Below are 144,179 nucleotides of genomic sequence, written 5' to 3'. Positions count from 1 at the left end.
GCTACGTGTGCTTTCTTGAGAAAAACTATGACATCAGACACTCAATTATTAATATTTATGTTATAGGTAGGCTGAACGTCAACTTTTGAAGTACAACGTGAACCTTTTATTTCAATAACACTTAAAACTATTTATGTAAAATCTATAGTTTATAATTGTATGTGCTTTATGCATTTATTTGTTTTTATATTTATATTTAGCTTTAAAAATATTTCATTTTTAGTATTTTTAGTATTTAAGCCTATTTTTATTATGTATTATTTTTTATTGTTTTAGATTTAATTAACAATAATAATAAAACTTCTATGAAAGTCTTCGCTCGTGAAAACTCTATCAGCCTCAGTTAAAGTGCCTGACATATAGCTTGGAGTTTTCTTCTCTCAAAAATGTCATATTGATAATAAAAAAAAGTTACAGTGAAAGGGAAATGTATGATCTGTAATAGTGCTTTCTACACATGCAATTCCAAAGTATAAATATAATATTTTTTTTAAATTTTGAATTAAACTGATGTATTGATTAATTTTTTTACATTGTTATTCACCTGCTGTTTTATTTGCTGATTTATCTTGAAATGTTACGTTTAAAAACATCAGTGAAATCAGCTTTGTATTGCAGCACATATAATGTGACTCTCTACCATTGTAGCATTCTTCATTTGTTACTGTGTTTGCTAAATGAACGTGTTTAAATGAAGTTATTACTATGTTCAATATTTGCACAAGTTCAACTATTTATTAGTATTTGAATACATTATATATACCTTAATCTATATAACTTTATATGCGTCGTGTTTATTATGTGAAATGACTGATACTATAAACAGTTGCCTATATGTAAATGTAGTCCATGCTAAACCGTCATTGTTGCTGTATTCTGACATAAGGCTAAATTCACTGCATTTAAACACTGAAAATAAACATTATGAGCAAGCAATCTTAATGACTGATACGATTTTTTTCAGTAACAACTTTAATGTTAATATTAAAATTAAAGAAAAAAAACAAATCTGAAAAATTTGAATCATATTGATTTTGCTAATATTTTAGAATGTGTAGCTTTTTGTGCTAAATTATGAATACTGTACATAAAAGGTGTACGACTTTCCAGATGTTGTGAATGAGATGCCATAATATACAGTGTGGTGGCCCAAGCCACACAGGATGACCAATTGGCAAGGAAGGGTAATACCAGCACCCAAGTTATGTTTTAGGTACATAGGTTAAGTAATTTTTTGCAATAGCCACACCCCAAACAATTCATGATTTAGAAACATTGATAATATAGTTTATTTCAGTTATCATATAATATTATTTGTCTTAGCAACACACTGTTTAAATGGAGTGCACACATTTTTACATTGTAGGGCTATGTAAATATTTTCTGTTTATTAATCATTGTTTCTTTGTTACCATGTTGGAGAGAGCTCTGTCTTGGGGGGGAAGAAAGGTGTGGCCAAGGGTGGAGGACTGTGATATCATGTGACCTGTCAATTAAGCCATACCATGTGCTGCCATGTTGGAGGGGGGTTTGGGTTTAGTTTGTTGGCTCTGTGATTGTTTGTACTTGTCTCCCATTTTTTATTTTCCCCTTTTTGTGTAAATTGGTTTGGTCAAGCCACTATATATGTTCCCTGGTTTCTCATTCTGTTAGGTGAGGTTGTTAAGTTCATATTCTGTTTTGTTGTGTGCTGTTTTGGGTATAGTTATATTTTGTTGACCTCTTTTATAGGCCTAGTTGTACATTTTTTGGTTTCTATTGTTCAGTATTTTTTTTGGGTGTAATAAAATAACCCATTTTCTAACGAAACTTCTGTTTTCCTCATGGCTGGACTGTTTGGTCCGTGACATACAGAGAACGCAATACAAATGTGTACCTTTTTTATAGGCATATTGAAATAATTAGTGAGTGCTGCCCTCTATCGGTCAGTTAAAGTTTCACACGTGTCCTTTGTCACTGAAAGAACCCTGAAAAACCTGCTGAAAAAAAGTCTGGTTTAGAGGGGTTTTGGCCACCTCTTTTGGTGGTCCGGTTGGGAGACCCCCTACTTCCATCTTAATTAAACCAGCTAAAACCATCCAATCAGCTTAGGCTGGTTTAAACTGTTTTTTTTTTCAACAAGGAAAGTTTTGCCAAACTGCAAAGAGTTTCCAGATATACAATAAACGTACGTTTAAATGGCACTATCTTGTATATACGATCTTCCAGGCTTCATCCAGCTGTGTCTTCAGAACAAACATTTGACCACTGTGAGTGATTTCACACACTGACGCTGGTGGGAGGATTCAACACAAACTGGGCACTCAACGGGGCTCTACAAGCGCACTCTCCACCGCACAATCCCGGGACACCTTCGCCTTCACCATGATTTTAGTTAAATTCGTGTGCGCGATCATAACTAGGTCGTTATTCATTTTGGTCTCTCTAATCGGCGTCTGGAGAGTAAAAACGGTGAAAAATAACAACATGTACTGGTTACTGACTATTCTTTACCTCCCTTTGGTCGTGGAGATGATCTTCACTTTAAAACGAAGGAAAGGGAAAGACTACAAATGGTGAGTGACAGCCTTTACAGTTCTACAGATTAATAAACGATTAACATTACTGACAGATTCATCTTGCTGTTGATTCGTTTCTGCTGGATGAATCACTCTTCGTGGTATAAGTAACTTGTATTCAATATTTAGCTTAATTTCTCTCTTTGTGTGTGGCGTTCATTTGACTTATTTAGCTGTTCTTAGGTTTCAGTTATATTTTAATTAAGTTTTCCTAAAAAGTTACAGACATTTCCTCTCTTCCTCCCTCACTCCCCCTCACAAACATCCTGTTAGACCTATTGTTACTACAGACACAGTGACACAGTGTGTATAAAGAATACTAGTAGTCTACTGTAGTATAATCTTAAGGGTCTCCAGCAATGAGCTTTAGATTGGCACTAAAAGAAAACAACTACAACACCGTCTCAGTAATTGTTCAGTGTGTGTATTTGTGTGTTCTGTAAAATGATGTAAGCATCTTCTGTCTTCTCTTAGGTTTTCTCCAGCAATCCTGCTCTTCCTCATCAGCATTATTCCGTCCATATGGATTCTAGAGTTACATCATCAGGAGAACAAAGCCAGTGACCCGCAGGTATTATTCTGTATACCAATTCTTCCATTTTGGACTCTTCTGCCCTCTTGTATTCATTGTCATGTTGTGCCAAACCCGTTTGACCTTGCACTCTTTGTGAAAAAGCTGTTTGCTATCAAAAAAAAAAAAAAAAAAACATTTTAAAATATATTAAAATAGGAAATAGTTATTTTATTTTGTAGTGATATTTCACAAAATTACTGTTCTTACTGTATTTTTGATCAAATAAATGCAACCTTGGTTGCAAGACTTCTTTTAAAAACTTTTGGCCTGCAGTGTGTATTGTATGTATTTGTCTTCTTATTTTATGTATTTATTTTTTCTGTGCATTGGAAGCCTCACCAAGACGAATTCATTGTGTGTGTAACAATACGTGGCAAAAAAATGTTGATTCGTTTTTGGATGAGTACAGCCATTTTAATGTCCCTTTCCACTCATTAAATTCTTCTCTGTGCTTTTTTGTGTCTGGCAGTGTAGGAAACTGGACTCTTGGGACAATGTCAAGAGCATATTGCCTTCAAACAACACAATGGGTAACGAAACACTAAAGGTAATCTTGAAATGTAATATGTATTTGTTTATATTTAAGGTTTTAATTTGTGGGTCAGTGCTTTGCTGTACAAAAGTGACTAATGCTCTGACTGTGATGCATCTGCTCTCTCTCTCTCTCTCTATCTATCGGTCTATCTATATCTATCTATCTATTGTGTATGCACAAATCACATGTTTGGGATTCAATTTGTGATGAAATCTATTTCCTGTGCTTCACAGCACAGACAGTTCTCCTCATTATGCAATGGTGTGATGTGTTCAGATACTGTTCATATTGTGTCTTCCAGCACTTGGAGCGCATGCTCACCTCGGTGTGTGCGAATGACTGGATCCTTGGTCTTCATCAGGTTCTGCTGATTCTTCTCATCATTGGAAAGTGGCTCCTCCCATTAGGAGGAGTGACGCGTGACGAGCTGTCTCAGCTTTTACTCATCTTTGTTGGCACGGCGGCAGACATTCTCGAATTTACCAGTGAAACACTCTCTGATGTCAAGTGGGTACTTCCTGTTCTCATGAAAGCTTGATTGAATGCTAGTTCATATGCTATTGTTGACACTACTGGACATATTAGATGGATCAAAAGTGATAGATTTTTAGAAGATTTTTATAATGTTACAAAAGATTTCTATTTCATATAAATATCTTTAAAATTTTGTCCCAGTTTTCACAGAAATATTAAGCAACACAAATTTTTTGATAATAATAAGAAATGTTTCTTGAGCAGCAATTGACACTGAAGACTGGAGTAATGGCTACTAAAAATTCAACTTCGCCATCACAGGAATAAATTACATCATAACATTTAGTAAAAAAAAAAAAGATTAAAGTAGTATTTCTGAAATACAGTGCAGTATTACTGGATTGGAGTTATGGTTACTGTCGGTCCATTCTCAGGTGCCTTTTTTTGTCTATCAAAATCAGCAACTAGTAATTAGTAGTTTCATTTGAAATGTTGAACACTGAACATTCAGTAAAACATATTCAATTCATTCAATTCAAGTTTATTTGTATAGCGCTTTTTACAATACAAATCATTACAAAGCAACTTTACAGAAAATTACGTTTCTACAACATTTAGTAGTAGCTTATAAGTGGTGACTGTCAGTTTGTGCGTGTATCTAATATTCCAAAATATGGAGTGCTACAAGGATCCGTCCTGGGTCCCCTTCTATTTTCAATATACATGTTGCCCCTTGGTAATCTTATTAGAAAATACTGGATTAGTTTCCATTAGTTTTTCTCCATTTGCGTTCAAGACTAAGAGTTTTTCTTGAGAGTATTACTGTTATACTATGGCACTGTACATTTTCTCTTACCTTTTTCAATTTGATGGGGGCAACATCTTCTAATGTATTAGAGAAAATAGTGCCCATGTTGCCAGTCATTTCGTCAAGTTCATGTGTATTTTTGGGTACAAATAGCAGTTGAGATAGATCAGGCAGGTTATTTGCAAATCTGTCTTTGGTGGCCTGAACAATAGTTCTGCCCAGACGGTAACGCTGAAACATATATACGCAGCATGCTAGACACAAGGAAATGGTTCCATGCAATATAACTAAATCTAGTGTATGATTAAAACGATGAGTGGACCCGGTGACATTTTGCTTGACTCCAAAAGAGTTTATTAGGTCAGTAAACACAAGTCCTAATGTATCATTTGTATTATCAACGTGAATATTAAAATCTCCCATGATTAGCGCCTTATCAACTGTAACTAGAAGGTCTGAGAGGAAATCTGCAAATTCTTTTAGGAATTCTGTATATGGCCCTGGTGGTCTATACAAAGTAGCCAAAGCAAGAGATACATTAGATTTCTTTTGCATGTGTGACAGTGTAACATTAAGCAGAAGTATTTCGAAAGAGTTAAACCTGTATCCTGTTTTCTGGGTAACATTGAAAATATCACTATATATTGTTGCAACACCTCCCCCACGACCAGTCTGACGGGGCTCATGCTTATAACAGTAGTTTGGTGGAGTAGACTCGTTTAGACCAATTTAATAATTTGGTTTTAGCCAGGTTTCAGTCAAGCAGAGTACACCAAAACTATTATCTGTGATCATTTCATTTACAATAACTACTTTGGGTGTGTCTAATATTTATGAGCCCAAACGTAAAAAATATTTTTTGTTCATTTACTTTAAAATTTTCTGGTTTAATCACGCTAAGATTTTTTCTAGATCCTACATTAAATGTATATTTTGACCTCACTATTCGGGGAACAGACACAGTCTTAATAGATTGTACAGCACAAGTACTTTTATCATTAAAGCGGGTGGAATAAAAGTCATCATAATAGTTATTTGAGAATTGTCTTACTAGTCACATGGAGTGAAGTGTCCTGGAGATGTTGTCAGAAAGCAGCTCTGCTCCGAATCTGCTGGGGTGCAGGCCATCAGCGCGAAACCGCCTAGGACGCTCCCAGAAAAGATTACAATTATTAACAAATAGCAGTTTCTGTTCTTTACACCATGACAACAACCATTCGTTTAAAGCAACAAGCCTACTAAACCTTTCGTGTCCTCGTCGATGCGTGGGCAGTGATCCTGACACGACGATCGTCGCCGCGGGCGTTGTGCTGCGAACCGTCTTGATCAGGCTCCTGAAGTCCCTCTTCAGCGTCTCCATCTGCTGCAGCGTGGTTTCATTAACCCCGGTGTGAAGCACGACCGCTCTGGGGCTCTCGTCGGCCTTCAGGATTGCAGGTATCTGCACAGAAACGAGCACAATGGGTGTGCACTTTACCTTCTGCTAACGTAGCATGGACGTGTCGGACGATGGAGTCCTCCGATGATCATAGCTTCGCTTCCCGTCTCGCGGAGGGGAGCAAATCGGTTCCAGGTGGAGATCTCGAATACCGGAGGGGGAGAAGTCATCACCAGGGCCTGTCTCATGTCCTCTGCTGTGGATGCACCCAGGGTCCATGGTGTCCCGGCACCGGAGTGAAGGACACCTGGGAAGATCGCGTCCTGGGTGCACCAGGCCTGTGCAGAGAAACACACGGAGTAGACGTGGTGGGACTGTTAGCAGCACGCTGTATACTTAGAAAATCAAAGAGAAACGATGGTGTATAAAATATATTTTTCAAGAATATCAAAATAATATATCTTTAAAAAGAAATATAGTGACGGAGCTCAATCACAGTGCAAACGACAACAACAAACAGGAAGTGGAATGGAACATATGTCTCATACATCACTCACAATAAATTTCACATAATAATAAATACTTAAAACCAGTGGCATTTCTCTTTTAACTTGTGTTTTGTGCAATTAAATGTCAACCATGTTACATTCAAAATGTGTGGTTAATGTTACTTGCATTTACTAGGAAATATCATCACACCACACCACATTATTCAATAATTTTGTATGGCATTTTAATGAGGGACAAAGAGAATTTTTGCATTATCTCAGAAAATCCCTTAAGCATTTTAGAAAAAGATAAAGCCAGACAAAGCAAATGATATATTTAAAAAGGCAGACTTTTTTATTTTAATTTAATCCACTAAAATGTAATAAATAGTCACATGCAAATATGAAAAAAAAAAAATTGTCTTTCTTTCTTTTTTTTTATGCATTACACAATTAATACAGTTTAATCAATCATATATGTGACCCAGGACCACAAACCACACATAATGGTTTGAAATAAATCTTGAAATTGATATTTATACATTAAAATAAAAATAAAATAAAACAATAAATAATAAATTAATAAATAAGCTTTCCATTTATGTATGGTTTGTTAGGCTCGGACAATATTTGGCAAAGATACAACTATTTAAAAATTTGGAATCTGAGGGTGCAAAAAAAGTTCTTAGCAATGCATTACTAATCAAAAATTACGTTTTAATATATTCACGAAATTTACAAAATATCTTCATGAAACATGATCTTTACTTAATACCCTAATGATTATGTCATAAAAGAAAAATTGATCATTTTGACCCATACAATGTTTTTTTGGCTATTGCTAAAAATATACCCCAGCGACTTAAGACTGGTTTTGTGGTCCAGGGTCACATATTGTAACTACATTCAGTATCTCTGTTTTTTCCTGCCAGTGATATCAGTAATCACGCAAACACAAATGGCCCCTTTCCTGAGAATGGCCATCAGATATTCAGAGTTGATTGTTTGTGTCTGTCCGTAATGCCAGCCATACTACCCAGTTGATTTTCAAATTCATAAAGACTCACATTTAAATGTTAAAGCATTATTTGATGCAAACCTGCATAACACATTCCTCACTGTGTTATAGGGAGAACAGCCATCAGCTGGTGTATATAATCTTGGCAGTGTGGACATGGAGTATGTTGCAGTTTCCTCTTCACCTGGCAGGTTTGTGATCACCAGTTTGCATTTTTTTTTTTAACATCTCCCCATCAAATGTCACAGATGTTGCTTTGAAAAGCAGCAACATGACCTATAAAATAGTTCAGGATCCCTCAAGGGACTGATGGATGACCCTGCTGTTCTGTGAAATTTCAGTCTGATGCTCACATATCGAAAATGTTTCATCCTGCTCCATCAAAAGTATTTTTCTTACCCTTGGAGCTCACATAGACTAGCGGTTTGGGATGCTAACTCCGTGTAGTGTAACAGCGCTTCATTCACTTGAAGAACAACAGCATGTGTTTTTGTTGCGTTATGCTCTATGCATGTTTCCCTTTGAGGAATGAGCGCTTTGGCAGCTGCATGTATTTAAACATTACCAAACCCCATAGGAAGAGCAGAGGGGTGGAATTATTTGGATCTTTTCAACCATTTGCCTTAAGTTCAACTGACTTCACTTCTGCAAATTTACCCTGCTCACTGGTTTGTAAACTATGGAAGCTTGTTTTATGTTTTGCTTTTGTTTTCCATAAATACTCAGTATGGTAAAATAATATTCTTTTCCTAACACACAATGCATTAAAATCATCCATTCAAAGAACAAATAAATTGGCATAAACATTTAGAGTCGCTGATTTCCTGTACTTTCTGTAGCAAAGTGATCTGCGGTCCGAAAAACAGTCATAGTGGCCCTCTGCCAAAAAAACCCTTCAACTTCAATTAAAAACAAACATTTTTACAAATTAACCTCTTATTGAAACAATTCAAACATGATCCAAAGCATAACATAATTTCCTGCAAGAACGAAGAAAAGAAAAGTTGTCTAAACTTGACTAGTATAACATGCAAATTGGTTTTGTTTGGATTGGAGTAATAATAATGTTTATATCTATGTGTCTGTGTTGCAGTTGTGACATCCCGGCCACAGAACTCAGATGAGCCTGATGGTGGAAACGGCTGTTGTAACATTGTCTTTTTAAGACACAGTACAGACATTTGGAACATCGTGGAGAGTTTGTTTATCCAGGATGGGCCCTTTCTTGTGGTACGTCTCATTGTGATGATATACTTTGATGTGTTCCATCAGATGTTGGTCTTCTTTGCTATTAAGAACTTTCTAGTGGTCATCCTCAACCTCTACAGACTGATAGTTATCTGTCAAGTCTTTAAACCACCACCACAATCATCACCACCACCACCATCATCATCTACCTCTCCCCCAGTATGAAGGAAGGAAAGAAAAGAAATGTAATGTAATGTCTTTAATAGAAATACGTTTTATTGTATGCCCAACTGTGCCAGATGGTTTGCTTGAAATCGAGGTATGGAGACTCCCAGGGGGCAGCAGGGGAGTGCTAGTATTAATAAGATACTGTTAGAATATTTATTGATATTTTAATTAGTTTCTGTTTTTATATTTACCATCATTTTGGTTATTTTATAATTTTTATTAGTTATTGCTTATATAATTAGTTAATTATCCATTTATGTATGTGTGTGTGTGTGTGTGTGTGTGTGTGTATATATATATGTAGTTAGTTATTCATTTTTAATGTAGTTTTAAATGAGAAATGTTGCAACGACAACTAGCTGAAGTAAAATAAATTCTGTGGGGTCAGTGGAAAAGTTTATAAATAAAATAACTGATTAAAAAATAATTTAAATAAATAAATAACACATCTAACAGTATACAGTGCTATTTTATAACATAATTAAAAAAAAATCTTTATTTTCCAAATAAACTTTTACATATATTTATAATATTAATTATATGTTAAAAACGTATACATTTTAGGATGGGGGCCCTCACATCAGGACGATCATATTTGTGGGTCTGTGGCATCTAAAAAATTGAAAACCCCTGTCGTATACTGCTTAAAAACACATTTATGGGTGACAGCAGTTTTAGAAATGTATTTTGAATATGTTATACACAACCAAACTAGGACCAATAGTAGATTTATTAAACTTTTTTTTTATGGTTGACAATGTTTGTATACCAGACACTGTGGTGAAGCAAGATTTTCGGACTCACAAGCTGTAAGAGAACTTCTTATGATATGTAAGAGGCAGATGCACATTTATCTAGTGTGCACGTGTTTAAAAGGGGTCTGCTTGTGCATGATTACTCGCAGTGTGCGTTCAGATATGACTCTGATAATCTCTGACCTGAGAACAGTCTGAGGCAATTGGCCTGTAAGATGAGAGAATCTGTAGTTGCTCTACAACAGTTCCTAGTATATCTTTCAAAGGAGCATGTGTTTTAACTAGATATTAACACAGCTGAAACCCTGTGAACCTATTCAAATAAATATTTTTTGTCTAGTTTCTTCCTATCTGGATTCTCCATGTTTTTATATGTGGGATGATCTGTGCTGGTTATCTGATTTTTGGATTTCATTGCTAAATACTGTATAACCACATACTCTCATTTTCTTTCATACTTTACATTCACATTAGTATCTGTCAGTTTCCTGCACGTCTTCAAAGTATAAACACTGGGTTGGTTGTTTGTCTCTGTCCCCATCCGTTTCTGAAACATACACAGATTCCTAAAGCAGGAAAACACGCATTATTTCATTAAACATTTAAGCAGAAACATTTTTCTATTTTTAGCCAGAGGAAACAGGAAAAGCTCCACAAGAATGAAACCGGATACCAACAAAAAAGTTAGATTTGAATGGACAACAGGGGCATTTTGAAGTAATACATTTGGTAATTTCAGTGCATAATAAGACATAATATTCGTGACAGCACCCTTTGTGAAGTCATTATATTGCAGAGCTCTTAGAAAAGTCAAAAATACTAGTAAGACTGACTTAAATGAAAGTTTCACAGAGTATTACTGATATTAAGATGTGATAAGCTTTATTACCTAACATGGTAGTCATGTACTGAAGAATAAAGTAATTAGTTAAAATAGTGTATAAGAATTTTTATTCACAACATTCTTGAGTCCAATGCTATTCAGAAATGGGATAGGTTATGTACACACAGTCATTTAGAGCTTGCTGTGCAATCACATTTGGAGAGGTATCTTTGGAGTGAGTGTAAAGAAAGCTTATTCATTCACTGTTTAAACAAAGAAACGATTTCAGAAAAAATATCATTAATATGATATGAAACATGATGTGATCTGTAGTGAAATAGTATTTAACTGTTTACAGAGTAGACATGGAAAAGAACATGAAATCATAAGGCAATAGAACCAAATGACTTGGATGACATTTCCTTTATATTTTCTGGCAAACACTATGGTAAACACAGAAAGCAAGAGAAAAGTATGCTTTCATGCTGAAAAAGAAAAAAATGATTTTGCATCATTTTCCTCATTGTATGCTCACTAATTGATCCTCTGAAGTGAATGGGTGCCATCAGAAACAAGTCCATCAATTGACATCTTATAAACAGCATGTTTGTGATAAGAACATACATCACGAAGGCATTTTAACTTTAAAATTATGCTTCTGGCTAAAATGAGTCCTCTATCCATGTAATTGCTTTCTCAAGTTAAAAAGTCATTTTGTCTGAATTAGGAGAGAAATAGGCTCAGATCAAGCACTGTATATAAGCAGAAAAAGTTCTAAAACTTCAAAATCTAATATGTCATTGGATTTTGATGTGAAAGTAGAATGGGGGGTGGAATTATTTACCTGAAGAGGTGTTATTATGGATTATGGACTAGTAATTTGACCAGAAATTAGTTTCGAGTTAAAATTCTTTAACAATAGATTTGCTTCTTACAAACATACAGCTTATCACTTCACAGAATGTTAACTGATGGACTGTTGTGTCGATTACTTATGATTTTTTCCTCATTCTGGTGGCACCCATTCCCTGCAGAGGATCCATTGGCGAGCAAGTGAAGTATAAAATCACACAATGTATTAATGTACATGAAAACAGAAGACATCAGTCCATGATGGGATCCTACAAAGTGCTCTTTATTATAAACAGTTATTTTTGTTATATGCCACTCAAGGTCCACAAAAAAATATAAGTTTTATTTACAAACGAGTGTTTTATCTAACACAAAATAGAACATTAAAAAGACATACAAAACAGACAACACAAAAGTAGAAAAACCACCCAATTAACAACAAAAAAATTATTGCGTATTGAAAGGCTTACATTGCTTTAGATCAAAAGTCTATATCTTGAGGTTACTGGCTGGAAGAGTGCTTTTGTCTAAATCATCAAAATATGGATGTGTCATTGCTTGCCGTGCTGAGATCCGCTTTGGAGGGTCATAAATCAGCATTTTCTAAACAAAAGAGACAATAAAAATGAATATGTGAAGTGAGAAATGGAGACAAATCCAAACAGATAAGTAGGACATCAGCATGTTAGGACGCCCTTTTACCGTGAGCAGGTCAATGCCGTTCTTGTCCAGGTTTTTCACAGTGCTGGCCAGATTCCCAGATTTCCACTTTGGGAAGCTATTCTTATAATCCGGGAGTGACTCAACATCTGGCCAGACCTCATTGTTAGGGGTTCCTAGAGTCCTAAATATAAACCAACCACAGAAAATCATTTGTATGCACGTAGCTGTTTGTAGCATCTTTCATAATACTGTAGCAGAACACTTTATCTTGGGATGGCAGATGTTAATATTCTTTCTAACTGATGCTGAATATGTTTTTAATACTAAAAAAGAATCCATTATATAGTTTAAAAGTGAGAATAATGTGTATAATGTTACAAAATATTTCTATTTCAAAACAGCATATCACCAAATCAGCAAATTATAATTATTTTTGAAGGATCATTCTGAAGGTTTTGCCATCAAAGAAATAAATGACATTAAGATATATTGACATAGAAAACAGTTAGTTGAACGTTAAAATTGTACCAGCCGCAAAATTAAAACATTCAAACAAGATCAAAGTTGTTTCAGAAGTCTATATACCTGAAGATCCTGAAGAGCTGGTCTATTTCTGAGTCTCCATGGAAGAGCGGTTTCTTGGTAGCAAGTTCAGCAAAGATGGTACCAATACTCCAGACGTCTACGGGTGTGGAATAACGTGAGGCTCCCAGCAAGACTTCTGGAGCTCTGTACCACAGAGTGACCACCTTTGAATCACACAGTGAGAATAAGCACCTCAGCCGGATTGATAATTGAACGCTTTGAGGAAGGAGAAATTGCTGTCATGTACCTCATGTGTGTACACTCTGACCGGGACTCCAAAGGCACGTGCCAGCCCAAAGTCTGCAAGCTTAATCACACCTTTATTATCAATCAGCAGGTTCTGGGGCTTGAGGTCACGATGCAGAACCCTGCGACAGTGGCAGAACAGAATCCCCTCAAGGATCTGATACAGGTAACTCTACAGAGAGGACGCACACAGACACAGTTATCTCCAGGGACAGACTCTATATTTGGGACCTACTGTACAATCCAGACACAAATCAAAATGGTAATATTGTGAAATATTAATAAATTTCGGTCTTCAGCATAACATGATGCTTTAGAAATATTTATAATATGTGATTTGGTGCCCAAGAAACATTTCTTATTTTTATCAATGTGGAAACTGTGAGGCAATTCTTCTTTGATGAATATAAAATTCATAATAAAATATATTTGAAACAAAACCTAACATAATAAAATTTCAAACATACATAATCATTTTTTATCAATTTATCACATCTTTGCTGAACAAAAGTATTAGTTTTATATAAAAAATAAATAAATAAATTAAAAAAAACACTACAAAGGTTTCAAAGATCTACGGTAGGGAAAAAAATTAAATTAAGATTTAAAGCTGCAGTAGGTAACTTTTGTAAAAATACATTTTTTACATATTTGTTAAACCTGTCATTATGTCCTGACAGTAGAATATGAGAAAAAAAAAAAATCAAGCTCCTCTGGCTCCTCCCAGTGGTCCTATTGCCATTTGCAGAAATCCATCCCGGGTAAGAAATAACCAATCAGAGCTGCGGTCCGTAACTTTGTTTGTGTTCAAAATGTAGAAAAATGTATATAACAAGCGAGTACACCATGAATCCATTTTCCAAACCGTGTTTTTAGCTTGTCCTGAATCACTAGGGTGCACCTATAATAAGTGTTTATATTCGGACTATTTCAGATTGCTTCGGGGGTACCGCGGCGGAGTAACCCAGTACCTTTGTGATTCTTTATAGACATAAACAGAGAGAAGTAGTTCCGGCTACAATGTTCTTCCACAAGACGCAAGCAGTTCTGTTTATTAACCGCTAGAGCGTCAAAAGTTACCTACCGCAGCTTTAAATAAAGACTTCTTTAAATAATAATAATAATAAACAATGTGACGTAAATAAAGGAAAATATGTTAAAATTTTGCACCATTTATTTATCAAATAAACTAAGCTGAAGTTTGTTTTAACATTGTACATTATTTAATGCACCTTGACCAGCATGGGCTCCATGAACTGGCCTGATGGGATGGAGTCCAAATACTTCTTCAGATCCATGGACAGAAACTCAAACACCAGGTATAACTTTGACTCCTGCATCAATACATCCAGCAGACTGTAAAAGGGGAACAGAGGGAAAAAAAATACTTTGAGTCCATACATAAAGCAGTATTGAAACTGGAAACCATCATTTTCGAAAGCAGCTTTTTGTTACATTAACATTTTAAAATATAGTAAAATAGAAAATTTGAGAAACAATTTTAAGTCTCACAATACTATGTTTTTTCTACATTTTAACACATAAATGCAGCACCTGGTGTGCATATATGATACGTTTTTTTTAAAAGCATTACCAAAAAAAAAAAAAGAGAGAAACAATACAGAAGGTTTTGTCCAGTAGTGTATGTAAAGCAGTCATTTTGTTGATTAGGACACTAAGAATTAAGTTGAACTCATCATGAATGATAAAATGAAACTCTTTTGTAATAAAGAATTCTAAGTAGTACAACTTAGGGGATTTGGTTCTGTTTTAAGTAGATAATCATAAAGATGTCATGAAAACTCTCAGTCTCTTACCGTACAACGTTGGGGTGCTGGAGCTCCTTGAGGAGGGAGATCTCTCTGACAGCGGTGCTGGGGACCCCCTCCTCCTCACTCTCCAGGCGGATCTTCTTCATAGCAACCACCTGTCCGGTGGTTTTATTCCGTCCCTTATAAACCACACCATATGTACCTAAGGAGCAGACACACACACTGATTTCCAGCAGACACGTACAGAAAAAAACTAATCTAACAGGGACTCTCATATTCTGCCTTGAAACAAACTCTACAAGGGACACATTGAGAGAGAGAGAGGTCAAGTGACAACACTAGTCAGCTGACTCTACACAAAGAAAGATTCAACTTACCTTCACCAATTTTCTCTATCTTCAGATAGTCATCCATTTTCTCAAAACTTTGAAGAAAAACAAAAGATTGAAAAAATGATCACATTGACCACACTGAATGATACTGCAAAAAAAGGGAAGTTCCATCAACAATCTAGATGTGTCAAACAAATTTCTTTTCATACTTGTTCAGATTTATGTTTTCAACGTACTAATATAAGTTGTGCAATTTAAATCACGAGGCATAAAAGGCTGACCCTCTCTGACCTTTACAGCTGTTAGTCTTGACATGGAAAACATTTAAAACACAATAAAATGTCTGATGATTTACAATTATGTGCTTATAAAAACATCTTCACATTTTTATATCCATGTTTTACAAATCAACCAGTGTGACCACTTTAAATCAAGATGCGACAGAAACGTGTTAAAACCAAGGAAAATCGATAAATACATCGACCTGCTTTTATTTAGGACCTATATTTGCAAATCAGGGCTAATCAAACGAATATTATTAAATTAAGATTACAGTATGAATTGCATGTTGAAGTCAAATGACTCAGGAACGTTTGCCATAGAGGGGCCTGAGCAAATTTAAAACGTATAACGTTAGCGATCAGAATCAAAATTGATAACAACGAATCATTTTCATATATTAAAACTCACCTTCTCTATGACTATAACGAATCTGGATGAATAACCAAACGCTGCTGTTTTCCGTCGATATCTTGACGAAGCTCTTTGAGAACAGAAAGAGCGTGCGGATGTTGTGTACTTCGATGAACTGCGAGTTCCTTGATTCAAACTATATGTATTTTGTATACGTAATTCAAAAGCAGCCAATCGGAGTTCTCGGTGGTCTTCAAACTAGCCAATCAGATAGTAGGGCGGTTAGGAGCGGGAGCATGGCCTCCGTCACTGCGCGTGCGCAGTTTGTTCATTAATACTGCGTGCAGGTAGGGAACAACAGACATTTCCCCGCAGTTTTTCCACTATATTTATGACTACAGAATCACTGGTAGTGGGTTCAGAGCTAATGTTCTCGTTTCACTTTATAGATTGTCGTAAAAGACATTTCATGATGTTCAGTGCTACAGTCTTTTTAAGTGTTTAAATTCCACAAACTTTCCAATATATGACAAATACAGAAAGTGTTATTGCGTTGTATGTAGCAAACATGTTTGCTTTGTGTGTGGTGTGTCATATGAAATGCCAAACTAGACAAAATTATAAATAAATATATACATAAATAAATATACAAAGGAATGTAAAAAAGTGAAAATAAATCTATAAATATATATACAGAGAAAATGTATATATATATTTCTCATTATTTACATTTTTCCACGTTTATTTATTTATACATGTATTTATTTCCACTTTTATTTATTTATACATTCATGTATTTATTTACATATATTTATTTTCACATTTATTTGTCCGTAGGGTAATGAGGACCTCAGGATGGAATGGCAATCGATCCAGAGTAGGCAAGGGGTATGCTTTGAGGCCATGGTGACAATAGGAAGCGTTTGTCCGAACTCGAGAGAATGCAAATATCTTTGGGAGAGAACACAAAAGATTTTAAAATATTTTTTTCTCCCACCCCTTAATTTCCCCACCAACATGTCCAAACATGGCTCCGTAGTAGCGTATACATACAATCCCAATCCCAATTCTATTTTATTTTATACCCTTTCCCCTTACTGCAGAGCTTACTGACACACTCACACATATCGGAGATCATGCAGCTCACACATCCAGGTGCAAAAAAAAACTTGTCAAATCTGCTCCACGAATGGTTATAACAGTTTAAATACTGATTCATTACATTATATTTTCCACCAATGAGAGGATAAAATCTTATCAAAAATGTAAATCTCTCTTTTGATTTGGCAATATTTGAGAAATGGGTTTAGCGATTTCTAATTATTGGGGGGACTTCCTCCTCAGTGTCTGTGCTGGTTATTGCCCTGAAAATATGTTGTGGTACTATCGGGCAGTCTGTAATGATATGATGCAAGCAAACTTTGGCGATTTTTGACAAACATTTCTCTGAATATTATGGCTGTAAACATGAACTCACATTTGAATGTAACCAAACAAATCATTACTTTTCATTAAAATCTTTATTAATGCCAAAATGCTTACATTTATGAGTCTTATTTCACTCGGACAGCCATGTTGCAGCTATAGCCAGTTCATGCAGAGATAATTCATACCCCTTTGTATGAAGTGTGATCCTAAAAAATCTTATTTTGAAGGGCAATCTGGCCCTTCCCCTTCCCCCTAGTCCTCCAACCAAAAGAGAATCGAGACACCCCTACCCCTTCACATGAGCACGTGAAACAGAGGGGTAGGGCTAAGGGGTAGAAATGGGTTTAGGCCTTAAAAAAAAGTCATTTGTCAAGATAAATAATGCAAAATAAATAAATGTGGAAAAAACGAAGCATATATAGTTTGCCATTCCTTAGTATGAGGGTCTGTAGACACAGGCACATACATGCATGCAATACTCTGTTTCACCACGTGGTGTCACAGTTGGACTGCTGTTTTCGGTATGCGTGAGCTGTTCACCAGTGAAAGCGTCTGTGTGGTGACAGAATCGCGAACGTTTTACTCGTCAACCAGACATTGTAACGAGAGAGACAAAAGTGTGGTGTACAAAAAATTATGAAATGAACATGTTATTCTAATGTTAATATATACTACTCTATTTAGCATTCTCTGCACAGACAGTCGAAAAGTGAAAACAAAAAGTGTTATAAAGTTTGTTTTTTATTTAACTCCTCAAAAGAACTATTAAAAAACAAGCTTTTAAAAGGCCAATGAAGCATAACTAGGCTGTCTTATTACAGAGAAATAAAGGAGGCCTAGTCCCTGGGATAAAATCTCAATTCAAACCCAAATCCTCAGGGGTAGAGACTTTAATTAAAGAAGTGATTAGTGGCAAATTATTAAGATGCACATTTGAGTCGCCCTGATTGGCTGAAGGAAACGAACACTTTGTGGAATGGAAGGACTCATATTCATTTTGTGTGTTGTAGTTACTTTTATACCATTCTATATGATGAGGTACTGTTTTAGTCCAGGATTTGTTTTATTTTATGATAATGAGCATCATCCTTCTTATTACATAGCTAATTAACAAACAAATAATAAATGGCCATTAAATATTAATTTGAAATTATTTTATTTTATTATAAGAGTAATATGATATGAGAGACAGTAATACTATGTAGGATGCATTTTAATGGTCATTGTACATTGTGTCTCATTTAGATACTATTGTAGTTGTTGTTATTTTGAATGTTTATTTTTTATTTTATGTGTTTTATAAAGTTATAAATTTGTGTGTGTGTGTGGTTTTGTAATTTTTGATTCGTTTTTGTTTTTGATAATAATTATTCATTATTAACTTATTTTAGTAGTTTATTACATCAAGTTCAAAAAAATGTTTATATATATTTTTCAATGTATATTTAATTTAAAATCTAAAATGAAATCCTTATTGAAAAGTTTTTAACATTTTTAAATGTATTTTATTTCAGCTAATGTTTGTTTTATTTCAAGTGTTTTTTATGGTTTTAGTTAACTATAAGAACCCTGTTCCAGAGAGCCATGTATCACATATTATTGCTACTTTTCTTTTGTCTGTTGATACATCAGAGCCAGTCTGATGTCTGTGAGAGAGACAGAGACATTGAAGCACACATACAGACAGTCTTTCCAGTCCAGCTGTTAGAGACTCATGCCTCTAAGCATATACTCAGCAGGAGCCTTCAGGGAGAAAGATGAACCTTCTGTGTCTGCGAGACAGAGAGACAGATACAGGGTGGGTGTGTTTTAGAGAAAAAGGCGTGCTGGAAAAGAAAGAGGTCATGATGAAGGGGGTTGAGAATGGGGTACTGAACTAGAGACAGAGGAGTGGGCAAATGCTACAAATAGTTTTTAGGACACTGAGATTTTGGGGCAAGGGAGGGCTGTTGTGTGTCTAAGTGACTGTGTGTGTGAGTGTGTATGTGTCAAATGTAGGACAAATTCAGGACCAAAGAGGATTCCCTCACCTAGATTTCATGTTTCACATGACCTTCATGTGTGATGTATTACTGCAGTTAAGGAATGCATCTGCATGGAGAAAACACTGATAATGAAAATTGGCTTATTATAAAGCTCTGATTATGTCAGGTTAAAATATTTACATTACACTGTTTATATAGTGTGGCTTGCTTGTATGATATCTTAATATTATGTGCTTCACTCAACAGACTCTCTTGCATTCCTACCCAGGCTTTGTTGCCATGGTGAACGCATGTGGTTTCCTGGCGTTGCCATAGGGATTTCCTCTCTGAAAACTCTTCAGCAATCATGCACTTGTCTGTTCATGATTTATTCTTATTCTCTCTCTCAATCACTCTGCCTTTTTCTTTTCCCTGTGATTGCTGGTCTCCCCGGTGAGGATAGTTGGCGTGACTGTGTAGGACAGCTGATGAGTCTTGATTCCCTTCAAATGAGGATGAAGGTTTTCTCAGAGTGACCTTGAGCAAGTGTGGCCTCATTGGCTTTAAGTTTCATCTCACATTTGGACACAGTTTTGCACAAATGAGAGTACACATTGATCAGAATTGGTCAGCTAATGGGCATATTATGGCACCCACTCTCCCTCCGCCCCCACATGCACATTATATGAGTTTCTTGTGCTTGTGTTTATCTGCTGTAGTGCTCTCATTATGACAGTGGCCTGATTTGATAGCAGCTACGTTAAACAACATGACATATGTCGTGATGTGTAATCTTTCTACCATTATTTCATATTAACTCTGAAGTTAAAAAAATATTCAGAAATTTCCTGTGGCTTTCACCTGAGTTTGGTGAATATTTGAATACCCTTAAAATAAGAAAATATGTATGTGTAATAATTTTTTTTTTTATTTTGTGTAAAATAAATTTGTATTTATTATCTTTAACCACAAATAATACAGATGTTTTATGTGGTTGTACAAATTATAAAAAATGTGGTGTGATTACTCATTTTATCAAATTTTTGCATTGGCAGATTGGCATTGGGATTCATGTTGTTGTTCAAGTTCTTGTTCTAAATAATAGTTTGTCCTTTTCTTGATTTTTCTGTGTTTATTTCTCAGAGTTTCGAAACTCCCTAGGGGGGGTGGGGGGTCTTTTTCAAAAAAAATGTTTTCAGTAAAATAATTCACATTCTAATAATAATAAAATCCTTATACTGCATTAACATTTTTTTCCCTCGTAAGCATTAATTAAACAAAAATGTTTTTTATTCTAATATGTTTAAATTTTTTAAAGCATTTCATACAAACAAATAAATCTTAAAGTACAGAAGTCAAAAGTCAAGAAAATGGTCAGAATATTATTCAGAACAAGTTTTTATACTTACAGTAATTTGTAATCATGTTTTAATCCCAGTTGACATAATTGTGTTTATAAAAGACATTTGACAGCAAATTGCAATTTGGCTGTATCTGAAAATAACAAACAGTGTTGAAGTTGCTGAAAATCCTGTTTCAGGGCCATTGAAACATTTTAGATTTGATTGAGATATGTGTTAATTGGTAAATCTCAATGCCTGCAAATTAAAATAATTTGAAAGACACTAGTGCACTGGTAATTTCCAGCCTTGTAGCGCCGTCCTTTAGCGTGTATGTTTATGTGTGTGATTTGTAAAGGCTCTTCACAGCAGGTGTTCTTACATAATAAACAAAAATAAACTTGTGTACCTCCCCCAGACACTCTGTATTTATATTGAGGAAACGCTGTCATGCCCGGAACTACAGTATTTCATTAGTCTCTAAATCAGTGTTGATTATCTTTTTTTAGCTCAACTAGATTCTTCTTGCCAGACTGTTTCTGTCACAGGACAGTTCATGGTCTAAATGTGTTCACAAATACCTCTGAAAATTGAACAGCCTTTGTGGTTGGTGTATATTTGTGTATTGAGTATGTTGATTGGAGTATATGTGAAGGCGCTGGCAATGCCAGATCAGCCGAAGTCCTTTCAACACCTCTATCAACACATACTTTCTCTCCTCCTCACTTTCTGTTTGTCCATTTGACCTCTGATAAAGGTCACTTCCTCTTCAGTAATCCCACAGTATGCAGTTTATGTGGGCTCAGGTTTTGTTTGCATGGTGAGTGTTTCCCTGCTGTGTCTGTTTAAATATGCATTTGGAAACAATGAATGTGCGAGTCAACAGTGAGGACAGATTTAAAAGTAAAAAGTCAGGATGATTTCAAGATCAGTGTTTTCTGACTGACTTACTACAGTCTATACTGTATTATTTACCAAATGGATTGCTCTGGTTGCCTACTGTTGCTGATAGGTCAATACAGTGTTTATAGTAAAAATAAAAAGTTATTTTATTATGTTATTTCTCACTTAAAATTTTGATTAGATGTGCCACATGACTCATTCATAGAAAAATGTAAATACACAATGTATTTATAATGACCAGTTGTAAAGTTGCTTGGCAATGATTATTATTAAACCTTTCCAAGTGTCTAAGCATGCGTATTAGGTTGAGTTGTCCCCTATTTTTCTCGGATGTTTGTCTTCTGTTTTTCTTTCCTTTCCTCCTGCTAAATATTTGTCTTTGCATGTTGGTCTTAACCCTGCTCTTCTCTCTGACCTGACCAAACACATTTGGCTAGCACACATTAATCAGGCTTGCTTTAGCTGACTCTCTCTCTCTCTCCATCTCTCTCTCTCTCTCTGACAGAAAAGACCAATGGATTTTGTACTGTGTTCTGCTGTTGTCAGCCACAATGTTTAATTTACCTGGCCTTTGTCATGCACACTTACACAGTACTTTAAGTTGTTCAGAGATGTGAGAGAGTTGTGTTACATTAGCTTTGGGTCAGCAGGTTGGAAAGGCTTTGTTAGGGTTCTCATACTGACTTTCCACAGCCGCTCTTGAAAACTTCCCTGCCCACAAAGAGTTGGCCAGCTTTATAATTTCTACTCTCATTTTTACACCTCGTGATTATGATGAATTATAGAGGGATTAATTATCCAGTTAAAGGAGAGCAGAATGGCTGAGGAAGCATAAACCAGTGCTTGGACATTGATTATGAGAAATGCTTGAGCTAATAACATGCTAAGTATGGTGAAAGATAGCATTGAAGCACAGAGGTCACTGCCACTGGATACATTGTTAGTTGCAACTTAACAAAATGGGCATTAAAATATAATGGACTACTCATCCCTTGTCTCATTTTAGAGTCAATACACCACAAAAAAATAATTATCTGACTACATTTATAAAAAAATTAATTAAGTGCTTTAGTCATATACATGCGCTATATTGAAGGCCCTTTCACATGACTCAGGGCCAAGGATTGTTTTATTATTTTACTGCTCATTCATTTGAAAATAATATTTAATGTGTAATACTATGATGATTATTTGGTCAACCTCATAAAATCAATTTGACTTTGTGTGGAACATCTCAATGTATCTAGATGTGCATCAACACAATCTCATGCCAATGACAAATTGGTGGCTACTTTGTATGATTTGTATGATGTTATTTGTGCATTTCCTTCCTATCTAGGTTTAGGAGTGGATTGTCTTTTTTTTTTTCTCCAAAAAAAAAAAATATATACGCTTCACATTGTACATATTCATACAAAACCAGCGCTTTGTAAAATAGTTAAATTTTCTAATGAAATCGGGTTGTATGCACCAGATAAGTGTTTGATCTTTTCTTTGATTCCTGCATTGGTGCATGAATTGTCAGGTAATCATTGGCTGTGCTTCAACAGGTCTGTGGTGAATGGGATCAGAGTTGAAGTTGTTTGAAAGAATAAACTGCATGCAGTGGGATAGTATTGTGATGTAGCTTAACACTTAGCACTGATTTCAGTGCTTTTAGGAGTGTTTTTGTGAATCATAAGAAAGAGTCTTGATGGCTCCCACGGTAGTGAACGGTGTATATCATGGCATTTACACAAGTGTTGGTTAAGTATTATTTATATAGTATTTATTGATATTTTGAGTTAGCTTTTAGCTAAAATTCATGGTCATTGTTATTAGTGCTTTCAGGGGATCCTGAGGTTGTATTTTATATACAATCCCACAAAGACATTTTATTTTGCAGCAAAGCAGCATAGTACAGATCAGCATGTTGGTGTTCAAAGATGTACCAAGTCTGTATGAACAAAAATAGTGATCACAATAGTGCTGACTAAACCTTGTGACAGTGTGGAACGGTTAGCAGCGGCTCTGATGTGAGGCAGCCAGTGGAACTAAAAAGAGCTTCTCACCGCTGTCTATTAGTGATGCCTGTTGCCACGGTTACCCATGACATCTCTTTTCCTGGAAATGCGAAAGCACAGTCACTGTTTTTTTTTCTTTTTTAGCTCTCTTTCTTGCAGCATCAGATGTTCCAAAGGAGGTAAGAGCCATCTCTTGTTTTTCCTGACACTCTTTATGTGAATCTCGCTCCCTCTCACGGCTTGATGGTGCTAAGGGAGAATCTCACATTATTCACAGGTTCCCAAAAGCATACAAGTGGGCTGGCAAGAGAGTGTAACCATGGTGATGAGGTAATGGAGTGTTCACCGTAGCAACATGGCTTGACGGAAGGACTAACAGGCTTGTGATTATGCCTCTCTCTCTCTTTCTTTCTCTGTCTCTGTCTGTAATTGGCCAATCCCTGTCTCCCACTTAATCAGAGACTGCTGTATTTTAGCAGCACAAAAGGAAATGAGCCTATCAGCACTGATCTGCTCAGTATGCCCTCAAGACACATGAACACCAAAGTACAAGTACACTGTAATTTTGAACCCACAGTCATCATAGTACCACTTTAATGGCTCCTTGTTCTTATGCTATTTAGTGGAATCCAACTTCACATACTTTACAGCTGTTATCACATAATAAAGATCTATAACTTAATATTTGCAGAAGAGATAAACAGAGAAACAGCAAGATTTGTGAACATGTACTAAAAAGCGAGTTCATAAGTTAAAGTGATATGTTTATGTGTGTGTTTGAGAGAGTCTAAGTGAGTGTGTTTCAGAGCTGACAGGGCACTTGAGCACTGAGGCAGAGCCAGACGCTCACTTTGGAAAATAAGCTCTGGATGCCCACACTCCCAGAGAAGGGCTGACAAAAGCTGAATCACATCACAGACGTTCACCGGAAAAGAAGTGTGCAGCACATGCAGACCCGTGCCCAGTTGTGTGACACAAATCTTGGACCCCCCATACGGGAATATTGAGGCAAGGCATCATGAAATATTGCTCATGGATTAGGACAATTTGGTGATTTTGGACAAGTGAACCATCTTTTTATTACAAACTTTATTTTAGGAAAGTCGTGGCCTAGTGGTTAGAGGGTTGTGGGTTATGGGTTCGAGTCTCGGGCTGGCAATACCACGAATGAGGTACCCTTGAGCAAGGCACCGAACCCCCAACTGGTCCCCAGGCACCTTCATTTTATAAAATGTGTTTATATTTTTTATTCATATTTCATTCATTTTTAATTATTTAGTTCATTTATTACTTTAAAATTTTTACATTGAAAAAGTAAAAATTTAAAAAATGTAAGCTGCTATAAGCCTGTCACATTTAAACGCTTCCTGTTTCCTTTTTTGGTCACCTTCCTCCTAGTTTTGGTTAATTGATTCTTCCCACCTGTTTCCAGTTCCCTCATCACCTCCTGATTGTTTAAATTCTGATGAGTTGATCTGAACGTTCTGTTGAGTTCTCCCTCGTCCGTGATTGTTTGTATGGTTCCCTGATAATGCAGTTGTTTGTACGTTTGAATTTAGATGTTTGCAACCTATCCTAAATGTGTAAATGCTGTATGTAATCTAGTCTATTGTCTTTTTTCTCCTTCGTTGTCAGTATACTTCTCATTTATTCCAGATCTTCCTCTTGCACTTTATTTTAGGTTCAGCACTACCTTAGTTTGTAACAAAGCCACAACATAAAAATAATTATCGGCTTTTTGGTGACAACTAGAATTTTAATATCACATCCTTACTGCTCTTCAGCAGAAATGTCAATCATGTACACTACTGTTCAAAAGTTTGGGCTTTGAAAGTTCCTTTACTCACCAAGGCTGATTTTTTTTTTTTTATAAAAAAAAAAACAGTACAACAGTAATATCATTAAATATTATTACAATTAGAGTAACTGTTTTCTGTTTCAATTTATATTAAAATGTAATTATAATTTTACTGTGTTGGCAGAGCAAAGTTTTCAGAAGCTATTATTTCAGGCTTTAGGGTTATGATCTTTAGCAATCATTCTGATATGCTCATTTGTTAATCAAGATACATTTATTATTATCATCACATTTGAAAACACTACTTAATGTGCTACTTTTTTTGTGGAAACCATGATACTTATTTGTAACACTTAGGTCAATTTAATGTGTCCTCGTTAAATAAAAGTAATAATTTCTTCTTTAAAAATAAAAGATTGACTGACTGCCAATTCTCTGTAAACACATGATAAATTTGCCACTTTAATGAAGCTTCAATGCAGTGAAAATCATTCCATAATATAACTATAATGTAACTGACTCATAATGCCATGAGAGGGTCCCTAGAAAGGGTCAAGGATCCCCATTACTGTTGATCAAGAGGATCATTCCAGATCATGATGTAGAGAGGTGTATCTGTAAACTGAGAAACTCAGATACATTTAGATGTAGTCTAGTGTTCTGAAGAGCTACAGTCGTGTGCAGTTGTCAAGCGCTATTACAGACTGGGCTTTGTGGTGTTATGCTGCTAAAAGCAGCTAAGCTGATTAATATCTGATGTTTTGCTTTGACCTCATTTGTTCAAGACAGGACAGAGACTCACTCTAACCCTGACTTGCTATGGCACCAATTAATTTTTCCTGTTTGAGCAGGATAATGTCACAAAGTTCATTTAAAATAAAGTTATTTCCAACTATAATGAAAATGTAATTGGACCTTTTCAAGACGAATGAGCTTTTTATGGCTTTGAAGAATTGAATATGTACGACAGTGCAATTACAGAATCTGAAGTCAACTTCAGTCCTAGTTTTGAACATATTAGTCATATTTGTACTGGCTCTTAAGGCCAATGAACAACAGAACAGAGTGCCATTTACTTCTCTGATTAGTCACGTTGTCACGGCAACTGTCGATTGGGATGCCCAGGTGGCTGCACTGAGTGGGCCGAAATTCATGAAGCATTAACATACGGCAAAGCTTCCTTATGTTGGTATGAAAAGATGTGAACAGGATTAGAGTTTCTAAATGAAGGTTTTATTTAACAGAGTTCAGGCAAACACAGCACAAGCTATGAGAAAACACACACTAAGTGTGCATAACTGGCTTTGCTGTGTCAACACTTACGAATGACAGACAGTATACATTTTAAACATCCCAAGTTCTAGCTTGAGAGTCTTTTGTGTGACTTTCACACGGTGAGAACCGCTCAGAGAGATATGAGTTTTGTCCTGGATCTAAACATGCTGGTCACGTAACTATATTTACTTCCACTGACCTCTTACAGCTCCTGTTCCTTCTATTTATTTACTCTGTCCCTCTGTCTCATTTTATTCTCTCTTTTCTGTCTTATTTGGTCCAGAAACTCTAGGAATTTTAGCTGTTAGTATCACTTTGCTTATTTGTGTTCAAGCTTTATAGACAGACTGCATTAGTGGTGGGGATTTTTCAGCAAGTCTTTCTGTAGTCTCCATCGTTATGCCGGTGGGGGCTTCAAGTGAATATCCTTATGAGTGAGTCATAGATTCAACCAATTCGATCATCAACACTGATTCGTTCGAGAATGAAACTAATCTTCAATCATTCCGTCAACTGATTCGTTCAAAAACACTCATTCATTCAGAAACAAAACAAGTATTGTCTTTATAACTGAGACATTTAAATATCTGTCATTCAGCCGATTTGTTGATTCATTTACAAAAAAAAAAAGACTTTCATAATCAAGTCGCTGGATCATTTGCTCAACTGATTCATTCAGAAACATGGATTCATCCATGGATTCAAAAAATATTAAAAAATGTGTCTAAAATTCTAAGCTGGATCTCTTATTAACTTCTATATTAATTACTGACCTACGGCTGGGCGATATATCGAACGATATGATCATGCACATCTAGTCAGTAAATCTGGTTCCACGATGACAAGCTATGCAATATTGTGTTCATTATCGCAGATGAATCGCCTTCCATAATGAACGCGATATTGCGTAACTTGTCAGTAATCTACGGCTCTGTCTATTAAATGCCGCTCCATTTAAGAGCAGGTGATGGAGATTTACCGGTAATCAGGGAACCGGCTTTACTGACGAAATGCACGTGACAATCGCATGTGTCATGTGATATATCGCCCAGGCCTGCACTGACCTATTGTTTATTGTGTAAAAGCAATAGCACGCATGCAGTCGTGTTGTTGATATCAATATCAGCACAACTGTGATTATCTATGGTCAATTTGCTTGTGTGATATTTCTTGATTACAGATCTATTTTATAGTGTATTTTGTAAAATCATTATGTTAAATCATTAATCACAGTAACCATTAGTTAAATTGTTATCTGGCTGGTCTAGAAGGTTCCTGAATATAAATAGTTTAATGGACTGCCAGAATGTTGCCACACCACGCATTTCAACAAAAGAAAAAATCAACTCACGTGATCATTAATTATACAGTGAAGTAGCTGTTTGGGAGCTACACCCTGTAATTTGTGGCATGCTCAATCAAAACCACAGAGACACCTGAAGAGCAAATATTTACATCTGCACACAGCAATACATTCGGTCATGTATTGTCATGTTTCCCCTGCCCCGATGTTATGTCAGAAACCGTTTGTTTGTAAGGGAATGCATCACACTCTGATGCTGGTCAGTGGTCACCAAGATTTTGCGCGGTAAGTCTTCAGGTCCTAAAACAGCATTCCTGTCAAACAAACCAATAACGATTTTTTGCCCTAAACCTAAACCCCAGAACTTAAACTAAACCTGACCCTTTAAACATCCCTAAAATCTGATGTTTTTCATGTTCAGTTTCTCATTGTCAGGTATGGCTTAGTTGGGATTTTAAAAACATACAGAGATGAAGTTGTATTATATCTTTGCTTATATTTTACAGTTACAATCCACAGATGGGATGTCTGGATTTGGAGTCCATAAAACAGCTGGGATGCTTCACACTAAAGCGTTAATTGTACGTTAATTGTAGACTGCAGATCAGTACATGGAATGAAAGTCTCTGAGGCCATTACAAGCTACTCTACAGCTCACAGGAAGCTGGTCACACTGTAGGACAAGACGTTCTCAAAGAACACTTATTATTTATGGTGCTAACCACCAGAGGGCAGAACAAAGAGGCACCGAATTTGTGGGTGCTGAGTTTGTATGTGCGTCTGAGAGCAGAATCGATCTCTGCCGACTAGAGGTAGTTCCTCACGTCCCAGCAATAAGCTGTGTACATCACACACACACAGACACAAAGACTTGGAGACACACAGATAAACACATTATGAATTATTCATGAGAGAAGTGTAAGTCAGTCACAGTGCCACACAAAATCACTCACTAAAGCTCAGCGTCTTACAGAAAAACAGAGCTTTTTTTTTTTTTTTTTGGATGGTGGCGGTCAATGATGTGTGTGTGAAAGTGTGGGTGGAGTGTCTGTGTGTGTGAGTGTGTGTTGTCAGTGATGTACTGTATATGCTAGAAGCTTTAGCTTGGCCAAGCCCAGCAGTCTGTGACCAGATTACTGTCTCTCTCCTCATCCCCTCCATCCCTCCCTCTTTTTTTCACACTCGCTTACTCTCTCTTTCAATTTCCCTCCTCCCGCTCCCTCTCTCTTCTCTTTCCCTGTATTCATCGCTCTGTGTTGGTGATTCTGTTATTCAAATTGAGAGGAACAGAAAAAGAGCTGGCTGTGGGCCGCCATGTCTGTGCAAAAAACCCCACTATAATGAAACAGATAATAGTCACTACCTTTACTATGCAAAAGGCTGTTTTTACATAGTATTGCCAATACATAATTGCACACTTTATAGTGAAATGAAAAATAATAATATTCTGTTAAATAATAAAAATAGAAACGAAAACATTTAAAAGTGATCTCATGTTTTTGGACCCCAATATAAATAAATGTATGCACATATAGTACCGTTTAAAAGTTTGCTGTTTTTTTGTTTTTGTTTTGAAAATTGATAACAACAGCACCAAATCTACATATTATGATTTGAAAATATATAAAAAATAAGTTATTTTAAAATGTAATAATATTTCAAAACATTACAGTTTTATCCGCATTTGTAATAAAATAAAATGCAGCTTTGATGACTTTAAACAATATTTTAAACCCTGAACTAGTAGTATTCATATCTAGTACATACCTACATTGAAATATAGAACATATCTACAATGAAATAAAAAGGTAATTCTATTAATAAATGAAAAGTAAAAATAAAACTGTTTATCTTTCACTAGACAAATGTTTCCAATCTCTCTCTCTCTGTCTCTCTCCCTGTTAGTAAGCTGATCTCTTGGCACCGTGCTGTAAGAGTCTTCCTTTTCTGGAAGGACCTGATGCATGCTGGTCCAGCCCTGCACATACACACACACATGTACACACACACCACAGATGTGTCACCTTTAATGTTTCACCCTGTGCACACATGGAAGTGCACACATATTCTCAGAGAGCATGTGAGAAAAGTATTGGCAGCCATCTAAAAAAATATGTTTACTGTGCGAGAATAAGAGTTTCTTTGACATTTTACACTTATTATTCGTCCTTTCATATCATTTAATTGCTCATCTACACCTCCTTGTTTTGTTTCACTCGTTTAATGTCTTCTCTCCCACATCTCTCTCTCTTTCTTTCGTTATGAATATTTGGAGCGTCTGTGTGGGTGTGCTTAACAGATCAAAGCAGGTAGGCTTTTCAACAGGATGACGCTCCTCTGCTTTTCTCCTTTTTCTGTTATAAACGAATCTGTCCATCAACATCTTGTTTCTCTATCCCTGTCTCTCTGTGTCCCCTCCTTCTCTCCCTCTCCCTCTCCCTCTCCCTCTCTCTCTAGCTACACTATCTCTCCACACCCTTGCTGGGGAACACCAGACAGAAGAAGGCGAGTCTTCTGGAACACAGAGGGAGAGAGTTCACACAAGACAGCGTGTGCGCGTCTCTCAGCATCTCTCCCATAAACAAACGCCATCAGTGGAGCTTTAATGGACTTCTCTGCCTGGTCCATGTTGATCCTAGTGGATGTTGGAATAAGGAGGATCACTCAGGGAGTCTGACTGGATCAACTTTCCCAAAATGAGTGAAGAAGCCAAAGAAAAAAGTAGTTCCAAACCAGCGCACCGTAAAAAGAAAGGAAAGAAGGTAAGGTAGAAGGTACAATATGTTGTGTTATTGTGGTTTTGGCTGTTGTTTGTTCAATGGCTCATTTGCTCAGGATCGATGAAGATGCTTGAAACCCACTGAGAGCTAGGAAAGCTGATAAGGGAGGTGTATGTCAGGCTTTTGATTGGGAACTGTTTTTTTAATGGTTCTTTTGTAAAAAATGTTTACTTGTTTTATATTGATCTGATGGATGCTATTCCAAAGCATTGATGCTGATGTCATTTGTGTAGGCTTTCAATAACAGCATTTTTCTTTAAAATAATTTAATAAAATATATGTTTGATTTTATATATCTATATATAAATTATATTGTTATATATATCTAAACATACATTGTTGAGACTATTTTGCTTTGTAAAACCAAAACATAATATTTCAGTATTTTGTGTGCATGTGTGTGTGCATACGTGTGCATGTTCAACCATGAGGCATATTTTGCTAGATGATTTCTTGGTACGTCAGAAGATGGTTATTAGAGGGTGTGGTTTAGGTCAATAGGTCGATGGGCCTTTTCTTGCAGTTAAATAATTTGAACCATTTTTTTTGGACTTAATTTAAATGACTTTTTGGAGGTGTCTGTGTTAGTGAGATGAAAAGAGGACGTGCAAACGATCATGCATTCATGACAGCATGTCCATCTTACGAAGCTGTGTATGTTCTAAACTGGATGTCATGTGTTTGTATATACCTGATGTTATCAGGCTCTTTTATATGTGATGTTATCAGACTCCTAGAACACTTTTGTTGTGTGTACGACTGTTGTTCTTTTCAGGGGCGTATGTTTAGGATTTTTGCGCCTGTGTGTAGAAGCACAAGTTTGTGCATGTTTGTTTGTGCATCTATGCAGTCGTGTTTCTCTATATCTGAAGTTGAATGTTGTGGAATGCTGAGTGATTGACAGGACATGTCATGCAGTTAGTCGCCTTTGTCAGAAGTTATGTACACCACAAACACACACAATGAAATGCAGCGAACATTTTAATATACTATACAAATCTGATTTTCAGCAGTGCCTGCCTGTTAATGTCAAACAAGTCTGACATCTAACATAAATACTTTAAAGCAGTTTGCCCTCAAGGGACAAACTACCCCCTCCAACACACACCTAAACAATTAAAGGATTTTCACTTATTGCCACTGGCCCCTCCATTTAAGGTTGCGTTCTGTGTGTGTGTGTGTATGAGTGTGTACTTGTTCTCTATGAGTCATGTCATGTGGTATGTGGAGATACTTCTGTTGAACTAACATCTTTTAAAAATATACACAGCAGCTAAAACACACACACACACACACACACACACATATATATGTAATACATTTCTATTCTATTTTATTTTATTATTTTTATTGATAATAGATTTTAACAATTAACAAAATGATTTTTTGTAGTGTAGTACGGGTTCCAAGGATATTTCATTACCCCTTAGACAGGCATCATTTACCTCAGCCATTAGTGAAAGGTTTTGGCAAGGAAGGCATTTTGTCAGCATTTAAATGGTTTGCGCCTGTGTGTGCATGTGTCTTGGCCTGCTTTGTTACTACGCTGTGAGATAACCATGTGTTAATGATTGTAGTCATGGAAACAAGAGAAAGGAGGAGAGATCTAGATAGACTGACACAAAGAAGTATAAAAGCTGTCATCGAAACCGTATCTTTAAATAACATACCCTGACGTCATATGAAATACTTTGTATTGGAACATTCGAGATTGATCTCTGATGGATTTTCTTCTTCATCGGCCCAATCCACAGACAGTATCACACGCGTGACAGCTTTCACGTCACTTGTCGCTATTGTGCAATCCAAGATAGAGTGTCTAAAAGGGAGTGAGAGAGATGTTATCTGCTGTCACATCAAAATAAATGTCATATACTTGAAACTGTATTAAAAAACAGCATATATACAAAACTAACTAAACTGTCTTTGTGTGAAATGGTGAGATGGTTTCTGATTTCCTCATTTGCTCTGACTCCATGCATCCCCTTTGGCCACACACAACTACAATTTTCTCACATGGTGCGTTTGTATGAGTTTGTATGTATGCTTTGACGTTTATGCAGCGATAGATGTGTCTGTGTGTGTGATTCTGACATGGGGCATGGTGCTCCAATATAGCCCCGCTGCCATCATCATGTCCTCAAGAGCTCGAGCTCAAGAGCATCGCAACAGAAATATCAGCAAGTAAGAGAGATCCGACCACTTCGGCCAGCGAGATCAGATCTGTCAGGGGAGGGAAAGAAAGTTTGTTTGAAGGATGGGAGGAAAAATTGATTGTTGGTATGCTGGAATTAAGAAGAATGGAAAGGAGGAAGGGAAAAACACATTGTTAGTATACTGGAAGTAATGAAAGAGAAATATTGCTGCTATGGAAGAAAGGAAAGAAAAGGATTGTTGATATATTGGTTAAAAGAAAGACAAAGGAAGAAGGAAAGAAAAAGAAAGATAGGATACGGGACTTACATTTGGAAAGAAAGGAAATATTGTTGTTATAGAAGTTTGGAAGGAAGGATAGAAGAAAGGAAAGAGGAAAGATTTATGGTATAATGGAAGGAAGTAGGGAAGAGAGGGAAGAATTTTAAGAAGGAAGAAATCAAGGAAAGAAGAATGGATTGTTGCTATGCTGGAAGGAAGAAAGATAAAGGAAGAAGGAAGGAAAGGATGGTTGGTATTGGAAGGAAGGAAGGAAGGAAGGAAGGAAGGAAGGAAGGAAGGAAGGAAGGAAAATGGATCGTTGTATGCTTGATGAAAGAAAGGAAGAGAAAAACTGGTAGAAATGAAGGAAGGAAGGAAGGAAAACGTTTAGAAAGAAATGAGCAAAAGATTGTTGGTATGCAAGCAGGAATAAATGAAAGTAGGAAGGGTGGAAGAAAAAAACACATTTTAGAGGGAAGGATAGTAAAGAATGAAAGATGAGCCCAGTGTGAGAGCAGAATGAGCGTGAGATGGCAAGCAGTGGTTCCTGAAAGAGTGGGATCAAGAGAACAAGCTGCTTTTCTTTTGATAAGGGTTAAAAGAATCCGATAGATCTCGACTTAAAGTGCTGACAGAAGACATGGGAACATAAAACGTGTGAGATCAGGATATCGAGCAAGGGAGGCTTAGTCTAAATGGAGAGACGGTGTATTTAAAGGGGCTGAGGGCACTAAATCCTAACAGAGCTAGAGAAACTGTTGCCATGGAGCTTTTGGCAGAGCGGCAATCCATCAGTCTGCTCAACTACACATGCGCAGACACATATGTTCACATGTAAACATGAACACTTAGATTTGTGCACTCAAATACACATGCACAAATAAATATTCATTAGAGCTTCCTAATAAAACACAACTGACCCAAATGCCACTGCATGTAATATTTCTATAACCTGAAATTAATTTACATGATTTCAGAAAGGCTTTCCATTGGCTGGTTCTTTTTCCAATCTAAATATTAGCATAATATATCAAAATATATCAAATACATATTTCATGATTAAAATTCAGGAAGGAAGAATTTTTCCCTTTATGATCTTTAAAGGGATAGTCTTCTAAAATTGAAAATCAGTTGTCATTCCAAACCTGTATGACTTTCTGTGGAACACAAAAGAAAATAAAAACAACACTGAAAGCCACTGACTTTCACTGTATAGTCAAAAATATAGATATTTTTTTTTTGTGTACAGGTTTGGAATTACACGAGGCTGAGTAAATGATTGCAGAATATTTGAGTAGACTGTCCCTTTAAGCTTCTGAACCTTATCATATTTTAAGATTTGCGATGAAAGAATGCATATTTAAAGCTTAAAGTATCAATAATACATTTCTAAATACGTGCTGATGTTCCTCAGCCAGGCCAGCAGAAAATGTAGGTTAGAAAGGGAAGTGTGATTGATACTCAAGCAAATCTTTCTGTTGCTCTCTCTGTAACCTTAATCCCACTCCTGAGCAAACAGATAAATTTTCCCAGCCTCTCCGGTTTCTACAGGAGAATCCAACACACACGCAGTTCCAAAATATGTAGCACATGGAAGGGCACCCCAAGACAGATCCCTGTACACCTGTCAGGGAGAGAGACAGAAGGACAGCAGTTCGACCTCATGCTGACTAGAGTAGCATATGCAAGACAAATCTTAGTCCTACTGGGGTAATTTATCTACAGGCTTTCAGGATACATTTTGACCCGACTTCCATTAATATTTATCACCATGACTGATTAGCAAATCCATATGGATAACCTTTGTCATCAGTCCTGTGGTGTTAAAAGTGTTTGCAGGATTATTGACATTAGATCTAGATATAGACGTCTGGTGCATTGTCGTAGTGATGTGCCGAGTATGTGTGCAAGTGTAAATCCATGTGTTAGGAGTGTGTAGTAGGTAACTGATATAAATCTATCAGGAAAGAATCTGCAGCATTAGTGAACTTTAATAGAAGTGCTGATGAGCATTTGGCTCTGTGGTGATTAAACTCTTTGGCCCATATCACACATTCTGGACCTCCGATTGCACTGTATGTCCCTTTCACTTCTGAGAACATATTAAAACATGTGTGGTCATATGATGTGATTTCTAGTTTGCCTTTCTCTTTGGAGTGTTACAAGCTCTTCGTGAATAGATTAGATCCCTAAAGATTCAAAGACTAAAGTCTCAAACCCAAAGAGAAATTATTGATAAAAGTTAACACTCGTCCACACCCTCCTAAAACGCTTGGTTTAAACACGCCCCCCATGTCACTGTGTGGGAAGATTTGCATAACGCCGCCCAAATGTTCATGCAAAGAAAGAAGGTGTACATTTTATTGTCGCTGCCACCGCTGCCATGTCATCAAGACGCTGTGTGTTTCATTGTAAAAGCAAAGCTACTTTGTGTGGCTTTCCAAAAGAGGACACAACTAGAAATCAGTGGTTAAGTTGTATGTACAACACTGTTCTAGCTAAATATTCAGATGTGTGCTGTTGTCTGAGGCTTCAATACTTTTCGTTCAATGCGGTTACAATAACAGGAGTTAAACACTAGAGAGAGAGGAAGAATAATTTTACCTGGTTTTCCATTACACGCCCAGTTTACTGAAACTAACACTAATAATTACTGGGATAGTTGTTTGTGCCATATAATGAGTTGTTTTGATGGGCATTTGCTCCACCAGTTTGAAGACTAACTCATGCCTCACTTCAAATCAACTATTGGGCAAATTTATGTATTTGCGCATAAAACTTCTGTAAACATTTTTTTTTCAGGAATCATGATACATGAATATTTTGTGCCTGAAGCCACATATGCAAACATTTAGAAACGTGTTAAGCCAAAATGTTTCTATTCAATGTCTTATGCAGTTATTCTCATTCAAGAATGAATCAGGCAAAATGTGAAAATTTGTGAGTGTGATTGTGGATGTTTAGTGTGTTATTCTTCATTTATATCTTCTATGAACTTGTAAATGAAACCATTTAAGATATGGCCTATTCATAATGCATACCTTAGTGTACAGATTATTTGAAACTGAGTATGGCAGAGGCTGTCAGCCAAGACAGTTTGTAAATCTTGGGCTTGAAAGGAGTGTAAAAGTGTGTTTTTTTTTACTACATTTTTTGTGACTTTTGCACACAGTTGCAGCTATTGTAGTGGGTATGATGTCATCTTATAAATATATCATCTTAATATAGTCTTTTCAAATATTGTTTATTAATAGTAGTTAACAGTCTTGATGATAAGAGATGAAATAAAGAAAATGTAGGAGAACATAATGAATTCAAAATGAGATGGATGCTAAACGTTCTCCTATGACAGTCAAAGATCTAATGAGATTAATAAAAGAACGGGAGCAGAAAAAAGACAGTGTCGTTTGAAGATGTAGAAGGGATTGAAGAGTTTCTGCTGATTGTGTGTTTAGAGAGCTCTGTTTCAGAAACATCACCAGAGAGATCTGCCTACATTTGCCTGTTCCGCCCTCTCTCTGTTTCGCTCCCTTCATCCATGGCTATATTCCAGCGCTCAGAATCACAGTTCAGAAATGCATCTGAGACCAGCGATCACCCTCACAAAGAGAGCGGAAGTTCAAGAGAAAGATATGGCAGTGCTAATGGTGTATTATGTTGGATTAAACGAGGAACTCCCACATGACTGAGAAGAGTTATATAAACATCGCTTGTAGATGGGATTGTGTGTATTCACACACAAATACACACGGTTTTACTGTGTGGCTGTGCCGACAGAACTGGAATAAAAGTGCAGTAATGTCAACTCGCAATGTCTTGTAATAGAAGTTTTAGGTGTGAAGTGCAAAAATCTGACAACTTATATCGAAGTTTGTTGCCGTTTTTATGAACTTGACAGTTTGCATTTGCATTTCAATAGCCATGTTTAATATGTTGGAAATGTCGGTTTTTGTTACTTAAAAAATTAGCACCTTCTTCCTGATTCGTATACTGATTCCGATTTTTACAGAATCAGGTAGAATGGGATCTGTAGTGAATTCTGCATCTTTCATGGGATTTTGTTGTGCAGTGGTGCCATAAGCTTATTACAAGGGCAGTCTGCTTGTAGCAATTTAGGGTTAAGTGCCTTACTCAAGGTCACAATGGTGATGGCTAATGCAGATTGAACCAACAACCTTACAGTTACTGTCACTGAACCTTAGCCTCTAGACCACACTATTCATTTCTTTTTGACAACCTTTACTTCTAAATCACACACTTACTGTATGATCTTTCTCACACACAAATGGAATATGGTGAAAACAACACATTATTTCCTCCCACTTTCACTTCATGAGCTGAACGTAAGTCATATCAACTTTGGCCTTGAGCTTTGATAGAGACTTACTTGAGATCAGCGATTATAGGCTAAATTAACGCATAGAGAGAAGGATCTGCAATTAATTATCAAATCACCAAATGAAGCATAGCTAAGAGATTATCAGGCCTTTGTGAGAGTATATGGTTGTGTGTACAGAGTGTTTTGACAGAGCAGAGAGCTTGGAGCAGAAATGAGAACTGATGAAGAGTTGCAGTGATGGGACACTAGCAGTAGATTTGCTCTGATGGGTGAGCATGTGTCTGATTTTATCTAGAATTGATTGTATTGTGAAAAGTCTCTAGGGGTCTTCAAGCAGCCAAGTAAAGACTGCTTTGAGCAGCATGTGCCAGGTCCAAAATCTGTGAAAAGTGGCAATATTTTTTGTTTATAATTCCATATTTGTATCCATAATTTCATGTTTCTGTTTTTTATTTTTGATTACAAAATTGTGCATAGAAAAGTATATATATATATTTTAATTAATTATTGTATTTATGTGTGTGTGTGTGTGTGTGTGTGTGTGTGTGTGTGTGTGTGTGTGTGTGTATATATATATATATATATAGAGAGAGAGAGAGAGAGATTATGTATACATTATTATTTTATGATCTGGGATATTGGGTAGATAGATAGATAGATAGACAGACAGACAGACAGACAGACAGCGAACAGACAGACAGACAGACAGATAGATAGATAGATAGATAGATAGATAGATAGATAGATAGATAGATAGATAGATAGATACATAGATAGATAGATAGATAGATCAATAATCCCCATATTGCATCATGCTCCTTTATCTTGACAATCTGTCACTCATATTGTCACCTCAAACCACAGACTTGTGTTAAAAATGAATGACTTTTGGTAGCTTTGTCACTGACAATCACTGTCACTGTGAAAGATCCATTAATATTCATAGATCAAGCCACTGCAAGGGTCTCGATTCCTTCTTTACACAGTGCTATCTGACCCCGAGTACAGCCGTCCCAGGAATACACACTCATGCACACACAGATGTGCAAACTCGCATAGCTCACTCTAGGCTTCAGATTCATCTTCTTGGCAGGTGGAAGGAACGGGATGCTTTGAAGTCTGGGCGCACACATACACGAAGAAGCACAGACACAGATGCTGAAACAAGCAGTCTGTCATACATGAATAGACGGCAGAACGCTGGCAGCCATATTAAAGGATTAAGAATGTGTATGAGATGAGAATAAAAGGGCAAGTGTGTGAAGCGGAGACAGTCATGACCTGCTTTCCAGTTTGTAGCCTGTGTGTGTGTGTTTGCATCTACACGATCTTGAGATGTCTGGGTTGTGTAATGTTGTTATAGAAGGAGTGGGAAAAAGGGTCGGCAAGTGCATTTATGATCTCTGCTTTTAAGCTGTTAATGAGTGTGTGAAATGTGCTTAGCTTATGGAAGGAGGGTGTGTATGTGTTGTGCTCTTTGCTCAGAGCGAGGGTGTCTTTCATGGTGCTCTATTTGTGTCGCTATTGGTTACTCTCCTGTGTCCGTTGCCTTGACGACCCCTGGGCGGGGTTTCAGACTGAATATCAGCCTTCGCCTCTTTCCTTTGCTCTTTCTCTACCCCCGTCTCTCTCTCTCTCATATTTGAACATACTCACATGCAAATAAAATACAGATTTTAGTAATGAAAATACTGATGAATTGGTTTGTACACATGCATGTTTATGTGCGCTCGTATCACCCACATAAATGTGTGATAAAATATATGTATATATATATATATTTATATATATAAAGGGGTAAGTTTAGGGTAGGGGTAGGTATGGACATTAAAAAAAGACTCAAACCACAAATAAGATGCTAGTAGCACAGTCTGATATTTAGTAGTTTTCGCTATCGATTTGTGCTGCCTATATTTTTAATGGGAGGTAGCACAATCTGAACAGGTAACACAGATCGTTGGCTCCATCCAATCAGGCGCCTTATTCTCTTCAATGGTCTTTTTGTTTATGATTTACATCATAATATGGAAGAAAATATCTTTCACTACTTTTATTTAATCTTGACATTACAATGTTCACAGACATCCGGAAATTTAGACTATTACATTATTTTTTTTATTTAACATTTTTTGACCACAAATATAAAAAAATTTAGTGGCTTTATCATAAAAGTATCTTAAACATTTGACAGTATCACTGAATCCATAGTTTTCCTATTGATATTCTTTCTACAGATAGATCTTCGTGTGCTTTTCTGTCTCTGCCCTGATTACAGCAAGTGAAATTAATCCTCTGATCTCTTAAACTGATTAGCGATTAGCATGCTAACTGTGTCTGATCTCGCTCTGATTGCTGTTAGCGCGTATGCTAGCTCAGACTTCAGCTGTCAGTGAGTCATTGCCAGTGTCCTTATTTAAGCAAACTACATTGATCTGTGACACAGCAGAACACAAGATGACAAGTCTGAGTCGTGAACTTGTTTAGTTATTCTCACACTTACAGCCAGAAGATACATTTGTGTGTGTTGAAATGTTTTTGAGGATGAGTGGCCATCATAATAAAATTTTACTTTAAAGTTGGGACCATTAGGAAACGTCAAAGTGATGTTCACGAGAAAATACCTAGCTGGACAAGCAAATGGAAAAAGTACTAATTTGAACCTGAAATACAAAGAATAACAAAGAATTAAAAGCCAAGAAATGGTGATACAGTCAGTTGTGTAAGCAGACATTTGTGTGTGTGTAAATTTCCGCTCATAAAAATATTTTGGTCAGTTTTTAAGATTATGCATCTGTATCACATAACAGTTTTGAATTGCATAACGTGTTGTTGGTGTTCATATTTTGCAATTCAGAATAAACATGACATATTTAATTATTAACTTGAGTAACTTTTAAGAAATATGAACTTTTAAGGCTTCACGAATATAGAGTTGTAAAAGTTATATAAATTAATAAATATATAGTATATAGATCGTTGTAAAAAGCCCACACGTTGCATTTAAATAAACGTGCGTTTTGATTGGTAATGAAGTTATATGTCATTTCATGGCAACAGACGCAACGCGATACTGTCATTATTTTTAAGCCCTCTAGAGGGCGCTTAACTTTAAAACGTAAATATAGGTCATAATAAGCAGGGGGGCAGGGTTTCATATTTTTTTGAAGCACCTCTGGCACCACCATTGGCTAGCGGACCCCCACGAGCTGTTAGCATTCCATTGACTCCCATTCATTTTGGCGTCACTTTGACAGCGAATAACTGAACATCTGAGGCGTTTAAAGACTCCATTTGTCCATTAATTATTTCTAAAGAAACACGAAAATGTATAAAAGGCTCCATTACCTTGTATCTTACGTTATGTTCCTGTAGAAGCAGTTTTTGTAAAAAAAAATAGGCTAACGATTGCGTCATAACCAGCGACTCTCTGTTGCACAGTGGAGAAATTACCGTATGGAAAGGAGGAGAAGCTCGCAGGCAATCATTTACTGTCTATGAGGTTATCGGGGGGATGTGGGGGCATAAAGTCAAGGGAGATAATTAATCAGAGTACTTACCAAAATGTGCTCCTGTTCACGCTCGCCTTTTCTGGAAGATTCGGTGGGTGATTCAGATTTCTCTTGGCACAGCGGTTAGAAGAATTACCGGTTGCTCAAGTGACATTTACGTCGTCAAACTCAGTTTGAGTCTGCGCAGTACGCCCGACCCCCAAGAAGTGCGTGCTTCTAATTGACTTCACTTGTCTCCGTTAAATCCAATGGGGTCGCTGTGTCCATTTCTTTTACTGTCTATGGTAATAAGGTGCTTGCAAAAAATTTTTGTTGGAGGACAGGCTCACATTTTTTTTTTAAATGAAAGATTGGCCCTTATTACATTGAAACTGCATTTTTTTATTTATTCTGGAAGTGAACTAAGTTTTTGCCCTTTTTTAAAGGTCCCATTTTACGCGCTTTTTTGAAGCTTTGATTGTGTTTACAGTGTGCAATATAACGTGTGTTCATGTTTCGCGTGTAAAAAAACAGTATTTTCACAAAATTCACCTATCTGTATAATGCTGTTTTCACTGTCATAAAAACGGGCTGATGACTTCCTTGTTCTATAAAGTCCCTCCTTCAGAAATACGTAACGAGTTCTGATTGTGCCAGCGGTTCCTGTGTTGTGATTCGACAGCAGCTTAGCGCACGCGGCCCTCCACGATTGGACTAGTTTTGGAGTAGTTTTGAGAAACAAGTGGGCAGGAGCATGTGCTGGAGATGTACTTATAATCACAGGAGTGTTTTTACAAACGAGATGTGCATGAAAATCGCATTAGTTTTTTTCACAGCCCTAACATCTAGTTAAAAAAGCTAAACAGCATTGCCCTTTGTGTAATAAGTTACAGAAACTGTTAAACGCACCAACTTAAATAATAAAATACACTTACCGGTTGTGTTCCATAAACAACGCCTTCTCCAGACAAAGAGGGAACTGCTCCATCTTTCAAGAATAATCTTTGTGCGAATCCGACATTAAACTGATTGAGATTGAGGAAGTTGTCCTCAGCAAGCTGTCCTCAGCTAAATGTGCTGCTTACATGTGGATTATAATTTTCGGGAACGGAGTTAAATATAAATTGTAATCATTAATCTCCAAGTACATCGTCCCTGGGAAGCCCAAACAAAGATGATTGGACTCCGAGATGAAAATAACAGCGTTTCAACGACATTGCGACAAACACGAACGCAGCTCTTCCTTCTTCTCCAGCGGAGCGCAACAAGGCCACGCCCCCCCTTTTGTGAATTCATGTGGGCGGAGGTTAGTCAAAAAACTGTTTTAGTGACGTCATTACTGCAGGAACTAGAGGGATGTAGTCCAAACGGATCATTTTTTGTAGGCGAATTCTGTTAAATCAAATATCTCGCTTGGCATTGAACTTTGCGCTTTAGAAATTTACAGATATTATTTATACTCTAACAACATCATTACACACTTACTAAAGTTTAAAACATGGGATCACGAATAAGGGGACTTTAATCCTTTAAGTTTTTGCACATTTGTAATCCAACACTCTCCCTGATCAGATCTGTGTATGACGTGTCTAAATTCAGAAAATTGACTGTAGACATTAACTGCCAGAGGTATATCACTGTCACACAGATTTGTCTTTGAAGTGAAGATGATTGACAGTGCTTAGCTTTCAGACAAGCACACAAGTGTGAGTGTGTGTGTGTGCATGTGTGTGTGTGTAATGTGATACTAGTTTTGACCCCCTATGACATATAGAACATAAGTTTGAAGTGAACTCACTCAAAACATAATGAACACACACATACACGCATGTACAATGAACTAGAGAAGAGATCATACTTAATGTCAAACTACTCAGTTAAAGTTTCTATAGTTTGCTTGTAAAGCTTAAGCTTAGTCTGTGAAATAGCACCCGTGCAAGTGTGCAGATCAAGGCTGTAAAGTTGACAGCTTAGAGAAACTCTGTGCCAGCACAGGCAAGCAGATGGCATACAGACCCACTGATGGGCACACACATATGGTCACACACACACACACACACACACACACGCACACGCACGCACACACACACACACACACACACACACACACACACACACACACACACACACAGACAGAACAACTGCAGAACTACATTCACAAATTTATTCTTATATTTATTATGTATTACATATATTTATGTTGAACATACTAGGAGAGGAGCTTGGTTACATAATTTTTCGATCATCATCAACGACACAACCAAGTTAAAAATGTTATGTCATTCGAGTACCTCAGGTTTTTGTATTTCTGTATGCCCTCGCTTACTGGATTTTTTCACAGACACACACCCCTCTGAGTTGATCGTTATGCACTGAAATAACCAGCTCCACTGAAGTGTAAATTTGTTACTTTTTAAAACTTTTTTCAGCTGTGTATGTGTGTGTGTGTGTGTGTGTGCGAGTAAAGAGAGCCCGAGAGTTAATGTCACCAGTCATCTTTCCAGAGAGGACAGGAAGCAATACAGTGTGACCTGGATTCATTATAGAGAAAGAAACAAAAAGAGAGAGAGGGGAATATAAGACATCTCAGGAGATGCAGATTTCATGTATTTTTGGATCTATATTTGTGATGGCTATCAAGTTTACATTGGATTGATTTAAATCAGAAAATTATATAAAATCAGGATTTCAACAAGGGTTCCCTTTAGATGTTAAATGACTGTGCAACTACATTAACACCAGTTGACCATTCACCTCTGACTGGATGAGACCTTCACAGTATAAAATCATGTCCTAGCAGGTTTTCAGATTACTGCCTGTGGGCTTAAGACAAATGCTGTGATTGGCTGGGGAGATTCAGAGGCACGTGATTTGAAAGCAATAGTTCTTTCTTGTTTAATGATTTCATGCATTGGACATTATCATGGATTACCTGGATTTATCATCTGTATGAAAGGTGAACATTTTAAAAATGTTTTTAAATGTGTATATTAGTGTTTTATTTTTTAATAAGAGGACCAAAGTGCAATATTTCAAATACTCTAAAAAAGAGGCTGTTGTACATGTGTACATACTTGTGCAACTATGTATTGCTTTTGACTGCCTAAAGCAACACACATTCTTGGCTTTGTGTGTATATATTTTTTGTTTAGCTTCAGTTTCTCTGTCAAACCACAAGAGGACAGTAGAGAACCACTGTTAGTGCAAGGATCAGCCTCATATTTGAATATTGCAGAATGCCCAACAGGTTATGGGATTGACTTGCATGCATATGCTGTATGTGTTGTGCATCATATTATTGTTCTCAGTGTCCAGATGTTAAAATTTGAAAGGAATCCAATCGTATCCTGGAGGTCCGCTGTCCTGCAGAGTTTTGCTCCAACCCTGATCAGATACACCAGAGCAAGCTAATCATGGTCTTATGGCTCACTTGATCAGGGTTGGAGCTGAACTCTGCAGGGCAGTTGCCCTTCAGGACTGGATTTGAGGAACCATGCTTGATTGTGTCTAAATGTGGACTGAGGACAGGATCGTAACTCAAATTCAGAGCAGCCAGGACAGAATTTTATAGGAGGGTCATTTGTTTTTCTCTGGGCCCAGCAATGCCATAAAGAGCACAAATGTTTGGCAAATGCCAACCAGACGACTGGATAATGTTCCCGGATATCCCCGTCGACAATGGCCCTAAGCCAGGGTTCAAAATGAACATTCTGGCAAGTAAAGTTGGTTTTAGCAAGTTACTGGCCATTGCCTGCTGAGTTTTTTTTTTTTTTTTTAATTGCATGGTCTATGTTTATAGCGACTGTCCTCAGCTGTGACATCGAAGGCAGCAGACAGGGAAAAACAGTACTATTAATGTTCACCAAAAATACATCTAATAAATACAAATTTTTGATTTACACTACTGTTCAAAAGTATTTCTTATTAATTTATTTTTTAAATAAATTAATACTTTTATTCATCATGGATGCATTAAATTGATCAAAAGTGACAGTACATTTACATTGTAAAAAAATATTTTTGGAACTTTCTGTTCATCAAATCATCGTATGAGAATGATTTTTGAGAATCTTGTGACACTGTAAGTAATGAGTAATGACTGCTGAAAATTCATATTTGTATTACAGAAATGAATTAAGTATATTCAAATAGAACACAGTTCTTTTCAATTGCAAAAACATTGAAAAACCTTACTGACCTCAATATGGAATGGTAGTATATGTTGTATATATGAACAGATTACACATCTAATGTCTAAATGGCTCCTCGAACCTCTTCATAATCTGGCAGTTTTGTACTGAAGAAGGTTTCATGGGAGTTCATGGTCCTTACAGTATGTCTGCACTCTGATAAATCAGCACTTCCACACATATTTTTACATACTGTCAATATTGTGTGGAAATAGTTTTTTTTTTTTTTTTAGACAACTGTTGTTTTGTTTGTCTGGTCTGACAGTATCTGGTTTGATGGGTTCAGCTATCTGATCTGAATGGTCCGGCTGTTTTAACAATTTTCTCTGGACGGTTTGAATTGACGGCTGGACTTGTAACTGTTGGTGGAGATGGAGAGAATGTTTCTGCGTGAGCATGTCTGGAGACGGCAATGGGTTCAACAACTCAGCACAGATGCATCTTGGGTAATTCCTCAAGGTGTGATGGGGTGGATATGGTCTGAGCTGGGAAAGTGCATGCTGTCCCGAGGGCGGAAGGAAACAGTGACTACAGGAGCACAAGCTCTCCCCTAGTGTGTGAATGAATTATGAATCAGCTTTTCAGGAATCATTTGGACTCTGATCTGCTGTGATCAGCTCTAGTGGTCTAGTAGGGCTGGCAACTTTACAACCAATCATTTGGTAATTCTCAAAGTTTTGATGAATGGTTTGGTTTTAAGAGTGGGGTAGAAAATGTTTCTGGGTTTGTGTATATGTGGGAAGGGGTAGAGGTATATGGGGTAGTATTTGTGTTTGCCCGGTCTAATGGACAATTTTCGGCTGTGTTTGTGGATCCAGAGCAATGGGAACTGGGCCAGGGTAAGAGTGAACTAAAACAGACCACTCTCTTAAGCCCCTTTCACACTGCCATTCCGGCAAATACAGGGGGTAAGTGTTCCTGTAATTGTTCCCTGGTCGCTATATTTGGCACTTTCACACTGCCAGTGATGACCCGGTATATGTGCGTGCTTTCACACACAACCCCTGAAGATCCCGTAACGACACGTGACATCAGCGCGTGACGTGTAATGTACGAGTCGACAACGCTAGGCACGTTATACTTTAACTGAAGCAAGCAAACGATCTCTGCGTCAGCGCGGAAAGTGAGGAACTAACTGATCTCTGCTTCATTACAGTTTGCACATATGTTTTCGTCGCGAATGTTGATCTTCCTTCAAAACAGCCGGTAAAAGAGTCGCGCGATAACGCGCATCATCACTTCGATACCGAATTAGATCTGGCTTTTGTTCACACAGCGCTCGTTCCGGATCGATTACCGCAATGTTACTATGTCCCCGACCCGGGTTCGATTCGGTAATCAATTCCGGGACGTGGTTGCTTTCACACAGAAGGCGACCAGGCAATGTTACGGGAATATTGCGGGTCCGACGTGCAGTGTGAAAGGGGCTTTAGTCTAATCAGGACTTTTAGAAAATGTAGGGAAGTATTATAGGAAAAGAGTTCCAAAAATATACATAGATCCAAATTAGTACAAATCACAAAATTAAGTATAAATTAGTATAAAATAGTATAAATTAAATACCACTTTTAATTAATACAAAGTTTTATATAATATTTATATAATTGTTATATTTTAATCATATAGTGTATGCAATATTATTTACATGCATGTGCTATTTAAATACTACTACTACTACTAATAATAATGCAGCTCCCTAATGGGGTTTATGAAAAAGAATGTATTTTAAATGTATGTATTATATTTAGATTTATATTATACTGTGTTTTATGTGTATGGTTGCTGTGGGGAAGTTGCTGATGCTTGATAATAGCTCATGGATTTATTTAGATTTATATTATTTGTGAGGAGACCTTCATCATCTTTTTGTGAAATATCTTAGTAAAACCACTTCAAGGTCTGCACTCAAATGATATAAATCACTTTCCATTTCTAGAAACCATTCCCCCCCCAATAAATAATACATACCAATACATGCAGACAATATATTTTTTGTATAAGTTGAAGTAAATATCTAGTAAATAACACTTTAATTTTTTTTACGTTTTTTTATTGTAATTTTCTGAACAATTCATACCAGCTAAATATGACTCAAGAGCTGTCACATGTGAAGACCAGTATTAGGTATAAGTGATTAAAGGGTTAGTATACCCCAAAACAAAAACTCCTCATTCATTCACCATCCTGAGGTTCTTCTGTGGAACACAAAATGGGGAAGTTGCGTAGAGTTTTTATGCTACTCTGTTCCATATATATTTTTAAATATAATATTGTATTTTATATGCTTGCTTATATTTCATTCAGAAGAGCAATGTGACCATTCAGCTTAGCATTGCGCTTTGTTGTTTTTTTGGAAGAAAGAAATTCACTCACAGAAAGAAAGTTTTAAAAGACATGAAGTTGAGTAAATTATGACAACTGCTATTTTTTTCCCTTTAAGACATTGCTACATGTGTAGCATTTTCTAGATAAACACTATGCCATCCACTGAAATGGAATGGAATGGATTGTCTTTTATATTTTTTATTCTCTCATTTTTTGTCACACACAACATTAAGTACAAAGGGGGTTTTTGTACAGGCAGTGACTGAGGCAGTCTTGGAGTTGCAGAGGACCCTGCTGCACTCAGGTGGCTGATATCAGGCGGCAAGGAAGTCGACCGGAAGTTGAAGTCGGCCGCGCGCTGCCATCTTGTAGCAGAACTTCACTTGCGTTAGCATTCCCATTGACTCCCATTCATTTTGGCGTCACTTTGACAGCGAATAACTTTACATCTGAGGCGTTTAAAGACTCCGTTTGTCCATTATTTATTTTTAAAGATACATGACAATGTATAAAGGGCTCCATTACCTTCTATGTTACATTATGGCCCCGTAGAAACAGTTTTTTTAAAAATAGGCTAACGATTTCGTCATAACCACTCTGCATTTCCGTACAGACAGGAGGAGAAGCTCGCAGGTAATTAACTTAATATGGCGTACTGGCATTACATTTTAAAATAGTATACATAATAATTAATGAGAATACTTACTCCTACTCACTCACGCCAAAGAACTCCCCGCTCAAGCTCGCCGATGGCAAGTTTGCACGCACAGCTACTAGAACATTTACATCTGTCAGACAGGTTACTGACGTCGTAAAGCTTCGTTTGAGTCTGTGCGTCAGAAACGGTGCTAAAAAACGCTAAAAATGGGCTTCACTTGTCTCAATTGAGTTCCAATGGGGTTGCTGTGTCCATTTCTTTTACTGTCTATGGCTGATATGCAGGAGAAACCAACATGGCTGCCGTCACTCCATACTCAGAATGTCAATGACATGAGAGAGAAGCCAAGAGCTGTTGCATGTGTGATTCACAATCATTTTTTACTCATATTCATTCATCTCTCATTTCATGGGTTTTTTTTTTGTCCTTAAACATGAACTCACCCCAAATCCCCAAAAATTTGATCTAAATGTAATGTTACATTACCAATACACAAAATAGTGTGTTCATATCTAAATTTGTATGCCCTAAAATATGCATAAATATACCACCTCCTCTATTTAGAGTGGGTCAGCTCTTAACATAATGGGATTAGAGTAGCCTAGTAGTTGTACCCTCCCTCACATCAAATTATGTGTGTGTGTGTCTGTGTGTGAGAGAGAGCAAGCGAGAGATCGCACATGCATGAGGTAAATTGTTCTACATCCCTCCCCTACTTCCACCATGCATCCACACATACACACACACACACACACACCCACAGTGCTGGTGGGGGGGCAACACATATGCGCATATATTCACACTCACACACACTGATGCTGGTTGTCGCGGCGACTCATACACGGTTCAGGTCGGACCATTTGGGGATGGCTGAGGAGAGATCGTGGTTTCCGTAGTAACTACCCCAGCTGCCCTCCTCCACCCCTTTTCTTTCTTTCTTTCTCTCCTTTAGTCGTTCACTTGTGCCTGGTGATTATGGTGTCACCATCCCTCTCTTTTTCTCTCACCCACCCTCTTTTTTTCTTTCTTTCTCTGTATCTTCTTCTATCTGGATAAGGTTCCTTGAGCAGCCAATGACAAAGGCTGGAGGAAAGCAAACGGAGTAGTCGTTTTTTTTTTTTTTTTCAGGACAGAATCCCTCTCTTCCACTCTTTTTTGGTGGAATTCTTTGGAATCTTTTGAGGAATTGGAATTCTTGTTACATATTCTGGACGTTTGTCTCAGTGTGTTTGTTTGTGAGAGAGAGTGTGTGTGTGTGTGTGTGTGTGTGTGTGTGTATGGTTGCTGTGGGGACGTGGCTGATGCTTGATAATGGCTCATGCAGCGTCTCAGATTAAGAAGAATAAAGATGTGGATGTAAACGCACTGGAGGATGAAAAGGAAAGGAAGAAGAAGAGCAGGAAACACTCAAAGGAGCAAAAGAAAAAGGTACATGGAAATTCACACGCACACATACATGTTATTAGAGGGAGAGTGATCAGGTTTGTGGGATGGCAACATCTCGCCTGTTACTGCTAGTGAGTTCAGCGTGTGTGTGTATGTGTGTGTTAAACCTGTGCTGCAGTGCCAAGGTTACACTTTACATTTAACGCTCTGCATCCTTCTCACATAATCACACACACATGTCCCATAAAACAACCAGCCATGACGTGTGTGCCTCTTGTTCTGCGTTCAGGTTAAAAATGAGAGCATCACACTGCAGCATGTTCTGAGAGATTTTACTGTCCTCTGAAACGTGTGTGTATGTGCGCAGACACTCGTGTATTATACATCACATACTGATTTATTGATGTTTGGTTCTGTAGAGAGTGATGGAATGAAGCATGCAGATGCTGAACTGTCTATCATTTCTTATCATAGAGACACAACACACACATACACACAGCCTATGTCCACCACACCCAGACAGATCTTCTTCAGCGGTACCTCTGCAGTTCCCATTTGTTCTTATGTTGCTAATGTGTGATATTTTAAACCGGAATGTGTTGTGTGATGTGGTTTAAGATATGAGGAATCCCTGTTGAAGCAATGGCTGGCTGGCTGCCTCCTGCCTCTCATAACATGTGTCTTACCTGTGATCAACACATGAGCTATGATCACGTCTCTTGACCTTTACTGTTTCGTGATGTGTGTGTGAGAGCATGACAGAGAGAGTGAGTTTCACCCTCTGCTAATGTACTGTAATTTGTCAAACAATTAGAGACACTTAAAAAAAAACAAGGTTTGAGAGAGAAAGCTGGCATAATATTAATAAATTAGAGACATTCATATATTAATAAATATGAATAAATTATTTTATTATAAATATTTAATTTGTATTATTGTTAGACAAGTTTATTTATTTTATTTTAAAGAAGTACTGGCTTTTTTTAATTAAGTATTCATTGTACTCTATATTATTTTATCATTTTCATTATAGTTACTGACATTGTTTTATCTATTTTTTATTTAAATTATTTCAGTTTTATTTTATTATATATTTTTATTTTATTATTGTATTAATTTAAATTTTATTTAGGGTTCTTTTGTTTATTTTTATTTTTCTATTGATACTTTGGCAAAATATTCATACCAATCAAATGCTTTGAAAAGGATGAGAGAAAGTTAGTTTTATGGATGTGTATTTATTACAATACCAAAAGGCTTGGATTTTCTTGAAATGAGAATATAAGAGGAGACAGTGTGATGAAATGAAAATAGAGATAAAAGCAGACAGGATCTCTTTTCACCTATGAATGGCAACCAGAGAGACATCATAAAGATGGAGGTAAATCTGTGCTGCATTCTTGTATGGAGGAGGTAATTGCATTGCCATTGTGGGACAGAGTCTTGTTTACCAAAGAGAGTGAGCTGTTTTATAGGGATCTATGTTGGTCATTTAGTCTGAGTTTCCCATCAGAGTATTTCAGTACTTCTGCTATGCCTTTTTGGACATATACTGTACTGTGGTAATACCCAAAATTGGAACCAAATTGAATAGTTGAAAAACTTACTATTAATATCTCCACTGATCAAGTTTTAACTTTAAATAATCCAGAATACGTAATGTCAATAGATGCTGCCCTGGTTAATGAATATAGGATCATTTAGTATCTATACTAAATCATATCCTCATACAATGGGGAGTTTGGTTATTCAGAATTATCTTGGATTATTTTGCTCTATAATGTTATGGTTTTAAAGCTGTATCACACAATGTAGATTTCTGCACCCCAGGTTATACTGAGGGCCATCTGAGTGTCACTGTCCTGATCTCAGATCTCAGGTCTCTGGGGTGTTTAGTCTGTTACACTAAAGAGAAAGACAGAGAGGACATTACATCACGAAGTCTGAAACTGTGTCTTTTTGATCTTAGAAATTCATCCTCCACTTTCATGGCTGGTATAATATCTGCTTCTTATATTACACAAATGGATTGAGCAAAGAAGAAAGTAAGAGAACAGAGAGAGGTAGAGGCAGAGAGACCAGCTGATTGCCATTGGCAGAGGTCAAATGAAGGTTAGCTGGTTTCACTCTTGTGCCCCAGGACAGTGTATCCTGATACAGAACTCAGTCATGGAGAAATGGAGCTACTGGAACCTCCAGGACATCTGAATCAACTCGCTGACCATTTGTTGATATTCACAGTTGCCTTAGAGCAGATGAGAAAAATCCAGTTTTAAGAGAAAATCTATTCCATTTAGATATTAGGGAACAATGAATAAGAGATGCCGTGGATAAGGAAAATTGTGTTTTTTTTTTCTGTCTGGTTTTGTGCGTTTCAGCCTTTTATATAAGCAGAACAATTTCAGCTCACAGTAATAAAAATATAGTTAATATTTATTCATGTTTTGGGAAAGATTAATAAAGATATGGTTTGCTATTTCTTTTATAATGCATTACAGTATAGTCTCATATATGTATATAATACTATTTTAACATTGTGAATGCAGTCACATTTAATTAACTTAGCATTTGAAATATGTTTCATCCAATAATTTTAACACACAAACCAAACTTGATATTTTTACTGTTTCGCTTTTCTTCTTTCTAAAGGTGGCTGCATATCATGAGATTTTCACAATTATTTTATTCCTTAAATATGCAAAATATTCTAATATTGTAAACATATCATAAATGTGTGAAAACTATAGTAAAATAATGTAAAATAAAGTGATTTTTTCTTTTTTTCTTTTTTTAATGTACATTTAGTGAACGATTATCAAAACTATTGTCTATGTGCATATTTTATTAACAGCTGTTAACTGTTTTCATAGATTTTCTCATGGCTGAAACAGGCTGGGTTTTCTGGGTAGTGAATAGTAAAAAAAAATCCCTGGTTTACCAGGGTTGTCCCTGGTACTCATGATCTGGTGAGCCCCTGTAGCAGAATTCACAGCCGCACAATGTGATGAATGAGCTTCGCTCCACACCATTAATGAGAGAAGCCATGTAATACTGTGTGTCTCTCTATTGCTCACACACACAAACATGAAGGAGTGATGTGGGGGAGGGGAAGGGGGTGATAGAGAGAATGAGAGAGAGACTCACACATCGAGGGGGAGATGAAGAGGGTGATTTTGTTGGAGCGGTGGAGAAAAGCCCATTATCCATCTGTTCAGATGCTTTGTTCTATATATATATATATATATATGTGTGTGTGTGTGTGTGTGTGTGATCATGTGATCATCAGTTATGAGATCGATCATCTCAGTCGTTCTCTCTCTCTCTCTCTCTCTCTCTCTCTCTTTCTTCTCTGTTTTGCTTTGTAACCATATTTGATTGCCTGTAAAGGCAGGTTTGTCTTTTAATATTCAGCCGTTTCAGAAAGTTCTGCATCTGTCTCATTTGTGGGATTGTTCTTCATTCATTCAAAGCAGAAACACTTCAGCAGCTGACTGTGTTGGTTGTAATTGAGTAATGGATGATTCCAGGGCGTTTGGTTATTATTCAGTGATACATTAGCAGATGTTTAAGGTGTTCATGAAACAGAACAGGTGTAAACAAGTACATTTATAGTAATAATTTTGTGTGTGTGTGTGTGGATCAGGGTTTGCTTGTACATCCTGGGTACCGAATGTCTCCACAAGCATATAGTAAAAACTCTCCCAATAATAAATATACCGGTAATGAAAAATATAATGCAATATAATAAATAATAAATTTTTTGTATATGGGAAACTAGTTCTAATATTTTTCAATAGACTGCAATATGCGCATGGACCACGTATGGCTATATATTGATACATACAAAATACGTAAAGCCATTTTTACATGTAATAGCTCTGTTTTACATTTTCTTTGTTTAAGGGTTATATTTGTGGATAAAAAAAAAACGAAATCCATGTCTGAGTGGGGTTCAATGAAAATGATAGCTTTTTATTTATTTTTAAAGCTATAGATAAATATCTTATTTATTATTTGACATTTCCTTGAGTGTGTTTGTGTTGGTTTGTGAGCTGTATCAGTTGTCTGTTAAAGGTTGATACATGCTTGAGGCTCCATACAGAGCTTCAGTTGCCTGCTAAGAACACTGTGTGTCAGAGGACAGATCACACACTCACACACACACCCAAACCTCCTCACTTACAGCCATATTTCCACAAGTGTAAAATAAGAATGAGAGTTTGAACAAAATGGCACAGTGTCAATGCTGAACTATTGAATTATCAGTTTATACACTGTTATTTATTTATTTATTTATTTAAAGAAATACTTAAAACTTTTATTAAACCGACATACACTAATCAAATGTGAAAAGGAAATACTTTTACATTACATCAGAGAATCCTAAAAGTATCACATGATAATCACTGATAATAATGGACCGTCGTCATATTGGGTTAACTTGAAGAGCAGTAAATAGGAGAGTACCAAAAATATATATATTTTTTGCATTCTCATTTGCTCAAATAGCAAAAGAAAATCTCCTCAAATGACTTTTAATGTAGTGTTATAAATGTGCATACATTTAAAAGAGATTTATGATGCTGATGACCGTTAAACGTGCCATCACAGTCTTGTGAAAGGGGTCCATAAGTGCTTGTTGAGCTCCATATTTTTAGAAGGATTTCTAAAGGATCAAGTGACACTGAAGACATGGAGTAATGATGCTTAAAATTCAGCTTTGCCCACACAGAAATAAATTCCATTTGAACATAAATTAAAGTCAAAACTTTATATTTCACAATATTATTAAACTGTGCTGAAAAATTATTAAAATGATGTACATATAAGACAAGACTCATATCAGTAAAAGTTGTTTGGTAACACTTTACAATAAGGTTCATTAGGTTACATTAGTCAACTACTTTAGTTACAGTGAACTAAGCATAAACAACATTTCTACAGCATTTATTAATCATAGTTAATGTTAATTTCAACATTTACTAAGGCATTATTCAAATCAAAAGTTGTGTTTTATTCAGTATACCATTCAAAAGTTTGGGGTCAGGAAGACTTTTTTAGTTTGATATAAGTCTCTTATTCTCACCAAGGCTGCATTTATTTGATCAAAAATACAGTAACATTTTTAATTTTATGAAATTTCATAATTTAAAATGATTGTTTTTAATTTTTATGTTTCAAAATATAAACACGACCCTAATATGATAATTTGGTGCTCAAGAAACATTTATCCATGTTAAAACCAATTGTCCTGCTTATATTTCCTATAAGCCATAATATATATATATTTTTTTTTTAGAATAGAAAATTCAAAAGAATAGCATTTCGTTAATAAAAAATTAACTAATAAAAATCCTACTGACCCCGACCATTTGAATTTGAGTGTTTCTGTGTAAATGATTGACCTGGCCAAATTAACTTTTACCACATATTCATGGTCTCTTTATAGACTTTTTATATTTAGAACAGTTTATATTTTACCAGTCTTATTGGTTTTTAATATAGCTCTGTTATAATTCAGGAACCCGTTTATGATCAAATAATGACAAAGTGTTTCTATATATTTATCTCACGTTTTCTGTCCTTTTTATTATGTTTATTCTTTCTGCACTGTAATTCTTTTTAGATCACATTTGCATCTGTCGTGTAAATGCCAGTCAAAGGTACTCTTTCTGATAATGGTCTATTACCCAGCAGCTCTCTATTGATCTTGTTCAGAGTGTTGTTGTATCTCTGGTACATTCTCAGGGTAGCAGCCAGACTGTCTGCCCTTATAAAACTCCTTTACTGTAAACTCAACAGAGATGTGTGTGTTTGTGTGTATATCTTTGAAAGGCTACAAAAAGTTTCTGTTTAAAGTTTTAAGATGTGCTTGCAGGTCCTCATAGTGCTATCAATTGGAATGACAATATTGTATAATAGGTTCTGGTTTGAAATGAAACCGTTTGAAAACTGTTTTTATAAATAAATATATTATATCATATTAATAATCTGCATCATCTCTTGTAGTAACTTTGATTTGTTATTCAATTCTTTAATCCAAAGGAAAAACGTAAATTGTGTAAATTTAGATTTTAAATATCAACTGTTAGCTTAAGGATAAAAGCGGATGACTGATGCAATATCTTGGTTTGTGGTCTGCAAACAGCATGTGTGTACATTTGAGATATTTTGAGGTGTGTATAATGTGTGTGTTTTTGGAGGGTGTTTGAGGGCAAGGGGGGGGGGGAGTTATGCAGGCAGATGGCCTTTCCTTCCTCGCTCATCTGCTACAGTCTGAGTGCCAGATAATATCTCACACACTTTTAAATGGAAGAGCATGTGACAGTTACTCATCGAGCATGTGCACTGATTTGATCCTGCATTCTGCATTAGAATATATTAAAAACCAATCATATGGTTAGTAACCTTTAAGTACAGGGCATGAGACAATCTATAAACCATATCTCATGGTTTTCAGGGATTTTTGTAATAGCATTTGGCTTAATCTTACACACCAAAAGTAACTTCTTTTCTGTTTTAGATTCAGCAGCTAATGCTGATTTACTGCTCCAGAAACCTTTCTTATTATTATCACGTTCAAAATGATTGTGCTGAATATTTTTGTGCAAACCATTTTTCGACAAATATAATTTTTTTTATTTATTTCAATTATCAATCATCAATCATCATTATAACAAATGAAAATTGCAAAAAGCTAAAAGATGAGTAAACAATGCAATTTTTTTTAAGTGACCAGCTGCAGTATAGCTGTACTATACATACAGTATAAATGAACCACCACCTAATAATTTCTTAAGTTTGTTTGTATAGGCAGTTCTTCCTGTGGAACTGGCGCTCAATTAAAATTAATATTACAGTAAGCATTAAATCATGTGTGTTTCTGGACATTTTCTGATCCTTTGAGCACAGTTTATTGGTATTATCTTTCTGCAGACTTGTATCATATAGGACACTGAGCACATGGTAAACTAAATGCAGAAATTTTACATGGCTATCTCTCACTCTCATTCTCACTTGCCTCCTCCATCTCTTACTGTCTCACTAATTCTTAAATGATTAAACACACCCACATTACATTACTGCCATGCTCTTGTCATTATTTAGTTCCATTATTATCTTCCTTAATCCAGATATACAATTCTAAGTAAGCCTGAAAAGCCCCTTTACCTCTTTTTGTCCTTGCTGTTCACTCAGACTCTCTCTTTTCTCTCTGACCTAAAGAAGGGGTTGGGATTATTCTTCAAACTTCACATCTGATTTTAAATCCAGGCATCCTAATCTCAATCCCACAGCTGGATGGAGATGGTGCTGAAAGTGACAATCTGTATGACTTGTTAAGAGATCTATTACATACCCTCTGTATACCATTAAACCAATTATAATTAATTCCAGATGAAGTATGAAAGAAGAATTAGACATTATAACAAAATGACAACATGTGAGATTTAAATATATGCATGTGTATGATATTGCATTCAACATCCGCAGACGGTCTGCACCTGGGTGCTGAGGCCACACACACATTTCAGAAAATTAGTTTGAACTTTTTTTTCTCACTGTGTGTGTCAGGTGGGCTCTGTAATGATAAACGCCTAGAAGCATGATTCTGGGTCGCACACTACTGTTCTACCCCCAGAGACCCAAAGACACACACACACACACACACACTCTCAAGTTCATGCATGCCGGCACACATTAACTGCTGCCCCTCAGAGAGAACATGAGAGAGTTTAAAGTGCTTCCAGCTGCCTGAACTCACATGAACTATTCACAACTTCTTTGATCTCCTCTTTATTGGACTGATCTGTTGATTGGCTGATTGTAGACCAGGTAAATAATTTAATTACTATTATTAATAATAATAATAATAATAATAATAATAATAATAATAATAATAATAATAATAATAATAATAATGTTATATTTCATTCGTAATAATAATAATAATAATAATAATAATTATTATTATTGTTGTTGTTACTTTTATTTAAATAGTATTAATAATAATAATAATAATTATTATTATAAAAGTATTATTATTATTGTTGTTACTTTTAAATAGTATTCATAATAATATTTATTATTATTATAACATATATACTAGATATTATTTTTATATATTAAATATTAATATTAATTAAGTAGTAGTAGTAGTTGTATTATTCTTATAAACTGACTAAGTGTTGGTGGTGGTTATATTATTTATTATTATACGTAATTTGAGCATAGACAGGCTTGAAGTCATCCTGAACCCATTTTACTACTGTAATATGACATATTTGTAATAATAATAAAAAAAATGTTGGGGCAGACTTGATTTTATCTGTTGTTCTTACGTTTGATTAAAAATAACGAACAACTTTTACATAACTTGTGCTGCTTAATCATTCACAAAATAACCAGTAACATTAAAGTAAATAGGGTCGGTTTTGTTTTCATGCTTACTTTAGCATTTTGCCATTTCATATGTAACAAAAAAGGAGAGTGTATGGATGTGTTTGTTTATCTGTTTCTGTGAACTAAGCAGTAGTGTTGAATCTCTCCACTAGGGTCCAGTGTGAGTCTGGATATCAGTCATATTCTGATGATGTCATCGTTGCTGTGTTTTTCTTTGCAGTCACTCTGTGTTTGTAATGCTGTCATTACAAACCTCATTTCCTGTGTCCATCATAGACCTTTTCCTGCCATGACTCTGCGTTACATGTTAAAAGACTTGCCGACGGGCATTAAATTTCACATTTTCAGCAAACACAGTGAACACATGCAAACATAACATCAACACAAATAACAAACATACATCCAGATACAGTACTGACAACCTGTCAACCACACTAAGTTAAAAGTCTAATTTAAACACTATTCATTGCTACACCCAGAATCTGTGTTGGTATTTCGTCATGTAGGAGCGAAGCTCATTTGTCCTTCTAGAATGTAAAAATCTGCCCTATTTCTGAAAGCCTGGAAATCCTTCAGTGCCCATGGGTTTAAAGCAGGTGTAGCTCTTGTGAATACCTCTGTGTGTCTGACTGTATTTGAGAGAGAGAGAGAATGATGGTTCTCATTCAATCTCCATAAGTGGCTGATGAGGTGGAGGTCATTGAGGGAAATGATCATCACGGTTACCGAACATCTTGAGCTCCTTCAGATCACATTCTCTCTCCCCTCCTACTCTGTTGCCATAGCAACGCCACCATCCCAGAACGAGGAGACCTGTGATGCACCCCAAAGCATCATGGGATTCCTCTCTGCATAATCAGTCTGTGTATGTGTGAATGCCTGCATGAAGTGCATGTCTATATTTCTACATCTATGTTAGATAGAGTAACGGAAACCAGTTTGAAACTGGAACAACCACAAACATAAATTATTTTAGAAAAAAAAGAAGCTCTTGCAGATGTGTTATGTATCAAGAAATATTTCTAAACAACAGTATTTTAGTGGTTTGAAGAAGAAGCTCCCTTTTGATTTATTACTATATAGATTTTTAGTTTTGAGATTATTAATCTAATTTTCGTTACTGAAATGCAAGAATGTACAAAAAATACAGTTTGGGGACGGTAAGATTAAAAAAAAATTTTTTTTGAAAGAAGTCTCTTGTTCTCAACAAAGCTGCATTTATTTGATTGCATTTATTTGATGCAGTAAAAACAATAGTAATTAGAAATATTCTTTATAATATAATTTTAAATAACAGTTTCCTATTTTAATATATTTTAAAATCTAATTTATTCAATTGATGGCACAGCTGAATTTTCATCCATTACAGTTTACATTACATTACTGTACAGTACAGTGTCACACGATCTTTCATAAATCATTCTCATATGCCGATTCCGATGATCAAGAAACTTTTATTATTTTATAATATATAAATATAATAAACTTTTATTATTTTATTTTATTATTATCTATGTCTGTGCTGTCACTTTTGATCAATTTAATGCATTCATGCTGAATAAAATAATATATTTTTTAATTACCAACTCTAAATTTTTTAAAGTTAGTAGCCTATATATTTGAATTAAATGCATTTTTTTTAATTAATATTCAATTATTAATCATTATTAATTATTTTGTAATTGATCCACACACTATGGTAGTACATTATATTTATGCTGATTTTAAATAAATAATTTTCTTTCTTAAATAACTTTTTACATGTTCTTTGAGAATGTTCTTTATGATAGTGACCTGTGTTAATAGTAAAAAGTTTGTTAGTATCTGTTGAAATAATTTACAAATGTTTTTTATGTTTTTTATATTTAAAATCTTTTGATGTGTGCTTTAAAATGTATAATGTTAAACACAGTCGTGTTAAAAAGCAAGAGAAAAAAAATAAAAAATAAATAATTTGTTGTAAAATCAATGGCAATTAGCTGTCCATATGTTCACACAATATGTGGCTGTCTGACACATGGCTCTAGGCCACTCCCCCTTTCCGCAAACAAATGGGCACAATACTGACGAAACACACAATGGAAAAAAAACAAACACCCGACAGTATATTCAGAAGAATAATATATTCAAACAGACACTAGGATACACAGAGCAAGCACAGTATGTAAACAGCCTGTGTCACTGTATAACGGGTGACACACTTGATCCCATTGTCAGAGCTACAGCTGGAGTGTGTATTTACATGATGGTGCGGTGGCCCTAATACTGGGGGAAATGCTCCTAATCCTTTTTTGAGCAGCACTATGAACTCTGCATTCAGCCTAATAAAGCAACCCCCAGCAGTGCCAAACACACACACACACACACACACACACACACTCTCTTTTTATCCGGAAAGGGAGCAGATAAGCACTCTGACAATACAAACCATGCACATGAGGGTTTGCAGGGAGGGGGAGACTTCAGAACGGAGGGAAAGGGAGACCTATTAACAAATGCATTGGATTCAGCTGCTATATTTGGATCTCCCTTAGCACCTCATATCACTATTCAAAAGACCCCCACCCTCTGTGTTCACTGTGTATGACAAAAAAGAGAGAGAAAATCAGAGAGCAAAGCTCGTAAAAACATGGCAGCGGTTTAATTGATCCACATTCTTAAATGAAGATCGGATCTGTTTCCCTCTGGATACATAGAAAGAGAAAGGGACATTGTATAGAGAAAGAGAGAGATCGTTTTGACAGAAGTTATAAACTTCTCTTATAAATAGAACTGTGAACAGAGAAAGAAAACTGAAAAGTCGATTTAGTCTGACACAGAAGGAGAGGTCAAGTTGTAAAACAGAATAGATGAACAGAGAAGGAAGGATTCAAAGTGACTTTGTTTACTGTGGAACTGGGGATCATCGTATCCTTGTATCCGTACTCGTGCACACGTCATGTGGAAGTGTGTCTTTGAGCATCCTGCTGCCTGGGCATTTTTTCACACGTCACATGACTGAATGGCACCTTGCTGGCCGCAGAGCTAGAGAAGTAAGTGATCGGGTTTCTGTGGGACTGCAGGAAAAATGGCGGTGGAAGAGGCTGCTGACTATTTGTCACCCGTAAGTACTTCACAAACATGACTGGGAAGTGTGTGTTGTTTTAAATAGGCATTTTAGGAATGGTTGGGAAATGAAGGCTGTTGGTTGAGGATGCTTTGGGTCATTGTATGATCTTGCTCTTTATCTGCTTCAACCCCAGTCAGATTTTGTCCTTCAAAACTTTTATTAACATATTTCTTGAATACTTGATCTATTTGACACTCCTGGTAATTTTAAACTCATCTGCGGTCTAAAGGGCACAAAGACTGATCTGTTGGTCTCGCTGGGCTCAGACTTATAGATTATGTTTGCAGAATCCTACAGAGCTTACTGTCTATGTGAGGACCGGCGCAGTTGTCAAGGTTGTATCACATGCAACATTAGACCTGCTTCATGTGTGCTGGTGTTATTACCACCATTTTGACATTTATACTGGTCAGGCACTTCAACTCTACCTTTGCTCTAGTGCTTTTTTACTGACCTTGGTGTGTGTGTGCATGCATGGTAACACAAGCACACAGTGTCCTGGTGCTTTAAGGCTCTTTGCCATGTTCAATAATGTTCTAGACTACTTTATCTAATTTACCTAACAATGCACTATACCTTCATGACTGTATGAATCTACCTCTTTAAGCTGTTGTGACTATGGGGCTTCGATTTTATTGTGATGCTGAGGCTGGAGAGACGTTGCAGTTTTAGATCTATACTTATAGAGTGTTTAATTTTGCAATAATGTCTAGTTTAAAAAAAAAAAAAAAACTAGGGAAAGTAATAGATTATGACAAAAATGTAACCCTTTAGTAACACTTTCTCTTGAAGAGCACTTCTTCTTTAAAAAATTGCTGTGCTCATGCAACGATAGTGTTTAGTTTCTTTTCTTTTTAAAAACAAAGTAGAATAGATCAGTTATCAGGCTCAGCCATAACAATAAAATAAATTATGGACTTGGTATCAGCCAAAATTTCAACATGGGTGCATTTGTAATATTTTAAGCCTATAGAACATGGTAAATAATTTAGCTTACTTTAAATTAGGAACAATGGATATGAATCGGTTCGAGCAGGTCTATGTTGGGATGTTATGTTATAGATATGGTTGAAGTGAGAATGAAAACAGACATGCTGAAAAGTGGAGGAGGGATTTTAAAACTAAACAATACCAAGCAGCTTCACTTTCGGAAACATTCTGTTGTGTGACGCCCATTATGTCTGACCCAGACAGTCTGAACTGACCAACTCCTCTGCAAAAACCAACCAGAAATGGTTCGATCTGGCTGTAAATTGCAACATTTTATTTTATTTTTTTATATTATTTTCAAGACTGTAGCTGCATGTAGTGGTGCTGATGTTGTCTGTTCAGACTGAGTACAGGAATGTGCGTGTGTGTGTGTGTGTGTGTGTGCGCGTGCAGTCACTCTGTCTGCAGCCAGGGTAGCTTTGTTTTTTGCCGATCATGCAGTATTTGACCTCTCTGCTTATCTAGGACCTGAAGAGACACTGAGACAAAGAGGCAGAGAACAGGGTATTATTGGGTCAGCTGTTTAAATACTCTTATTCTTTTATGAACAACAGCTGTACAGACATTAACATTTAGTTTTCAGATGCAGTGTCATATCATTTGTATCAACTATGACCTTTTCTCTTCCCTTTCCTCGTGTCTTTCTTTCAGTCCAGTATCTCTGATATTTTAATAACAGCTGTACCCTAGATAATGTCTTATGTAACTCAACTGGGTGTGTGTTTGTGTGTGTCAGGTAGCACAGAGTGTTTCCACTATACTGTGCGTACTGTACATGCGGTGTTCACAGAATTTCCCACACTGAAATATTGATGCTTACGATTTTAAAACAGAGAGGGCTTTCAGATCTCCATGCTTGAGATGAATTATACAGTGTGAGCATTTATAAAGATTCAGAGCTTGACACTGTACGCACAGGTTGTCACCACTAGGGTTTTTGTAGATGAAGAAAATTGTAGGAAAACAAAATCTTACAGACAGATGAGGCAGTGGGTACTGTTTGATTTGAGTAAAGAAGTAACCGCCTAAAAACCACCCAGAACATCTTGGCAAGTGCAAAGCAAGATACAAACAGTTGTTCTAACTACATTGGCAATGTCCTGGCGGTGTAACAAAACTTGTGTTTAGTAAGTGATCCACTGTGCACATCTAAAACAAATACCTCTAGAAACTGTCAAAAAACTAATATAAACTGTTTTCCGAAAATAACACTTAGCAGCAGTTTTGGTGCAAACTTAACTACACAATGGCAATTCAAGGCCTGTGTGTGTATCCACAGTGGGACTCCTTAGAGTTAGCATTCAGTAAAAATGAAGACGTTTTTGCCTAGCTTCTTTCTAACCTCCCATGAAAACCACCTTTATATTTTACTTAGTGAGAAAATGTTTAATTTCTGTGGTGATAAAAGCATGTGTGGTTTTTGTGTAATACTAAGGAGATACAAAAGATAAAGTAGGATCTGTTCGGATGAAGAACTTTTGAAATCGAGGTAAAGTGAAGACTGTGTTGACGTTATACTGTAAAGTTTAGAATTAAATATTCAGATGTTTTATTACATTTTGTTTGCGTCCTGTGATACTGTTTTGTAGGTTGTATATGAATGTTTACATGTCATGGTTATTATGTCTGTGCATTGCCAATGCTTTAATATAGCAATTGTTTAGCATGTTTAGCATTAGTTTATACTACTGTGCAAAAATTTGAGGTCAGTATGTTTTTTTTAAAGAAATTATTATTTTTATTCAGCAAGGGTAAGGGAAAAACCAAGCAGACTTTTCATTTAGAGCTTTCGTTGTACTTATCGTACTGACAATTCCATTGGAGCAATGAGAGTCTTGCTCAAGGGCACAATGATAACAGGACAGGAGGTCATTCCTATTCACTGGCAACCCATGCTTTGGATAAACCTACAACATTTATGTTAGAAATTCAGATCTTATCCATTAGGACACAAGCACTCACATTATTGAATACAGATTTTCTTTGTGATGATATATATGTTAGTGGGTGTGAGTGGGTGTTATTTTTCCAGCTAGAATCCTTCAGGGAAGGAAAAACTCATTAACTCAGAGATAAGAGGGGGAGATGAATCACGAAAAAGACCACCATACACATACAACGTCCTTTCTCTCTCAGTCTTTTTATTGTGTGTGTGTGAGGGGCAGAATTTGTTTACCATAACCACTACCCCCTGAGAAAGGCATCTTTTGCATGTGCTTTTAATCCCTCATTTCATACCAAAGACTGTAGGAGTCTGATGATACAAGAACACTCTCACACACACAAGAAATGGGGGTTTTCCCAGTGGAATAGGTTGAGTAAATTACTAGTTAATAAGCTTTGAGTTCATTATGAGCTGTAAATCGTATGCTAGAATACAGAAACATACACACACCATTGCAAAAAAACACATATGTGTGATATGTTCTTGAATGTTTTGGTCACTAGATGAATTTGCATGCCATTTATCTCCATAAATCTTCTCGTCAAACTTTTGGAATGTGAATATTTCTTTCCAGGTTGTCTTGCCAGCGCACACACACACACACACACATTGATGGTAGATATGGGGAGGAATTTGTCCTGGGTTTAGTGAGAACTAAATATAGCTTCTCATTTGGAGGAATTCCCCATGTGAGCGTGTCTCCAAGATAACCCTCTCCTATTCTTTATTAAAGTATGTGTGTTTATGTGTGAGTGAGGTAAAATGTATTGAAATTTTGAGCTGTGTCCTCTTATGTCAAGAGCAGCGTCCCAGAATCAAACTGAGGCTGACGAAAGAAGACACATAGGCACACACTCACACACACACACGTTGTGTATTCTCCCAAATCCTGCTCTCTTTCTTATATACGCATGAGAAGAGAAAACTTATTCTGAGAGAGAGACTAAAAAGATCTGGACGGAAAGTGAGCGGAAACCTTTGTCAGAATAATAACCATTATTTAGTGTTCTGTTCCGTATCCGTTGATGAGAGATGGGCTGTTTTTAGCTGGATCTTCAGCTGGAACGCTGGGATATCTGCTGAGAGATGGACTGCCAGTGTTTTTAGGTGCTCTGTGCAACTTTGATTCTCTGTCACACGGCGATCGTGGTTTCCCTGTAGGACATTGAGTGGTAGACTAAAGCTGATGTTTTCCTGGATATGTGTGTGTGTTTGTGGAGACAAATTGCACTGAGTAAATATGGATTTGGTATGATTTTTTTTTTCTTTGCATTTCAATGATTTTATGAGCTGAAATCTGTTTGGTTTGTTCGTATTTGATCTGGTTTTGACCTAAATTGTCCTGGATTTGACCTTTGACCTTGTCATTGGAATAATCATCTCCTGCATTTTCACTCATTACTTGCAGCCGGACAGCAATGGCAGTTACCTGCGGGCAGCGAGGGCAGGGAACCTTGAGAAGGTCCTCGACTACCTGAAGACTGGTGTCGACATCAACATCTGTAACCAGGTACAGATCATTTCTATTACCATGTAACAGGCTGTAACAATATCATTATCATTACTGAGAATGCTGGAAGTAAATTGTCAAATTTTTTGTGTGACAGCATGTTATTTCCATCAGTAGCTGTACTGTTAAATTGCTAATTTTTACTTTCAGAATATGAATATGAATAGTTGATCTTTCATATATCTACATGATATCTATATACTGTATATACTTTTATTCAAGGATGGATTAAACTGATCAAAAGTGACAATAAAGACATTGTACAAAATATGTATATTTTAAATAAATGCTGATTTTTAACATTATATTCAAATAACTTTCTATTCAAATATTCCTGAAGATAATTTGTGAAGCAGCACAATAATTTTCATCATTAATAATAATAAGACATGACTCAAATGACTCAAAAAGGAAATCGAACAAAAAATTGGCATATTAAAAGATTTTTGAAGCATCATGTAACACTGTAAAACTGGAGTTATCATAATAATATTTCATAATATTACTATTTGTACTGCATTTCTAATCAAATAAATGCAGCCTCAGTGAGCCTAAGAAAATTATTTCTAAAGCATTCAAAAAACTGCAAAAAAGCTGAAAACTTTGATTATTTGAAAAGATGCACCATGTTGGAATCAGTGGAAGCAGTCTTTCTGAATCCCCCCCCCCCAGCGTTTTACTACAGGACAATGTCACAGTTGTGCCGTATCTCATGAAGTTCTGTGAGGTGTAACACAAAAGTGAAATGCTTGCAGATTTATTTAAAAATAAATAAACAATGCAATAAAAATTCATCTTTAATGAGTAGTTTCAATTTTATTAAATTTTAATAATAGTTTAAAGGGATCTTTTAATATTCTGTTTTCAAATATTTTTTTCAAGGATATCTAATTTTGTGTTAAAAACAATATTTGATAAAAGTATTTTAAGCAGTGATTTGCGAAAGTGCCTACATATGATATGCGTGTATATATTTCTATTCTGGTCCAGGCTAGTTGATACTGGACTGCCCCTGTCTGGCAGACAACCATATCCATACTTTTCACTAGCAGAACTTGCATTTTGTTCCAGAATGGGTTGAATGCATTGCATCTGGCGTCCAAAGAGGGGCATGTGGCCGTGGTGGCCGAGCTGCTCAAACTAGGTGCCAACGTAGATGCAGCAACCAAGGTCAGTTTGATGCACACAGACACACACAAACACAGGCACACACACGCACACACTCTGAGCCTCCAGCTCAGTTTGTATTTCTGTTTGATATCACATGGTGTTCTCTGCTCCTGTGAGCATGTTCACACTGGGTATAAAAAGCCTCTAGTGCTGCATTCACTCAACAGGAATGGAGTGTGTGTGTGGAGGTAAATTACAGGCCAGCGGAAACAACACTTCTCTGGCTGAGGGGAAAGAATGGTGGTTGGGGGGACGCCAGTGGGACAAAAGCATCCATTAGATGGGGGTGATACAAACAGGTGGTGGAGTGATTAATCCAGAGATGCCAATCATTCTCTCTCACTGTTGTTTCTCCATCTACTCTAATCCAGAAAGGAAACACGGCGCTGCACATTGCCTCACTGGCAGGACAGGCGGAAGTGGTGAGAGAGCTAGTGACCAATGGGGCCAACGTCAATGCACAGAGCCAGGTAGACTCCACAAACTTGTATATGCACACACACACACACAATCATTGGGCTGGATCATCCAGCTTTACTGCAAGGCAGCTCACGTACACTCTTTTCTAATCTGTTTCTATTTTAGATGACCAGCCAATGAACACCCAAATACACACACACACACACACACACACACACACACACACACTGCTTTAAACCGGAGCTTAGTGAGTTATGAAGGCCAACTAAATTACTAGAGTGCCAGTAATAATACTATTTCCTGCACTGAGCTCAACACAGTGCATTCAGATGTAAACACTGGTAAAAAGAGACACATTCTATACCTTTACAGCCATTTATTGTGTCAATTTTGTGGCAGATCAGATTATTGTGTGCCAAATAAGTCATAATTTGATTTTCCATTATTGTTTTTATCCTCTGTATGACCTTTAAAAATATATAGTTGATTTTTGCACATTGGATTGTTGATCAGTATCATTACCGGATTGATTTTTGTCCATGTGAGCAGTCATGTGTTAATGTTATTATGGCAATATGTCTGAATGATGCATTTTTACAGATTTAGTTTCAGTAAATGAGATAAGAGTTTTATTCATTGCATGGGAGTTTGTCTACATGGCTTTTTGTTTCAAAGGAGCAAGGAAGTTACTGTTCCCCATCACAAAACTAACAGCATTTGAATTGGACTTTTACACATTAAATGAAAAGAACCAGATTTTGAACTCAAAGATAAAAAGACATAACATAGATAAACGTGATGATGAAGGGAGTCTGTGTCTCTGCTTGATGCTCCATCATCACAAAGTATTGTCCTCTCCTACCTGCACTGTCAGCATCTCTGTGTTGCCATGGGAGCAGGGTCACTGAGGTTATGGTAGGGGGTGTAATGGGGGTCTGTCCTCTCTGGAGAAATCTCAGATGATTAAAAAAAATATTAAGAATGACAGATTTGCCATGGCAACCTAGCTGTAGGGTTACCGCAGCAATGGTTCATGTTTCATGCCTACGAAGTAAGTCAAATAAAACTTCTGATTTATTTTGCTGAGAGGAGGGGGTGGGTAGCTCAGCAGTGCAGCTCTGTCTAGTAGAACATATGTGACTCTGAATTTTGTGAATTTAAAAATTGGTTAGATGGCTTTTAAAATATTTATGTTTATATATAATATAACATTTTTCAGAATTAAAATGGGGGATGAAAAGGTGGGGGGGATATCACCTCATTAGCTAGATATGCAGTTGTTGTTGTTTTTTATGTATTTAATATATGCTAGAGAATTATGATAAGATTTTGTAGGTCTCACTGTCCTATTTCTGTATCTGTTCCGTAGCTAAATTAAAGAAATCATTCAAATGTATATATATTTTTAATGTATATATAACATTAATGTAATCTTTGTTTCAGAATGGTTTTACCCCACTGTACATGGCTGCACAGGAAAACCATCTGGATGTGGTGCGCTTCCTCCTGGAGAACAACTCCAGCCAGAGCATTGCAACAGAGGTTTGTGTGTGTGTGTGTGTGGGTGTGGGTGTGTGGGTGGGTATTTTATTGATTACTGAGGATAAAGTCGGAATGACCTTGAGCAGTTCACAGATAAGTGCTTCCTACTCCTCACCTCTCTTTTTCTCACAATATATACAATATACATAACTGTAAAAGTTTTGGGGTTAGATTTTTTTTTACTTAGGCTTATTTTTGAACAAAGATGCAGTAAAAACAGTAATATTGCGAATTATTGCATAATATGATTTAATATTATTGAAATGTGATTTATTCCTGTGACCGCAAAGCTGAATTTTCAGCAGCCATTACAGTGTTGCATGATCTTTCAGAAATCAATCTAATAGGCCTATACTATTTTGGTAATCACTTTAATATTATCAATGTTGAAAAAAGTTGTTCTGTTTCTTTTTTTGTATAAACCAATATAGGTTTATCAGTATAATAAAAAAGTATATGTCTTTACTTTTGATCAATTTAATTCATAGCTGCTGAATAAAAGTAGGCCTATACTTTCAGAAAAGTCTTACTGACCCCAAACCTTTAGTTTAGAGTAGTGTCGACAAATGGTATTGTTCATACTGTGAAACAAAATACAGTAATAAATGTAAAATGAGGCCTGATTCTCTTTCTCTCTTTAGGATGGCTTTACGCCGTTAGCCGTAGCCCTGCAGCAGGGTCATGATCAGGTGGTTTCTCTGTTGTTAGAGAACGACACGAAAGGTAAAGTCCGTCTGCCTGCACTCCACATCGCAGCCCGCAAGGATGACACCAAATCTGCAGCTCTGCTCCTTCAGAATGACCACAACGCGGATGTCGAGTCCAAGGTCTGTTTGAAAGACGCTTGCAAACATGCTCAGCCATTACTCACAAGTATCAATTATTTCAGTCCCAAGGTTCCTACTGAAACAGAATCATGCTGGTTAAATAAATGTATTTCTTATGCACACACCTTTTATAATGTAATCAAGAGCAGATTATCATATACTGTATATGTTTTGTTTTTAACTGTGATATATGTGTTATTTTCCCCTCTAACTCACTCACCCACACTTAGTCCTGTTTTTAGATATGTGTCTTTTGTTTCTTTGCTTTCGTCTACCTGTCAGTGTTCACTAACTGCCCATTCTCTCCTTTACCGCACGTCTCAACATAGATGATGGTGAATAGAACGACAGAGGTATACCCACGATAAACATTAAGCTGTTGACCCCCACCTCCACCCTGCTTTGCCTAGAACACCCCCAGTGTTGCTCCCACCCATCTCTATATTTTTTTGTATAATTTCCTGTTTCATCCTCTCTGGGGATGGAGGAATGAGACCATGCTTTGGGTGGAGGGCTGAAGCATGCTTTGATTTCTGCAGCTACAGGCTGGGGTTCCACATCTCAGCATGCAGCTTTCTGATTGGTTATAAGAGTTTTGTGTCAGTGTTTTGTGTGGTTGCTGGTAATGATGCGGATATTGGTGAATATAAACTGTTAATTCAAATATTTCAGTTTTTAAAGCCCATTGATGAGATACTGTTGTTTGTAGAGAGGTTTTCACAAAAGGTTACCTCAACAAATTAATTAATATAACACTAGATCTAGGGTACTTTTCCGGACAGTAGATCAAACATGATCACTGCTATAGCTCACATTTATGTGGACACCATGTTATCTGAATAGGAGTTTTAACTTTAGGCAACTACAACTACCTTTTTTTTTTTAAATTGATCTCGTCCTCCAAATTATATTTGTCCCTTTAGATTATAATTGCCACCACCTTCATTGTTTAATCATCAACTGACTGTGGAAGAAATACCTAGAATTTAAAGAGTCTATATTGCAGGAATTAAAACTTCATGAGTCTTTATAACATAATAAATATTCATTTTTGCAGCAAAACTATTTACTATTATAAAAATATACATATTTTCTTATGCCAAACAAGAATAACTGCAGTACAGTATTTTGACTGTGTGAAAAGGTTTAAAAAGTTTGTGAAAGTCAATCTGGAATTTTAAAGATTCAAATTCATTGCAATTAGAGTATTAGAGCAAAGGTCTTCACTGGCACATCCTGCTACTGTAGAAGTGAGAAACTGGTACATTTTAATTTTGACCTATTAAACAGCTTTTATTACTAACTGGAAGTAGGATGTTGTTCCTTTGAGCATTATTTTTGAGCATTAAAAATACTCAAAAAATTTGTATTCATTTGGCTTGGCTGTGAAAGCGGAACCCGGCTGGCCAGCTACAGAGATAAGATGGTCTGGTTGTTTAGTCCTCTCTCCCTGGGGCATGTGCATGGACCTTTAGAGAAACATCTACCCCGTTTTCAATTAAACAGCTAGAAATCTTGCAGTTTGGAACCGTTACAATGTTGCAAAAAGAATGCATGGTCAGGTTTGCTCACATGGCAAGCAACAGCAGTTTGGCTGGATAGAATTTTAGTTCACAGTTTTGCATGAGAGAGAAAACTGCCAAATTGCAAACTAAGAATAACAGCCACATGTTAACAGCTAAGCACCATGTTCCAAGTCCATGAACTCATCCGAGGAAATAATTCTCTGCATAAACATTTAAAGGGTTTTCTGAGTGAATAGAAATGTGAATGTGTTGATCATGAAGACTGTATCGCGATAATCTATGAGAATGTTTATTCAGTTCTCCCCATAGGCAACATGTGTTGTCTGTAGTCAGTTCTGTGGAAGTGGAAATGTTTAAAGCCCTGCTGTTTTTCCATTTGCGCCTGCGGCTAATAATTGCAATAATTCCCCTAAAAATGGGCGGAGCCCCGTTCCCTTCAAGATAAAAGAGCAAACAGAGGTGGAGAAGGGTTATACTGAGCACCACTTGCTTTGTGTCAGATTATTGGCTAATTGAGATGAAAATCTCCATGACTGGAAGGCCTTTACTGCAATGTAGCCTGCAGAACACTACCATCTTGCTTTAACAGCTGCGTCTCATACATATTCAAAATGAGAGGATCATATTTTTTAGTAAGAGAACACTCACTGTCTAAGGATGCACAGGTAACTAAATGGACTCATAAATAATTGTTTCAACCATTCTGTTCTTTGTCTCTCTTTTCATCAGAGCGGTTTCACTCCTCTCCACATTGCTGCCCACTATGGAAACATCAACGTAGCAACACTACTATTGAATAGAGGAGCAGCAGTAGACTTCATGGCAAGGGTAAGATCACAGCACCATCTACTGCTTCGAAGGACCAATTTTAACAGATTATAGGGCAAACAAACTGTCCCCCATAATCTGTTAAAATTTTCCCTTTGACCCCATGCTAAATGCGTTAGAGTCCAGGTGCACTGATTCCCAATCAAAATGCAGCTAAACTTGGTTTCATTATGTCTGTGGTCATGTAGTTACTCTGAGCATCACATGGCGGCAGTATTGCATTAATGTTGTACAGTATTGTCACCAGACTGAAGCCTAAAATGCTCCATAAGTGTTTTAAAGAATGAGCTAAATGACCTGCCATAGGCTCTTTGTGAGCAAACATGCTCCCATCATGTATGTGTGTGTGTACATGTGCCAAATGCTCTCCCGGCTGAGCTCTCTAAACTGCCAGCCCCACAGTCCAAACAAACTCATGTATGAATCTGCTTCAGCCTGAGGGACACATGCATATGGTCGCAATGCGAATTTCATATGCCATTCAGAATATTTTGTATTTTGTCACAGAAATATATATTATTGTTTTTTCATAATTAGTTATTTTGATTTAATCTCTGTGAGGTGTGATTGTAACTTGTGATTATGTCACTCTTATACCTGCTGTGTGTCTGTTGCTGTTTGGGTGGGTATCATACAGAATGACATCACTCCACTGCATGTGGCAGCTAAGAGAGGGAATGGAAACATGGTTAAGTTGCTGCTGGACCGAGGAGCAAAAATTGAAACCAAGACCAAGGTAACACAAACATACAACAAACATACTAACCGTAACAGACATAAACATATGCTGTACTACACATTAAATTACACTATCTTTCAAAAGGTTTGGGGAAGAATCTTTTATTTTGAAAGAAGGCCGTATTTCTTTGATCAGAAATATTTTAAAAACAGTAATATTGTGATATTAAAATAACTGTTGTCTATTTTAATATATAATTTATATGTATATTATTCCTGTAATGGCAAAGCTAAATTTTCAGCAGCCTCCTCGGTGTCACATGATCCTTCAGATATTATTCAAATATGCTGATTTGGTGCTCAAGAAACTATTTGTGTAGAAATAACAAGAAGAGAGTTGCTAAAATGAATCTGTGCTTCAGTGTGCTTCAATTTAAGGTAATTGTCAGGTGGCATTTTAGGATGTTCCTATATATATAGTTGTTCACTCTTAGTTTAATACAAGGGCACACAATGGCCTAATGTCTAGACAGTCTGACTTGCAACCCAAAGGTTGTGGGTTTGAGTCTAGGTACCGGCAGGAATTGTAGGTTGGGGGAGTGAATGTACATCTATCTGTCTTCCACCTTCAATACTACAACTGAGGTGAGACCCTTGAGCAAGGGACTGAACCCCCAACTGTGTGTGTGTGTGTGTGTGTGTGTGTGTGTGTGCATAAATAAATAAACAAGTCTTCAGCATAGGCACATTGATAAAGGTAACTTTCAGTAAAGATCCAAAGAAGTATTAACTGCAATATATAATACTGCATAAAGTGAATAGCTTTGCAGGAAATATCAAACAGGTCAGCATGCAGTGTCATTGGAGCATCTGGAGGTGCTGAGGTTTGTCTGTGGTATCAGCTGTTCTGAAGTGTATGATCTCAGAGCATACTTTTTAATATTATATAACATTTTATCTTTGCGTTTGCTTGTCCGTGTGTGTGTGTCTGTGTGTGTGTATAGGATGGTTTAACCCCTCTGCACTGCGGCGCACGCAGTGGACATGAGCAGGTTGTTGAGATGCTGCTGGACAGGGGAGCGCCCATCTTGTCTAAGACCAAAGTAAGACCACTGCTTTTCTGACCCCAAGAATAATTCTGCCCCTTTCATGTGTGTGTGTGAGTACCTGTATGTTTGATCATCAATGTTCCCATCATTTATTCGCATGCCTAAGACTGCCCCCATGTGGCCATTATTTCTACAGAATGTTCATGTTCATCAGGCACTTTTCTCCTGACTGCAGGAAACTGATATTTCACTGAATTTAGATTGTGGCTTAAGGTGCCAAAGCAATTTTATTATTTAGGGATTAACATTTTTTTATTAATGTGTGGTCACATTTACTATTGTTTGATGAATTTTCACAAGCAAATCCAGTAATTTCAATAGAACTGAATTTCATGTGAGAATGAAAGATTTCCCCAAGTAGTTGGTCAAGTGAATTTGCAGCATGAGCAACAAACAGTTGTTTGGTTTAAAAGTGACTTCTGTGTGAGCTGTGCTTAATTCATCACTACACTATTGATAAAAGACAATGGATCATTTATGCTCACCAAAATTCATTAATGTGACTGCACTATTTTAATCGATCACAAGTATTCAACTCATGTATTGCCAAGGCTCATATTGATTGATATTTGTCATTTTCTAAATATCTTCATGTGTGATCATTATTTTCTCTTCGGCCGATGTGTTGGAAGCTTTATTTGAGATAGTGATTTTTCAGATAAGCTAAGAGAAGGTGCTAAAGCAATCTATTTTATATTTCAACTTTTTTTTTTTTTAAATAATTTGTTTAAAATTTTGTAATTATGTAAAACAAATTTACATTTAGTTGCAGCAGGGGACATTTTTATTTACCTATTTATTTTGTTTTCTATTTTAAAAACCCATTTTGATTAACCACTATCTGTTACCATTAATCTTATTAAATGTCCAATGCTGTTTTTTGGTTTGGTATAGAACGGTCTGTCTCCACTGCACATGGCGACCCAAGGGGATCACCTGAACTGTGTCCAGCTGCTCCTTCAGCACAATGCTCCCGTGGATGATGTCACCAATGACTACCTGACGGCACTGCACGTGGCTGCTCACTGCGGACATTTCAAAGTGGCCAAAGTCATCGTAGATAAGAAGGCCAACCCTAACGCTAAAGCCCTGGTGAGAGCAGAGAGAAAAAGAGAGCAATGCACATTCAAACTCAGAAAATACCCTCACGCTGTTTCCTTTCTCTCTGCATTTCTTTTGTGGGGTGATTAGGTTCATTTTCCTCTTTTAACAGATGCAGCTGTATGAATGTTAATCTCTCGCTTTACAAAGACAAAAGCACAGTTGTGGCAGGGAGGATGACAAAATGCAAACATGTTGCCATAGTAATACTTAGACGTTCTCAGGACAGTTTAAAAATAATCCTGAGCCTCAGAAATAACTTGATGTAAAGTTTAAAACAGTTCATTTGAACAGTGGCATGCACGTGGTTTTTTACTGAATACCGTGGGTTTATTCAACCAGAGGAAGGTTTTTGTGGTTACTCACCTCTGGTAAAGGTGGATGTGGTCGCATCTCAGTCAAGAAGAACATGTTTGTGTCTACATCAACAGAACGGTTTCACTCCTCTTCATATTGCCTGTAAGAAGAACCGAATGAAGGTGATGGAACTGCTGCTGAAACATGGGGCATCACTGCAGGCAGTCACAGAGGTACAAGAGAAATATGAAATATGATATTGTACCACAAACGTTTTGAATGGAGTTTAATGTTTACAGATTTAGTGTATATGCTTCAGAAATGTAATAGCACAAGCAGTTTTCTGTTTGTTTCAGAGTATGTTTGTGTTTTGTTCGGATGTTTTAGTCGGGGTTGACACCCATCCATGTTGCTGCATTTATGGGTCATGAGAACATAGTGAAACAGCTCACGCATCACGGAGCCTCACCCAACACCACCAATGTGGTACGTTTCCTGTTCAAAGAGACATTATTTGTATTGTGAGACATTCTGTGAGACTTTATAAAATGCATTTCTGTCATTTTAAACATTCTGTCAGACATGGAATATATTCATTTGTTAATTTATGGCATTGTGCAACTTCAAGCGAAATGAACGCAAATGATATTATGTAAATAAATAATATGATGTATTATAGAAAACATAGAAAAAACACAAAATGAAAAAAATTATGTGACTGGGTGGACATATTTTGTTAGATTAATTTTATCAAATTTTTTTTTTACATTTAATGTAACGTTTTGGTTAATTTTAGTTTTTTTTATCCATAATAAATTCATAGACTTCTTTGATTATTAATATTTTTTATAAAAAATACTCCATCACCCAATTATTACAATAAATTTTTGTATTAATATATTAAAGCTTACAACTCACACACACTTCACCAAATGTTGTATTGTAGAGAGGTGAAACAGCATTGCACATGGCAGCAAGGGCCGGCCAGATTGATGTTGTCAGATACTTGCTACAGAATGGTGCTAAAGTGGACATCAAAGCAAAGGTGGGACACACTTTTGAATTAATCACTGTCCACATCCCACCACACATATAATTAGAACATGACAGATTATAAATGATCTTTTCAGATTGGCCTCTCATCACTGTCTGTCTCTTTCACTCTCTATTTCCATAATGACAATTTTTAGGATGACCAAACAGCGCTGCATATAGCTAGTCGTCTGGGAAAAGTGGACATTGTGCAGCAGTTGCTGCAGAAGGGGGCGTTACCCAATGCTGCTACCACTTCTGGCTACACCCCTCTCCACCTCGCCGCCCGTGAGGGTCATCAGGAGATAGCAGCTATCCTGCTGGAGCAGGGAACATCCCTCTCTGCAGCAACTAAGGTGTGTGTCAGTGTGTGTTTGTTCTGTGTGACCACATACAGAGGGGCTCATAAGTCTGAGACCACAGTAAGCATTTGGAATTTAAAATCAAATTTAAATGTGGATGCTATCAAAGTTTTAGGACTTTAGGAAAAATAAATTAAAAACTGTTAAAATGTAACAGTTTTCAGCACTGATAATAACACAAAATATTTTTGAGCACCAAATAAGCATATTATAATGGTTTCTGAAGGATCATGTGACACTGAAGACTGAAGTAATGACTGTTTTTTTATTAAGTAAATAAAAAGACAAATTGAACATTAGAGGCTTCTGTCAAAAACATTTTCTGGACCCCATATGTGTTTTTTGTACTGTACGTAGTTCTTTATACTTTAAACTGACTCTGTCACAATGAAAATAGCAAAACTATTAAACTTTTTTTACCCTTTTGTGTTCTCTCTCCTTTTGTTCCTGCATATGCATCCACAGAAAGGGTTCACTCCCCTGCATGTGGCTGCAAAGTATGGGCAGTTGAAAGTGGCCAATCTTCTGCTGCAGAAAAAAGCTGCGCCGGATGCAGCAGGAAAGGTTGGTGAACAAATGCATCATACAACATTATGCATGGTAGTTTACATTTGTTTGCACAACACATCTTGGTCCTGTCCGAAATGGTGATCTGGACTTCACTCGTGCTTGTTCATGGCATGTCCCATTAGTCATTATGATGGGGAATCCCAAATAGGGAATTGGTAAAACATTTACTATAATGAATTTAAATATGCGTTAAACTACTTACAAAAAAATGGTCAGAGAACATGTTTATTTTTGAATAGCCTTCAATAAAGAAACCTGATTTTTGTAGCCAGATGGTGTAATTACAACATCGACCAGCAGGGGCTAACTGGCCCATGCTAACCAGCCAAACCATGAAACCATTGGGGCATGACATTAAGTCAGCTGTGCTGCCATTAGGGGTTTGGTTCTTATACAGATAAGAAAATATGACAGAGCTTAAATGAGTACATTTTCCAAAAAGGTTTTTTTTTATTTTCTTTGTTAAAAATGTACTTACTCTCAGGCAATCCAAGATGAAGATGAGTTTGTTTTGTTGGAAAAGATTTGGAGAAATTTAGATTTACCTCACTTGTTCACCAATGGATCCTCTGCAGTGAATGGGTGCCATCAGAATGAGAGGCAAAACACCTGAAAAAATCATCATAGTAATTCACACACACACACACACACACACACACACACACACACACACACACACACACACACATATATATATATATATATATATATAAATTTATCTTGTTTTTAGCATTTTGAGATATTTTTATGGTTAATACAGAAAAAAAAACGATTATTTGTATGATTTCATGGCTTGCATTTTCCCAGAGTTGGGGTATCTAGAGTAATGTTAAAGTAGTCAACATGGTAACAGGTTTGGAATTTGGGGGCGAATTAATAGCTTGGTTACTTCTTACAGTCTCTTTTTTACCAAATTTGAGAAATCCTGATTGGTTTGTGTAATCAAGAAAATTACTAGGGGAAAAATAAAACAAGAATAGATGATTGCATGCCTCTATAGTCTTTCTACAGTATTTTAAAAATGTTTGCATCTTGTTTTTCTCATTCTCTTTAGAATGGCTACACACCTCTCCATATTGCAGCTAAGAAGAATCAATTGGAAATTGGGACAATGTTGTTGGAATATGGGGCGGACTGTAACACAATGACCCGTCAGGGCATCAACCCATCTTCACCTCGCTGCACAGGAGGGCAGTGTAGACATTGTGTCCTTGCTTCTTTCCAAACAGGCTAATGTTAATATGGGCAATAAGGTAAATATACTTACATATGGTTATTACACATGTACAAAGCACACGGTTGAGAATACGTATTAATTTGACTCGCTGTGTGTGTTTATAAACAGATCGGTCTCACGCCGCTGCACCTGGCTGCACAGGATGACAGGGCAGGTGTTGCTGAAGTGCTTTTGAACCACGGAGCAGAAATTGATGCTCTAACCAAGGTCAGGGTTTAGGTCTTGTGGTGTTTCCATTGATTACATAACCACCACAATCAGACTGATACATTGAGAGGCTCATTGTGGTCTGTACCAGAGTCTGATATTCTCGTCTTTCATATTCTCCTGATAGAGTGGTTACACGCCGTTGCATGTGGCATGTCACTATGGCAACATGAAGATAGCCAACTTCCTGTTAGAGAATCAGGCCAAGCCTAATGCCAAAACAAAGGTGATTCTTTTTGTCACTTGTAAAGACTTTTAGATATAGATATTACCTTGTTCTGCATGTAAACTGACTGTCATTCTGTGCATAGAACGGTTACACACCTCTTCATCAAGCAGCACAGCAAGGCCACACCCACATTATTAATATGCTGCTTCAGTATGGAGCTTCACCCAATGAGCTCACAGTGGTGAGTACTGGGGCATGCTGGGAATAACTGCTTCCCTCAGCAAGCTGTCAACCTTGGTCCACAGTGTACTGTAGCACACTCACATATACACTCATACATAACCATTCAAAAGTTTGGGATGAGTATGAGGTTTTTTTTGTGATAGAAGTGATACCTTTGTGTACCTATGACATAAACACACATCTCACTCTTTTATACTTATAATACCTACATTTATGTATATTATAATATTACATATGAAATGCCTCATATACAGACGTAAAGTCATTTTATTTGTGTGTGGCAGAATGGGAACACAGCTCTCTCCATCGCTCGCCGACTGGGGTACATCTCCGTAGTGGACACGCTGAGAGGAGTTACAAATGAAAACCTCACTGCCACGGTAACATACTCAACCTGCCCCACCATCTGCGTCATGACCTACTTCCCTCGACATTCTCTACAAACAATGTCCACAATTACCAGAGAAATTAATACCAGGCGATTTGTTTTTTAGGCAATTTGCATTCTGAATCAAATGCACACCAACCAGCCACATCATGCTAATCACTTCTGGGCAAAGAATCTAATTCCTACATAATTTTATATTTACAGTTTAAAACTGTAAACCATGTCCTTTTTTTCTTTATTATTTTTGTATTACACTTTAAATAGACTATTGGATAAACTGTATTTAACCAATATTGGATATTTAATCATTAATGCTCATTTCTTTTATTTATTTTTCTATTTAGATTGCCTTTGCCATCTTGTAACACTCTCTTAAAGTTATCTTTAGTACATCTGTGTATTAATATTTCATACTTTACGTTATAATGTTTTGATATATATATATACAGGTACATACAGTATCTCTAACTCATATTTTGCATGTTTTCCGTTTTTTGACCAGCCTACAACCGAGAAACACAAGATCAATGTCCCTGAGACCATGAATGAATTCCTCGACATGTCTGATGATGAAGGTAAAGCTGATTAAGTGCTGATCTAAAATCACTCACTCACACACAGTTACACACACAGTTTCACTCTTTCCTTGTGAACTATATTGGTTTTTACTGTGAAGAACTCTTTACAGGACTCTCTGCTGTGACTCTTTGCACACTGAGTTCAAATGTAGTTATTTGGATAGATTCCCCACTAGCTTGCACCATGATCGCTAACAATATGTGCCTTCATTATTTTGTGTGTGTGTGTGTGTGTGTGTGTGTGAGAGAGAGAGAGAGAGAGAGAGAGAGACAGAGAGAGTGTATATTTAACCAATTGCTGTGTAATGTATGTTGGACAGCTGTGAAAGATCATGAAGCTGAGGCTGATGGGGTAGGAGGTACACACTTCTGCAGTTCTGTTTTTTTTTCTCCCTTTTTTAATCATCCCTTGTTTCACGCACACACTCACTCAGCTTAGATGCATTCCTCTCGTCTGGCTTTGCAGTGCACTGTGTGTTTTGTCTGTATGCACATAAACAGAGTGTAATTGCTGTGATTTCCTGTGTATGCCAACTAGACCCACAGTTTTTTTTCAGTTTCAGTTATAAACACATATTTACAAATGCTCACACATAAAAACACAATAACAGATGCCCAACTCATACAGTTGCCTGGGATACAGTGAAGTTGACGTGCAGTGTGTCAGGATGAAAAGAAAACACTCCATGTGTTGTCTCTGATGCCAAACTCTCTCTTGTCTCCTGGTGCAATGATGAAATATTTATGAGCTTAATGTCCCTCATTGCACCCCTCTCCATGGTAACGTGGAGAGATGAGGGTATACGGTAACCATGTGTGTCAGCAGATATGCTCACAATCCTGCAGGTGACACTGACTTGGCCCACAGGTGTCAACCCTCTACTGGAGAGTGAGAAAGAGATGCAGAATAAAGAGAGGGAAACAATTTCAAATATAATAAAGCAGTAAAATGCAGAAATAGGATTGTTGAAACTGCTGTCTTAGCAGTATGCTGAGAGGTAAAGTGTGCATTAGTGCATGTACTGTATGTGCTTGTAGCAGCAGACGATAGATCCATAGGTTATCCTGTAAGTTATCTTTGGAATCCCATTTAGCTGTGCATGTAGGTCTTAAGTCAGTCAGAAGCAATGAACTCTGCACCTTAAATCCCCAATCTGATTTTTAACTCATACACATCTATTTGTTGTCAAATTATGTTGGAGAGTGACACTGTCTACTAATGTCTATTTTATTTTTATATTATTATTTTTTGCTATACCCTAAAACGTAGTCCTTTCTTACAGAAACATTTTGCATTTGTAGATTTGAATTAAGATGATTACATGTACAGGGTTCCAACATTTTCTAACTAGTTTTATTTAATTATTATTTATATATTGTACATTTTATTAATATTTTGAATTAGCTTTTATTTTGTTTTAATTTTAGGTTTATTTTTGCTGGTTTATTAGCTTTAGTTGTTTTAAAATATTACTATTTATCTTTATTTCAGTTTTTGTCTTAGTTGAGTTTTATGAACTAATTAGTCATTTTTAGTACTTTACCATATACTTATTTCAGTTATTTTCCAAAGCAACATTTCTAATTCTATTTGAATCTTTCAAACAATGTATTTTCATGATTTAACCAGTTGCTTGTGATTACTGGATAGGGATCATTTAAAATAATTAAATATTTTAGATCTCATTCTCAAATTTTCTTTTTTTAATTACGAATTATTAAAAGCAGTTTTTGAATAACTTTTAAATAAAACCATTATTATTATTCAAAAGCTTAGCTTTTTAAATTGTCGATATAATTTTATTGCCATTCATATTTATTGACTATAGATAACCTATTATTTATTTTTGTTAAATGTGTGTGTTTTTTTTGTTTTTTTTTACTTTGTTTTTACATGACTATTGCAGACCTGGAAATCACACTTTCGAGTCTGGGAACCCTTTATTTAATCGATTTATTAAGCGGTTTTCATTATTTTATCACAGTGTGGGTCAGTTTAGTATCAAAATATGGATATTTCATATATTTAATGGCAAAGCCTGATGTGTCCCACATGTGCCCAAGAGCACAAAGTTCAGCAAATTACACACATGGTTTAATGTGATGTTGCGTGCCTGCAGTATAGGGACAGTAGGCTAATTGAGAGGAAAGGGTGAACTTTCTTGCTGTTATGTAATGTTCTTTAGCACTTTATAATGAGTTTCATGAATGTTCTGCACACAGTGACACAGGAGACCTTGACATTAGCTGATAAAAAACTTTTAAATACACAAACTTATGATGACGATATATTAGTGATGTGAACAGTGAGGACCACTTCAAAAAGTCAGTTTTAAAACAGGTTTCTTTACTTTTGTGAGGACAGACCCTCAGAAGTAAGCTACAGCCAAACCCACGCACACACGTTAGAGTGATGGCACTGTTTCCCTTAATTCTCTTGAGAGAACTATGTCGCCAGTACTTGGTGTCTTATTACCACCTTGCACTTGATGCTAGACCTGCAAAATCTTTAGCAACACGCACACACACTGGTCTGTTTCTGCGCGCGAGTGTGTTGAGTATTCGTGTGCGCGCGCACGCGCGATACTGCATAGAGAGCAGCAAAGCTCCTCTTACATATGAGAACGCAGCTTTGGTAGATCCTCCTCTTGACCCAGGTTGCTTTGTGATTTAACTTTTACCGGGCGAATGAACGGATGTAAATCTCGCACATTCAGTGCCTCGAGAGTTCTGGTCGACTCGGAACGATCGACTCTCACATGACCAACCCGAATTGAGTCCGTATCATCAGTCTTTTTCTCGAAGGATAACTACAGGCTTCATTGAGAACTTATCAGACAATCGGAGGAATACGCTAATAACGGATATATCTGTATCGGAGTGGGATATGGCAGCTCTTTTATTATGTGAGTCAACGTACTGCCAGTGTCAGAATACTGCGGTGTTTGGGGCTCTGCTGCATAACGTGTTCAATGTTCAACGGCTGGATGCTGCTTGGATATCATATTTAAATATACAGTTTTAAAACTCCGAATGACGTCAAATACAGCGTCATTTTTTTTTACACATAGTCATGTGTCATGACTGTTCTCTGTCATTAAGTCGTTGATTCGGTACCGGAGTAGGACGGTATTAGCGAGCCGGTTAGGGAAACTGAGGAGTTCAGTAGCGGGAGGGGAGGGGCTGCAGCACGGAGAGAGAGGACAAGAGTCGCGTTAAAGATGTTGGCTGTGCTTCATATCCTCGAGAGTTGCCTACCTAACGTCATTTTGCCTTAAAAATATAACGACTGTCCAAAACCTTGAGAGCTATACCTAAACTGCGTTGAATGTCTAACGTTAGGTGGACAGCCAGACACAGCTATTGCTTTTTATAATGATTTAGCTAGCTGTAGAACTTAGAAGTGACGGTTTGTTTGTTTTGGGGTCGTGGTTTTGAATATAACATATTTGTAGAGTTCGACGGAAACGAACATCAAAACTGTTTTGTCAAGCTTATCTGACCATCTGAAAAGTGCCCAAACCCCACTTAAAACTAGTCGACGGACCAGTTCTCATTAAACAATACAATCAGATACAGGCTATCATATTTGTGAAAGTTTTATTTGAAAACGTAATTTCTTACAATTAAATTGATTTATATTATTGTATTTTAATATTTAATTTATTTCCTGCTTTTATAAACAGCTTAATGAATTCCAGCCTAAGATAATGTACTGGGGCTAGTTGCATAAACTTATCAACCATGTTAAGACTGTGACTTGTGAACTTGACCAGCTAGCAGTTGCCATGGGGTAATCAGTCTTACTTTTTGCCAGTACAAATAAGAACACTACCTTTACATAAATTAATTAAAAAAGTTATGGCCAGTCTCGAAGAGAAAAAAGTAGGTGACTTACTTTTTAAGACTAGTCTAAACAGTTTATGCAAGTGGTCTAACTTGGTTTTAGCTGGCAAACAGACCATGCTGAGAGACTAGTAAAACCAGCCTTTGCTGGTTGTTGCTGTTATTTTGTTTAAGAAACTCTTGGGGGTGTAATGGAAACTTGTTTCATAGCAGGGGACGCACTGGTGTCCTGATGCAGCAGAATGTTTCTTCTACGTGTCAGTGAAATATTGCCACCTAAGTATCTGTTATTCACATGGGAGAAAAAAAAAAAAGCAGGTGTTATGTGACATCAATTAATAATCTAGAAGCTGCAAGCTGGATGTTTGCGTGACGCAGGAAGGCCGGTGTGGACTGGTAGGTTCATTCCACAAGAAATGAACTACAATTTATTACAATTGTGCATTTGAACAAGACCCTTAACTTCAGATTGCTCTAACGGCACTATCTTGGAAATAAGTGTACTGTAAGCCCCTTTGGATTTTATTAAATTAGAGCAACGTGGTGGGAGCTAATTGCTGCAGCTACTGATAGGTCACCATACCAGTTCACCTTCAAGTGAGCTAACCTTTGGCCTGTCTCATTCCTGCAGGTGAAGATGCGATGACCGGCGAGACTGAGAAGTATCTTCGGCCACAGGACCTGAGGGAGTTAGGGGATGACTCCTTGCCACAGGAGGGGTACATGGGTTTCAGTATTGGAGCCCGCTCTGCCAGGTATTTGCAGTCATTTACATTTTCTGTATGGATGCTTGCTTTTTTGTGAAGCTGTTTGTTCCTTATGCTTGTTCTCTATGAGTAGCAAATTTATATGAAGTTGATATGGCACAAGTCGATGGATTTTTGGAGGTGTTTAGATGGAATGTATTAGATTTAGAATGATTTAGAAAGATTTAGAGTTAGAATGTAGTGTTCAGGTGGTCTTCACTAAAAGTGTTAGTACTGTCTTTGTGTATTGGCTTTTAGTCTGCATTAGTAATAATGTTTCAAGAAAAAAAATGGTTGGAAAGAGATCAGGAATGAGAGATTCAAATCTCGGTCAGATTTATTGTGCATTCAGTGCTGTCAAACTTCATATCTTGTTGTTTACTGCAAATAAAAACTGTTCCCACTGCACAGATTCAACTCACTGTGTGTCATTCAAGTTAAAGAGTGCTTGACACAAGTGTTTTAAGATGACAGGATAAAACTATGAAAAATTGTTATGCAAATAATAGCAGAAAAACACCTGTTATACTGTTAGCGCAGACATTAATATTGTATTCATTATACATGCATTCATTATGCAGTAATCCCACTTCACCCAAAACTTCCACAGCTGGACAACTTTTGCAAAATTTGTAACAGTAATTGGTCGTAACAAATAGGGATGCACGATATTGGATTTTGGCCGAAATTCGATATGCCGATATTTTCAAAATAATTTTGGCCGATACCGATATCGATATATATACAAATATATACTGATATATTTAAACTTAAATTTTACTGAAGAGAAATCCATGTATCTCTTCTGTACTGATTCTACCATAAATGTATTATTTTACAAATGTAGACAGACATTCACATCTGAAAAACAGGTCAATTATTTCACTTGGAGAATATCGGTTTGGCTCATCGGCAGAAATATTCATATCGGCCGATACCGATGATGGTCATTTTAAGCTTTTATCGGCCGATACCGATGTTGTGCCGATATTATCATGCATCCCTAGTAACAAACTCTGGTTTTTATCAAATATAAAATCATTGAATTTTTTTTAAGTCACAAAAGAGTACTATGTTGTTGTTGAAACAGAAATATCAGTACAATGCACAACCTGGAAATTTATGAAATGTAATGTAGGATTTACTGAAGATATAACGTGTAAATAGACTTTGTAAAGAGTATTATGTCTGTAAGTTCTTTAGAAAGCATAAGTGATGCCTGGATGATTAATTACAGGCTTAATATATTGTTAATGAAACATGATCAAATGGATCTTCATCATAACAAACACGATGTCCTTGTAATCACCATCATATGCCAAATTGGATCAGATCACAAAATGTTTGTATGAAATTGTCAGAAAAATGTAAAATGCTGTTGTACTCCTAAAAGAACAGTGTTCTTTTAAAACAATTCCTTAATGGTATGATTGTAAGTTAGGGCAGAAGATGCACATCTGTGGTGTTTTGTGTTGAAGTACATCCCATTCTCTCATTTAAGAGGTCATTATCTGTTCATCGTGGCTGATGGATGATGAATATAGCAGGTGAGGGAGAGGTGGGACACAAAGATGGAAAGGTACCATTCCTGTCATTCAAGCATTATGTGGCACAATGGAGCCTGATTTGCTGTTGTTGTACGGGACAGTGAGTTCTGATTGGTTGGCTTTTGTGTGCCAGTGGTTAGAGAGTTCGATGACAGGGAATAAATGACTGAAAACAATTACGTCATTACCGGGAAGGGAACACTGAGTGACGAATTCTGGAAAGAGCGCGACTCTGTTTGTGTGAACGTGAAGGTGGGATCTGATGGATGCAGACCTTGAGTCGCCATTAGTTATGATGGATTGATCGTTTCAATTTTGTGCTCAGAACTCTAGTGTAGCTCAGAGGGAATAATCAGCTTTATGTTTGCTGCATTTGGATATTGACACTGCGACTTGCTTGCACAAGAGCCATTAAATAGTCAAATGTAAGTCAAATTAGCTGTATAGATTATTGGTATAATTACATCATTTGCAAAATACCCAGTACCTCAGCTGCTTAGCCAAGGTAAGACACACCGTTTCATGTCTGAAAATGAGTTTTTATTTCTTGTTTAGAAATGTTAATTGTTATTATTGGAGTTTAGATGGTGTTTGTATATCTAATGGATGATTTTCTTCCGAACAGAGCTTCATATTTTCTGCCTCTTTTGTTTTGTTAACATCAGCCTGGCATTGTTTGCTCTTACATAGTGCCACTAATGTTGGGTGTTTTTACCAAAAGCGCACCCAGTCCTGTCTAGGAGCACAACACATGCTGTGGCCGAGCCTCAGTGCCATGCTTAACTCTCACTGCTTCTCCGCGTCCAGTACATTTTACTGTCTTTTCTCTTTCTTGGCTTCTCTCACTCTCTCTAGCCCCAGGATAAGGTAAGAGAGATGTCTTTCTCTCTCCGTAGCTGTCGTTTCTGTCTCTGCCCCTTTCCATACGTACTACAACTCCCATCATGCCCCGCTCCACTGTATCATCTGGTGCAGTGCGTTTCTGTGGAGTCTCATCCCTTTCATACACTGAGGCCTGAGCTCCTCGGCCTGATAGAACAAATTCATGCATCTTAACTGTTTTAGTCTATGAACTTCTCTTGCGTTGATGTTTTATTTGTTCTATCCAGCTCAGAAGCCGAGCAAGCTTCGTGTCGTTCACACTAAAGCCATCTAACCTTTTTGAAGGTGGTTTATAAATGCCAAAGATGTAAGGAGTGTTTTAAGACAACAGGAGAAGTGGGCAGTAGTTGTGTGTTGTGAAAAATTGTGGTTTTAAATGTTATTAATTTCTAAAATATTAATGAATAGTTTGCTAACTATTATGTGTTGGTTCTTTATAAGATTTTGTTTAGTGTGGCATGGATTGTTTTCATATATGTTGTGTTTTGCTGTTGTTTCAGTTGTGTGATGCTTTATGTAACATCCAGGGACAAAAGCATTAAGCTGATCATTCAGCAGTTGAAGCCAATTACTCTGTCACATCGCTGACAGTACATTTAATTCGCCATTACTCCCCACATTGATAACTTAGCCTGTAAGGGTGAGAGAACAAATATTCCTCTTAATTTTAGTTTTATGCTGTTTCACATGCCTGCAAATGCACACAACCATAGTATAGCCTCTTTATACAATGCTTGCTCTGTTTAGAGTGAGATCACATGAAAGAAGTGCATAGCAAAGAAAGAGAGTGCTGAAGAAGGAAAGGCAAAAGAGATGAGAGAAAATGAAAGAAGAAATAAAAGAGTGTGTGCTGCAGAGAAGGGTTAGCCTGCTGCTGTAATGTTACAGAACAATAAAAACAATGAAGATCCAGACAAATTAAGCTGAAGTGCTAGAATATGACAAAAAGGAATGGAAAGAGAGTTGTAAATCCATTCATACAAAAACTAGCTCACAAACCGACACTGTTTCTTTCGTAAACACACCCTCGTGTGCACTGTGCAGTTCTGCTGTGTGCGCTACAGTGCTGTACCTTTAAATCCTGCTGATTGCTGCAGAATTTTCAATCTCTCATTCACACCGTGCAACCAACCCAAGACTGCTGTCCTGCATGGATCCTGGCATTTCTAAGAGTACTGCAGAAGGGACACACTCACACATTCGTAAATTTGAAATGAGCTGAAAAGTACTTGTTCAAAGTGTTAGTTTATTGGAGGTGCTTGCTAGAACTGTTCCTCATGGATTAGGGTTATTTCAAAACTTTTTGTGTGAAATGTCAAAGGGATAGTTCACCCAAAAATGAAAATTCTGTCTTTCATTACTCACCCATTATTGTTGTCGTTTCAAACCTGTAAGACTTTAGTTCTTAGGAACACAAATTAAGATATTTTTGATGAAATCCGAGAGCTTTCTGACCCTGCACAGACAGCAATGCAACTGAAACATTTTATAGCCCAGAAACATAGTAAAGACTTCTTTAAAATACTCCGTGTTACATCAGTTGTTCAAAAATAACTACTCTAGTCAATGATTTCTGCTCTTCCTGGTCATTCTCCATGGCTATTCACAAGAGTACAACAACACATGCGTGTGATCCTGCTGATGCAAACCGTGGAATGCACATGCATGTGTTGTGGTACTGTTTTGAATGGCCGTGGAGAATGACCAGGAAGAGAAGAAATCTTTAAAAAAAGTTGTTATTCTTTGTGCACAAAGTATTTTGGTAACTTCATATCATTATGGTTGAATCACTAATGTCACATGGACTATTTTACAGATTTCCTTACTGTGTTTCTGGGCCTTGAATGTGGTAGTTCCCTTGCTGTCTATGCAGGATCAGAAAGCTCTCAGATTTAACCAAAAATATCTTAATTTGTGTTTCAAAGTTAAATGAAGGACTTCTAGGTTTTGAACGAAATGAGGGTGAGTAATTAATGACAGGATTTGGTTACACTTTATTTTAAGGTGCCCTTTTTACAGTGTAATTATACATATAAGTACTGAGTAATATTAATTATACTTATTAGTGGTGGGACAGTTTGCTGAAAAAAATCAAACCATTCGGGTCTCCACACACGGTTATGGCATGCGTTGAGACTGCGGTTCAGTTTAAGTCTGAAAAACATCTTTAATATGGTTTGCTGTAAATAACACGTAAAACAAACAGGGTTCAGCTAATATATATTTCTGTTGATGGATGCGCATTCTGGCTTCCCAGACAGTGATAAAAAAAAAAAAACATGGACAAACCATTCACTCTTGTTCAATGCAAATGCCGTGTGGTGGATTATGAACAGTCAATTAATCCGTCATCACCCAGGTGCTGATAGCGAGTGAGACCTGAACAGCACACGTTGATATCTGTGTTTAAACTAAACTCATTTAAGCTTTGCCAGTTTAAACATTTAAGAGCCAAAGCATTTAAACACAACTTTTGAATAGTATGGTATCTGATCAAATCATTTAAATTTAACAGTTACAGTAATGTTGCCCATACAGCATCTGTTTCCTCTCTATCCATCAGATATTCCCTTCTCTCTTCTCTCCTCAGAAGGGTTGGATTTTGTTCTCCCTGGATGTTGCATGTTGTAACCTTTTTTTTTGTTTTGTTTGTTCGTCTGTCCCTGTTTGTGTGTCTTTCGCTTTATGTTTATGTGTATCTGCTTGTGCGTGTGCACATGTATGAACTTCTTACACACTCCAGTCTGCGCTCCTTCAGCTCAGACAGGTCCAACACTCTGAACAGAAGCTCCTTTGCTCGAGACAGCATGATGATTGAAGAGATGCTGGTGCCCACCAAAGACACGGTAAGAACCTCCACACTCTTTATCGCTGTCATCTGTGGCTTTCACTGTCTTGTTCTAATTCACTTCTGTAGCTGCTTTTCCACTGTCAGGCCAAACTGTTCTCGTTGCTTAACCCTTCTGTTTCGGGCCCAGCTGGTAATGATATGGTTTCATTTTCCACTGTGAGGCTGATAACAGAGCCTGTAATACAAATGCATCAGTCGTTGCCTTGGTAACACAAGTGTTTACAGATGGTATGAGATGTAAATGGCGACCACATTATGATCAAATAGTGCACTTGGTCAGCTACAGAGAAAAACTGGTAGCCAGGCAACAACAAATCTTGAGTTGCAACGTCACTATACACATCCTACCAGCAATTTTCAGCATTGTTAGCCAACCGTGCTGATAATTACGGACCAAGAATGGTTTGTAATCATGTTGTGTTGAACCAAGCTCAAGTGGAAATGTATTTATTCCATACTGTTTTTAGAATGGTTCACCCTGATGGTGGTAAAGCTGCTGTTACACACACTACAGCACTGTTACATACCCTAGAGAGTTACCTTCATAGGCAGCATTTTAAGGCATCATAGGTTTCAGAACCAAGGGAAATTATGCTGCTATTTAAATTTTAAATTTGAAGGTTTTTTCTTTATCCTTAGTAATTACGTCAACCCCAGAATGCATGAATACATCAAAGATGGATGAAGTAAAAAAAAAAAAAAGTGGATAAAGTAAAGAAATTATTTATAATAAGTGTTGTATTATTATTTTGTTTTATAGCATTTATATATATATATATATTGAATTAGATTTTATTTTAGGTTTTCATTTTAATTTAAATAAAATGTTTAATTTTAATTGTGTTATTTTTTGTGCTTATTAGTTTTAAAAATATATATATATATTTAAATATCTTTAAATATTTCTATTATATTTTCAACCTAGTTGTTTTATTTCATTTCTAATTTTCATTAAATTTCAGATTTCAAATAACAAAAATTATTTTAATAGTTATTGTTTATGTTAACAACATCTGTTTATAATTGATTATAAAGATACTTATTTGTGACCCTGGACCACAAAACCAGTCTTAAGTGTCAATTTTTCAGAAATTGAGATTTATACATCAACTGAAAGCTGAGTAAATAAGCTTTCCATTGATGTGTGGTTTAGTAGGATCGGACAATATTTGGCCGAGATACAACTATTTGAATATCTGGAATCTGAGGGTGCAAAAAAAATCAAAATACTGGAAAAAATCGCCTTTGAAGTTGTCCAAATTAAATCTTAGCAGTGCAAATTGCTAATCAAAAATAAAGTTTTGATATATTTACGGTATGAAATATAAAATAATATCTTCATGAAACATGATCTTTATGGACATTAATTTGATGCTGTCCCCTGTTTGTAATGTAAAAATATGCATTTCCTGTAAAGCTGTTTCAAATAAACGTACATTTGCACAGAGCCTGCTCAGGACTTTCCACAACAGAATGTCTTGGAATATTTGTTTTGGGTCCCATGGGGTTTGCGAAAGCCTGGTCCCCATCCACACAGACACAAACACACTATTCTGTTCTTTCCAGTTTCACATTCTCATTCTCAAATGTGCCTTTAAATAAACTCTTAGACTTAAAACTCTCAGTCTAATAAGAATTTATTTAAAGGCACATTTAGATATCAAAATGCTTGACCTCGATCTATCCTTAAACAGTTGAATAGACACTGGGAAGAAGGACAAAGAGAGAGAGAACGATGGAAAGTCAGACTTGGACTCGGTCACTCTTTTCCATTGTGTTTTCCTGTTCAGAGTTCTGTTGCTCTTTCCATTTTCAGGAGCAAATATTCAGGCTAGAATCCTGGAATTACTCAATTCTTAAAGAAAACAGAGATGTAGTTACTAGTCCACTTATTTTATTTTATTAAAATTTTAATTGTATTGATTTAACATGCATATCAAGCATAACAGCCATTAGCCTTAACTAAAGATAACTGTTATGAAGTCAGTATTGTGTCTAGAGTGAAGTATAGGACTGTGTTCCTTGTTTAACGTAGAAAGAGATAGAGTGCAGTACAGCATACTAACATGTTTTTATTTTTGCTTCAGTTTCAGATGTTGTGTTCTCAAAGCAACTGAGCTGTCTGTCTTTCAAGTGTTCAGCTCAGGTGCATTTAGGTAGTTTTGAAGAATATCAGAGAAACACTTTACATTATACATATTTTGTCTCTCTTTGTTTGGCTTCAGAGTGTTTTCAAAGATATTTCCTACATGGTGGACCCTCAGAATAAGGTACAGGTCCTTGATCTTGACCATGTTAGATCATCTCTCTCCATCTTTTCCAGCCTTTCATTAGACAAAAATCCAAACACGCTCGTTTTTTTATTTTATTTTTTTGCTCTTCTGTATCTGTGTAATTGTTTGGAAATGCAAGCTCCACCTCCATCCACAGTGTTTATTCTGTTGTCTTTTCACTCATTGTTTTTTCTGCTTTTTATTTTTCTTGTTGAGTGTCCTGTTTGAGGCCATGTTTCATCCAGATGTATCAGTGGGATGTTTCCAAAGACATTGTGTTTCTTAGCTTTTTATTTGGCAGTGGTTTTGCAAGGCATCTCAGGAATCTTTAGATAACCGAGTCACTGAATTAAACACACACACACACACACACACACACACACACACACACACACGCACACACACAAACTCAGTCTGGTCAGCTGTCCTTGTGGGGACTCTCCATAGTCGTAATGGTTTTTATACTGTACAAACTGTATATTCTATCGCCCTACACCTAAACCTAACCCTCACAGGGGGGTTTTTCTGCATTTTTAGATTTTCTAGAAACTTCATTCTGTGTAATTTATTAGCTTGTTTACCCTTGGGGACCTCAATTTAGGTCCCCACCGTGACACGAGTCCCCATGAGTCTGTGTATTCAGGTTTAAGTCCCCACCAGAATAAACAAGCACACACACACACACACACATATATGATCATTTCTGAATTGAATTACAACATGTTTCTGTTTCTAACAACCTTCACACACATTTTAAAGGTTACCCAGCTGCTGCTGACCCCGAAGTGTGTGTTTTTATATATGGATGTGTTTACAGCACCTTGCAGTGACTCGTGAATACAACAGTGAGTGTATGCGGCGGTACAGTTGGACCCCTGATACTGTGGACCACTCACATAACACTGTCTGCAGTCCTGTGCATTCTGGGTAAGAATATGTTTTTGTGTTTATGGTTGTTTAACTTTGAGTATGTAAACACATTAGTTACCACAACATCAATAGATTTTGATTCCGATTTATGATATATATATTTATATGATGTATATATGCTATAGTTCAAAAGTTTGGGGTCGGCTAGATTTTGTTATGTTTTGTAATATGATGATATGTTGCTCAAGAAGCATTTCTTATTATTATACATTTTGGAAACTGTTATGCTGCTTAATATTCTTGTAGAAACAGTGATACATTTATTTCACATAATTGATGAATATAACTTCCAAAACATTCATTTGAAATATAAATAATATAAATCTTTTGTAACATTATTCATGTCTTTAATAACACTTTTAATGCATCCTTGCTAAAATGAAAGTATTGATTGCTTTAAAAAAATCCTACTGATCCTAACTGTTTAATGGTCTTCAGTCCTCCTTAATCTGCATATCTGTATTTCGTAAAAAAATTTATATCTAAGAAATAAAATTTGTAATTCTATGTATTAGTGGACCCAAATGAAGTGCAATTCAGTTAAAGTACCCATTTATCTAAATGCTAAAATGTACTGCTTTTGACCACCTGTATCTCCTAAGGGGGATTGAGCATCTCATTTGCACATTATAATGATACCATTTATGATTGGTGGGAGATGATTCAATCTAACTGTAAACATGATGCTGTTTTGGGCAAGCATGTGAAAAGCTTTTCTTTGGCTTCGTTGAGTTGTTTGCATAAAGCACATATTTTCCTGTTGTTTTCCTTTAGGTTACGCCACACACTTTCTGCTACATTGCACATAAGATCAGATTTTTGACATCAGCTTCATGTCTATCTTACATATATGTCAGCATTTTTACCATGACAACAACTTTAATAATGAATGTTGTTTATTTTTTTACCTCCTGCTTTCTGTTCTTTTTTTCTTTTCGTTAATTTTTCCTTTTGCAGCCCTTCCTCCCCGCTTCCTCAGTATGACTCCAGGTGAAAACTGAGTCCGGTGACGTCACTCTTTCTATAGCTTTCTGTCACGTATTTTCATCTGTCCTCTCCTGTTTACTTTCACTCTTTGTCTGTTTCCTGCTCTCTGGCTCTCTGTTTTATTCCCTGTTTTATCTCCTCATCTGTGTGAGCACTCCTCCACACTGTGTGTGTTTAGCCGGTTTTTGGGAAATGGATCTCATCTCATTCAGAAATCTGCAACTTCAGCATAGTCATAAAATAAACTGCAGACCACTCATTACACATACTAATTCCACCATCAGCACATTACACATTTTGTGATGAAAGGTTTTTTTTTTATGTTCTTCATTTCACAGTTAGAAATTACTTGTTGAAGCAGCATCATTTCCTCAGTAGGCAATATTTGTAAAATTAACAGTATGTTTATAATAATTTAAAATAGGCATTGTGAATTTGCAGTGATGTTTTGAATTGATTGAGTACTCTGATTCAAGAAATAGATTATTGTTTGCACCATCCCTCAATAATGTTACTTTATTCTTGTGGGTGGCATATCTTGTACAAAAAAATATATGTTTTTTAAAAAAATTAAATAATGCAGTGTGTTACTATTTATTGTTATACTAACCCATATAAAAGAAAATTATAAAATATTATTTGAGATTTACATTTATTTATTCCTTGTAAATAGTGAGGAAAAACATGCCTTTATTATTTTTAAGATTTTTATTGTTTTAGTTCTTGCATAAAACATTTTAAATGGATATTTTGGTAAAATGGTTACTCTGTCAAGAAAAAAAAGTAAAGCAAATGCATCGGGACAAATATAAAAAAAAATAATAATTTGGGTTAGTATTTGAAAAAAATTAATTGACTGAATGACAGTAAAAACTTCTGCATTTTTACAAAGCATTCTATTCAAAATAAAATGTTATTTTGAACTTTCTAGTCATCAAAGAATCCTGAATAAATATCAATCTTAAAATATCAAGCTTTGCTGTCACAGGGCTGAATGACATTTGAAAATATATTAAAATTGAAAGCAGGTTTTTAAATTATAATATTAAATATTACTGTTTTCATTTTATTGTGACCAAATGCAGCCTTGATAAGAATAATAGACTTCTTTCAAAGTTAGTTTTTATAAATAGAATATCACCAACATGTTTTTTGGTTTATTGCCTAGCCCTGGTAATCAGTGTTAGGATCTCATGTATATAACAAACACACGGGGGCAATGCACATGCAAATATATATTGCATTCAGCTCACGTTAACAGATAAGGATGTTTTGGGTTTTCTATCCACCTGTGGATGTGCTTTTGGTCACACTGTTGATCACTGCTTCGAAACAATTGATCTTGGCAGTAAACGGGATATTATTTTCAGCTTTGGACACCGAGTCATGAGTACAGTGACTATGCTGATATTTTGGCAAGTCAGTATTGAAGGAATCGCTTGTGTTTCCTGTTCAGTTGTCTCTGCTGCTGTTGTATGAGGGACAAAATGCTGCCAGGTTTAACAGCTCGAAGCACTGTCACTCTTTTTAAATGTATATCCTCTGTCTTGACTAAACTTTTCTCTATCTTTCTCGCTTTAATGGTCTGTTCTCGCTTAATGTTTCTCCTCCTTTTCGTTTCTGTTTAGACCTTTCCCTCCCTCCCTCCCTCCCTCCCTCTCTCTCACCACGTGTGTTGGGTGTACAGTGATCCAAGCATGGGAATCGTCTCTCACTCGTTCGTGTCTGTGTAGTGGGTTAGCGTGGTGTCCCTCTTTCTTTCTTCATGTCCTTCCCTCTTTCTCTTCCATTAATCCTGTATTCTCTTGCAGGTTCCTAGTGAGTTTCATGGTGGATGCTCGGGGCGGGTCAATGAGAGGAAGTCGTCATGATGGGATGCGTATAATAATTCCACCCAGGAAGTGTCCAGCACCAACAAGAATAACTTGTCGCCTAGCAAAACGACACCGCCTGGCATACCTACCCCCTATGGTGGAGGGAGAGGGACTTGTGAGCAGACTGGTGGAAATGGGGCCAGCTGGGGCACAGTTTTTAGGGTAAGAATTCCTCCATGGTGGCTTAAATGATCTGTAGTTTCACAGTTAAAGCAGACAATTCATGAACAACATAATCTTGGCCTATATGCAATCGTTTTTAACTTTTTTGACAAAAATGTCAATGGGGAATGAGTTCAGATTGAGTAATGTCAGGATTTGCTTCACTGTAAAAAATAAGTGTAATTTTAACTGTAAAATTTTGTAAAAACGCTACGGAAAAAAACTGATAATAGGTTAACAGTAAGTTCCCGTACTATATACAGGGAAAAACTGTAAAAGATCTAACAAAGCATTTAATGTAAATTTACAGTAAAATTCTGTTAATTATACAGCTTTTAGAAGTAAAAAAAGAACAAATCAATGTATAATTTACAGTCTAAAACTGTAAACTGATATTCCCAGAATTCCCTGCGTGACACTCCACGTTTGAAAGTATTTTGTTTAAATAATCATGTTTTTAAATAGTTCTTGTTATCAGTTATGTACATTTGAGCTTTATGTTACATCTTCTGTTGCTTAATGAAAGTTTTTTGCATTATTTAAGTATCACGTGTGTTACCATGATGGTGTTTTGTGTTTCCATAAATGTGCACCTTCTATATGTTAATATATACTTCTGCTTGTGGTGAAGCTACTTGTGATGAGCTTTGATACTTCATGTGGCTTTCTCTTATACAGTACCATCTTTATTATTATGGTGGTTGTCAGTATTTTCAAGGTACAAAACAGATTTAATTTTGTGTGTTGTTGAATTTACTGGTTTATATTCACATTTTCTTGTTTGTAAATTACAGCTTTATATTGTAAAATTAACAGTTTTTGACGTAAATGTGTTTACAGTTTTCTGTATTTTTACAAAATTATTCTGGCAACCACAGCTGCCAAAAAGTTTTTGTAAAAACAACAAGAAATTTTTTACAGTGTTCTTTAAATTCTCATCAAATTAAGGCTCAACACAGTTTGCATTGTGCATTTCCCCATCTGCTTATTGAATTCTTCCCTTTTTGTCTTCACTTAATTTCAGGCCTGTGATAGTTGAAGTTCCACATTTTGGCTCCATGCGGGGAAAGGAGAGGGAGCTGATCATCCTACGCAGCGATAATGGAGAAACCTGGAAAGAACAGCATTATGACTGTAAAGTGACAGAGCTCACCTCGATTCTTAATGGCATGGATGAGGGTAATGTACTAATGACATAACTAAAACTTCAGACTAAAATGGTTCTCATTAAATACCTCACAGGTAGTTTTCAATAGATCTTTAAAATTTAGTTTATTTGTGTTTTATGCAATTACAGAGATGGATAGTACAGCAGAGCTGGAGAAAAAACGTATCTGCCGCATCATCACAAAAGATTTCCCACAGTACTTTGCGGTGGTGTCACGCATCAAACAAGAAAGTGATTACATGGGACCAGAGGGCGGAGTCCTGAGCAGTGAGGCGGTTCCCATGGTGAAGGCTGCCTTTCCCCAGGGAGCACTTACGAAGAAGATTCGTGTTGGACTACAGGTATAAGTACTTATCAAGATGATTTTCATCAAATTATGTTTGGTCAAGCTTTTGTATTTAATTATTTAATTCATTCATTTATTTATTTATTTTTGATTGCAAATAGTTTTGATTTGTGGTTTGAGGGTACTTTTTTCAGATTTTTTTCAATAAATAACTTTAACTGCTTAAAATATTTTGAATGATTTGTAAGCTAAATTAGTTTAAGTAATTTACATAAAACAGGCCTGACATGTCATCTCAAGGGACTCTGGGATCATTCATATTCACACACACACACACACACACACACACACACACACACATACACACACACACACACACTATAGTAGAATATTTTCCCACAGAACACAGACATAATAGCAGATTAGCATCTGTTCTTATGAATGTGACTGTCTGTTAAAACAGTGGTCAGGATGTATTTCCTGGTAAACACCTCATGAACATAGCATAGAAACTGAGAGAATATGCATGTTACAAAAGAAACAAGTCAGAAGACTACAGCAATAAAAAGTTATATGCATAAATGGATGATTAATTTGTTTTATATGCCTAAGTTGGTTAAGCAAAATGGACATCGGACATGATAAAAAAAAAACTGCATTAGTTCAGAAACAGTTTTTTTTTTTCACTCCTGTATATCATACTATTTTTTTCTGTTTCTTTCTCAGGCACAGCCTGTGCCAGAGGATATTGTGCGGACTATCACTGGTCACCGTGCATCCTTCAGCCCAATTGTTACCGTGGAGCCCAGAAGGAGGAAGTTTCACAAGCCCATCACCATGACAATCCCAGTGCCACCCAGATCCAAAGAGGCTGTTGCTAATGGGCGCAAAGGAGAACATGCCCCCTGCCTTAGACTGCTCTGTAGCATTACAGGCACGTGAATAGTTTTGAGTGTGTGTATTTTAAATGAAATGTGGAAAATGTCAGGCTGTCATGCTCAAATGGTGCAACAACAACTGCACATTATTTGAGATGTCAAAATTTCATACTGCTATCGAATAAAAAGGACCAAAAAATTATTAAGCACCCAACAGAATGTTGTGATAAAAGTGATTCCCAACACCAATATTTACAACTGTTTTGTTTTTAGGTGGAACATCCCCTGCACAGTGGGAAGACATCACTGGGACCACTCCACTCTCCTTCGTCACAGACTGTGTTTCCTTCACCACAAATGTGTCTGCCAGGTGAGTCTCAGCTGACGTTGAGCTGAGTATATCCGATGCATACTGTAAATAATGTGCTTTAGAGTGGGGGAGAGTGGAGGATCTCTGCCCTAGATTAAATTATATTATTATAATAATTTTCATCTGCACATCCACAATGTCAAATGCTAATTGAACTCAAATATGATTGCAGACCGTGGACTGGAATAAAGAGTTAGTGAGGAAAGGAAGGTCCACCTAAGATCATTTGCTAAATGAAATATGCTAAATTAAACCATGTTTATTCTTGTTGCAAGTAAAGCTGTATTTATTTTAGACTTGATTGCGTCTTATTTTATGTGTTACCTGCTTCATTTTGATAAGCATTTATTTTTCTAAATATGCATGCATCTGTAGTCATATTTTGGTTTTGAATTTAACTTATTTATTTAAAAAAAAAATTTGTCTATGAATATATCAGAAATGATTTGCAGACCAGCAACCCAATGAGCTCCATTCATATAAACATTCATTGTTTTTGTAAGATTTCTATCTTTCTATTAGATTTTGTTTCCAAAACTTCTATCATGTAAACAAGGTTTTCTGTCCCATGGAGCTGTAACAGAGAAAGTAAATATTTGTGAAAATTTGAGAATTGTACAGGATTTTCCTTATTCTAGGTCAATTCTTTCCACTTTTTGTAGATTTTGGTTGGCAGACTGTCAGCAGATCAGTGAGACGGTGGGTTTAGCATCTCAGTTGTACAGAGAGCTGATATGCGTTCCATACCTGGCCAAGTTTGTGGTGTTTGCTAAAACGATCGACCCCATAGAGTCCCGCTTGCGTTGCTTCTGCATGACTGACGACAAAGTTGACAAAACTCTGGAGCAGCAGGAGAACTTTGAGGAGGTGGCAAGGAGCAAAGACATTGAGGTGTGCCACTGTAACTCACACGCTAGCTTACACACATGCATGCACTATACACACATTCACATAAATAATTAACGTTGAACATGCTCTCAGTGTCTGGAAACAGTGAGTCACGAGTCTGTGAATATTCTTGTATATACACACACATAAGAAAACTCACAGGCCATCCACATTTTCATATTCTCCCATATTCAAACACAATAACCATTATGATCATTTATTGACACCTTAGAGACATAAATGGAGAAATGCTTATGACTTACTTGTTCCTTTGTCAGATTCTCGAGGGTAAGCCCATTCATGTAGAATGCTACGGCAACGTCACTCCTCTGGCAAAGAGTGGTCAGCAACTCGTCTTCAACTTCTATGCCTTCAAAGAGAACCGACTCCCATTCAATGTCAAGGTTTGAGGGACAGTGGCCTAATTCTTTCAGCTGTAAAGTATGCACTTACAGAATTTCAGTAAACAAGTATCCAGTAAATCGGCTATACAGTTAAATCTGAATATTGAAATGAATTGCAAAGAGTTATATTTACTCTACTGATCAAAGATATAAAGTAAGTTAAAGTTTTTGTCTGTGTTCCATGAGCAGATGTAGCAAAATGTCTTGGACATTATATTGTTACTTAGCAATGTGGATGCAGCATCCCACAACTGAATGTTCAAAAATACTCTACTCGCAGTCAGCCATAAATTATTTATTTCATGAGAGTGAAGTGTCCTATAACAGGTATAGCAAATGTATAGCATATAATTTGTATTTGGCTGGTCATGTGACCGCAATATAGCAGACCCCATGAGGCAGCTCAGCTCAATGTAAAATAAAGCAGCTTTTATTAGGATACTAGTATGAATGAAATTATATTTTAACACTTTTTTGTCATTCTCTGTTGTGTACATGGATGTGCTTTGTAGGTCAGAGATATGGGCCAAGATCCATGTGGGAGAATCTCATTCCTCGGAGAGCCTAAAATTGCACAGAGTGCAATCTGCAACCTTAACTTTACACTGCCAACACACAGGAAGGTAAGAACAGACAAAAACATATTGTGTGACATTTTCTGTAGTGTTATCTGGAGTATATTAAAAAATTTCACAGAGCTACTTGTGCTGTAACTTTAATTTGCCTTTCTTTTTGTCTTGCTCTCTTTTAATCTCTCTGCATTTATTATCTTTTCTATTCCTTTACTGTCCTCTTTTCACTCCTTTTCTCTTATCTCCTCTTTCCAATACAATCTTCACTTACTCACCATCCTCGGCTGCTGCTGCTCCATTTTGTATTGCTGCAATGCACCATGGGAAATTTTAGGAAATTGAGTCGGATCCTGATGATGAGGTACTTATTTCATAATTTGTCCACATTTGCCTTTAATGTGGTGCTTATGTGATCATACGCTTATTTATGTAAATAGTGAAAAGCTTTTGTATCAGCTCCCGTCACAAGTGCATGACTTCTTTTTGAGTTTATCAGTATATTTAAAGCATTGTGTTATTTTGTGGCTTGGTGGAAACATTTTTTACATATCTCTTTTGCAGATTTAAGTTTTATTTAATTTTATTTCAAAGTGAAGCAATTAGGCAGTTTGACTGGAAAATACTACGCTTTCACACTGTTAGCAAATGGGCTGTGCTTATCTGATTGATTCTCTCTCAGGAGACCGCATTTCAAAGTGAAATAAAGCACAACATTCCTTACAGAAACTGAAGCAATTTTTATATTTGACAGATATCATAAATTAAATTCACCATTTCAATTAATTCCTTCAAAAGGTTCGCTCAAAAAATCTATACCAATGTAGATACAGTGCTTTCAATATAATGAAAATTAAATTGTAGTAGTTAGCCACTAAAAAGATCATTGCACTACGATTTTTGTCACTTTGTTCTTACATAGGATTTTTACTTTTGTGTTATTGCAGAATGACAAAGATCGACGACATACCTTTGCCTCATTAGCATTGCGAAAGCGCTACAGCTATCTGGCCGATCCAGCATCCAGTGAGTCCTACATTTTCTTTATTCTTGAAACATCAGCATGACATAATCACAGTCGAAGCTCCACATGTACATAGGCATCTGATAAAGGCATATATGAAGTCACAATAATCTCATATCTCACCATTTTCAAAAACAGAACTGCCAATATATATTGTCTGTGTACATAAGTCATAAACAATTACATTTGTTTGCTTGCTTTTTTGCCTTCTCAGTTTTTTATTTTGTCATGCATGTTGTTTTTTGTTCTGTTGATCTACATTTCATATGGTTTGCTACTACATTGTCTACACAGGTTGTGTATTGCTTAATGTGTTTTTGAATAAACCCATCATGTCTTATTTGTTGTTATTTGTTGTTTTAAATTCAAAAGAATTTGCTTGTTTTGCAGACACTTTTTCTAATTGCTCATGATGAAAAACCACGGACTTAATACTTGCTTTCTTATTCAGTTAATAAAGGGGTCAATTAACTTAATTTTTAAAAAATATTTTATAATGTCCTCTGAGGTTCTCTTATAATGTTGAATGGGGACACATTCAAGACTCACAAGTAAAGCCCACTGCTATAATTGGCTAAAGTTTTGCTCCTTAAAATAACAGATGGACACTGCTGTGACATATTCTCAAAACAACATGGGTCATTTGTGATAAAACGTATAAATACTCAGTATATTTCAAACGGTCTGAAAAAGACAATGCAATAGTCTTAAAACATGTTTACTCACGTTCATGTGTTGTGACAATACTTTTACAATTTTTTCACTTTAGTCAAACTCTGCACTGCATCATTATTTACTTTCAGTCTCTCTGAAAAGCTTAAAGTGTTTCACAGACGAGATCTGGAGCTGTTTGCTACTTTTATCCCATTTATAATCTGTGATTCTATCTACACTTGATGTGGTATGGATTGATGCAAAACAAATCCCCGACAGTACACTGGTGACATACAAGCATTCACGCCACTTCTAACTTGAAAGAGAAATTGAGAAATCGCAACATGACACAACAGCACTTGCGTTCCATCTAGATATGTTAGGATCACAAGGAAGATAATCCAAAGACTATTTTTCACAATTTACACTACACAGGGTCTTGTAATCTTGTAATGTCATATGTATAGGTCTGTTGATGGAGTAATCCCGTGTTTGTATCTTGTGTATCAGTGGGCGGGGCTAAAGAGGCAGTGATGTAAAAGCAGTCATTGATCTTCTCCTGCGAAGGCAGTGCTTAGCCATATGATTATGTCATAAAGTGGCACATTCCAAAACAAGTCGTTTTTTGAGCTTGGTTTCAATAGTTTTTTTATACTAACCATAAACTTTTGAGTTTTTATAGTACATAGTTATATTTCAAAAGATCAAAGAAAATTGGATTTCTCAGTTCATGACCCCTTTAAAACTCTATGCCTTGTAATTGGTCCGATTTATCTGCTTTTTGCCATTTGAGGGTACAGGAAAGTAGGTTTGTCACAATACCAAAATTTCAGAAGTCAACACCAGTATTACCGAAATTTTGTTATTTCAGATCCACAGCTAAAACTAATAGGCACTTGAACATGCTCCATTAATTAGAAAGTTAATTATTAAGGTTAATATTAACAATAAATTAAAACAATGGCATATAGCATTCAAGTTTATCAATAAAACTTTACATATATATTCCGTAAATAATGATTGTAATTCATAAATTAACTGAACAATATCTTTTATTTTCTTTTAGGGTTAACTTTGTGTTTAAGTTTAATTGTAGATTGTTTATTAAATGTCTTAAAGTTGCCAAGATGTGATTGGTGAATGCTTTTTCTGTACAATTTGTGTTTGTTTAATATATATATAATAAACATTGGAAGGTCTGTTATTGTGAATTTACATTGCAAGGCCTAATGCAAAGATCTGTTTTGACTGAATTTTCATTTATGCAATATAAATTAACTCCGTACTCAGTACTACCAGTGCTGTAGGTTTTCATACCTAAACACCAGTACTTATGACATCACAAAGCAGAAGTAATTTTTTATCATTTCATATCTGATAATATTTTCAGAACATTTCGAGCTTCTTGGTTTATTTAGGTGGCAGATATTTTTCCATAATTTTTCATTTCCACCCATGTTCCACAGGCATGAGTATTTTTTTCTTCACTTTTCATTGTCAAAAGCCTCCACAGTTTCAGTATTTCCACTGCTGCTTATTTTTGGATTTATCCCCTGACTAAATCTTTCTTGTTTCTCTTTTCTCTCTTATTTAACTATTTCTGTTTACTTTGAATATTAATTTAATTATGCTAGAAACAGCTGAAAGAGGCCACAACACCACTCCAAAAGCCACGACGCAGCCTTCTGGCTACGCTTACAAGCCTGTCTTTACGACGCGCTCCTACCAGGCCTGGGCAACAAGTTCTCCCATCAACGTCCCTACCCAGACCAAGTCTGGATTTGGCTCCCTCTCAAGCTCCTCATCAAACACCCCTTCAGCCTCTCCAATGAGGTCGGTGTGGTCTGTGAACTCTGCCTCTCCTATCAAATCCATTATTGGAGGTTCACCAGCATCTTCCATCAAATCTGCCAGTGACGTTGCATCACCGATTAGATCCTACAGAACAATCTCCTCACCAATAAAAACTATAGTTCAAGGTGCCCAGTATCCAGTCCAAGCCTCCCCCACCCTTCTGTCCTCTCCAGGCAAGAGTGCCCCTGATCCAATTTCACTTAAAGGCCTCACAGGCCTCTCAGCCAGGACATCTCCTGTATCATCTGGCGGAACCTTGCTGGAAAGATCCTCCATTGCTATGACTCCTCCAGCCTCACCTAAGTCTTCTCTAAACATGTACAGCTCAAGTTTGCCATATAAGTCTGTTGTAACCTCAAACCCTCCAGCAATCTGCTCCCCCATTAAAACTGTCCCAGGCTTTTCCTCTATCAGAACCAGCACTGATGCCAGAGGATATCTGTCAACCCTCTCCTCACCACTGAAATCCAGCTCGGCCACTACAGCAGCTGCGCTGATCAATGGTACAGTTTCCCCAACCAAATATCGCTCCTCGTCCCCAACAACCCATCTTACCAGCACCCTGCAGGAAAGGATCCAGGCCACAACAAATGCAGCAACAACAAGTGTGAACGCTGCCTTTGATGAAGTGGAAAAAACTTTTAATTCCTGCTCTGCTGGCTATGGCACACTAAAGTCAGTGTCCTCCACTCCCTCATCCTCTTACCAGTCTATCCGTTCCTCTGTATCCAGCTCCCTTTATGCCTCCCTTAGATCCCCTCCAAATTCTACCACATCTGTAACTTCCAGCACTATTACAGTCCCTGTATATTCAGTTATAAATGTCTTACCAGAACACCAATTTAAAAAGCTCCCTGAAGTCTCCATGTCAACAGCTGCTCTCCTGTCCCCGAGAAGGGCCATGCCCCAAGAAGTTAATGCCAAGACTCAGTCCTCTTTTGCCAGAACTCTATCTCCTGTCAAGACTCCCATGCACAAGTCCCCAGGAACAATAAAATCCGCTACCTCTTCATCCCCTCTGTCCAATAGCCAGGAGATTCTAAAAGATGTGGCTGAAATGAAGGAGGACCTAATCAGAATGTCAGCAATTTTGCAAACTGAAACAAATTCAAACTCCAAAGGTTATCATTCTGACTCTAAGGAACATAAAGTAGAAAATGAAAAGCCTTTCAAGATAGTAGAGAATGTCAATCAGGACCTGGTCAAAGTCAGTGAAATTCTTAGCAAGGATGTTTTGAGAGAGAGTAAGGCAAATATTAAAAACAGCAAAACAGAAGCTGTCCTAGAGGATGACATAGATAATCCACAAAATGAATGGAGATGCCCCCCTCGATATGAAACATTATCCCCTCAAGTAAAAAAAAAAACAGTATCTGACAGAGATTTTAAACTTTCTAAAGTTGTTGATTACCTAACCAATGACATTGGCACAAGTTCTATTTCTAAAATAACAGAGGCTAAACAAAGAACTGATGAAGCAAGGAAAGAAGGAGAGGAGAAACAAAAACGGGTCCTGAAACCTGCAATGGCATTACAGGAACACAAGCTCAAAATGCCTCCAACCAACATGCGCCCTTCACCTTCAGAAAAAGAACTTTCAAAGCTAGCCGATGCATTGTTTGGCCCCGAAATCACGCTAGACTCTTCTGATGATGTCTCCCATGACCAAGACAAGAGTCCACTTTCAGACAGTGGATTTGAAACTCGCAGTGAAAGAACTCCTTCTGCCCCCCAAAGTGCAGAAGGAATGGGGCCCAAAGGCCTCTTTCAGGAAATTCCTCCTGTTATCACTGAAACACGCACTGAGGTTGTACACGTCATAAGGAGCTATGAGCCTCCAGAGAATCCTAAGGAGCCAGCTTTGGAAGATGCTAGGATGACAAAGCCTCCACTGCGATGTTCAGACACTGAGCCTCGATCACCTGGTGGGTCCATCAAAGAAAGAGTTAAAGCTTATCAAGCCAGAGTGAATGCAGAGGATGATGTGATGAACAAAGGTATGCGGGTCAAAGAGGAAACTCACATAACAACAACTACAAGAATGGTGTACCACAAACCTCCCATTAAAGAGGCTGCATCTGAGAGGATGGAGGAGACCATGTCTGTAAGAGACATAATGAAGGCCTTCCAATCTGGGAAGGATCCATCTAGGGAGTTATCAGGCCTGTTTGAGCACAAAAGCAGCAGTGAAGGGGCAGATCCATCTGTCAGGCCTCTTGAACCAATACCCAAAGTCGAACGTATCATTGAGGTTCACATCGAGAAAGGCAACAAAGCTGAACCAACTGAAGTAATTATCAGAGAAACAAAAAATCACCCTGAGAAGGAAATGTACATATATCAGTGTAAAAGTGGCATAAAAGAACTGCAAAATAGGATAAGCAGTGAGCAACATGACATAGAACCTGAAGAAACTCTTCCTTGTTATCTGGACTCCAGAATACTCAAGCCTGTCTCTGCGGAGGATGATAAGACCTTGAAATTGCTTAGTCAGCAGTCAGTGGACTACCATGATGATGAATCATCTGAAACGAGGGGAGAATCATACAAATTTGCAGAGAAGATCCACCTGTCAGAAAAATTTGACTCTTCCCATTCAGACTCAGATGAATCTGTGATTGACAGGTCTCGATATTATGGTGATGGAACACAAGGTGGCTCAATTAGAGAATTCATGCTAAAGCCTGAGAGGTCAGGTAGATCATCAGAAGATGAAAATTATGACAAACTTACTTTGCTGCAGTATGTCTCTGATCCTGATAGTCCAAAAAAGTCTGTTTGGATGAGAGTTTCTGAGGATGGGCAGAGTAAAAGCAGAGGGAATCACAAATATGAGGACAGTGTAGACAGAACTGTCAAAGAGGCAGAGGAAAAGCTTAGTGAAGTCTCACAATTTTTTCGTGATAAAACTGAAAAACTGAATGACGAGCTTCAGTCCCCTGAAAAGAAGCATCGAAGACAAGATGCGAGGGAGACTCGTTCTGGGCCCAGCTCAACGTGTAGTAGCCCAGAGAGGTCAGTGTACAGGAATGGAGGTACCGGAGAGGACTGGAGTAGAGAGAGGTTTAGGGATAAGTATGATTCCCATGATAGAAAATGTGCCAGTCTACCAAGCAGTCCTGAAAGACGAGTCTTGCTTCGATACAATGATGACCCAAAAAAGGGAGACAGCTCATCCGCAAGCAGTGCAAGTGATTCGTCTAAATACTTCCAACCCTCAACATCTAAGGTTAGCTCTGTAAGAATGAAATTTGAATCAGAGGCCCAGAAACAAGAGAAAGGTCCGCAATGGGGACAAACTTCAGGATCCCCAGTGAGGAAGCTGCAGGAAAGTAAACTGCCTGTTTATCAAGTTTTTGCAGGGGGGAATATCCCAAGGTCAATAGAGTCTTCAGAAAGTGAGAGGAGCCCCAAAAAAGATAGTGAGGGTGGGCACAGTTACAATGTACGAAAGGCTCAAGCATCTGCCCAAAATCAGCAGAGTGACAGACAGAGAAATAGGTCAGATACCTCTTCACCAAAACATCATCAAAATGTTTACAGTAAGGAGCAAATTGCCAACGAAGATAGGAAAATATACAAAACTTGGGAAAACCATGGCAATGGGCAACTGAAAGGCCAAAAGACAAAGCTCACTCATACTTTAGTGCATGATAGGCAAAAGGATGACTCACAGAATGAGCAGCACTCATTGAGAGATGGAAACAACACGAAAGAAGAAACAACTAAAAAGATCATTTACACAGAGCTTGTAATTCGAGAAGACCCTAGTAATGCTGAAAAGTGCAATGGTGCTCTAAAAAAAAACTCGGAATCACAAATTCCTGTTAGGGTTTCATCTAGTTTTATAGACCATCATCAAAATAGTACTTTAAAGTTAGATTCCTCCCTTAAATCTGAAAAAATAGGATCTCACATAGCCAGAAATACACAGCACACTAATTCTAGGGCTAGCAAATCACCTAGTGATGTGTCATCTGAAGTGAACTCAGATTCTAGCAGGCAGATTTGTAGTATAGTCTGTAATGGTGTGGATGATAACCAAGTTGAGTATATTGAAAAAGTTACCCCAGGTGTCATTGTGGACATTAAACCTCTTCCTGTGTATGTCAGCATTCAAGTAGGTAAACAGTTTGAGAAAGAATCTGCTACTGGCCAGTTAAGCACTTACAAAAAAGTTGTAAGCCACGAGAGCAGGACAGTACATGAAACACGTGGAGCATTTTATTCTGTCAAACAGAAACAGCCATTATCTCCACAGGGAAGCCCTGAAGATGACACGTTAGAGCAGGTTACATTTATGGACAGTTCAGGGAAGAGTCCAGTAACTCCTGAGACGCCTACCTCTGAGGAGGTCAGCTACGACCTGAACTCCAGAGCTCCAGAGCCTGTCATTGGTTCCTTGGAAGGCATGCCTAGCCCAATCCCAGAGGAGTCAGAGGAAGAGGAGCAGCCTAAGACATTCATTTTCAAGGAAGTATCAGCAGAAAAAGCCAAATCTGCCTCTCAATCATCAGAGCCTTCAAAAAGAAAGCAAGACTCAAATGTAAAAAGATCAAAAGACAAACGCATAGCTTACTTCGAGTTCCCACCACCACCACCTTTAGAAGCTAAGCATGCTGACCCTGAAAAGAAGGGGTCATGTCCTTCCTCAGAAGCAGATACAGAGATGATGGAGGTGAACCTTCAAGAGGAACATGACAGACATCTCCTTGCAGAGCCAGTAATCAGAGTCCAGCCTCCTTCCCCTCTTCCACCTGGAGCTGACAATAGTGACTCTAGTGATGATGAATCAATTTTTCAGCCTGCCCCCCTTAAGAAGTACACATTCAAAATGGCTGAGGAGTGTGAGAAACATGTTAAGCCTAGGAAACCAGAGAGAAACAGCTCAGACCAAAAGGAACTGGGTATCAATGGCATTGTCAAAGGAGAAGAGGTAGAATGTGAACAGAATGGAAATGATCAATCTATTACTGATTGCTCAATAGCAACAACTGCTGAATTTTCCCATGATACTGATGCCACTGAGATAGATTCTCTTGATGGGTATGACCTACAAGATGAGGACGATGGACTGAGTGATCCTAAAACATCCAGCCTGTCAAATGAGGGAAAAGCAGGAGATCGGTCTTTCAACCAGAGCAAACTTGAAGTGATTGAAGAGGAGAGCACGACAAATGAAGAAATAGGGGAAAAGGTAAAAACAAAGAGGCCATCTGGGAAAAAATCAGACAATGGGAAAGAGGATAAAATCTATTCTTTGGAGGGAAGACATCCAGATAGACAAGGTTTTACAGACAATTATTTTAAGTCCCAACTAGAGGAGGGCATAAACACTACCTTTAAAACTGTGGCTACTAAAGGCTTGGATTTTGATCCATGGTCTGGTAAAGTTGGAGAGGAGGAATCTTTTGATGCTAAAAACAAAGATGAAGATCCAAAGCCTTGTGCTTTGTCAGTGGAAGACAAATCACAAGCAACCACACCGGATACCACTCCAGCAAGAACCCCAACAGATGAGAGCACCCCAACTAGTGAGCCCAACCCTTTCCCCTTCCATGAGGGCAAGATGTTTGAGATGACCCGCAGTGGTGCTATTGACATGAGCAAGAGGGACTTTGTTGAAGAGAGACTTCAGTTTTTCCAGATTGGTGAGCATACATCAGATGGGCAGTCAGGGGACCAGGGGAAAGGGGACAGGAATGCGGGGGTAGTCGCCTCTCACTCAAAGGCAGGGGAAAGAGCTGTAGAGGGGAAGGTAGAGGCAACCCAAGATTTAACAGCATCCAGAGGCAGCACAGTGCAAGGCAGTGCTGACTGCCTGGACGCTCCTCCATTCGCTGACACCACCTCATGCACTGTCACAGCCTCCAAGGTCGACCCCAAATTACGCACCCCCATTAAGATGGGCATCGCAGCTTCCATTACTATAAAGAAAGACCCTGGCTCAGCTGAACTGACTGATGTTAAAACTGAGTCCTCAGACAGTCAGATGCCGGAATACATTAGTTTGGAGTCAAGACAATTAGCTGAAAGTCACTTTGATAGCAGGCACATTAATTCTTCTCAGACTGGCATAAAAGATTACCCATCAGAAAACTACAATAACAACAATAATTTAGAGTCCTCGAATGTGCAGGCCAACTACATCCAGTGTGGTAGTGTAGTGTTCAATTTGCAGTCATCTTCTGAACCCACCTTACAGAAAGCTAGTAGAACAGAAGCTCAGATTTGTAGGGAGTCTTTAGAGAGAGAGGAGAAACCCATTACTGAGAGTCCTCAGACTAAAATACTGTCAGAAAACAGGCAGCACAAGTCTAGGCTCCCAGTCAAGGCAGTAGGGTTCAGTTTTAACACACTCAGTTCAGGGAAGCAGAAACCTCAACAGGTTGTAAAGCCAGAGGCAAGGAAAGTGGATCCTCCATCCATAACGCCTGAGCCCAAGTCTAGAATACCTGTCAAGGACATCAAAAGAAATGGTGCTGTTAACTCAGCTGTCACAGTTCAGCCAGTTCCAAAGTCAACTCATCTCACGGAGTCAGAGAGATCAGTCAGACCAGTAGTTCCCTCTAGGCTGCCTTTCAAAGAGAGGTCATCTGGTGCTTCCAATAGTTCAGTTAGCGAGGCAGGTAGAGGCAACTTTAGCAAGGTGTGTAGGCAGTCCGTTGAGTTCTTAAAAACTGTTAGTGGAGAAGCAATAAAGGTGGCCAAACGACTTTCAGACGAGGAGAAACAGACACAGGGAGAGCAGTCGCAATCGGAGGAGGACAGCAGCACATCACGAAGCACCTCACTATCGGACCCCTCTCAGTCCCAGCCCTCCCTCTCCGCTGGCTCCTCCCGAGGGGTCACACCCTCAAGGACAAAGGTCACAAGGGCGGCGGGCAGTGAGAGGAGGAGGAGTAAGCGGACTGGAGGAGGGAAGGAGGGCAGTAAGAACGAAGGGGCTCGCAGGTCGCCCCCCGTCGCGGAGATCAAGCCTAGTTTGTAAAACTTTATTGAAAACTTTACTTGATCTTTAGTTGCATGAGCCGTTGTGTCTGATTGGATTGCCTGTGGCGTGAACAATAGCTGTCATTCTTGTCATTCTCTCATCACTGTATACTGTACCGTATCTGTCCCTGTCAGAACTCCCCTTCTCTCTCCCCTACCTTCCACAGATAATTTATCATAATAATGAGGGGTGAGGCACTGGGTTGGTTAAAGGAGCATTATTGAGTAATTTATACCTGCTTCAGTGTTTGTGAACTTTGTTAGAAAAAATGTACATTGTTAGAAAAATGTTGTCTGCATGCCTCATTTCAACAAAGTCTCTGTTTTGTTAATGTTCTGTTTTCATTTTTTAAACCGTTGTATAAACTCATAGTTATTGCCTGCATAGATTCTGTGGAAAATTTGTCACACATACACGATCGGAGCACCAACTGTGTAGCTGAAACTTTCTAGTTCACTGTCTGTCCGTTCTTCCTTTTCTAGCCAGACACAGTACTATTCTAAAAACCTTTTATTTTCCTCTCCTGTTAATAGCTTCTGTTGGAGAAAGATCTTGTTCATTTTAACTTGTTTTGGCCAGAAAAGAAGGAATTCATCTGGGTATTTCTTTTGAAATTAATAAGTAACATGTTTGTAATGTTTTTGTTCTGTGTGTTATGACAGGTCCACAGAGTCCCTGTGAGAGAACAGACCTTCGCATGGCCATTGTTGCTGATCACCTGGGACTGAGCTGGACCGGTAAGACACACTTTGCTCCATCTGCCTGACATATAAGAGGTCACATTTCACTTGCCAGGCACCAATTATTTACTACCAACCTTCTGAAACCTAACTTCTTTAAATAGGGAGTTAAATTATAATTTGATCGCTAATAATCAGTGGGAAACAATGCTGCCATCTTGTGCCTTTGCTTGGTTTTGCAGTGCAGAACTGGATTGATTTTATTTATTTGTTATATTAATTATAATTTTATTTTAATTGTAATTGGCTTTGCATCTATCTTATTACATCTGTCTTATGTTTACTTGCTGTCTGTGCAGAGACGATGCTAGTTATAATGTAATACATTTTACTGTTTTATAGAGCTGGCTCGAGAGATGAATTTTTCTGTGGATGAGATAAACCACATCCGCACAGAGAACCCAAACTCTCTCACAGCACAGAGCTTTATGCTCCTTAAGAAGTGGGTCAGTCGGGATGGGAAAAACGCCACCAGTGAGAATAATTTTCTAACCATCTCTATTTTTTTTTTAAATTAATTTCCTCCTATTGCTGTCTTATATATACAGAGAAGCTACAATATCTACCTAAAGAAAATAAATGTAAGTTACTGTTATTTACATTTTCTTAGCGGATGCACTGACGGCTGTCCTGACTAAAGTGAACCGGATGGATATTGTGACTCTGCTGGAAGGGCCCATTTTTGACTATGGTAACATTTCAGGCACCAGAAGTTTTGCAGATGATAGCGCTGTGTGCCAGGAAAAGGCGGATGGTAAAGTTTAGCCCCATCTAGATGAACTCACCCCCTCCTCCCCAACTCATTCCTTTTTTTGTCACCTTTGTTTTTTCCTCTTCAACCTCCCTGTGCAGTTTGCAAAAGTGTTAATCACAGATGGGCCACCAATAGTTTTAACATGATTTGAACAATTGAGAAACATTGAACAATATTTTGAACTTGAAGCCAAAATGAGACTTTGCCTTTTACAAAAGATTAGGTCTCAAGTATCCTTTTAAGTCCCCAATCGCACACAGTGTGTTTAATCACCTTTATTTTGAAGACTTTCTATATTCAGAGAGTCTTCATTTTTGTTACCGCTTTCCCTTCCTCCCAACACCATATGCATGGACCTTGTTTGAACATGCATGTATATGGTCATGTGACGTGAAGCAATCACAGCATGATGCTTTGCCTCAAAAAGTGTAGGAAGGGCCGCTAAAAACAGTATTTTCCTGCTACACATGTACACTTCTTTTGGTTTTAATGAAGGCCCTACAGTATATTGGAATGTGGAACGTGAAACAAACTCTGTTCTCAACCATAAGATTAATTCTGTTATTGAGAGGTCAGGATAGAGTTATTACTAAGTAAAATGCATGTTATTATCAGCTGTAGGAGTGTTAAAAGAATCAGCTGTCCTCTGCCTCTAAAGCTGTCGATCTGCTTCCTCCTCCATCTGTCCTTCTCTCCTCTCCTCCCCTGCACTGGAGCAAGGGATAAAAAGAGAGAGGGGGAAAAAGAAGAGAAAGAAGGAAATCATCCTTCTCTCCATAGTCTCCTCCTCCTGACAGTCTCCTGTGCCTCCCTCTGTCAGATACAAAATGACTTGTCCTCTCCTCTCCTCCAGTACAATTCCTCATTTCCCCCTCCCAGACCCCAGTCATTCTTCTCATTAACACTGTCATTGTCATGTCTTTCTAACTTACAAGTTTTATTTTTTCCTTTTTTTTGTTGTTGTTGTGTTTAACTCTGCCTCCCCAAACTCCAAATGCTCTACCACCTCACCTCGTACAACTCTATCCTGATGTGGCCCAAGACTCATCATCCAGTCCACTATTGCTATCTGCTCCTCTTATGTCTTCCTTCCCTTTCTCCTCTCTCTCTCCTTCTCCTGCATTTAGCCTGTCATCTCCCATTTGTGCATGTAGAATTTCTATCTGTCCCTCACCCTACCCTTCTTCTCTTTCTTCTTTCTCTCCCTGTCTTGTTTCCTTTTCCCCGCCACCCATGCTGTTACCCCCTTGTGCATGCTGTCATTGCCTCTGCATGCCCCCAGGACCGCCCATCACTACTCCATCCCACTGTCTCAACTCTTCTTCTATTGAGCTCTTCATCTAAACAGACATCATTATCCTCATTTTTATTCAGATTTTGAGTCTCCCCATACTGAGACTATCTCCCTATTTTGACGATGAGTGTAAAATGTATTATTTTATTATTATTACTTATTTCCACTTATGCAACATTTGTAATGGTGTCTAACCAACTAAAGTAACACCCACCTTTGGTAACACTTTAGGGAACACTATTCACTATTAACCAGTTGCTTATTAGCATGCAAATTACTAGCATTTTGGCTGTTTATTAGTTTGTATAAAGCACATATCAATGGATTATTCTGCACGACCATATTCTAGATCCCTTAACAATTCCCCATACCTAAACATATCTACTACAGCAACTACCTTACGTACTATCAATAAGCAGTGACACCACTTTATTATAATGAGCTCAAACGTTAACCCTAATGCTGTACTTAAAAATAATTAGACAAACACACAGCTCTTACTATGGGGAGATCGCACATAGACATATACCACCGTTTGGGGTTTTTAATAGTTTTGAAAGAAGTCTCTTATGCTCACTAAGGCTTTATTTGATCATAAATAAAGTAAAGTTGTAATATCAGTTTCACAACATCATTCAGAAATCATTCTAGTATGCTGGTGATTAAGAAACATGGTTCTTTGATGAATAGAAAGGTCAAAATAGAAATCCTTTGTTTTTGTATAAATATCCTCACTGTCACTTTTAATCAATTTAATGCATCCTTGCTTAACAAAAGCATTAATTTCTTCAAAACATTTTACTGACTCTGACTTTTGAACTGTAGTGTACATGCAATCATAACCTCTCTGTTTTTAGAGATCCGAATCTGTTCCATTGTCATTGTGTATTAACTGTGTGTTTGTTGGTCTGTATGTCTGCTGAAGCTCTGGGAAATACTGTCAAAAACTGTGCTTTTGCTCTTTAGGGTGGGCTTAGGTGATTCTGTGTCTATGTTTAAAAACATAGTTCACCCAAAAATGAAATTGGCATTGTTTAATATTCACCCTTGTGTTGTTTCTTTTTGGGTAAACTGTTTCTTTAAGCATATATATGCGTGTGCTTGTTTGTGTTTGTGTGTGATTGTGTCCTGTCATGTCCATCCATCTGTGTGTGTATCATCTCACCCAGGTTTCCACAACATCCTGGTTCAACTGCAGTCAACTTCCAACCCCACTCCCACCACACCCCCTATATGCCCCTCTATATCTGATGACCTCGAACCCATCTTAGATCTGCCCCTTGATCCTCCACCTTATTGCCCCTCCTGGGGGCTAGAGAGGTATAATGAGGACGAGTCTGACAGAATTACCCCAGCCAGACCATGTGACCTGCCCCTGTCCAAATCTGAAAACCCGCATCACACACTCTTTCAAACAACTGCTGAAATACACACACACATACTCTCTCCTGATCCTCCTGCACAATCTCAGCTACTTCCCAACAACCCCAAACTCATAACACAACTCTCAGCTATCACATGTGACCCTGACTCACACCTTACCCCTGAGCTTTCTCCCCTAGTCCATGATGCACCTTCTCTAAACCCCTCAGTTTGCTTTGTACCACTCCAGTCTGTCCCAAAAATAAACCCACCCATGACCAGGATCGAACAGGACCACCTTTTACAGGGGAGCCAAGGGTCTCAACACAAGGAACAGAGAGAAGAAAATGAGAAAAAAGAGTCTTTTCACTCCCAACAGAAGTTGTCCCCTACGGTCGAACAGACTGACCTAACACACAAGGGAAAAGAAGAGCGTAAGAGTCCCTCATCAACATTAGAAGAACCAAACATTAACATGATGGCACAGGAAAGAGTGATTCTGAAAGAGGTCAAAGGTCATGATGTGTCCCGTTTGCGACCCTGGGCTGAAGTCCTGAGGGAATCTGGCTTAGGAGGAGAGGAGGAGGAGGAGGAGGAGAAGGAAGCCGTGAAAAGACAGGAGCAACTGGAGGTGTCTGGCGGCCATGTCGGAAAGAGGGATAGGGAAGTGAATGAGAAGATAACTAAAGAGAAAGTGAGAGAGGTAGAGAGAAGTGTTGAACATATTGAGTCTGAGTTGTGCTCACTCTCCACAGGCTGGCTCACTGAGACATCAAACACGGAGCCGCCCGCTTCAGGGCGGAGTCACGCATCAGACTACATGGACCGTCAGGACAACAGGTGCTGTACATAGTTACAATTATTATGCTTACATTAACTCACATTTAACCACTCAAATTTAAAAGTTGTTTTAAGTAATAGAAGACATACTGTAAAATTACATGAAATTCTTTTGCATCACAATAATAATAATAATAAATTACCATTCTGTTAAAATGTGTACTTTTATTAAGTAAGGATGCATTAAAATGACTTTTTAGCATTCTATTTATCAAAGAATCCAAAGAAACTGTTTTCAGTAATAATAAGAAATGTTTCTTGAGTACCAAATTTGCATATTAGTTTTCATATTTGTTTTCCAAAGGATCCTGTGACATTGAAGACTGGAGTAATAACTGCAAAAAAAAAAAAAAATTCACGTCTCAAAATATTATTCAAAATATTATATATTATTGTTCAAAATATGTTTTACTGTATTTTTGACCAAGTAAATGTTGGTGAGTATGAGAGACTTCTTTCAACAACATCAAAAAATCTAACGACCCCAACCTTTTGAATGATAGTGTATATAAAAGAACAACATTATGGTTTGCTAGAATGCATGGTTTTGTTTTAATCCATTCTTAACCAGTATCATATCAAGACAATTGTTTCATACTAGCTAAATTGTTAAATTTCAACCCCCTTGCAGTCAGGACAACTCCAGTGACTCTGTGACATCATCGTCCAGAGGGGATTCTGGAAAACCTCGACAAAATGGTGAGCACTCAGACACCATGGCCCGCAGCTTAGCGTCTCAGGAATCAGCCAATGGTGTGAAGGCAGGGGCGGGCAAGCAAGAAGGAGCTCTGATCGCTGAACATAAAGTCCAGGTGAGATAATCGCTCAAATACCAGCATACACAGTAATAACTGATTAGATAATTCTGCTACTTCTAGTTTAAAACTCTCTTATGTTGTCTTTGCCTCAAATCCATGTTATGTATTGACACTCTTAACTTTTTACAGTGAGAGATGATCATCAGAATCATTCACATCCTAATACAGTTTGTTTATTCCAGATGAAAGAAAACACTGATGATCATTTAAACTAATTAAATGAGAGAACTGAAAACACATACACACACACACACACACACACACACACACATATATTAAGATGTATTTTATATGCATCCATTAGCAGTGGTTATCAACAGAGACCGGCCTAGACGAAGAGCGTACTGTCACCACCAAAGTGTTTCGTAGACGTCTCATTCTCAAGGTACCTGCCTGCTAAACTGCAGGGCAGTTAGGTTAAGTTCCCATTTTGGTCTGTGTCTGATTTTGGTGTAGCTGTTGGACTGAATCTGATTGATACAATCAGAAACACAGTTTGATCTTTTTACACTTTTTTACTTCACTTGGTTCTTGCTGTGCAGTGTTTCATTTTTCCTTATACTTACAGGTGCTTGGTTTGGGTGTACATCTTATTCTGCATTTTACCATCTTATTTGCTTGTGTGATAGATACACAAGCACATAGTGGAGTGTTTCTCCTAAAGTGTTGTGTGATTCTAAAGATGGTGATGATGGGTATGAAGGCTTGTTGGCTAATATTTATAGTTTCAGATTTGCTTGCAGGTTCACATGACTGCTCTGGGTGTGTGGAAATGTGCTTGTAGATGTGGTGTGTGCAGCTTTTGTTGGGGTCCTGGATATGTGTGTCTGCATATTGAATGAAGGGCTATATTGCTTTAGGGAGAGGAGGCGCGGAACATTCCTGGAGAGTCAGTTTCAGAGGAACAATTTATTGATGAAGATGGAAACGTCATCAACAGAAAAGTAACTCCATTGTTCCCTTAATATTTTCTTTTTCTTCTATTCTTTTATCCATTTTTGATTTTCTGATTTATTTTACTTTAGCTTGTTGCTTGTAGTTTTTTTTTGCTTTGCCTGTTCAGAGCTGATTTAGAGACAGTGATACAAAGATTGAATGCAACACATTTTTCTTGCAGCTCACACCTCCATAACTTTAACTGATTCTCACCTGTCTTTCCTGACGATGTTTTGATTTCCCATGACGTGCATTCATGGTGACCCCTGACCTTCAATACCCATCTACAGGTCATTCGAAAGGTGATTTTCCAAGTGAACACTCCCACTCCTGAAAACCAGGGCTTGGGGAGTGGCATGGTGTCACAGGGAGACCCTACCACCCTGGGGATGAGCCACGTCCCCCTGGTCCCTGATATCCAAACCCATCTCGCTACACATGCTGAGGTTTGCACAGTCTGTGGGGAGTGTTTCTCTTTCCACATATGTGTATTTGATTATGTATGGGAAAATTATTTTTGGCCAATAAAATCTCATTAGGATGAGAATGTCCCTCTCCCATGATGGTTTAAAAATATTGAAGTTAAATATTTGAAATACTGTTCAAATGTTTGGGCTCGATAAGATTTCTTTGAAAATGTTTTTGAAAGAATGATTTTATGCTTTACCAAGCCTGGATTTATTTAATCAAAAATACAGTAAACACATTAATATTATGAAATATTATAATTTTAAAGAACCGTTTTCTATTTTAATTCACACTTAATTTTATTCTATTTTAAGTCACAGACAGGGCTTAGATTAAGCCAGGATTATGTCATAGTTTAATTAGGACATTTAATTAGCTTTTATAAATGTGTCTTAAAAAACCACACTTCTGATGTGCATCTTAAGACAAAACAATGGCACTGACATATTTTAAGATATGTCAGTGCAGGTTTCTTTCAGTTAAAACATCCCACACAGGCATTTTAGTCTGGGACAGGTCTGAACCCTTGTCTGTTGACTTATTTAATGCTTCCTTGTTGAATAAAAGTATTCATTTCTAAAAAAAAAAAAAAAAAAAAAACGGTAGTATATGTAATCATAAAAGAATAATGTTGTAGACAGCAGTACAATTTTGTATCCCAGAAATCCTCATTATATCCGCACAGACTGGAGACCAGAACTACCCAGTGATGATGTTGTTTTTTTCTGTCAATCTGTGTGTGGGTTTATTAAAGCTCTTAAGTAATTCATGAATTAAAAATGTGTATTAAAACATGTATCTCACCGATATCTTTTCCTCTAACCTTCAACTTGCCTTTTTTTCCCTCCCCTTTAATCCTTTTTTGTCTTTTTTTCCAGCTTTATACACTATGCCTCACCTACAGCAACAAATAACTTAAACTCCGCTGAAGTAATTGAACTGTTTAAAATTATTAATATTTATATCTCTCTTTATGTGTAACAGGGAGAAGTTTCCAAGCTGAGGAAGAAGGAAGAAAAGCGTTCAGAGAGAAAACATCATTCATAAATGTGGCTATCTCTCCGTTCATTATTGTTAATATTTATATTATTAATTATTTTCTAGTCATTATTCAAAGGTTTGGGTCAGTTAATACTTTTTATCAGCAAGGATGTGTTAAATTGAGACAGTAAAATGCAAATAAATTTACAAATAAATTATATTCTGTCTCATCAAAGAAAATTTAATGGTTTCCACAAAAATATTGAGCAGCTGTTTTCAGTATTTATAGTAATACGAAATGCGTTAGCACTAAATCAGCATATAAGAATATTTTTTGAAGTATAATGTGACACTGAAGACTGGAGTAATGAATTCTATGCTTCATAGGAACAAAGGACATTTTAAAACGTATTAAAATAAAACAGGTATTTTATATTATAACAATATTTCACAATATTACTGTTTTTAATGTTTTTCAAGTTTTAATCAAATAATACAGCCTTGCTGAACATAAAGCACCCAAACTTTTGAATGGGGATGTATGTGAAATCATTGTTCCCCATGTAACTTTTAAAATATAAATTAGACAATTTCACAATATATTTTAATACATTTTCAACAGTTACTTTCTTATATTGTCTGTTTTTGCAGGTATATGTTCGATCTGTTTCCTAAGAAGTGGGGTCACAAGAGCTGAAAAGAGAAATTTGGCCACTCTGAAACGCATGGTCTTCAAAGAGACAATACTTTGACCTATTCGCTTGCGCATGAGCATGCATCACACTGCTGACACACTTCCTGTTACAAGGGGGTCTAGATGAATTCTACATCCTGAGATGGGTCCCGGTGAATTCTACTTCCTCTCTGTGTTTGGTCCTATGTAATTCTGCTTACTCTTTCTGGGGGACCTAAGAGATTACACTTCATTCTTTTTGATGGTTAATACCTGCGCTGACCTGGACCATCAGGAAATCAGAAACTGTTCTGTGTGCCATGAATATCAGATGAATAAATGAGAAAGGTATATTCAAAAGACCTCTTAAACTCCAAACCGTATACTCAAACAAATTTCCCTTTGACCAAAGATGGCACAAAAGCTCTTTTTCGTGTTTTAGGGGGAAAAAAACAATAAATGCTGTTGAACCGCACCTTACATTCGCCTTACATGTTACCGTGGACCCATGACGTCAGGAGGAGGATCCCTGTGTTTTATTTATTATACTTTTTTTATATATAAAACAAAAATAAAGTTTGTGGTGGAGTTTGTACATAAATCACAATATGTAAAAAAACAAAATAACATTTAGTAGTTAGATTTGGCGAGAGCGCCGCAAACATACACTTTACAAGTGCTTTCGACATTTTAAAGACAGTGAAAGTTCACATGCTCTTGTATAATTAATTATTATAGCAGGTGTGTTTGTATATGAAAAAAAGTTGGTTCGGTTTTCAGGGGACATTTCTTTAAAATCCTCTACGAATTTCAACGATTCCCAAAATGGGAATTTATCGAATTCTGTGAAGAAGTCATACAGAGGACTAATATTTTGATGCATGCGGTTCACCTTATTTTAAGAAGCTTTTTTTCTAAGTTTGCAAAACACTGTATTTAAAAAGACAAATAAGAAAAGACTTTTTCTTGTGTGCACACACAACTCTAACATGTCACAAATTTTATATTCCAAAATGTCACCCTACAAGTGTACTTCGTGTAGAAACGGTTAAGTGTGAAAAGCTCTAACCAGACTGCTTCCTTAGGAGTTCAGTGTAGTGTCTGTTATTCTTTATATGGAAAACAGCGTCTGCTGATGTTAGCCTGAGCGCTGCAAGTAAGAGGTGTTCAGAATGTATTGCTAGTAATCAGCATTTCTGTTCAACTATCACCGTATCATGTGTATTGGCTGTAAAATGTAGAGTTCTCTCTGTCTTAAGTCTATTTGTAATCATTAGAGAAATGCCTTCATTTTTTTTTTTTTTTTTTTTTTTTTGCTGAGGTTTAAAATTTTTGACATTTTGTTTCGAGTTAAGTAAATAACCTTGTCATCTGGAATCACACTTACTTGTATGGGATGTCTTTAGACCTTTATTACTTGTAGATTTAATAGCTTATGTATTACAAATGACACACACTGGATGGTCATTATAATTTTAAGTATTACAAGAAATCGTTTCCAATATTGAAATTGTGTGATATATTTTAAGACCAGCAGGTTAATGTGTTGCAGTGATCTGCATCGATTTTGATAATATAGATTTTTTTCTATAGCGACTACTTTTTATTTGTTCATTTGTTTCATTTTCCTCCAATAGAGTCTTTTTAGCTTGTGGTGTGTATGGTGTGAACAATCCTTTAGTGTGCTGAAATGTGCTATGGCAATGGGATCTGAAAGACCTAGGAAACTAGGTTGTGATGGGGTGTGGTTCTGCTTCCCTGTTACATGTCAATCAAACTGTGGGAGGGGCCTGACGGTCCAACCAGTTGATTTTGTTTAATATAATATGTTTTCACCTGAGCAACATTTTTGATGTACAATTCTTACAATGAGTGAAGCCATTTAAATGTAACTATAATAGCACTTTGGTTATTTGAGATCTTCTCTTTTAGAAACTAGCAGCTATGATGCCACCATAATGTTTCAAATGTCTTACAAAAATCTGATTTAAAAAATAAAATAAACGCATCGATTTTACAAACCTATTACATTTCTTTTTTTTATCTACAGTTTCTCTTTTTCCACAGTTTGTGCATTACATCATTGTTCAGTGTATAATTCATGTATGTAATATGTATCTAGAATAATGAGGCATGATTACATTATTTATTATCAAATTTAAATATGGCTGCAGAGGTGTTTTATACTCTTTATGTAACACTATAACAGCTCCATTTATAGCTGGATTCCTATATATATAGTTTTGGCATTGAGAAAATGCAACGATTATTTAATTTTCTCTCAATGGACTACATACAGGCTTCCTTTGTAGAATGAAGTATGGTTTCTCACTGTTCTTGGAAATTTGGTTTTGCATTTCTCTTATAGTGCCTCAGATAGATGCTAACTTGTCAATTAAACATGGCTAACAACATTACTGAAATAAGAGCCATGAATACTTGCTGTGCAAACCAGACATGATTTATCAACTATAACATTTTGGCTATATCAAGTTAAACTAAACATGATTAATCTCTGTACAAAACACATTACAAGTGATAATGCAGGTTTAAAAACACCTTTTTACTCTTGAAATATTTGCATCTCTGTCCATAAAGATGACCTTGTATGAGTTTATTGAAGACTGGCATATTGTTAAGTCAAAGTCATATAAGTTTATTGTCTCTCCAATGTGGTAGTAGAAAAGGTGCCACTCCACAACACAGTGACACTTAATAATGTATGAAGTTCACTTCAATGCAGCTGCTAAAATATCAAAATTAGTAGAATTTGCAAACAAATTAAACTAGACCACAGAAATTAATCCCATTAATTGAGACATGTCAGCTATGTTTGACAGCCGAAAAGTGTCAGAATAATATTAATTTTGAACAGTAGAGCTATTTTATAATCTAATATCTAACAAATAGAATATTTTTCAGGATCACTGTATTACACAAACTTTAGCATATACAATTGAGACACTTTGTCTGAGGTGTTTTTTTTTTACAAATCCCACATGTTGGTGTAAAATGATTGAGGACCATGAAATTATTTAAGGATGTTATTGAACTCTTCAGTTATTTTGGTAGGATTTCTTAATTTTGAAAGTGATGAACATGAGTTGAAAAAAATGATAAAACGGAGAGAAATGTGCTGTTATGCTACTCATGGAGAAGATAATTAAATAATCAATATAGAGTAAGTGTGACGCATGCACAGAAATGTTTTGGTCGAGCATGAATCGGTTAAGTGAATTTATTCAAAAATTTACTTATAACACAGGAAGACCATATATCTATGTACAGGTGCTGGTCATATAATTAGAATACCATCAAAAAGTTTATTTATTTCACTAATTCCATTAAAAAAGTGAAAGTGGTATATTCAATCATTACACACAGACTGATATTTCAAATGTTTATTTCTTTTAATTGTGATGTTTATAACTGACAACTAAGGAAAATCCCAAATTCAGTATCTCAGAAAAGTAGAATATTGTGAAAAGGTTCAATACTGAAGACACCTGGTGCCACACTCTAATCAGCTAATTAACTCAAAACACCTGCAAGGGCGTTTAAATGGTCTCTCAGTCTAATTCTGTTGGCTACACAATCATGGGGAAGATTGCTGACTTGACAGTTGTCCAAAAGACGACCATTAGCACTTTTCACAAGGAGGGCAAGACACAAAAGGTCATTGCAAAAGAGGCTGGCTGTTCACAGAGCTCTGTGTCCAAGCACATTAATAGAGAGGCGAAGGCAAGGAAAAGATGTGGTAGAAAAAAGTGTACAAGCAATAGGGATAACCGCACCCTGGAGAGAATTGTGAAAAAAACCCATTCAAAAATGTGGGGGAGATTCACAAAGAGTGGACTGCAGCTGGAGACATTGCTTCAAGAACCACAGACGTATGCAAGACATGGGTTTCAGCTGACGCATTCTTTGTGTCAAGCCACTCTTGAACAACAGACAATGTCAGAAGCGTCTCTTGTCACCAGCAGACAGTGCCAAAGCTACCTGGTTTAAAGACCATGGTATCCCTGTTCTTAATTGGCCAGCAAACTCGCCTGACCTTAACCCCATAGAAAATCTGGGGTATTGTGAAGAGGAAGATGCGATATGCCAGACCCAACAATGCAGAAGAGCTGAAGGCCACTATCAGAGCAACCTGGGCTCTCATAACACTTGAGCAGTGCCACAGACTGATTGAATCCATGCCACGCCGCATTGCTGCAGTAATTCATGCAAAAGGAGCCCCATATAAGTATTGAGTGCTGTACATACTCATACTTTTAATTTTTATACTTTTTAGTTGGCCAAGATTTCAAAAAATCCTTTCTTTGTATTGGTCTTAAGTTATACTCTAATTTTCTGAGATACTGAATTTGGGATTTTCCTTAGTTGTCAGTTATAATTAACAAAATTAAAAGAAATAAACATTTGAAATATATCAGTCTGTGTGTAATGAATGAATATAATATACAAGTTTCACTTTTTGAATGGAATTAGTGAAATACATCAACTTTTTGATGATATTCTAATTATATGACCAGCAACTGTATGTAACCCCAACTCCCAAAAAAGGGTAATCGAACGAATCCTTTTGCCGACTGCTCCAAAGATTCGAGTTACTTGGATGAATCAAAAAAACCAAACACAATGTCCTCTCCACCACACGATGGCGCCACCCTCCCTGTTCGCCTGCACTTTCAGCACGCCCAGTCATTTCTTGGACCGTTCCCTCTCCGGTCTAGCCACACTTGCGCTAACCCTCTTTTCTCCCTGGACCCTGAAATCCACTCCCACTCCACTCGAGGACGAGGACCGTCGCGAGCACAAGGAAAGAAGCGCGCGACACCATGGCGGACAGCGCGAGCGAGAGCGACACGGACGGCGCGGGCAGCAGCAGCAGCTCCGCCACCCCTCAGTCCTCCTGCACCTCGGCGGCCGCCTCCAACACCACCACGACTACAACGAACGCCGCCACCAAAGCACAGGGCGTCGTGATCTCCCAGTCGCGACTGGAGGAGCTGACAAACCGACTCGCCTCGCTGCAGCAGGAGAACAAAGTGCTGAAGATCGAGCTCGAGACGTTTAAGCTGAAGTGCAAAGCGCTGCAGGAGGAGAACCGCGACCTGCGCAAAGCTAGCGTCACCATCGTGAGTCAGCCCGTGTTTTTATTGCTGTAATCCCCGCAGCACACCTGACAACACTGCCAGGGCATGCGAATACGTCCGAGAAACATTACAAACCACACTGGGGTGCAAAATTAACTTGTTTGGGGGCAAAACGAAGCGTTTGAGGCTGTTTAGCTTTGCTAGCATTCTAGCTAACTGTGAAAAGAGCCAACAACAAAAGCCAACTCTTTAATAATATTAGTGCTAATGTCTGTCACAGGCCACCTGCTTTGAAATAGTTGGAATTGGTATATGGACTATTAAAACCCACAATGAATGTGTCTTTATACATGTTTACGTTCGGGGCAGCCGTGGCCTAATGGATAGAGAGTCGCGGATTGTAGGTGGGGGGAGTGAATAACGGGCGCTCTCTCCGCCTTCAATACCTCGCCTGAGGTGAGACCCTTGAGCAAGGCACCGAATCCCCAATTGCTCCCTGGGTGCCGCAGCATTAGCTGCATACTGCTCCGTGTGTGTGTGTGTTCACTACTCACTGCGGTGTGTTTGCACATAATATAAATAAGTGTAAGGCACAAATTCCATGTATGGGACAGCATACCTGGCAACACGTCACGTCCTTTCCTTATTATCTTAACACCGGTAGTGTGTGTGATTTACCACATTACTTTATTATCATGGTCCAATACATTGTATTAAGTGAATGAGATTGTCATTAGTAGTTTATAGTTGAGGTCTGTGTCAGGGTGGGAAGTTGGCATTCTGAATATTTGGCTCTAATGCGTCAACATGCTGTATGTGAATCAGCCCTTCACTTGGGCCATCTGCATTTAGACAAAGAGCCAGCACTCAAGTGTCACTGGAGAAACAACTGACACTGATATCAAGTGCGTTTGCATTACCACAATCTTTAATGGTGGAAATCGATAGTGGCAGTGTGTTGCTTGTTGGTGTGCAGTTGTTTACTGCGTAAAATGCATCTAATGCAGGATGTTGGCATGCGTCTTTTGAGGAGTTTTGGGTCGATTTTGAATGCTTTTATATTGCATAATTGGCTTTGTGTGTCAATAACTAGGTCATTAATGCCTCTAATTTGTTTGTAATAGGAATTTGCTGTAAAACAATACATTTGGAATCATGTTTTAAGATCAAGCAATAATTTTTGTGTGATTTGTTTGTTTACTGAAATATATGGAAACATTATGCCTATTATTATTATTAGTAGTAGTAGTAAATATATCTGTTAGAATAATTGAGTGTTCAAATTCAAGCATGCTTTGTTTTTTTTGCAGCAAGCGCGAGCAGAACAAGAAGAGGAGTTCATCTCCAACACTTTATTTAAGAAGATTCAGGCTCTGCAAAAGGAGAAGGAGACCCTCGCCGTCAACTATGAGAAAGAAGAGGAGTTCCTCACCAATGACTTGTCCAGGAAGCTGATGCAGGTGAGAAACTCTAGAAGTAAAGAGCCCATCAGTGGCGTTTGAGGTCAGGGTTAGGAAACGTGATCAGTTGCCCTTAGTATCATCCCTAAAGGTACCGGTAACTGTCAAGTTGATGTACAGTATCTATGCAGTTACTAATTTATTGTTTAGCAGCTCTCTTATATAATGCTGATTTTGGTTGCCGCTAAAGATAAGCAAACAATGGTAGCCGATTAAATCATAGGAGAGTTGTGTTTTGTTTTGTAGATGGTAACTGAATCTGGCTTCTCTGCTGAGACCAGATGACATTGTTTATGGTGCATGTGTTTAGTAGGTGTGCTGTATTGTGTGGAGGAGTAGCGAGAGATAGTGGGATTAATGTTATCGTTTGTAAGGACACCAGGAAAAGAATTGTGGCACCAAAATGTCACATTGAATCACGGCTCATTTGGAGTACCCATCGTGTTTAGATTTGGTTGTGTTGCATCTGTTTAACTTTTATTCTCTTAAGTGCTTGCTTTCTTTTTCAGCTTCAGCATGAAAAGGCAGAGCTGGAGCAGCATTTGGAGCAAGAGCAGGAATTCCAGGTCAATAAACTGATGAAGAAGATCAGAAAACTGGAGAACGACACCATCACCAAACAGCTCACTCTAGAGCAAGTACGTTCTTCAAACATCCTGCTGTAGAACAGGATCATTACTATTTTTACGTACTGTCTACTATCTCTTACTATCTTTGCTGTCATTTTTGACTGATTTAATGCATTTTTTGCTAAATCAAAGTATTCATTTCTTTCTAAAAAAATCTTACTGATCCCAGACTTTTGAATGGTTGTGTGTAATGCCTTTTCAAGCTGTTTAGTAAATAAATGTCGACTTCAGCATGGATTTAATGTGTCACTTTATCAGTTTAATGTTAGCTAGCAGATAGATAAGTTAGCTATAAATGTACAGCAATGATGTAACCGTTTTAACCGGTCTCAATTTCAGTTTATGTGTTTTCCGCAACACCCTCTGGATGTTGTCCAGTTTAGTAGAGGCCAACAATGTAAGACTTGCCTTGTTGCAGCAGCAATCAGTCCAGCCTCACGTTTCTAAACAACTCATTCTTCAATGGCCACCATTTATTGCACAAATGTTAAAATCAGTAGCTGTCTCCAAGTACCTCATGTTTTGTTAGCTCGGGCATCTGCCAGTATCTGGCTTTGGCGCACAGATTCAGCAAATTTCTCAGATTAAAACGTACAATTTGTACTTTCGGAAAGTCCCTTAGTTATTATTGTGGCCCAACATTTTTCCTTAAGAACATGCACTATTTTAAAACCATGGCATTGTTGTTAATTGCACATAATATATGCAGCTCCGGCGTGAGAAGATTGATCTGGAAAACACTCTGGAACAGGAGCAGGAGGCACTAGTCAACCGGCTTTGGAAGCGCATGGACAAACTCGAGGCAGAGAAAAGGTAATGTCCTTTTGAGGTGGTCTTTCTTCTTAATGCATTTTCATAACTTCTGAAAATTATTGCATGTGGCTGCAAATACTTGATCACATGCTGTTCTTCTCTTCATTCTGATTGGCAGGATTCTGCAGGAGAAGCTTGACCAGCCAGTGTCAGCCCCGCCCTCTCCACGTGAAGTTTCGATGGAGATTGACTCTCCGGAGAACATGATGCGGCATATCCGCTTCCTGAAGAGTGAAGTGGAGAGGCTCAAACGCAGCCTTCGCACTACAGAGCTCCAGCGTGAGTCCTTGTCTCATCACGCACGCATGCACTCCTGCACTCCTGCACCAACATAGCATCTCTGCAATCATACTACAGCCAGAGGCAAATAAACTCTTCTGCGAATTGGAATACAGCCTTAATATTAATCTTAACAGTAGCTCATGGAATCCATACTATATACAGTTCCTGATTACAATTAGTACTTCCCAATTAGTAGTACATTGTAAATAGTAAACCAAAAGTTAACTTGGCTACCTAAATAGTGATGTAAATGATTTTATTTTGTAGGTATATGTATTGTTTAGCAGCCATAGTTTGTAGCACAGTACAGTAGGTTACACACATTTATATCATTCTTAGCTTGATAACTTTAAATTGTGTTGGCCACTAGAGGGAGACATCTCCATTTGCATTATAGTAAGATGACCACATCTTATTTTAGCTCATGGTATCATTAAAGCTTTAAGCAGGGATTAACACAGCACAGCATTGAGTCAGCAATAAGATAGATATAAAAAGATTTTAAAACTTAAACTAATAAAAGATTTATATAACTTAAGTATATCTAAATAATTAACTATACAGTTTTAATAAATTAAAATTTAAGTCGTTTTTAATTCACTGTAAATATCAGCATTACAATTTGAGAAAGTTTAATTAATAATAAGCATGAATCAGTATGCGTCTTTTTTAAATTTTCAAATGGATCACTTCATCCAGAATTAAAATCATCCAAAGAGCATCTTGTGCTTCAGTTTTTTTTTTCAAAATCCTAAAACATTGTTTATTCACAGGTTTAAATAACAATTTATATGACTTTGTAACATTTTTCTGTGTTTGTTTTCTATCCTCTCTCATTCCCTTCAGACACAGAGAAGCGGGCTCAATATATTGAGGAGGAAAGGCAGATGAGGGAAGAGAATATTCGTCTTCAGAGGAAACTCCAGAGAGAAATGGAGAGAAGGGAGGCACTGTGTAGACAGCTGTCAGAGAGCGAGAGCAGCCTTGAGATGGACGATGAGAGGTGCATTAATTACACAAAAGACAGTGGACTCATAACCTTGTGTACATATCTGATAAACCAGGAAATAATCAGACACATTGGTCTTATCGTGACTTTGTAATACATTGCCAGATTCATTTTGTTTTGCAATTTGTTACTCACATCTCTCTCTTTCTCTAGATATTTTAATGAGATGTCTGCTCAGGGACTGAGAGCTCGTACGGTGTCCAGCCCAATCCCATACACCCCCTCTCCCTCCTCCAGCCGCCCCATCTCCCCTGGTATGTGTTCTCATGGTTAGATTTGAAGATTTATCAATCTTTTGTCTTTTAACAATTTTAAATGGTAATAATACAATTTTTAGCACTTTACACAAATGCTTTACTGAATTACTGTATGTTTTACTGTATTATAATCAAAGGTGAGCATATAAAACATAAAAAAAGCTATCAACTCTTGAACATAAAAGTACATGATTAAAAGATTTTATGTGCTTTGTCTTTGAATCCCATATCCATTTTAAAAATCAACACATGCTCTCGGCACGCAGACTTTGGATTAGTTCATAGGGTGATTAGACATGTGATTTTATGGAGTGTTAATTATCATGGAAGTTGTACTGTACAGTGATGTGAATTTATATTAGGTCATAGTCTTGCTTTCTCATTTTGTGATTAAACCGATAAATGAGGGCTTACCTTTGAGGTCTACAAACAAGAATCTTTCAAATTGCTGGTGCTGTAGATGTTTTATGGGTTTGAATTTAGCTTCAGGTATTGCAGTTACATTTTTTTACGTTTATGTAATTGATAAGAGTTGATAGTTCTTAAATCATAAAACGTTCTTAAATCATCAACATTTTGTTTATTACTCGTTTATAATTACAGCATTAATGGGTTGCATCATGTAAAAACATGATTGCTTTATTTTTTAATTGACCTCATAGAATTTAGATGTGTGTAATGAAAAGTATGACACTGCTTATTTGATGGTGTGAAAGTCAATTCTTCTATTACATTGCTAAGGAAGGCTGATTTATAATTTGTCTGAGCCAGTCTAGTTCTTTCATTAGGTTTCTCTTCTGAGTTGGGTTATTTATACATTTTTTGAAAATGATCGCAGAGGAGTGATATACTTAGCTATTTATATTTGTTCTGCATACTGTCATTATGGTGGGACAGGTTTTATTGTTTGTTTGGAAATCTTGGCATGTTGCAAAATAAACGGCATGAAGGACCTCACTAAAACTGATTAGCAGATGCTCTTTCACCATTCCAGGTTTGTCGTACGCCAGTCACACGGTTGGTTTCACCCCTCCGGCGACGCTGAGCCGAGCTCCACTCCCCCACTACACGTCTCCCGGGCTACACATCCACCCAGGGCCGTCACACGGTGTACAGGTGCCTACACACACTATACACACATCCAGCATCTTCCAGCATATATAAACAAACTCGCTCTCTGCTCAAGCTCATGTTGATGTTGAGCAAGGTGTTTACATGCAGGAATCAGAGTGTCTCATAGACAGCCTGTTTTTATTTAAGATCCATTTTAATGCCATTCAGCTGAATTCAAAACAACACATATGATGACTCGTCTGTGAGTCACCTGTTACACTTGAGCTCAGAAAACTCTTTATCTTCCCCATTGTGTGGCTAAGTTAATATAGACCTAATTTATAAACGTTGCGTACACAAAATAGGCATCGAAATTGCTTACGCATTTTATTACGCACATATCGGGATTTTACCTTATAAACCTTAAAAAGACATTATAAACCATGCGTCAGAAATCTTTTTTGGAGTGAGAAAATTTATGAGGAGGAGATGAGGTTGAAATGCACATATGCACAATCTTCTCCTGACTGGGATTTATTAAGAGATTTTTGTGCAGGTTCTGGCGTGCGCGTGGTTTTATAAATCTGAAACTTTTGGGCGTACACAAAATCTAGCTTTTGTGCCTACGTAAAATTTTAGGATGAAATCTACCAAGATTTTTATACCCCTGGACCATGAATCCTTAGCCATCCAAATAAGATAACACACAAAAACTGAATTCTGACTTTCTGTGCACCTTGCAGTGTATTCTGATCTAAATTGAGAGATACTCCACCCAAACCTTGTCAGTCTTATCGATCACAAACACAAAGGTGCCTTGTTGTACTGTGTAACCGAGATATTAAGTTATATTATAATGCAGAAACCCTGATAGGATTCTTTTCTTAAGGAATGTTTCCAAAAAAAAAGAAGAGAGTATACTGATGAATTCACATGGTTTATTCTTTAATCTTGCCACTGTTTTTAGTGGATTAAAGATTGACTATTTAGTGTAAATCACACTCAGTATTAGGTAAGAAAGTCAGATGGTAGGAATGGTTATGAATGCCAAACCAAGTGGTTTAAAAATTACTTGAAGGATGTTTTCTATTTGTGTGTCAGGAACAGGTTCATGCCAGCACAGACAAGACCTGGACATTCTTTCATCACACTTTCTGTCATTCATGGTAGCTCTAGAGTAATAGAGGTCATACTGTAGCTATTGATTTCCAAATGAAAGGTCAACTTCCTGAATTTAAACATTTCTCACTGTCAATGTTGAAAACCGCTATGGTGCTTAATATTTAAATTTTTTGGGGAAAAAAAAAATTCTTTGAGAAGAAAATTAAAAAGAACATTGTTATATATATATATATATATATATATATATATATATATATATATATATATATATATATATATATATATATATATATATAAAATATATTATTTTTTCATAACATATTTACTTCAATTTTGAATGACATAAAGCATTTTTGCTGAATCATAGTATTCATTTATTTCTTAAAATCTTACAGACCCCAGAGTTTTGAATGGTTGTATATAATACCTTTAAGTCATTTAGTAACATTTGAGATAAATGTCAACTGCAACATGGATTTAGTTTGTTAATTAATGTTAGCTAGCAGATGAATAAGTTATAAATGTACAGCAATGAAGTAACCATTTCAGCCGTTCTCAACTTCAGTTTTTGTGTGTTCCGCAACACCCTCTGGATATTGTCCAGTTGAGTGGAGGCCAACAATGTAAGACTAGCCTTGTTGCAGCAGAATTTAGTCCAGCCTCATGTTTATGTCTGTTGAACCAATATGACCACTCTATTTACCAGCAGAGACTTTGATGAAGGGACTGACTAGGTAAGCACGTTACATAACCTCACCCTTGCCATCCCTTAAAGGTTCATTGCAAGTTTACCATATAATCTAAATAACCAAAAACATCAACAAGACTTTTACTGCAGCCCATTGCTCATCACATTTCACAAGACTCTTGAGTTCGTAAGCAATTGAATTATTCTATGCACACTGCTGAGGTAGTTTGTTCAGACAAAGAAATCCAAAAGTCTGAGTATTTCAGTGTATGTTTTGCTAATTCGTGACACTAATTCGCTAATTCATGACACTCATTATTTTCTTTTTTTTTTTGCTTTCCTAATATCCATTTGAACATTGTTGATTATATTTTCCTGTTGGGGAGCTGTTGGCTATAGCAACAGTGATCTGTTTATTCTAGCGAAAAGCAGTTGGCTCACTTTCATGTCCTGCGGTGCCTTGAAAAAGTCAGCTTGTTTTGATGAACCAGGAGTGACAGCAGTGCCAGACCCTTCCAGCACACTCAGAGGGGTCACATATGCACTTTCACACTCTATTTGCACATGTAAATGCACACGTCAAATAAACTAGGCGAGATGATACCAATTACCATTTTATCTGTACATTTTAGTGTTGTTTTGTTCAGCAAAAGCATGACCAGAGTTGTCAGAAAATGTTCAATTGAATGATGACCATTCTTACTCTGTTCCCCAGTCATATCATTGTCTGCATTTTAAAATTGCCTAATTTCCGGGTTTTTACTTTGTTTTCCTTTTGACGTGCCCTCTTCAGTCCTCATAAATTATTTCTGAGATCAAAACCACATGCTAGCATGCTATTCTTACACAGTAAGTGTAAGAGTAATAAAAAGCATTATAGACTAGCATGTAGTTCCGAATCAAGCATATATGTACTTGTATTGCTTATTTGCTGATTTGGTGCTTTAAAAACCCTTTGTCTTAAGCAGCACAACTGGTTTCAACATTAATAATAGTAATTTTTTGTTTAACCATTTATTGTTTATCACATCATGAGCTTGTCTTGTATTTCCTCCCCTCATACAGAGGCCATCCCCAAGGAGAAGCACCAGCCCAGATAAGTTCAAGCGTCCGACGCCACCTCCATCCCCAAACACACACTCTGGAGCACAGCACCATCATCCACCACCACCACCTGCACAGCCGATGATTCAGTCAGGCTCCTCCCACTCTGTGACATCACAGAACCTCCCCTCTCAGCCTTAATGCAATGCACAGTGCGGTACCTTAATCTAGGCTGCTACAATCTAGGCCACACTACTACCACAATGACAACAACTCAGTGATCCTCCACAGGGCAAAGGTTGGAAGGGATTGGAGTGAATATGAAATTAGAGTACAGATGAACTGGGAAGTGAAAGGAACGGGAATGTGAAAAGGGAGAACTGACAGGTCCATAACCAGCCCCATGCCGTTAAATTTTGTTATTCTTACCATCTTTTTTTTTTTTTTTTCTGTAAAGTGATCAAGCTGGTTCGGGAAGGGTTAAGAAGATCGTTCAAGAGGGTTATCATATGTGTATGTCTGCATTTTTTGGGGTGGGGGGTCTTTTCCCAGCCCTCATTTAATCTAATTCGTTTTAACAGAGTTACCTTTAAATGTAATCTAAATGTTCCATTTAATAAACAACTTAACGCTCAATTGGATAAATCTGTCCTCATATAAGTGCATTTTCACAGAAGTTGAGAGAGCTCCCTGCACATTTGCCGTGGGTGCGGCAGTAAAACGTTTTTCTTTTGTTTTATTGTCTGTGTGTTTGTTTTAGGTTGTTCTCTTGTTTGTAAAACAGATGCGCGTGTGTGGCTTGTTGGCAGCGTGTAGATAGTAAAGACAGACAGACTGAAATGTACTGAAACAGCACTTGTTGCCTCTCTGTGTGTGTATTATAGTGGGATTCTAGTGTTTGTGTGTGTCTGCACAGCTGTAGAGGTTTCCCACGACTGCTGGTCAGAGACCAGTCTCTCCCTGCTAGAATCCATACATGACCCACTACAAAAACAAAGTCAATACTGGTTTCTGATCAGCAGTTCAACCTCTCTCGGAGCCCTCACTGTGAATTGAGTGCCCTGAACACTTATTCAGATGGGGAATTTTGCTTAATGCCAGTGTCATATAACACCTAAACATGAACCGACATGTTGATGCAACAAAACAAGGTACTGTTGAACAATTAACTCAACATGATTAAATGCTTGTACAAAAAAAAAAAAAAATTGTGTGTTTTATTTTACCTGAATGTGTGCAAGTTATTGAACTTTAGGTCATAAAGCTGTCCGTCTTTTCTTTTAAAGATATTGTGATTTCGAAGGTTCTTTCTTTTATTTTTCAGTCAGATCCTGCGGGGAGGATTCAGAAGTCACAAGTGAAAGTTCATGTTTCTTGCTGTTTTGACAGCTTTTTGAGATGAACTACAGTGTTTCTGTGAGTCCAATTTTTTTTATATTAAAAATATTTAATATCTTTTTTTCTTTTTTTTCACTCATCTTATTGTAGCCAGGTCTTCTAAACAGGTCTTTTTCTGTAAAGAAATACATTAATTGATGTATTGCTTATTGATTTGTAATATGATTAAACGGTGATGGGTTTATATAAATCTAAAATTTGACTTAGTCTTATCAAGATTCAAGAAACTTTTATGAAAATGTTTTTCCTATTCTGGAATGTATCATAGTATAGGGCCTGTACTGTTCATAGTAATATTAATGCATTTCACTGCTTGATTTCATGTATGATACAAAACATACATTTTGGTACTTTGTTGGGGCGCTTTGTCAAATGTGGGGTTAGAAGTAAATCAAGGTGAGATACGTTAGGCTAGAAGACTTATGTCATCAGTGGAGTTCTGAAGAAAATCGAATTTCGAAAGTACCTCACGTGACTGTTCATGTGTTCCCTGGGCTTTAAAATGAGATAAACAAAACAAAAAAAAGACATTTCTGTGGGTATTCAATTTCAATTTAGGTGGTCTTAAAAATATGATGTCCTGCAGGCTTCAATCATTACCACGATGTCTTGATTTGTTTCACGTAGCACATGCATGTGTTGACTCAATGCGAGTTATCTGTGCGTTGGATTATGTAACGTTTAACCTCTGTTGTCGGTTCACAGAACTACAGAGGTATGTGAACGGTAACCTGCAAATCACATTCTCTAGTTTTAATCACATCTTTGCTGAAGCCGTCTGACCTCTGATCTTCCATTGACACGTACAGACAGAGGTACATTATGCGACCCTTCATGACATCAGCCCACTGGTGTCCGGTTTAGTTCTGCACATCGATCCCCCAGCACAGTTTACCAAACATCTCTCTCATCTCTCTTAGTCTTAGCAAGCACTCTTTCTCACACACACACACACAGACACACACACACATCCATCGAATCGCGTAAGCTGTTCTGTTCTGCTTTCTCTCGGGCAAATACCTAGAAAGCAGAAATTATTACTTAATTGTACAGTAAAACCAATATAATGATAATATAATTACAAATTAGTAGCATGAGAAGGAACTACTTAAAGACTTGGAAAAGCACCTGAAGTGGCTCCTTGTGAAGTTTTGAGAGATCGCCAAGATTGTGTAGCAGCGTTAGCAAATCAAACCGTGGGTTATATTGAAAAGTTATAAACATAAAACAGTCTAACATTCTTTAATCATTTAACATTCATACTTTTTCAATGATGAATTATTCTTAAATGTGCAAAAATGTAAAGACTGAGTTGGTGTTAAACTCCTGACTTGAACTTGCTCTGTACATCATGACAATTTTCTTGTTTTCTTATTAAGCAGACTTTTTAATCCACATGTAATCTAGAGCCAAGGGTATGTTCCTTCCAGAAATATCCCTTTGGTTTCCCAGATCCCTGCGGGCTGCATAAGAAGAGATGTTGTCCAAAAAGGTGATATGAGGCAAATGCAATTAACTGTTCCGTTCTTTCTGTCTTTCTTTTTGTGCACTCTCTTTTCATGTCAGAGGGGATTACAGTCAGGGTGGGGGAAGACCAAACCTCTTGTTTTTGTGTGTATTGGAACGAGTACAAGCAAAAGCCTGGAACAGGATCTCGGTGGGCTTAAAGCCCAAGCTGTCTGACCCTCATGCATTCACCGAGCACAAAAGTTCAGCCGACCACACAGACAGAGAGGAGAGATGTAGAAGGGTGGGAAGAAGCTGAAGTCTAGTCCTATATGAAGTTTGGTGTGATGCCAAGTCTAAACATGTTCTTCGGTATCTTCAACTCTGACATCAAACAGATATTTATTTTTATGCCTCAAAATTTTTTAATTATAGTAACACAGAGGTTGAAGCCTATTGTGATGCCAAAGTCAGATTCCCTTTATTAAAAAATTTATAAATAAAAAATGTATTACTTAAAAGATGCATGACCTGACTGTTCAAAGATTTACTCAGAAATGTATCTACAATGTTTCCTCTATTTTGTCATATGAAAACTTTCTTGCAGAATATGCATATAAAAATAGTGATATATGTCCATCAGAGTCTCAGTATTTAGGATTGGACAGCCCATGAACTATAAATTAATATATATCACCAAATAATTAACTTTTTTTTATTAAATAAAAAAAAAATTCTCCATCATTGTAAAGCAACAGTAAAATTTCTTGGAGGCAATATAAAATCCTTACATAATCCAAAAGCAACAGAGAATCGTTCTTTGCTTGGCCGGTTGAACTCCCCGTCGGTTCTTTATTTCACGGGATAGAAGAGCACTTGGTGAGAAAAGTACATGCCTGTGCACTGATTGCAATGTCCAGCCTAGCATACGTGCCTTATGAAGTGCTGCAGAGAAATTGCGTTTTAAGGTTGAACGCACCTCTCCTATTATCACGTCTTTCTGCTCCTCTGCTGGTAAAGCTCAATTTGTTAAAGAACAAACTATTCCATGAATTTAGTATATGCATCCTAAAGCATATACGTGAATGTATTACAAAAATTGTTAATTATAAGGGGGTAAACTGCAGTTGAGGAGAAACTTCAGCGCGCTTCCGTTGACCGCTCTGCGCTCGCTGGATTTAGATGCATCCGCGCGCTACCATTGTCACCGGTTCTTCTCACGACTGCGGAAAGTGAAATGGACGAATTTAAAGAAAACGGGGCTATAGGAAGGCAGTCCGGTCAGTGGTCTCTCCACCTTCGAGGTGTGGTCTCTTTCCAGAAACTTTCAAAACTAGGCGGCGCGTGATGCTGCGCTCGAGAAGGTATTCAGCAGAGAAGCGCATGAGACTGGCCTGGTCTTCCAGGCACGAGCGGTTCAGCGCACCGCGCTCTCAAAGCAAGAGCAACATCCACCTGCCGTAAGTCTCACAGCTTTTAATTTCCCCTTTTTATTCTGGTATTCATGCACATAACCTATCATGGTTATGTAAATTAGTTTGAATAAGCAAAAGCGAATATTTAAGTTGTAGTTGCTGGTTTACATTTCAAGCTTTCACCATTTAAAATCACCTGTTAACTTTTTGCAGTTTAGTTTCTATTATATATCGACCTTTATCTATATAAAATTAACCAAAAAAGTGACTTATTTTTTTGTATGAAGTTTAAATATAATATTGCAGATTATATATAGTTCCTGTAAGAGTGATCGTTTTGAATAAATGATAGCATGTCACACTGTAGAACACTGCTGTCACTGTGTGACACGTGAACTACACCCTGTCATACAATCTCCCTTTCTTTCTGCAGGTCTGTGTGCCAAGTAAAGTCAGGTTAAGATCAGTGCTGAGAATGGGTGCTGTAAAGGGTGAGGGTGCTTTAGATGGTGGATGGGGATGGATTATTGTGTTGGCCTCTTTCATGGCCCAGTTCCTATCCTTTGGATCTCCCCAGTCTGTCGGTGTGTTGTACCCTGAGTGGCTCAGTGCCTTCCAGGAGGGAAAAGGCATGACGGCTTGGGTCGGATCCATGGTGTCTGGTGTGGCGTTCATCACCAGTGAGTACTGATCATCTTGTGTGTGTGTGTGAGTTTGTGTGTGTGTGTGTGAGAGAGAGAGAGATAGAGAGAGAAATGAAGAGAGTGTACAAGTTTCCTAATAAAATGCAGCTAGTGCAAACAGCAAGAGTTCTGATGCTGTTATACAGTGCTAACTATCACACATGCTGACAAATGGGTGTTCAACATTTTAAAAGACAACAAAAAGAGTGCTAAAATGTTTTAATCAGTCATTAACATCATTTGAACAAGAAAAAATTAAGTTTGCAAGCAAAATTGTATAATGTAGATTTTACGTTATATTTAGTTCGATTTAAACAAGATCAAATAAATTCACTTAAAAATAAGTTATCCTTTGTTATAGTTATTGCATCAGTTAACATGAACTAACTATGCTATTTGTACAGCATTTATTAAACTTTGTTCATGGTAAATGATACAATTCAAATGTTTGTTGCTTTAATGGAAAAAGACAAAAAAATAAGAAAATTCATGAGCTAAATTACACTGCTCTTTCCTATCAAACCTGTTTCTTTGACCTCAGCGTCTAATCGGGCATAAAAATCACACACTAAAACATACTGCTCTTTATTTCCCATAGAATGCTGCTGACTCAGTGCTCTAAAGCACTCTTCCATGAAAAGACACGCTAACAGATAAAGAAGTTATCTTCTTGTTTACAGTATAGTTGTATTTAGTCGGTCATTGCTGTCTGCATTGCAGGGGTCAAATTGACAAGCCCAGAAGAACATCTTCTAAGCTTTACTTAGAAGATACAGAAAGAGGCCAGAAAGATTGAACCATAGCCATGCAGTCTAGCTTTGTTTGTTTTTAGTATGGCCAAGTTAGCCATTTATGGTAAACACCAAAATCTGCTTCTCAACAGATGTTTTATTAAAAGAGCTTTTAAGGATTTGTTTTCCCTTTGTTTTGCAAGCAACATATAACCATTAGTAAATGGTTTATGATTACTGAGATTAATGTGACAGGCATAACATTGTGTTCCGAAAACAAGAAAGACAGCACTCTCTCACCTTTCATGAGCTACAGTAAAAGTTCACACAGGACGAATGTGCTTGTGTGAATGTGTCTGTGTGCGTTTGGGTTTTGGAGGTGTCAGGTTTTGTTTACAGACACTTTTAGCTGTGTGGTCCTTCGTCACAGCAGGGAAAGTCATGACTGGACGGGACTGTCTGGGACATGGGTGTCTATGTGTGAGCATGAGTAGCATGTGTTTGTGTATCCTGGTCATGCTGATTCAGAAGAAGAGTGATTTACTGAGTTGTTTCTCGGCTGCGAAGCAAACACACATATCTTATTCAGTACTAGTAGGAGATGTCTATCATGCTCTAATTGATTTATGATCAGACGCTCCCTGTGAAAGGGCACCAAAATAGATAGTTCCCTTTTCCCCTTATTATATTGGCTTCTTTATTATTTAATGTCTCATTATACTTGATAAGAGTTCTGATTATTTTGGGTTGGATGGTTCTGGTTCAGCTGTACGCCCATCCATACTTATATTGTTGGTCAGTGTATAGAGCCCTAGTTTGGAAAGATTGATATCAGTGTAGTGTTGTGCAATCGTAAGTGGGTTTGAGGGCATTTGGCAATGATGTTAGATTATATAAAGTATCCCATACCAGACAGTACAAATCCTAATGAGCCGTTAAAATAAAGACTAAGAAATCATTTAGTCTGGGTGGCACAAACACACACACTGTTCCCACTAAATGCTCTCCAGAGTCCAGCCATTTTGGCCATATTAGGAGCAACTCAGTGCTGAGTCATTTGTTATTTCTAATGATAGACTAACACATTCTCTTTACCACGAAAGTATGACAGGGTCTAATTTAGTATCTGTTGAGACAGAGGCTGAGTGAGGGTCCCTTTACCCATTAATAGAACAGAAGGGCTTTTGGTTCTGTGAGGGGTCTTATAACATGGTACCAATAATTTATGGTGTAATAAATCTTAATATAAGGTTAAACATTATAGCAAAAACTGCTTAACTACATAAGGCAACGATACATCTTGAATGGATTTTCTCATTGTTTGTCAAGTTTGTGGTTTGCGGTGTATTTACAGTGTGCATAATTTTTCTTGTAGAACATTTCCCAGATTTTTCTGTATTTCTGTATTTTTTTTTTTGCATTCAGTAATATATGGATCCTGTTTCTTTCTTTGTAGGCCCAGTGTGCAATGCTTGTGTGGATAATTTTGGTGCACGGCCGGTAACTGTCTTCAGTGGTCTGATGGTGGCCGGAGGTCTGATGCTGAGTGCTTTCGCTCCGAACATCTCTTTCCTCATCTTCTCCTATGGCATTGTCGTCGGTAAGATAATAAAAGCATCATTAGCATAGATTGAATAGCAGTTTGCCAGTAGAAAGCATTTGTGTCTGTTCTTTGACCTTCAAAGCTTAATGAATATGCCCTGTATTTATCTTCTCAGGCCATAATACTATTAGAGAGTGATGTGTTTGTGTGAAAGATTCTAAGAAAATGCTGAACAGTTTGCATAATGTCAAGGTGTGTTTGTGTCAGGGTTGCTATTAATTATGATTATATAACATTCATTGAGAGTTTAGAATTTGAAACCATGGTACCATCACTGTTAACAGACTTCTGGTCATACACAACAACAACAACAACAAAAAAACCTCTGAACACACACACAGAAGTATGCTACCCACAAAAAATGATTGCACATTTTAAATATATACATATAGTTGTGAAATGCTACATTCATGCTCAATACATTTATGTTTCTGTTTTTAAGGTATTGGCTGTGGACTTGTCTATGCTGCCACCCTGACCATAACCTGCCAGTACTTTGACAAGAGGCGTGGCCTAGCACTGGGCATTGTCACCACAGGTCTGGAATGAAATAAAATATGTATTATGTAAAATATGTATTATGATATTTTATTGGTACTTAAATTTGTAATCAGGCATTTTTGGCTTCATGAAAATCAAGTGAAACAAATAACAAAAATACAAAAAATACACAAGTAATCAACTTTCATTAGAAAACATAAAAAATGGTGCAAATAGCAAAAAGCAATGATTTTTATTTGGTTACCTGATTCTTTAGGTTCTGTTTAGATGTTAATTATGTTCATCCTACTCAGGTACAAGTGTGGGCGGGTTCATTTACGCCACACTCCAGAATGAGCTCATTGAGTTGTTTGGACTGGAGGGCTGCCTGCTTATCGTTGGAGCACTGGCGCTCAACCTGATGGCATGTGCTGGGCCAATGCGACCTATGAACTTACCTGGATACTACCTAAAGCAGAGAGCTGCTCTACAGCGTACAGAAGAACCAGAACCACTCTACACCAAACCTACTGCCATTATCATTGACTCTGATCTCAAAGCCACATCCGGCTCAGCCGATAACACAGTCAACATTAAGCTTTTGATCATCAAGGAACCCACCCAACTGCAAGAGAGTGAAGGGGAAAGAAAAGGTGGGATATTGACTTGTTCAGTAGTAGCACGGGCTATCAAAAAGCAAATGCGCCCCTATAGACAGTACCTTTGCAAGACTATAGAGCTCCTGCAGGACCGTGTCTTCATGGCTTTCTGTATCGCCATATTCTTGTTCAGCTTGGGGGCGTTCCCCCCTGTACTCTTCATGGAGGATGTAGCCCAGAGCGAGGGGCTTATCGATGGGATTGCACTAATACCACTCGTCTCCATTGTTGCCATGACAACAGGCATCGGTAAGCTGGTCCTGGGCATCCTGGCAGACATGCGATGGGTGAACAGCTTGTACCTGTATGCCCTGACGCTGACAGGCACGGGCACAGCTCTGCTGCTCATTCCTGTGTCGAAAAGCTACATAGGTCTGCAAGTTTTATCAGCCGCAGTTGGATTTTTCTCAGGGAACTGGTCTCTCACATCCTACATCACTACCAAGATAGTGGGCATTGAACGACTCAGCCAGGCTCACGGCATTCTCATGTGCTTCGGGGGGTTTGGAATCACCCTCGGGCCACCTGTCGTAGGTAAGAAGCAAATAATGAGCACAAGCATGGTTAAAAATGAAGACAAAAGCTTGCATGATCAGAAAAGTAGACAAATACTAAAGAAAATACAGAAGAAACTTTTACTGATTTTTTCTCTGGTTTTCTTTTCTTATAGGTTGGTTTTTCGACTGGACTCAGTCATATGACTTGGCATTTTACTTCAGTGGCACTTGTGTTTTAGTGTCTGGAATTTTTCTGTTCTTGTTCTGTTCCACTCTGCCTTGCTGGAACGGGACGTCAGAGGAGGGAAATTCCCCTACAGAAGAGGACATCAACACTTCTCGACAGCCCACTCTTGATTGTGACAAAGTAGCTTCTGTGGCTTGAACAATCTCTCAAAGGTCTAAAAACGACCTTGGTCTTAACATTCTGCTGAACATGTAGAAGATTGACTTCCTTTTCTTATGGTTTTCTTATCTGGTATGGATTTGACAGGGGACTTCTCATGGTGCCAAACATTTTCTTTTGTTCAAAGCAATACATTTTTGTATATCTCCCACAAACCCTGTCATTTTGAGAGGGTGTATTCATTTTTCTTAGATGCTTTTAAGACTGCCTCTTTTTTAGGCTTATATATAGCAGAAGTTGTTTGCTAGTAGCATAAGTTGATTGTTTACTGAACACAGATTCTGTTTTTTGTAGATCTTGATCACTTGAATTGTGTTACTTTACTCTCCAAGATGAATGGTCTCACCGTGTTGGATGTGGACATCATCAACCTATGAAGATACATGCTAGCATCAATGAGAACATTTGTCACTGAAAGCTGCAGAGAGATATAATGTGTGAATGGAGTTTTTACTGCACTTACCATGAAAAACATTTTAAAAATCCATATCCAAAGATTTATTTAGTTATTTCTGGAATAACAAGGACTTTGAAATAGTAACTGCACATTATCTTCCTGTTTTTGTTTTGTGTTTTTGTTTTACAAGAGTCTCCTTCACACAGGGCCATCCTTAAGGGGCTGTAACTGTTGCAGCCGCACTGGACCCTGCACTTGAGGGGGCCCTGCCTTCACATTATCTTCTTTTTTTTGTCTGCAATACCAAAGTGACAACAAATTGAATTTAATTGGTAGAGAGAAGCCTTATTTTGAAATTGTCTTACTTTAGCCACATTTGATTTTAAGACATACCTCAGCATGTTCTGCATCTCTAATCGGTAGCAATGTAGAAATATCTGAATATGCTGAAGTCCATAAAAAAAACAAAAAAAAAAAAGAGACAGAATTTGATTCTGTGATTAATGTATGTGTATGTCTGCGCCAGGTAATATGGTAATCCTTCACAGTTTTTTAACAGGCTGGTCCCTGACAACACTATATATTTTATTACTGTATATGTGAGATGCCAGTGTCAATATTTCACGTCAGTATATGTTGTAGAACCTTAATATATTATGTATAAATATTTGCAAATGAATGTTAAGAAAATGCCACTACACTTTTGACCAAAGACTTGCTTTGTGTCTTGAGTAAACCTTTGACTGGGTGCAAAATAATTCTGTATAAAATGTAACATTGTCCCCCAATATCATATATCTGTCGTTACTTTATTGCAGTGAGTCTGTTTTATACAATACTGTTAGGTAATTTTTAGGTAAAAGTGACAATAAAAAGAATTTATGACAAACATCCTTGTTCTATCATCAACTTCACTAACCACCTTTTCCTTGCAGTAAAGGCGAGGAAGCTTTCTTGTGGAGCGTCTCATCTATATTTCCTGGGAGATCTGGAAAGTCGGAGTTGTTGGTTTTCCAGATTTGGTAGAGCGAATGTAATTAGAGTTGCCTTATACTGGTGCATCTAATTAAACTAGAACGTTGTGGAAACGTTAATTTATTTCAGTAATTAAATTCAAATTGTGAAACGTGTATTAAATAAATTCAATGCACACAGACTGAAGTCTTTGGTTCTTTAAATTGTGATGATTTTGGCTCACATTTAACAAAAACC

At 37.3% G+C, this 144,179-nt stretch overlaps 4 protein-coding genes and 1 pseudogene across 4 annotated transcripts; 4 read left to right on the top strand and 1 right to left on the bottom strand.

The window, feature by feature from the left end:
• The first annotated feature begins 2,153 nt into the window (after positions 1-2,153).
• Positions 2,154-10,347, top strand: LOC113094560 (transmembrane protein 26-like). The gene is made up of 6 exons (XM_026260136.1): positions 2,154-2,555; positions 3,033-3,129; positions 3,602-3,679; positions 3,969-4,174; positions 7,945-8,024; positions 8,927-10,347. The coding sequence occupies exons 1-6, from the start codon at positions 2,365-2,367 to the stop codon at positions 9,244-9,246; spliced, it is 972 nt and encodes a 323-aa protein (XP_026115921.1). The 5' UTR covers positions 2,154-2,364; the 3' UTR covers positions 9,247-10,347.
• Positions 10,348-11,941: 1,594 nt separating this feature from the next.
• Positions 11,942-16,119, bottom strand: LOC113094561 (cyclin-dependent kinase 1-like). Its single transcript, XM_026260137.1, has 8 exons — positions 15,968-16,119; positions 15,323-15,369; positions 14,991-15,147; positions 14,406-14,529; positions 13,175-13,345; positions 12,928-13,091; positions 12,382-12,523; positions 11,942-12,282 (listed from the first exon to the last, which is right to left on the bottom strand). The coding sequence occupies exons 2-8, from the start codon at positions 15,357-15,359 to the stop codon at positions 12,169-12,171; spliced, it is 909 nt and encodes a 302-aa protein (XP_026115922.1). The 5' UTR covers positions 15,360-15,369; positions 15,968-16,119; the 3' UTR covers positions 11,942-12,168.
• Positions 16,120-48,680: 32,561 nt separating this feature from the next.
• LOC113094593 (ankyrin-3-like) lies at positions 48,681-121,821 on the top strand (annotated as a pseudogene).
• Positions 121,822-124,479: 2,658 nt separating this feature from the next.
• LOC113094573 (coiled-coil domain-containing protein 6-like) lies at positions 124,480-134,460 on the top strand. Its single transcript, XM_026260158.1, has 9 exons — positions 124,480-124,937; positions 126,206-126,355; positions 126,865-126,993; positions 127,694-127,797; positions 127,916-128,076; positions 128,926-129,082; positions 129,242-129,342; positions 130,340-130,461; positions 133,274-134,460. Exons 1-9 carry the CDS (start codon positions 124,638-124,640, stop codon positions 133,451-133,453), a joined length of 1,404 nt encoding a protein of 467 aa, XP_026115943.1. The 5' UTR covers positions 124,480-124,637; the 3' UTR covers positions 133,454-134,460.
• A 1,283-nt stretch (positions 134,461-135,743) lies between these two features.
• Positions 135,744-143,858, top strand: LOC113094572 (monocarboxylate transporter 9-like). Its single transcript, XM_026260157.1, has 6 exons — positions 135,744-137,556; positions 137,945-138,191; positions 140,382-140,525; positions 140,971-141,066; positions 141,323-142,201; positions 142,338-143,858. Exons 2-6 carry the CDS (start codon positions 137,987-137,989, stop codon positions 142,547-142,549), a joined length of 1,536 nt encoding a protein of 511 aa, XP_026115942.1. The 5' UTR covers positions 135,744-137,556; positions 137,945-137,986; the 3' UTR covers positions 142,550-143,858.
• The last annotated feature ends 321 nt before the right edge of the window (positions 143,859-144,179 follow it).

This window comes from Carassius auratus, unplaced genomic scaffold, assembly GCF_003368295.1.
Source record: "Carassius auratus strain Wakin unplaced genomic scaffold, ASM336829v1 scaf_tig00215410, whole genome shotgun sequence".
NCBI lineage: Eukaryota > Metazoa > Chordata > Actinopteri > Cypriniformes > Cyprinidae > Carassius > Carassius auratus.
Note: the sequence above shows the minus strand (reverse complement) of the source record. Positions and strands in the feature narration are given on the sequence as shown.

Bases quoted from the DNA above. Each gene is read 5' to 3' on its own strand.
- LOC113094560 (XM_026260136.1), top strand. From the start codon at position 2,365: ATGATTTTAGTTAAATTCGTGTGCGCGATCATAACTAGGTCGTTATTC. The intron at 3,130-3,601 runs GTATTATTCTGT...TGTGTCTGGCAG, and splicing joins ACAAAGCCAGTGACCCGCAG to TGTAGGAAACTGGACTCTTG. The intron at 8,025-8,926 runs GTTTGTGATCAC...TCTGTGTTGCAG, and splicing joins GTTTCCTCTTCACCTGGCAG to TTGTGACATCCCGGCCACAG.
- LOC113094561 (XM_026260137.1), bottom strand. From the start codon at position 15,359: ATGGATGACTATCTGAAGATAGAGAAAATTGGTGAAG. The intron at 15,148-15,322 runs GTAAGTTGAATC...TCTGCTCCTTAG, and splicing joins GATAGAGAAAATTGGTGAAG to GTACATATGGTGTGGTTTAT. The intron at 14,530-14,990 runs GTAAGAGACTGA...CCCCTTTTACAG, and splicing joins CAGCACCCCAACGTTGTACG to TCTGCTGGATGTATTGATGC.
- LOC113094573 (XM_026260158.1), top strand. From the start codon at position 124,638: ATGGCGGACAGCGCGAGCGAGAGCGACACGGACGGCGCGGGCAGCAGC. The intron at 124,938-126,205 runs GTGAGTCAGCCC...TTTTTTTTGCAG, and splicing joins GCAAAGCTAGCGTCACCATC to CAAGCGCGAGCAGAACAAGA. The intron at 128,077-128,925 runs GTGAGTCCTTGT...CATTCCCTTCAG, and splicing joins TCGCACTACAGAGCTCCAGC to ACACAGAGAAGCGGGCTCAA.
- LOC113094572 (XM_026260157.1), top strand. From the start codon at position 137,987: ATGGGTGCTGTAAAGGGTGAGGGTGCTTTAGATGGTGGATGGGGATGG. The intron at 141,067-141,322 runs GTCTGGAATGAA...CATCCTACTCAG, and splicing joins ACTGGGCATTGTCACCACAG to GTACAAGTGTGGGCGGGTTC. The intron at 142,202-142,337 runs GTAAGAAGCAAA...CTTTTCTTATAG, and splicing joins CCTCGGGCCACCTGTCGTAG to GTTGGTTTTTCGACTGGACT.